This window comes from Peromyscus leucopus, chromosome 3, assembly GCF_004664715.2.
Source record: "Peromyscus leucopus breed LL Stock chromosome 3, UCI_PerLeu_2.1, whole genome shotgun sequence".
NCBI classification, from domain to species: domain Eukaryota; kingdom Metazoa; phylum Chordata; class Mammalia; order Rodentia; family Cricetidae; genus Peromyscus; species Peromyscus leucopus.
Window position 1 is genome coordinate 50,576,640 of NC_051065.1, and position 140,205 is coordinate 50,716,844.

At 41.2% G+C, this 140,205-nt stretch overlaps 1 protein-coding gene across 5 annotated transcripts; it reads right to left on the reverse strand.

Moving 5' to 3' along the window:
* Positions 1-50,953: 50,953 nt before the first annotated feature.
* On the reverse strand, positions 50,954-117,415 carry Akr1d1 (aldo-keto reductase family 1 member D1). Of its 5 annotated transcripts, none has more exons than XM_037203648.1 (12): positions 117,328-117,408; positions 87,033-87,107; positions 86,087-86,422; positions 81,866-82,000; positions 78,949-79,113; positions 74,243-74,359; positions 67,598-67,675; positions 61,515-61,637; positions 58,706-58,815; positions 57,779-57,944; positions 54,501-54,583; positions 50,954-52,433 (listed from the first exon to the last, which is right to left on the reverse strand). In XM_037203648.1, the coding sequence occupies exons 4-12, from the start codon at positions 81,956-81,958 to the stop codon at positions 52,391-52,393; spliced, it is 978 nt and encodes a 325-aa protein (XP_037059543.1). In that variant the 5' UTR covers positions 81,959-82,000; positions 86,087-86,422; positions 87,033-87,107; positions 117,328-117,408; the 3' UTR covers positions 50,954-52,390. The 5 variants fall into 5 exon arrangements, with proteins under 5 accessions (XP_037059543.1, XP_037059542.1, XP_037059544.1 ...); XM_037203647.1 differs by having other exon boundaries at positions 86,087-86,438; XM_037203649.1 differs by lacking the exon at positions 86,087-86,422.
* Between the last annotated feature and the right edge of the window lie 22,790 nt (positions 117,416-140,205).

Genomic DNA, 140,205 nt, shown 5'->3' on the forward strand with positions numbered 1-140,205 from the left:
GGTCATGGCGTCTATTCACAGCAATAAAACCCTCACTAAGACAGTCGGACTTTTAATTTCTGTATGTTTCTCTCCAGAATGGTCTGGGCTGACCAAGAAGAAGCCTACACTGTCAGGAAAGGGGGCTCTTGTCATTTAGTGTAGCTGCTATCACAGGTGACCATTCATATGTTGCTGGGGGGATAAAAAGGCAGGAATCTGTTGCTAGATTTTTCCGCCTTGCCCACAGTCAGGACAAATCTTTGTCACCCGCCAGTCCCACAGCCGCTCAGACCCAACCAAGTAAACACAGAGACTTATATTGCTTACAAACTGTATGGCCGTGGCAGGCTTCTTGCTAACTGTGCTTATAGCTTAAATTAGTCCATTTCCATAAATCTATACCTTGCCACGTGGCTGGTGGCTTACCGGCATCTTCACATGCTGCTGGTCATGGCGGCGGCTGCAGTGTCTCTTGCCTTCCTATTCTTTTATATCTCCTCTCTGTTAGTCCCGCCTATACATCCTGCCTAGCCACGACCAATCAGGTTTTATTTATTGACCAATCAGAGCAACTTGACATACAGACCATCCCCCAGTACAGCCAAGTGCAGACCATCTCAGACACCTGCACTCAGGCCCATGGTCCTAATCATCCTCTATGCGGACCTGCTGGGTAACACCACAAAGAACCCAAGAAGGGCTCCCACAGGACATACAGAACATCCCACAGCAGGAATCTGTTATTTTTTTTCAGTCTCAGAAGTCATAGGTTAGACACAAGTGTGGACCACAGTGGTGTTACTGGGAGCGCAGTCCTTTCCAGAACTGTGGAGGATAATCTGCTTTTTGCCCTTTCCAGAGGCTCACTCCACATCTTAGCTGATCTTTTTATCATTAAAAATGAAAAAATAAAAGTGCCAAGATTTGTGATGTCAGAGGGGTTGATTTGCAGTTGGCCTGATCCATTGTCTCTAGACTCCAGTGATGCAGGACACCATGGCAACAGGACTATGTGATAGAAGAGGCCATTTACCTCATGGCAGTGTCAGAGCACCAAAAAAAGCCTGTTAAGGGGAAACTCCTCCTGGTCAAAAGATGAGAAGCTCTGAACTGGGTGGAGACCTGACATTCCCCTTGGGCAGGTCAGTCACCTGGCCAAGGCACCACCCCCAGGAAGGTAGGCAGGCACACTGTAAGCCATGCTTAAGAGACAGGCAGAGTAATTGTTCTCTAATGAAATACTGTGCTTTTCTTTCTCAGACGTCTGACTTGGAGTGCAATCCCTACAAGCCACCTTTTTCTTTTTTCTGTCTTCTTTCAGATGCTGGCAAGAATCTAGATGTGATTTTCCAATACTTTGGGCTTCCTTGCTTGTTTTCTAAATCTTTCTTCCCCACCACAGGGCTTCCTGGTGCCGTGTTGAAGGCCCCATGCTGGTAACTCAAGCAGCCTGGCTTTCCCCTTCTCTGCTCCATTATCCTCCTCCAGGCCTCAGTTGTATTCATAGCTTGTCTGCCCTGGGATTTTTCTTTTAAACTCTGATTAAAGTTGTCCTCAAGCTTCCCTTTGATTCAACTCTAAATCATCTCATTAATGAGACTAAGAACCCCAGGAAAGGACCCAGATTTCCCTGGTATCATTTGGGGAAACTGAGGAAGATGTCTGCTTCAAAGGTGTCCCTCTGGTAAACTACCCCTTCTGTGCATGCTCCATCCCTTATTGCCACCCTACCCCAATGATGCCACCAGATTAAAAATTCCATTGGTTAGTCCATTGCCCTCAGGATGATTAGACCTACCATCTGGGAAATCAGGCATTCAACACTCGAGTCTTTGGGGGACACTTCTTATCCAAACCAAAATGCCCCAATTCCTTAGCTGTGACCCCCTTCTGAAACGGCCAGTAGAGACTTTCTTCTATCATCACTCAGATCCCAGCATTACTGTTCCAATATTACTTTTGGACCTGTGTTATTACATTGAAATCACCCAGGCAATTCAGAGTTTATTTATAACCTTAATTTTCTCTTACCATGTCATATAACATATCTACAGGTTCTGTAGATCAAGATAGGAGCACCCTTTTGGCCTTTCTTCTGCCTCCAGGATGCGTTTCTTGGATACTATGTTTCTTTTGTTAGGCAAGAGGGAGGGAGAAGGGAAGCAGTGCCCGTTGGATAATATGTGGGATGTTACTTATTTCCCCTTTAGCAGACGCTGCTGTCATCTCTGCCTGCTGTCCCTGAGTGCAAAGTTCAAAATAAGATCTCTAAAGAGTCCTTTTCCATCTGTCCATCCAGGGCAGGGGAGATGTAGTGCCCAGGTTGGGGGAATGGAGAAGTTATCTGGAGCCCCAAATGATTTTTTACTTTTGTTTGTTCCAAATGCTTGAACATTCCTCTAGCGACATCACCTTTGACCAACTTCCTACTCGGAACTGCATTGTTTAGCACCAGAACACTGTAAGATCTCTTTAGCTGTTTCCTGGTGCTGGTTCAATCGAATGTGCTCCGAGTGCAGGTTCTGTATCGCCCCGCTGTTTTGAGTTTGTTGGAGCATGTTTTATAGCCTGGAAGTGGTCCGTACTTATAAATATTCTGTGTGAGCCTGAGAAAATGTGTGTTCTCGGATGAAGTGGTCTGTAAACGTCTATCAGATCCTGTTGGCTGAGGGGGTTCAGTTCTACCGTGTCCTTCCGGCTTTCAGTCGGCTGCCTTGGTGTTACTGAACAGGCACGTCCAGTGTCCGCTTACAGGGAGCTAAGCTACCTCTTCTGGCAGTTCTGTGTGTTTTGAAACTCAATGTTTAGATATACATCAAGGCATGTTAAATCTTGCAGAATTAACCTTTCATCATTAGGTAATACCCTTTTTTTGTGTGTTGGACAAATTTTCTTTCTTAAAATTTGGGTATTTTTTCTTACCCTGAAGTATTCTTTACCTGGATTTTTTCAGTTTTACTTATTATTATTATTATTTTAGATTGGCTTTCTCTATGTACCCCTGGCTGTCCTGGAACTGGCTTTGTAGACCAGGCTGGCTTTGAACTCACAGAGATCCACCTGCCTCTGCCTCCTGATCGACCACTGGGATTAAAGGCGTGCACCACCACCACCCACCACCTCTTTTTATTCTCATCCAAAGATACAGCAGTTTTTGTTTTTTCTTTTAGATTTCAACCAACCAAACACTCCTCTACCCACTTCTCAACAGACAGGCTTATTTGGGGGTTTGAAAAGAGACACAGCCATTGTGTGCCAAGAGAAAAACCTTGCCTTCTTTGGGCTTGCTGGTTCCACACCTCACCTACCAATGTGTCGGCCATTACTTCTAACTAGACCTGACCGGTGCACATAGTCACAGTAAACTTTGTTTACAAACTTCTTTAAAACACCAGCTTGTTTTAGTTCTGTGGATTAATCTGAATAACAGACATGTATTTTAACTTTGAAGGCAGGTAGTAAACTTGGCTAAAGGTCTTGTGAGAGTCCATGAGCAAACAGAACTTTTTTATTTATTATGAGGCAATTCCATAAGCGATAAATACCTTGCCTTTATTTGTCTGGCAATGTCTTTATTTATTTATGTTTATTCTTGCAGGATAATTTCATTAGATACAGACATTTTGTTTTTTTAATAATTTGACAAATTATAGTTGCTTTAAACACTAAATATTCCGCCACCCCACTCTCATGCTTACACGGCTCTATAGTGTGTGTAGTTTTTTGTGTGTTCCTGCCCCTGCCCCTCACCCTCAACTCCTTTTAACATTGTTTTCTTTGCTTCTCATACAGTTTGAGAGCATGGTGTATGTTCCCCTTGGGTGACTTTTAAATTTCTTTTTGTCTGTATTGCTTGGTATTTTCTGAGCTTCCAGGACCTGTGGTTGCTGTCGCTGTATATCAGTCATTTCAGAAGACTCTTCAGCCACGATGCCCAGGCTCCACATTTATATCTTTTGTGATTGTTCTTGGAGATTTTAAAGGATCATTCCGCATTTCAGTTTCTGAAGTTTTGTGTCAGTGTATCTTCAGGCTCAACGCTTCTTCCCCAACTGTGTCCACTCAGTCAGTGGTCAACCCATCAAAGACCATCTGGGCTTGGTTTGGTGCTGGAGAACTACCCTAGCATTGTGCAGAGTAGGCAAACCACTTTACCACTGATATACACCCTAGCCACCAGCAAGATATTTTTCATGCCTATTACAATGTTTTAATCTTTTAATTATAAAATGACTCTTATTATGTGTGCATGCAGAGGTCAGAGGACAACTTGTAGGAGTCAGTTAGTTCTGTCCCTTCTACCCCAAGAGTCCCAGGTATTGAACCTGGGTCCTTCGGTTCAGCTGTAGGTTCCCTTACCTGCTGAACCATCTTGTCAACCCTCCTTTTGATACTTCCTTAGGGATTCCATCCACTTACACTGCCCAGATGTTCTTGCATGTTGCCTGTCTTTTCCATTAGAGCCCTTTAATGGGATTAGAGCACACTACTTTCAATCATGTAACATTTCTGCCTTGGCAACTCCAAAATCTCCGTCATTCTGAGCCTGTTGCTCATGCTTGCTTTGCCTCTTCAGACTGTGTCATTTGCTTGTGTTTTAAAAGCCTGTCTTGTACATTTTTGCAGCCACTGAAAGCTGACCAGGACAAATGGAGTATAAAGGACTAGATTAAGGGCCTTTGTCAGAGGCTCCCTATTGGTCCGGGAGGGTTTAGGTGTTGTTGCTGTTCTGGGTGTCAGTGTCCTCAATTCCCTCCCCCGTTCTTGCTGTCGTCCTTGTCACCTTTGCGTTTCCCTAATGATGCTTTCTTACAAGAACCTATTTGTCCCAGCATCTCTCTACCATTGGCTTTTGTTGGTATGGAACTCAGTTCACGTACAGATAGGGTGCTGTGGAGGAGAGGGTTTTACAGTCCCACACTTCTATTTCTATTTTTTTAAAGGAGTTGTAGGTCATTGGGTGATGACTTTTCAAACAGCCTTTATTCTTTTAAAAAAAATCATTACATTTGTTTTTCATGTGCTTGTATGAGTTTATGTGCATCACATATATCCAGGAGCCCATGGGGGCCATAAAAGTGCCTCAGGTTCTCTGAAACTAGAGTTACGCATGGCTGTGAGCCATGTGGATGCTGGGACCCGAACTCTGGTCCTTTACGAGAACAGCAAGCTCACTTAGCCATCTCTCCAGCCCCTGCTTTAGCTCCCCCGAATCCCCTTTCTCCTTTTCTAGGAGATAAGAAATTAAAGAATGCTGAATTGTCTACCTGTCAGCTCTTCAAGGCCAGGAAAGGCTCTGCCAGAGCAGTTACTTCTTTATTTTTCAGTTGACCATATTCTTTGAGAATTTCGTACACGTGTACAATAAAATGTGATCCCCTCCACCGCACCCCCACCCCCTCTAACAAGCCCCGTCCCAACTTCATGTCTTCCTCTCCTTGTAAATAACCCACTAAACCCAGTGACTGCTGTCCACTGGTGGGAGAAGCCTGCCTTTGTTATGAAGAGCTCCCTGGTTTATCTCAAAATGACTTCGCTCCCCCGCCCTAACCATGAGGGGGTTTCCCTGTGATCTTCAAGACTAATGATGTGAGTTCAATCCCTAGGACCCACAAGACGGAAGCAGAGAACCAACTCCTGCAAAGTGTCCTCGGATGCCCACACTCAGACTGCAGTATGCATACCTAGACATATTACATGCACACACAAAATAAGTAAATAAAAATGCAATTCAAAAAACCCCACACGGCTTCCTGTTGCTTTCATTTTGGGGCCATCCTCTGCGGGGGTCTAAGAGCAGCTCTCCGGTGACGGTGACGTGCCATCTGCAGGTGGCTCAGAGTCAGAGTTCAGGACTCTTTCACCTTCTCTGTTCTCTACCAGGTAGCTCCGGGCCATGGCTGCTGGGCCCACGCTGGAATCTTTACTGCTTCAGCTCAGACTCTCCAGTTTCCCTTCCTTATAACAACTTCCATTTTTTATTAGACCTACTAGCATCCCACCTGTAAGGGTTGTCCAAACCATAAGACTTCCTGAGCTGCAGTGTTGAGAATCAGTTTGTTCCAGCTCCTTCTGTCCTCTGCGGCAGAGAGACACACCACAGCAATGCTGCCAGCAACCTGAGGAGATCCTTTCCTTCTTAGCGACCTCCGCTTAAGCAAAGTCAGATCCTTCACACCCACAGAAAGGAATTTCAGGATGAGCCAGTGTGGTGGTTTGAAAGAAAATGACCCCCAAAGGGAGCAGCACTATTAGAAGGTGTGGCTTTGTTGGAGTGGGTGGTCTTGTTGGGGGGAAGTGTGTCACTGTGAGGGCAGGCTTTGAGGGTTTGTATATGCCCAGCGAGGCAGTCCACTTCTTGTTGCCTTCTGATCAAATTGTACCCAGCACCATGTCTGCCTGAACCTACTACCATGTCTTATCATCATGATAATGGACTGAACCTCTGAACTGAAGTGATTGTCTGGTGTCTCTTCACAGAGGTAGAAACCCTCACTAAGACTTATTACAGTTCAGGCAGACATGGTGCTGCAGCTGTAGCTGAGAGTCCTACATCTTGCAGGCAACAGGAAGTGGTCTAAGTGTCACACTGAGGGAAATATGAAAAAAAAGAAGACCTCAAAGCCCATCCCCCACAGAGACACACTTCCTCCAACAAGGCCACACCTACTACAACAGGCCACACCTCTTAATAGTGCCACTTCCTTTGGGGGTCCTTTTCTTTCAAACCCCCACAGCATCTTTATAAACACCATTTATGTGGGCCTATAGTTTTCAAAGTAGTTTTCCTCAAAAGACAGAACTTACAGCAAGGTTTTAAAATTAAGCAAAGGGCCAGTGGGATAGCTCATTGGCTCAAAGTGATTGCCCTACAAGTCTCATGAACTGAGCTTGATCCCAGACCCCACAGTGGAAGAAGAGAATTAACTCCCGAGGACTTTGCTCTGACCTCCACACATGTCGTGGCATATGCATACTTGTATCCATGCATATACACCTCACACATATGTGTGTGTAAATAAAAAAATAAAATAAAAATTTTAAAGATTAAGCAAAGCTAAAAATTTAACTGAAGTTTAAAAGTTAAAGTATAGGACTCACCTTTTCCTATCTTAAAGAATTTCTTATTACTGATGAAAAATACTAAAGATTATTTATTTATATGTGTGTGTGTGTGTGTGTGTGTTTCTGTATGTGTATATGCCACAGTTGTGCAGGGCTGAGGAGGCCAGGAAAGGGCCTCAGATATCCTGTGTTAGGGTTACAAACAGTTATGAATTCTCTGGCATAGGTGCTAGGAAGCAGACTTGGGTCCTCTAGAAGAGCAGCAGGCACTTCTAACCACTGAGCCTTGTTTCCAACTAGCTGCAAATGAAATTGTAAGATGATTTTATGAGTTGTACTGTCTAGACTTCGGGTTGAGAGAGGGATATTTGTGGTGATATTGTGTCCCCCAATATATTGTGCACCCTCATAAACTTATCTGGGGTCAGAGAACAGAACAGACACTAGATAGACATAGAGGCCAGAAAATGGTGGCACACACACCTTTAATTCTATCACTTAGGAGGCAGAGATCCATCTGGATCTCTGTGAGTTCAAAGCCACACTGGAAACAGCCAGGCATGGTGACACACACCTTGAATCCCAGGAAGTGATGGCAGGAAGCAGAAAGGTATACAAGGTGTGAGAACTAGGCACTAGAGGATTTTAAGCTTTTAGGCTTTTAGCAGCAGTTCACCTGAGATCCATTTGGATGAGGACTCAGAGGCTTCCAGTTTAAGGAAACAGGATTGATTGAGAAGATGGCAAGGTGAGGTTAGCTGTGGCTTGTTCTGCTTCTCTGATCTTTCAGAATTCACCCCAATACCTGGCTCCTGGTTTTTTGTTTGTTTTTTTTTTTTAATAAATAAGACCCTTAAAATTAAAGTTCACAAATATTGGGCTTTAAGTAAACATAGGTCATTCGTTGTTTTTAGCATTGTTGTTTGATGTATTTAGGCAATTTTGGTTTTATCAGTTGTGTTGAAGTTTCTTGTCTTTCAGGCAATAAGTACAGCCAACTAGATCCCAGGGTGAAAAGTCAATGTCCCTTCTCAGTCCTCTCAATTTTCTCTATCTTTCTGTCTTGCCTCCCTTCCATAGTCTCTACTGGACTTCTTTTAAGCCTTTTAACTTCAGAACTGTGAAATGATGAACTAAAGCATATTTAAGTTTTGAAGAATCTATTAAAGCAAGATCCGATTCATTAATTGGATAGTGGATACTGAAGATGTGAACCAAAGGTTTCTGAAAGAGGCAGAGTGACATTTAAGAACCTGCAAGCTGACCTCGGCGAACTGGACCGTGACACTTTCAGAGCTATGGAATATTGAAAATCAAGAGCCAAAGTGATCTTGATCTGTTTTCCTACCCACCTCTGCAGCTGATTTAATATCCTCAGGACTGCTTGCCATCAACAACCACAGAGCTAAGAATGCAGTACTGGTAACACCAGAGCTTCCAGAGCACGCTGCACCTTGCTGCAGCCCACCAACAACGTGCGTTTTGGAAACATACTGATTCATGTCTTTCTTTTCTGTGATGATAAAAGTTCATGGAACTTTGACACGGTGGAACATGTCATTCAAAGTAACTTGACTCCCTGTTACCAGACATGACCTGTGACATTTGGCTCAGAGTAAACTACTTATTTCCTTAAAGCAGAGTTTTGTTTTGCGTCAATGTTAGGTAAACGTGGAACTGAGGCAAAGGAAATATTTGTTATAGTGGGGGCAGTAACCTTGCCTAGATCATTCCAGTTGAAGGTCTCTAGTTAGAAGTTAGTTGGCAGCTTTTGACTGGCTAAGGTTAAGCTGTTTTCCATTGAGCTAATCATTTGCAAATAGAGAATTTGAGTTAGGTTTTGTCTTGCCTACACAGTGACCCAGGACATTAGAACCACCCCATCTAATGTTCTCATATTTAATTATCTTAACAGCGTCCTCTGGTCTTGTGTGCCCATTACTAATCTTTGTCTTCACTCTATCTCCTAAGTTTTGATTGATACCTTTCGTTTTATATGTTTTATTCCTTTGACCTTTTGGATTTATGGTGGCTGAACTTCAAAAGTAATAGATTAAACAGTGCCACTTAGGCATGCTCAGTACTTGGAACTAAATGAAAATGGAAGTCCTCCCTCACCTGGCCTCTCTCTGACTTTAAGGGTTCTCTTTTCTCTTGCTAGGCAAGTTATGAAAATCAGAATTTTTCTTCTCTACAGCAGATCATAAAAACAAGACTTCCTCACACACCAAGCCATATAACCTGGAGATATTACTCTAACCTAGGCATTGTAACTCATGCCTGCAATCTTAGCAGTGAGGGGACTGAGGAGGGTCATTAATTGAAGTTTGAGGTACTGTCTCAAAAACTTAAAAGTAAGGATGACTCTAACCCAGTAGTTCTCAACCTTCCTAATGCTGTGACCCTTTATTAGTTCCCCATGTTGTGGTGACCTCCAACTGTGCTGATACTTTGTGTATGCTTTAACAAAAGTCAGTCACTAGTTAGTCATAGAGACCAGGCAGTGGTGGTACATGGTATTCAGGAGGCAGAGGCAGAGGCAGACAGATTTCTGTGTGTTCATGGCCACCCTGGGCTACACAGGATTGATCCAGTCTAAAAGAGAAACAGAGCCGGGCAGCGATGGCACACCTTTAATTCAAGCACTAAGGAGATGGAGACAGGAAGTGATGTGGCTGGGCAGAGAAAGGAATATAAGGCAGGAGGAGACAGGAACTCAAGTGCCTTTTAGGCTGAGGATTTCCTAGAGGTAAGAACTGGTGGCTGGCTGCTCTCCTTCTCTGATCTTTCAGCTTTCACCCTGATATCTGACTCTGGGATTTTATTAATAAGGCCAGTTAGGATTTGTGTTACACCCATCCATAAAGTTATTTCATTGGTACTTCATAGCTGTTATTTTGCTACTATCATGAACCATAATGTAAATATCTGACACACAGGATATTTAGTATGTGAGTCTGCCAATGGAAAGCTGCTGTCTTGTTCGGATCTGCAGAATTCTTGCCGCCTTTATGTGTGGAATTTAACGCTGTTCTCAAGGTTGCATGAGCACTGCTCTTTGCTCGCAGCCTCTTCCTCCACTCTAAAAGGGTCTCTCCTAGCCCAGGATGCACAAATCAGATATACACACATACACGGTAGTATAACTTTGATCTTGTTTCTGTTCCATTTGTTGTAATTTATGCCTACTTTGCTTTCATCTTTATTATCTCTTTATTTTACCCATTTTAGTTCAATTGCTATGCATTTTGTTCTATTATTCCTCTTAGCAAAGTCTACTTTGGCTTAATAAAGGAGACTGAGAACAAATTACGCATGTATTTTGAGCATTCTTTGATTTATGAAGGAAATATGTTGATGGAGGAGGCTGTGAGGTTTTTGGTTTAGATTTATTGTTTTTAATTGTTTGTAATACTGGGTTAATTCTGTTTGCAATACTAGATTACACACACACACATACATAAGACTATCTGGAGTTCTTTTGTTTTCAAGATGAGAGGAATGGTAGTTTTAAAACTGGTGATGTGAAACCTGTGTGATCACAGAGAGAGCTTTTTAGAGACAGTATTGGGATGAACAGGGTCCTGAAAATTTTGCTTTTGTCTTACACTCCCTTAGAGTAGATGAAGGGTGGTATTTACAAAGCTCCTTATGGTTTCTTCTGTAGAAGTGGCCACCATTCAGTATTTCCTAGTTCCCCTTATAGATGCAAATGATCCTTCAAATCATCTACACAAAGAGAAAAGGGCTCCCCAAATCTAATCCTTGAAGAAAATCTCCTTGAGAGTTAAGTCTGAGTTCCTTGAACAAAGAAAGAATAGGCCAGAGCTTATTTATCTTCTTCTTGGGGATTCCTAGGAGATCATACAGATGTGAAAGCGAGCTCAGGGCTAGACATTCTTTCCCCTGTTTCTGTTTCTTCTTCCTTTGTGAAGTGCAGTAGACAGACTTGCCCACAGGCAAGAGAGCTCAGCAGTTTCTAAACTTGGACTAGAGGGCAAAGCCTGGTAGTATTGGAAAGACCTTTGTTCTTGATTAGGATAAGAATAGAATCGAGAGGAAACTTTGTCAGAATCTGAATGTAGGAAAATGAAGCGTGATTTTTCCTCATGGGAGGATTAAAAGCACAATGAAGGCTTTCCTTTGGGAGATTATGATAAATCAAACTTGAGAAGCATCCTTTTCCAATAACCTCCCTCCTTTGAGAGGAGAGTGTTTTGTTTTTCATAATGCCTGAGTTAAACAAAGATAATTTTGGCTCCCCCAGTGGCCTCCCCTGACATTTACTCTTGTGAGACCCCCACCCAATCAAAGGTGGCTAGCCTGCTAAAGACCAGTGTTCCACAAATCTCTCTTACCTTGTAAAAATGTTCATGCAAAGGATTTCAAAATCTTTATCTCCTCTACCTGGTAAAATTTTTGTTTATGCACAAGCCCTGCTGCATTACTGGAACTTGATGACCCCGAGCAGAGTAGTCCATCCCTTTCCTCCTTCCTTCACTTTCTTTATGCTGCTTTACAAATTAGCTAATCAGAAGTAGACTGCAAGGTTGGCCCTCAACCAAAGAGGAATGGCCAGTTGTCCCCGGTAGGCAGAAGTTTCTATCCTGCCTGCCTGTCACAAATACCCAGCAGCTGCTTCTTATATGATTGACTTAATATTACTTATAAATGCTCAGCCAGTAGCTCAGGCTTATTACTAACTGGCTCTTACACTTAAATTAACTGATAATTCTTATCTATGTTTAGCTACATGGCTTGGTACCTTTTCTTGACACGACATTCTCATCTTGCATCACACTGGTGACTTCCTGACTCTGCCCTCCTTCTTCCCAGCATTCTCAGTTTGGCTTTCCCACCTAACTTCATGCCCAGCTACTGACCAATCAGTATTTTATTAAACCAGTTGGAGTGACAAATCTTTACAGAGCACAAGAGGATTATTCCACCACAGTCCCCATTCATTAGGGATGAAAGACAAGACAGAGGCCATTTGTGCTGCCTGTTAGCCCAGTTTGGGTTGTGGCACACTCTTTTTTCCAAACAGAAATTTCCTTGCTGAGCTGCTTCCTCATTGTTCATGTGTTTCTTTGTGCAACACTGAGATTATCCTTTGCCAACACTCAGTCTTTCTTAAAGTCAGATGAGGAGCCTGCTACTCAGTGACCATGGAAACAGTGGTTTTCCACAAGTCAGAATGGAGAAATAGAAAACAATAACCCTGAGAAACTGCCACGAGCAAATGAAGGCATCTGTGTATTGGACTGTCTGTCTTTGCATTCAGACAAAATGCTTCGGTATAGGTAGTATTCTAATTCCTTTTATTCTTTTCTTAGGAAGAGTTAGTTGACATTTGAAGAACTATAATCAGGGACTTTTTAAAGCACACCATGTCAGAAACAGACAAACATGTTCATGTCTTTCCATGCTAGAATTTATTGAGTAATTAATAAATTCAAAGGTTCAATGACAGGAATTTGTGATATAATCCCACCTACATTAGTAATCTGGTTGTGGCAAATGTAAGATGTTTTATTCCAAACTTAATGACTAATATTAACTCTCATATCACATAACACACAGTAAACATTTGTATATCTATATGCATCTATATGGTTTAATGAATGAATACAAATTAAAGAGGTTGAGTTGGAGTTCAAAGGGTTTCAGAAGTGGGCTGGGGAAAAGTCTGTATTGTTAAGATAGAGAACCAGACCAATTCAAGAAAGGATCTGCTGCTGGAGCTGCTGGAGCTTCTGGAGCCAGAGTTTGAGAGTGAAGTTGCAGAGTCCACAGGTAGAGAACACAACTGGGTTTGGGGCAGGGAGCAGCAGATCTAGGTACAAGTCTAGACAGGCAAGCAGGTAGACAGGTAGGCAGTTGAGTAGACTGTGTCAGGAGCAGGTGACTGAGCTGGGCCTAAGCTTCAGGGACAATCAGGTAATTCTCTGCTTGTTGGTCCTTTACACACACACACACACACACATCCACGCACGCACGCACACACGCACGCGCGCGCGCGTGCGCGTGCGCACACGCAAGGTATCAGGTGATAGGTTGATGTGGGACTCTACACTACACTCTTTCCCTGTTCTGGTGGTGTGTCTGATCAGTTCTTGGACCTAGTTTCACTGATAGGATTTTAATATGCTCATATACCACTATAGTTCACCCCAATAAACTAAAAATAAAATATAGTATGGCTCCCTTTCCACTCCTAGGACTAAGTCACTCATCAGACTTTGCTGGATGGGTGGTGCCTGACAGATGGCACCATTTCTGGTTATCCAGGGGCTGCCATCATTCATCTCCCTCAAAATGAAGTCAAATATACTTGAAAACAATGGAGTCTCCTAGGACAAAGCACAACCTGAAAAAAAAACACTGTTTCATACAATAGGGAGTGATTTAGAGCAACAAAAGTCCATGTCTCATCTGAGACTCAAAACATTCTCTTAACTGTGAGATTCTATAAAACCAAAATCAAGTTACATATTTCCGACATACAATGACACAATATATATAGTCCCAATTTAAAAAAAAAATGGAAGAAGAGCAGAGTTGCAAAGACCAAAGCAAGACTAAACTATAGCAAGACAAACACTGACTCCTACAGCTCCATGTCCAGCCTTTAGTGTTCATGATGAAACTGGCCAGACTCCAAAGGGGTCCCATATTCCCCCTCTCTAGTCTGTTTCTCACAGCACACAGTGACCTCTCGGGGCCTGTTTGCAGACTTTCTGACCCTGCCATAAATTTCCTGGTTGAGACACTGAAACCATGGAACTCTATGACCCTCTCAATCATACGTCACTCATGCCTACAAAGCTAATATTGCAAGGGCCTCTGTGACTACCATGACCAGCAGAAGGCAAGAAGAGAGTTTGGTTCAACACCACTAACTAGCTGGTGTTGGTTTAAACTTTGAGAATCTGATCCCCAAGAGTTTATTTTAGGTGTATTCATGTATAGCACAATTTGGTGGGAAATTTCCTGGTGATAATGAATTTCATCTCATAAGCACAATAAAGCTAAAGACATGACTACATTGAAACTCTGCATAAAGTACATGTGACATCTTCCATAAAAATAGCTTCTCTAGAATGACAAGCTCACGTTAAGGATCTGCTGTGGCCTCAGTCGCACTGATGGTGTAAAGGTCACCAGGCTCTTAACCACATCTGCTTCCAGCCTTCTGGGCAGATAACAGATTATGAGTCCTTCTTTTTGAGGAGACAACCTTGTGTGTTTAGCATTCCTGGTTCCCCTAGCGCTTATCTGTGAGCACAAGGACCTCTGTGCACCCCTCTGTATATGGATGACATTGTCAAGCTATACTGCCAGTTTGAGATGTAGTCTGACTCCCAGCTCCCTGAACTACAGCTGTGATGGAGTCTATATGATGACTCCAGAGAAAAATTTCTCATGGAGGAGCAGTGAGCCCCTTTAATTTAGGCCTTCTTCGGTCAAATGAATTGCAATTTTCACAAGATGGAGAATCCAGTGGGTAGGGTTCTTGCCTTTAAGACACTTTTTCTATTTTCTCATTGTAGTATATGAGATTTTTATTTGATGGTATGGTCTCTTTAACAATTACGGCTGCTTTCTCAACACTAACCTGAATGCTCTTCTGTCTTTTTTCTGCCCCTCCCCCACAAAATTAGTCTATTAACTTTAAATTCAACTTCATTCAAGTTCTTCCCAGTACAGAGGCAAAATGAATCCAAATTCTCAACCAAGATATCACATGGATGGCCCCTATCCCAGTCCCTAATGGAGCCTTTGTTTGCCTCCGACACCTCACGAGCCAGGCCCCTCCACAGCCCACATTTCTCTCAGCATTCTTGTCTTCCAAGATCCCACCAGAAGAGCCTATCAGGCTCTGCTTACAGTGTTTGAGGGATTTTCCAGCCTGGAGTTTCAAACCCTTCCATATCCCTACCATGAACCAGCCCCAAGAGCTTAAGAACCACATGGTCAGGCTCATCACAACAACCGTCCTATTTTCCACCACCGACTTTCTGCCTTAGTTACTTTTACTGTTGTTATCATAAAATATTCTAACAAGGGCTAGAAAAAAATACTCAGTGTTTAAGAGCACCACAAGGGCTATAGAGAATACTCAGTATTGAGGAGCACTTGTGACTCTTGCAGAAGACCTAGGTTTGGTTCCCAGCACCACATGGTGGCTCACAACCATCTGTGACAACAGTTCCAGAGGGTAAATGCTCCCTTCTGGCTTCCAAGGGCAGTGCATATACATGATTCACATACAGACATGCAGGCAGAATGCCCATGTAAGTAAAATAAAAATTCATCTCTTAAAATACTATTACAAAGGCAACTTACAGGAGAAAGGGTTTGTTTTGCCTCACAGTTCAAGGTTAACCCCTACATTTGGGACACTGAGGCAGGAGGATTGCCACAAGCCCAGCTGGGGTTTCACTACATAACAAGAGTGAGATCCTATCTCAAAAGGGAAAAAAGTAAAATTATTCATCTTTTTTTTGGGGGGGGGGTTTGAGATAGGGTTTCTCAAGCTGGCATCGAATTCACAGAGATCCACCTGGCTCTGCCTCCCGAGTGCTGGGATTAAAGGCGTGCGCCACCACCACCCAGCAACTTATTCATCTTCTTAGGTCAGAGGAAAACCTTGTGGAATCAGTTCTCTCCATCTATCTTTAAGTGGGTTCTGGGTATCAAATTCAGATTACCATGTTTGTATGGCAAGCTCCTTTACCCATGGAACCATCTTGTTGCCCTAAAAATGTTGTTAAAAGCAACCATTTGTCAGAAAATACTGGAAACAAATAAAAAAAATTGGAGAATATACTTGCCCTGTTTAAAAGACAGCAGAGGTTATGCTTACAAATCACTGGATGTATCTACCCATCATCTCACTCAGTATTATGACAGCTCACACATGGTTACACAATTTGAGCATGTTCTCATATTATTTATTGATCATGCATCTTCTAGAATGCAACTGATAATAGCTCCTTGGAATGGCTTACACCTCGGTTCAGCCTTTCCAAATTCAATTTCTCCTTCTCTTCTTCTCCTTCCTCCTCTTCTTTTTAAGCAGAAAATGAAATAAAGGGTCTGGAGCTGGGGGCGGGGGGTGGGAATTATGTGGTAGAACAAAACTAGTGGCATGTGTGAAAATGCTTGATTAATTTTCTCAAATTAGAATCAGCTTTGTCAATGAGTATACAAACACATATATCACATATGTATGATGTTCCTCCTATTAATCGATTCTTTTGTGAGACAAAACACAGGAAGCTGAGTTTTATATCGTATTAAGTGCGATATCGCTCCCTTCCCACACTCTTACATAATGTTTGCATTCCTGAAGGGTCCCAGATAAAAACTATTTCAACAGCAGTCTCTTATTTACAGATTTTGAAAAAGATTTTCTTTCTACTTTCTTTCTGCAAGCATTTGACAGTATAGTTAGCAATCAAAACGAATTAAAATAGTTCAGACCAGGAAGCTCATGACTTGAAACAAGATGCTCAAAGGCACTTGGAGAACAATGAAATCACCATCACAGAATTAAAACACATGCTACAGGATTTTCGTACTTCCATGTTTCTGACAGTAATAAATTCTGACTAAAGTGGTATAAGCTCCAGAAAGCAGAAAGAAGAGAAATCCATTCATTTTCATACAACTGCTAACAGCATATTATTTCTTTTCAGGTCATTCTCCAAGCAGGTGGTCTCCCTTCCCTCTTTATGGTAATCATTATACAGCATGTGCATGGTGAAGTCTTAACTTTTCAGGGGTCCCCAAACCATAGTTGTTAGGTTTTTTTGATTTGTATTTTTCAATCCCTTAGCAGGTTCTTTCATCAAAGCAATGCTCACTTACAATATGGCCCAGCTAACAGACAGTGAGAAAAATACTGATTAAGGAGCCGAGTCTCAGCTCAAACCCAAAGCCTGTCTGGAATTTAGGGGAAAGTTTGGAGAATATTCATTTCCATTTTCTTCTCAATAGCAAAGAATGCTTTTGGCAGACAGGCTTGTGATATACTGCCAGTCACCATGGGCAATGCCTGGCAATAAACTTAAAAAAAAAATCTCAGAGCTTTTGACTAGCATAAAAGGAAAAGGCTGGTTTCTGATTTATAAATATTTGGTTTATTATTCACATGGCAGACACCAAAAAAAAAATGCTGCAAGAAAATGCTGCTTCTGTTAAATATTATTTATTTGGAAGACTGGTGTGAACAGCCATCTTTGGTCTAGAGATCCAGGACGTTTCCAACAGACTTCCCACAGGCAGTTTTCACTATCACTGAATCTCCAACCATCTCCAGCCCTGAACTAGGCATTCCCATTTTCATATTTGTTCTTAATTTTGGTGAAGAGAGGATTCACACATTCCACCATTTACTCCCTCCCCCACCCCAGAAAAGCTTTTTTTTTTCCCCTAGAGAAAATCAGCAGTGGAAAAAAAAAGATATGGCCCTCTCAAGTATCAGTGTTCAGAGGGCTTTATGCAGACACTATGAATAATACACAAGGAATCAAGTTGATACAGCTGACCCAAGGTATTTATCTACCTCTGGCACCTGAATCTCCCTCGTAGAAGGAGGGATCCTGACAAGATGAAGGATGAGGAGCACACTGTACAGCCATTTCAAAGCAAACCCCCAGTGCGCACAAAGCACTGCTTTGGATAAAAGATGGCAGCTGCAGAACTGGAACGGTAGCTGGTTGCCATAGTTACCAAAGCTCTGCTTCAGCCATCATCTGCCACCTGGTGTTCTCAGCCTGAAAACGCAGCTCTGGAGTGGCCTAGATCAGCCCGAAGACCATGGCTGTGGTTCTTCAGCGGGAGAACTGCTGGCGCTTGCAGCCATTCCTATTGTTAGACCTGTCACTAGAAAGCTGGGGGTCGTAGAGCATTGTGAATCACGTTCAGGGTGCAGCTGGAGAAAGAAATGACAACTGTGTGCACTTACTCTTTCCCTGTGTGTGTGTGTCTTCCCTCCCTCCCCCTTCCTCTTTTCTTCTCTTCTTTCCCCCCACCCCCACCCCACCAGCCCTTTCCGATCTAATTAACTCATGGAAAATTACCATATGGATATTTACTTTCCAAGGTCAGCCTCAGTGATAGAGCCTGTTCCTGGTGTGTGGGAGGCTCTGAGTTCAATTAGCACTAAAAAAATTATATATATTTTTATATATTATATATTTATATATAATATATAATATATTATATATTTATTTATAATTATATATTTATATAATATATATTTATTTATATATATAAAGTGAAAAAATAAGAAAAGCAAACCATCTTCTTTTCAGAATAAATTTGCTATTCCGAATCTTATAGCTCACAGGCAATAGCATCAGCAACAACTCAAGGTGCTGGTGACAATTATAGAGCATAGATGTGTATCTGTTCGTAGCAATCCATAATTTTCACAACCTTCTCTTCTCTTCCTGTCTTCCATCCTCCCCATACTCCCTCCAGTGCAAGGCATGGAATTAAGGGCCCCTAACATGGTCCCATACATCCTACCATTGAGCTACATCTCCAGTTTTTCTAACCTTCTGAAAATGCTATAAGGCAAGCAGCAACCACGTGACATTTTTTTAAACATAAGAAGACATTAAAATGTTTATTTTTTATTTTATGTGTATGAGTGTTTTGTCTGCATGCATGTCTATGTACCAGGTGCATGTCTAGTGCCTGTGGGGGCCAGAAGGTGGCATCAGATCCTTTAGAACTGGAATTACAGATGGTTATAAGCTGGAATGTGTGTGCTGGGAACTGAACTTTGGTCCTCTGAAAGCATAATAACTGCTCTTAAGCCTTGGGCCATCTCTCCAGCCCCAATATGACTATTTTAGTGCTTGCATCTAACTTTTATTGATGTTCAGATAATATCTAGATTTATGGCTATCTTTAAATGTATATATGCAACTCTATCTGACACAATCTTTAAAATCATTGATCTATAACCTTTGAGCTGTAGCACAATGGAAGGCAGAAACCAGCCACTCATCTTGAGACTCCTTGGGAATTTTGCAGCCCTTGGTTGCCATTGCTTGGTGGTATCTACAGACGAAATGTGCTGGAGGGTAGCAACACTACAGTCTCAGTCCTGATGGTAAGCGTGGGACTTTGTGTTGATTTTGATGCTTATGGGAAGGATATCGGTGGGCATTAGAATTACTGTTGATTCAACACTGACATAAGGAGCTCTGAGTTGAAGAAGCAGAAAAAAGAGCTGTTACTCCCTGTAATTATTGCTGTTATTTCTTAATGTTCAACAACGTGCCAATAAAGAGTACAGAGTTGTCTTTGAGATAGTCAGAAGTCTGTCTCCTTTTCCGTTTCTCCTTCTAACTATCAGTATTACTGTATTTTATGTAGATGAGTGTTTCACCTGCATGGAAGTGCAACACATGCATGCAGTGGCTGCAGAGGCCAGAAGAGTGCATCAGATTCCCAGAACTGGAGTTAATGTTAACGGGCTGCCATGTGGGAAACCAGACCTGGAGCGTTCACAAGGGCAGGAAGAGCTATTAACCACGGAGCTTTCTCTCCAGCCCCCTAGATATTTATATTCTTAATTAATTAATGGTTAATTAATTAATTTGAGATGGGAGTCTTAGTATGTCGTTTGAGCTTGTCTCAAGCTGTTGGGTCAAGTGATTCTCCTGCGTTAGCCTTGTGAGTAGGTGGTACATTGGACTTTACACTTTAAAAAATTTATTGTTTATCAAAACCACCCCATGGTTTCAAGTAATTGACTTGTAGTAAATACATGAATTTTTGTTGTTGTTGTTGTTTTGTTTTTCTAGACAGGGTTTCTCTGTGTAGCTTTGTGCCTTTCCTGGAACTCACTTGGTAGGTAGTCCAAGCTGGCCTCAAACTCACAGAGATCTGCCTGGCTCTGCCTCCCGAGTGCTGGGATTAAAGGCGTGCGCCACCACCGCTCAGCAAATACATGAAATTTAATGTATATAATGCATGTTGTTAGATGAAGGGGAATTGTCGTTAGGTAAAGGAAACAATGGAAAATAGCTCTTACTTTTCCTATATTTGAGATTTCAAATTTAATTTTTCCTTTGCAAAATTTAGCAATCTGTTGCTGAAAAGTCAAAATCAGTAGACTTGATAGTGTCAGAGCCCCAGCCAAATACAGACAGTCCCCAGCTGATGATGACCCTTCTATGTGGGATTTCTCAGCCTGTGATGATATAAAAGCCACATGTATAGTCAAATTTCTAAATGGTCTTATTAAATAAAAGAACATGGAGCCAGATATAGGAGTAAAAACCTGAGAGATCAGGGAAATAGGAAAAGCCACATCTAACCTCACCTCACCAATGCTGCAGCTTCCAAAGGCAAGCTATTTTCTGTCTACCCACACCTATATATGCCTTGCTGTTCTGTCATCTGATTTGCTCCTTTGTCCAGCTACATCACTTCCTCTTCCTGCCCAATTCTGTCACTTCCTGTCTGTCTGTACAGACCTCCAGACCTCCAGACCTCCATGGTTAACTAGTGTTGGAATTTAAGGCATGTGCCATCATGCTTGGCTCTGTTCCCAGTGTGGCCTTGAACTCACAGAGATTCAGACAGATCCCTGCCTCCCAAGTGACAGGATTAAAGGCATGTGCTACCATTGCCTGACTTCTATATAGTGGTTGGCTTTTTCCTCTGATACTCAGGTAAATTTTATTGGGAGACACAGTATATTGGGGGACAAAATACATCACCACACACATGCACCCCTGAGTCTCTCTAGTTTGCACCTGCCCCTTTCCCCTGGGTAATAGCCCCTTTCCTATTGCTGTGACCACCATGACCCAAATCTTATGGAAGAAAGAGTTTATTTTGACTTACGATTCCAGAGGGCTAAGAATCCATCATGGCAGCGGTGACAGGCATGGTGATGGGAGCAGGAAGCTGAGAGCTCATAGCTCAGCTACAATCGCGAAGCAGACAAGTCAGTTCAGGGGACTTTAGGAAACTTGGCCTTCCTTGTAGTCCATCTGGAAATACCGTTACCACCAATATTGACTGGATCAGAGAAAAATGAATCACATAGCTCACTGTTGCACATCTGATGAGCTTTGAAGCAAATGCAATCCAGGTCTGTCAAAAGACTTCAAGCGTGTCTTCATCGATCTCATGGTCACAGTGACCAAGTGCCTTAAAGCCTGAAAGACTCATGTCTGCTCACAGCTTTAGAAGCTCCAGTCTATTGTTGTATGGCTCTGTGTGCTTGCAGGAGATTGGGGTATGGACAGACATCCTGTCCTTATGTCATGGACAGGAAGGAGAGATAGAGTGGAGAGGGAGAGGAGAGATAGGGGGAGGGAAAAAGAGGAAGAAAGAGAGAGAGAGAGAGAGAGAGAGAGAGAGAGAGAGAGAGAGAGAGAGAGAGAGAGAGAGATTGAGATTACTGGGGCCCAAGAATAACCTTTAAAGGCACACCTACAGTGACCCACAGCTAGGCTTTACCCTCTGAAGTTTCCACAGCTCACCTGATAGTGCCACCATCTAAGGACTAAGCATTCAACTAGTGAGCTTGTGAGGACATCTCATACTCAAACCATTGCAAATCTTTCTCTTTCTGTCTACTGGACTTGGTCCAAACAGGGACCGTGTAAATTCTGGCATTCCTAATCCACTCGCTCTCTAAATTTGCCCAGTCTTGTTATAATAGACTATTTCTAGCCTGAAAATAAAAATGGACCCCAAGAGAAAATTTGCATTTGCATCTTTTAAACAGAATACCTCTGTCTCTGATGATTGCATACATAAAATCATTAAAATTACACTTGCATGATTTCACAAAGGTTCAGTTCTTTCGGTGGTTGCTCCTGGGCCATGCTTGCATCCGCTAGTCCTCTTCTGACCGCAAAGCCGTTGTCTCCATTACAGACCTTTTACCTACCGACATCCTTGTTTCCACCCCTACCAGGGCAGAACCAAGACAGAGTGATGAAACCTTTCAGTTCAGGGGATGGTGGCTACCAGAGGCAGGAGCAGGTGGGTGAGAGGGACGGGGGATGCTGGCCAAAGGGCCCACAGTTACAGCTGTATAGGGAGATCGAGTAAGAACTTAAGGTGATGGCTGTGTTAATTGATTTCATTCAATTATTCTGCACTGCATACATATTCATTTCATGGTGTACTCCCTAATTATGAATGATTATACTCTATCAAAAGAAAGACTTCCATTTAGAGCATGAATGTTAGTAGCTAATTTCTTTCTCTTTTGTATCCTATTATTTTGAGCAAGGTGAAATGATGACCCTTCCTAGATTACTGGGTTTTTTTGTTTTGTTTTGTTATTTTTCTTTCTTTGAATGGGCAATCAATGTCAAGGAGAATTCCAGTTTGTATAGCCTAGCTGCCAATGCCATGGGATCTAGGGATCTCATTTGGGAGGTGGGGGAGGGGGAGGGAGTATCCATTACTTAGGAATTGCAGGCCGACAGTAGGGGATCAAAGATAATACTTATTAAATTTCATTTGAGGGAAACTTGAAATCTTTTGGTATACATTCAATTTGGCCCTCAGTTTTTGTTCTACTTAATACTATGTTACAAACATGCCCCATATTTTAATTTTTAAAGTTATGATTTATTCTCTAAGGTGGTTTCTGTATTGTTTTCAGATAGGGTCTCACTGTGCTGTTTAGGGTAACTTTGAACTCATTATGTAGTCCAGGCTGACCTTGAACTTGTAATCCTCCTGTCTCTGCCTCCTTCAGATAAAAATTTTAATGAAATGTTAATGACTATGTGTTTCACTGTGGTTTTTCATAGTTTACTTAATTTATTTTTCCTGAGCATTTAACAGCTTCCTAAGGTGCTGACACATACTTTCCCTTCCATAGACAGCAAATTTTTTGATGTCTGCTTTATTAAGATATAGCTCATAGACCACACAAATAATAATACTTTAACAATGTGAAGTCCAATGGCTCTTAGCTATGAAGAGTTAAGCAACCATCCTCAAAATAGATTTTAGGACATTCTAACCATCCTCAAAAGATATCTCATCCTCACTGGCAGTCAAACCTTATTTCCCCAAGGCTCCCAGGTTTTGCCAGCCAGTAATCTGCTGTCTTTCTACCAATCAGCTTCTTCTAGATATTCATGTCAGTGGAATCATAAAGCACGAGGTCTTTGTGACTGGCTTCTTTGCTGAACATTGTCAAGGTTTGTCCATGTTGTGGTGTGCATGCCAGCGTCGTTCCTTTTTATGTTTGAATAACAGCCCACGTGTGGCGGGGCCACATCTGTCTACTCATTTGTCACCCACCCCTCAGTGGATCCTTGGGTTGTGTAACAGTTCCCTTGTATGCGTTCTTCAATTGCAAACAACATCGAAAAGCTCAACGGGGCTGCTTTCTCATCCCCCAGTGGTAAACCCGCCCACACATCATAAGGAAGGACAACTGAAAAAGAGAATCAGCCAAGGAAACGAAGGCAGTGAGAGTACTCGAACGAACACTAGAATCAAACATCAGTGAAGTTATAGAAGAAAGTAGTGTTGGTGGCAATGTCAACAAACTGCCCTTCAAGAGACATAGCCAGAGGCATCTGGGGAAGGTGAGCGGGTGGTTATCAATGAGGAAGGGTGCTTTGAAGAAAAGAATGGCAATGTCTGGGGTGTGTGTGTGTGTGTGTGTGTGTGTGTGTGTGTGTGTGTTTGCATACACACACACACACACACACACACACTCACATGTGCACAGAGGCACGTGCAAGCAGAAAGCTTCCCATTAAAACACTTAGAGACCTTCCATCCTACCGCAGGCACAGAGGACAAAATGCTGCTGTCTGCTTCAGAGAGTGTGATATTTCTCAAGAATACTCGCTCTGAATTCTGAGTGACTTCACAATAGAAGCTAAACTGTTGACGCCACTCTTGATAACTTTTTAAAAATATATAAACAAAATCATTTCAATATTTCTAAAAATTTTAAGTATAGTGCACTAAGTAAATATTCATTGTGTTTGTGTTCTTTCTGTATGTATTTATAGTCAAAAGTAACATATTTTTCAGTGTTTTCACAAAATGTTAGCCTCACAGTTGCTGCGACTTTTTCTTGCTGTTGCTATGGTTACTGTGCATGGCTTTAGCTGGCTTTTCCTTTTACGGCCCTGTCCTGTCATGTAGAGATGAGTTCTTATAGTCGATGTGATGTTGATGATTGGTGTACTTTTATCTACATTCATCTTATTTAAACTACTTTGACTGTAGCTTAATTTGGTGGTACACATCTGTAATTCTAGCCGGTGGGGAGGCTGAGGCAGGAGGACAGCAAGTTCAAAGCCAGCTTAGTAAGAGCCCATCTTAAAATAACAGCCTAAAAGAAGGGCTTGGGCTGTGGGTGTGTGGTGGACAGCTTGCTTAGCACATGAGGCCTGGGTTCAATTCCTAGTACTGAAAATTTTAGCATTAATGATGCCTTTCAACATTAAAATTTAATGTCTTGTGTCTAGCCCACAGAACCTGTTTAACTACACAGAGAGATTATACATATATGTATGTATGAATGTACATACAAGTATATACATATATATGTATGTACACATATATACATGTGTACACGTATATACATATGTGTATATACTTGTATATTATATATGAATTTTATCTAAGCATCTTATTTTATTTGTTTATATTTACTCTAGGTCATACATTTATTTACAAAACAGAAGTAAACTCTCAGTACTTTTTAAAACTCTTAAATCATTACAAGGGGCCGGACAGTGGTGGCACACACCTTTAATCCCAGCACTGGGGAGGCAGAGGTAAGCAGATCTCTTTTGAGTTCGAGGCCAGCCTGGTCTACAGAGTGAGTTTCCACAGAGAAACCCTATCTTGAAGAACAAAACAAAACAAAAAAATTGTTACGAAGATGGCGGTCGTGTGCACAGCTCCTGCGGTGGGCTAGAAGCAGAATCGGAGTCGTCTCTCTCCTGAACAGGGTAGCTCCGGGTATCCCGCACCAGGCCACAGCTGACGGTCCACCTTGGCCATTCCAGCCATGCCGAGCTTGGTGCACAGATGAAAGCCGCTGTCACCTAGCCCGTGCCGCCTCCCAGAAGGGGGAGCCTCGGCTGCTACCACCGCAGCTGGAACCCAAGCCAGATCCAGAGTGCTACCCTGCAGTAAGAAACTCAGAGAAGAGCATCAGGGAGAATCTGTATCTCTGGTAAATGTGCCCTGGCACATCTGTAAGTTCCATTATCAGAACCTTTTAAAAATTATTTGAAGATGGATTCAAGATGGTGGCCGCCAGCACCAGAGAGACCATAAAGCAGCCCATTAGGGTGAGTCCTCGGTTCCCTGGGGTGCTTGGGCCAGTGGATCCAACCCACAGCATGGAGCTGCCATTGCTCAGCTGATGTTGCTCGCCCTGCTGGGAGAGGGGAGTGATGACCCAGGCTCCGACAGTGGGCTGTAGGCAGAACTCACCGAGGGGCAGAGGGGGTATGTGGGAACCTGGAACTCTAGTGGATCCTGCTCCTGGATGGCCTGACCAGCCAAAAGATCGCTCTGGCTCTGGTCAACAACAGAACATCCAAGACAAGTCTCAAATTGTCCAGTATTTATGGTGCTTCAGAAACCAGAGACCCTGAACCAGATCAATGACTCATTGCAAAAAAGTGTTTGCTTGTAAAGCTATTCGGACAAAAAAAAAATATATGCTGTGTGATGCACTGCTGTTTGTAATGCCGCTTCGATGAATAAAGAGTGTGATGGAGAGGAGGAAGGTGGCTGAATGGAGCAGCGTGTGGGGCAAAGAGAGGCAGAACTGGAGACATGGCTGCTGTGAAAAGTGTGGGAGTGTAGCTGTGGTGGTCGGTGGAGTGTGTTGTTGCCAAGTAGGGCGGGCAGGGTGGTGAGCGGCAGCCTGGAGCTCGCACGGGCGCATCTGACCCCTCAATTGCCCTGGCTCTGAGCAGCAGCAGGATGTCTGAGATGGAGAATCGTTCGTTTTAGAGATTAGGTCCACTCAGCAAACCTGCATGGTCTGTGCTGCTGCCGGAAGCCATGTGGCTGTACGTGGTTAGGGCCATGCTGGTGTCTGTGGTGTTTGCCGTTGCTGCAGGCTGTGTGGATGTCCAGGGTCCATGCTCCTGCTGAGGGCCGTGTGGTTGTCTGGGTTCCTCGCTACCACCAGAGGCCATGTGGATGCCCGTGGTCTCTGTTGCCACCAAGGGCCATGTTAGTGTCTGTGGTCCTCACTGCTGCAGAGGGCCATGTTAGATGTAGATGTCCATGACTTTGCTGTTGCCAGAGATGTTGATGTCTGTGGTCCCTGGTGCCACCAGAGATCATGTTGATGTTCGTGATCCATGCTGGGGCTGTGATGATGTCCATGGCCTATGCTGCTGTAGGGGGCCATGGACCATGGTCCATGCAGTCACTAGAAACCATGTGGAAGTCCATGATCCATGCTGTCGCTGGTGGTTATAGGCAAAGAAGTCTCTGTTGCAGTGGTATCGATTACTCTAGACTTATAATTAAGAATGAGAGACAATGTATGTTGAAAGTTTCTCCAACAACCTCCCTCTCAACACCCCCGAAAGAAGTAGTCTAGACAGGAAGCCATTGAAGAGAGTCCTTAAAATTGTGATAAAGATGCGCTTCACAGTTGATGGCTTCCAGCAGGGGTGGAGTGGGGTGGGTTGTTTAAGGGGCTGTCCACTTGGAGTTTGACCATGCTCCAGTGAGTATATGGGCAACACAAATTGTATTTGTTATATTTAAAAAAAAGTTTTTTGGAGGGAGGGTACAAGGATGGGAGGTGGACCTGGGAGGAAGGGGAATTGAGTATGATTAGGTACATTGTATGACATTCCCAATTAGTCAATAAAAACATTATGTTGGGGAAAAATAAATCATTAAAAAATATCTTTCTAACGTGAAGTTGGAGAAATGGTACAGTGGTTCGGAGCGTGTACTGCTCTTCCAGAGGACCCAAGTTTGGTTACAAGAACCCACACTGGACAGCCTACTGCTATACGTAACTTCAGCTCCAGGTTATCCAACTTTCTCTTCTGGCTTCTTCAGGCACCTGTACTCATGCACACTCTCCTTTCCCCACACAGACACATATAAATATCAATATGAATAACTGAAAAAGAATACAAATCTTTAAAAATATTTTTTAAAAGACCATTGCTGTAAAATAATCCTTTTGTACACTGTGAAGATTTGTCACTGTGATTGCTTTAATGAAGAAGCTGATTGGCCAATAGCTGAACAGGGTAAAGTTAGGCAGGAAAGCCAAACTGAGAATGCTGGGAAGGAGAAGGGTGGAGTCAGGAGATGCCAGTCAGAGACAGAGGCAGCAGGATATGAACATGCCACGCTAATAAAGGTACCGCTACATGGCAGAGTGTAAATAAAGAATATGGGGCCCCCAGCTGGATCAGGCCCTCTGAATAGGTGAGACAGTTGATTGGCTTCATCTGTTTGGGAGGCATCTAGGCAGTGAGACCCAGTCCTGTGCTCATTGCATGAGTTGGCTGTTTGAAACCTGGGGCTTATGCAGGGACACTTGGCTCAGTCTGGGAGGAGGGGACTGGACCTGCCTGGACTGAGTCTACTAGGTTGATCACAGTCCTTGGGGGGAGGGAGGTTTTGCCCTGGAGGAGGTGGGAATGGGGGATCGGTTGGGGGGAAGGGGAGGGGGTGGGAGGGGGGAGAACAGGGGAACCCATGGCTGATATGTAGAACTGAATGGTACTGTAAAATAAAATAAAAGGAATAATAATAATAATAATAAAGAATATGGGTTAACTTAAAATGTAAGAACTAGCTAGTAATAAGCCTGAGCTATTGGCCAAGCATTTGTAATTAATATTAAGCCTCTCAGTGATTATTTGAGACTGGCTGTGGGACAGAAAAACTCCGCCTACAAATGGCACCCAACATCCAGGGTCACATATGTTCACAGTCCACATAAAGCCTGAGAAAGCTTTAAAAAAAAACAAAGGTTTGGGGGCTGGAGAGATGGCTCAGAGGTTAAAAACACTGACTGCTCTTCCAGAGGTCCTGAATTGGATTCCCAGCAACCGCGTGGTGGCTCACAACCACCTGAAATGATATCTGGCACCCTCTTCTGGCCTGTAAGGACATATGCAGGCAGAACACTATATACATAATAAATAAATAAATCTTTTTTAAAAATTTATTTTATTTTATAATTTAATTTAATTTTACATATCAGCTATGGATTCCCTTGTTCTCCCTCCTTCCATCCCCCCATCCCACCCCCACCTTTCTCCCAGCCTACCCCCCATTCCCATCTCCTCCAGGGCAAAGACTCCCCTGGGGATTGAGTTCAACCTGGTAGATTCAGTTCAGGCAGGTCCAGTCCCCTCCTCCTAGGCTGAGCCAAGTGTCCCTGCATAAGCCCCAGGTTTCAAACAGCCAACTCATGTACTAAAGACAGGTCCCAGTCCCACTGCCTGGATGCCTCCCAAACAGATCAAGCTAATCAGCTGTCTCACTTATCCAGAGGGCCTGATCCAGTTGGGGGCTTCTCAGCTATTGGTTCATAGTTCATGTGTTTCCATTTGTTTGGCTATGATGCAGAGATCCACGGCCAGGCCCCAGGTGGAGCTCCAGGAGTCCAATTGGTGAGAAAGAGGAGGGTTTGTATGAGTGAGAATTGTTGAGACCAAGATTGGAAAAAGCACAGGGACAAATATCCAAACGAATCTGCTTTTAAACTAAAAAAGCAACTAACTAGTCTTAAATATTTTACATTGGCTGGGTGGTTTTGGCACACACCTTTAATCCCAGCACTCGGGAGGCAGAGCCAGGCAGATCTCTGTGAGTTTGAGGCCAGCCTGGACTACAGAGTGAGATCCAGGACAGGCACCAAAACTACACAGAGAAAGCCTGTCTTGAAAAACCAAAAAAAGAAAAAATTTTTTTTACAATGGTATGGATTTTGGTTTATTGATATAAATTTAAAGTTAATTTGTTATACTGTATGTACATTTCTATTCTTATTTAGGGTATTGTGTTTAAATAACTCATTTAAAAATGTAAAATATAAGAAATACAGATTAATAGTCATATATAACAGTCAAACTTATAGTCATGTGGGGTCTATAAAATACGGCATTTAATATGTTTAATAACCCAAGGCTTTAAATAACAGTGAGACATGTCTGCTCCTGGCAGCACCAATTTACTTCATAGAAGATGATGGGCATCATAAAAACTCTGTATGGAATTTTCTTTCTCTACAACAAAAACTAGCCATGTGGGCAAAGAAACTGCCCTTGTCTCAATTGCTGACAGTTACTGTCCAAACTAGATCAGCAGGACGCAAGAAAGGCAACTGCTGACCTTTGCCAAGACAAGGTAGGATAGTCCTTCAAAATTCCTTGCTTCACAGGAAAGACTGTCAGATATGCTAGGCCTATAGACCAGAGTTGGATGTCCCAACATTGCAGAGAAATTTTGGGTGACTGTCCAAGCATCCTGATGTCCCTGTCATTAGGTAATATTTCATCCTTCTGGGGTCTTTGATGGAGTTGAAGACTAGATAATTATAGTTTTCCTTAGTTATCATAGAAGGTAAATTAGGTAACTTTATTAGGTAACAATTAGGTAAAATTTTAGACTCACAAAGATAAGATAAATAATAGAATATTTCCTCTAATTTTGTCAAATATGAATGGACTGGATACTGTAACTGTGACTCTTACGTAATATCTGTTTTTGTTGTATATAATCTTACTATGTTAAAGTTAAAACCTTCCTTTTTAATTTGACAAAAGGGGAAAATGCTGTGGAATAATCCTTTTGTACACTGTGAAGATTTGTTGCTGTGATTAGTTTAATAAAGAAGCTGACTGGTCAGTAGCCAAACAGGATAAAGTTAGACAGGAAAGCCAAATTGAGAATGTTGGGAAGGAGAAGGGCAGAGTCAGGAGTTGCCAGCCAGACACAGAAGGAGCAGGAAATGAATGTGCCATGCTAATAAAGGTACTGCTACATAGCAGAGCATAAATAAGGAATATGGGTTAACATAAAATGTAAGAGCTAGTTAGTAACAAGCCTGAGTTATTGGCTGAGCATTTTTAATTAATATTAAGCCTCTGAGTGATTATCTGAGCATGGCTGTGGGACAGGGAAGCTCCACCTACAGATCATATCTTGCAATGTTGCTTAGGCTGGCCTTACATTTCTGGGTTCTAACAGAAGATCTTCCTGATTCAGCCTTCCAAGTAGCTGGGACTGTAGGCACATGTCAAGCATCTGAATTTTTACTATATATATTCCTTGGGATATGAAGCCTGGGTTACTTCACATTACCCCCCCACCACCACCACCATTTATTCTCATTTGTTTTGTTAATGACTGCCTTTGGGGAATGGGAGTAGGAAGGAATTTAAATGCACTTTAAATTTGCATTTCTTTGATTGCTAGTGGGGCTGAACATTTTTTCCAGTGTTTCTTGCTCATTTGTATTTTGTCTCTTGAGAACTGCCTGTTCATTTCATCAGCCCATTCACTGAGTTCTTTTTCTAGCTATTATTTTTGTCAGATGCATGGCTGACAAAGATTTTTCTACTGCTCTGTGGCTGTCTTTCCACTTGATTGATACCTGGCTCCTCTGCTGTGCCGAAGCTTTCTAATTTCATGAGGTCCCATCTGTCAATTGTTGATGCTATTTCCTGAGCCACTGGACCTTACTCCCAAAGCCTTCGCCAGGGTCTCTATCTTGAAGTGTTTTTCATTATTCCCCCTGACAGTTTCAGGTCTCAGCTTAACATTAAGGTCTTTGATCCATCTTGAGTTGGTTTTTGTACAGAGGCAGAGAAAGGGATCTAGTTTCATTCTTGAACACATGGATACTCAATTTTCCCAGCACCATTTGTTGAAAAGGCTGTCTTTTCTCTAATGTATACTTTTGACATCTTTGTGAAAAATCATTTGGCTGTAGTTCATATCTGAGTCCTCTGTTCTACTTGGTTGATCTACGTATCTGCTTTTGTGTCAGTACATGCTGATTCATTACTATGGCTTTGTAGTATAATTTGAAGTCAGGTATGGTGGTACTTGCACCATATTCAGTGTGTGTGTGTGTGTGTGTGTGTGTGTGTGTGTGTGTGTGTGTGTGTGTATGGGTACCTGGGCACATGTGCACATGTATGTGTTTGTATGTGTATGTAGGCCAGACTTTGACATCAGGTATCTTCCTCAGTTGCTCTCTATTTTCTCAGACAAAGTCTCTATACATGGAGTTCACAGGTCAAGCCAGCAGACTGGCCAGTGAGCTCCAGAGGTGTCGCTTCACAGCAATAGAAACCCTAACTAAGACAATGGTTTGCATACATTAGTATTTGAGTTTAGAGCAGATGGACAAATGAATCCCAACAAAAACTAGTTAATACAAGAAGGAAAAAATTATAAAGTATTTCCTTAGTACATTTGAAAGACCCCCAGGGGAGATCTTCCCTCAGGAGAGACCCCAAACCCAAGGAACACACCGAAACCACAGATCAGATGCAAACAGCAAGAGGGTTTATTCAGATACACAGGTACCTGGGGCGAAGTCTCTCGGAGGACTTGCATGCCTTCCTAGGGCAAGGGGGACTTTTTATAGGATCCCAGGGGCAGAGGCGCGGTTACAGAAGCAAGAAGCATAGTTACAGGGCTCTTATTGGTTGTTTCAAAGAAGGCCAGGGTGAACTTGGGGTCGTATTCTTAATTCTCAGAAGTTTGATATGTGGCTGACTTGGCCTTGCCCAGGGTATAGTGGGTGTTTTTCCAGCCCAGATGCTTATTCCTCAAGGCCAGGGGGCCAGCCATAAAATATCCTGATTTGACTCAACTGTTTTTCTCCCAAGGCCGCCAACCACAGTTATCTCTCTTTCAAGGCCGGATGGCTGGCCATAGTTATGTCTCTCTCAAGGCTGGATGGCTGGCCACAGCTGTGAACTCCTGTTTTTCTGATTCTTGCCTTTTAGTATGGCGTTTCTTAGGCTAAGTTATTGGGACCAGGGGGGCATTTCATTGGCCCAACGCCCCATGTCCTCATAATGGAGTGGGGGTCTTTCACATTAAGAGCAAATTATTCTGGTAAATAGCAGGTTGCTATCAAAAGATGGGGTGGGGGTGCAGAGAGAGTACATTAAGATGAAGATCTATTCCCCTCACCTCTGAATACGTATTTCTTGAAATAACTTTGCAAATTAAGAAGATCAAATCTATGTCGAATTTTTTTTAAAAATACATTAGGAACCCAGGTCCTCAAGGACAAAAAGAAGGAATTGGATTGGCAAAGAAATGAAAGAAACACTGGAAGAATGTTCAGCCTCACTGGCAATCAAAGAAATGCAAATCCAAAGTGCATTTAAATTCCTTCCTATCCCCCATTCCCCATAGGCAGCCATTAACAAAACAAATGAGAATAAATGGTGTGGGGGGGCGGTATGTGAACTAGCTCAGACATTATGGAAATCAGCATGGACAGGCTTCAAATCCCAGGGAATATATATAGTAAAAATCCAGGTGCTTGGCATGTGCCTGTAGTCCCAGCTACTTGGAAGGCTGAATCAGGGGGATCTTTTGTTTGAACCCACTATCAAAGTCAGTTAGTCTGTCAAGAGCTCATATTTCCTGAACTTCCTCTGTCCTCTATGCACTGATCAACCAGTCACCTCAGTATGAAAGTGAGCTCCCGTCAATGGGATGAGATGAAGTCACCACCTACATCAGGGATAAAAAAGGTCATTTAGGTGAGTGTGCTGCTCAATAACCAGGCTTAAGTTGTGGCACACCCTTTTTGCAAAAAGAAATTGTCTTGCTGAATTACTTCTACTTTGCATGTTCTTTTGTGTGACACTGATATTCTTTTCCAACAGATGGGCTGTTTACATTAAGCACTGTAGCAATGAGCCTCAGTGGACTGATTTTTCAGTTACATACAATTAGCAGAAATCACGGTATCGGAATGAGTACATTTTAACATCTATTAAGAGCTTGTGTTAGTAAAGTGTTGCAGTCTCCACCTGAGTGGCATTTGGGGCTGGATAATTCCTGTTGTAAGAACTGCCTGATAATTGGAAAAGTATTTAGCAATACTTTTGCCTCTACCTCCCAGGTGCTCGGTCCATTTCTATGTCCCCCAAGTCCAGTTGTGATAAACAGAGACACCTCACACGTTGCTAGATGTCTTCTGCAGGAGGATGGGACACAATTGCTCCTAGTTAAGAATAAGGACAATAAAGGAATTAAATCACTCACTTAGTGTGGCCTCTCCAGTATCAGAGGTAAAAACTGATATACATATGATGATGTGTTCCTTATATCCAACTTAAGGCTTTAGAACAAACTGCACATTGTCCCATCTCATGTTAAGAACTGCCTTGATCCATGATGTTATCTGAACTGAGCATGATTAAAAGTAGACTATGAACTCAGGAAGACAAAGCTCCTGATAGAAAGATAAAGGTATTACAAATGAAAATAAAATGATTTGCAAATAGCTACTAAATATTTACTATTTTGTTTATTTTTATTATGTGTATGTGTGTGTCTATATCTTTGTAAATTTCTGCCACATGTGTACATATGCCTGAGGAAGCCAGAAGAAGGCATTGGATCTACAGGAATGGAAATTACAGGTGGTTGTGAGCTATCTGATGTGGGTGCTGGGAAATGAACTCAAGTCATCTGGAAGAGTAGTAAGTACTCCCAGCCTCTGAGCCATTTCTCTAGCAATCTGTAAACATCTGTTAGTCAAAGAATTAAACAAAATAGGAGTTTAGAAAATGTCTAGAAACAAAACTAAAAACATATTTGGAAAATCTTACTCATGACAATACTCAGAAAAAATTCACAATGTTCATCATCTATATCACTAAGCAAGAAAAAGAACAACAAACTAAAAACATTGGTCAAAAGGACATTTAACCTAGGAAGTGAAGATACTATTGATAAGCAAAAGAAAACAGAAGAAAGATACTACAATAAGAAAAATAAATATTAATGAATGCAAACACAGAACAGGTTATATTTTTTCTTTTCTTTTGCAAATTTATTCTAAGTGAAACCCAGAAAGAAAACAAGGAATTTGATCAACCACAAATTAAATGATAGCAAACAGTAAGAATAAGAATAGAAAGAAAACATGGCTGTGGTATAGGAAAATTGGCAGCCATTAGAGAGTAAGAATGGAAGTGCTGAGAATCAGATTTTTGTTGTGTACACTGAGGTAGCCCAAGGAGCTAGCCAAGCACACAAAATATATGTGTTGGATAAATGAGCAAATACACTTTTCCTATACCATATAACAATAGTATATTGTGAGAAAAATATGAATTTGCAAAATTGGTCTTTGATGGAAAAGAAAATATACAGATGTAGTGATAATGCCTGCACTACCACCACTGTTCACCATGTCTGAGCGAGGGGCTGTGGATCGAAAAACAGAGACAAAAGACAGCAGGTCATTCGCCTCAGCAGAATGCAGAATGCCAAATGCCATTTATTGAAAGAGGGAGGAAACCTTAAATACATACAGGCTTACAGCACAATGGGAGAACCCCAGAGGGCAAAAGTTCGCTATTGATGTTTACAATCTTACATCTAAGCAATTAATGCCCAATATTCAGGATACACAAACAAGGAACTTCACTTAAGCATTCAGAAGGGTGGATACTGGCAGGGAATTATCATAGGGAAGACATCTGGTCAAGGTCGGCAAGTAGGCAACGGCTTTACTCAATATGGAAGGAGACCAGGGCCCTACAGGGCCCCCCTTTTTACTAAAAAATGAGCTTCTGACTTAGGTTGCATGGGACATCAGCAGGTCACCTTACCCATCATGGAGACACCTGCCCAGGTCACACAAGTGCTCTGTCTTAGGTTGGTGAGCGCCCCCCAAGCATTACCCATCTCTGAATACTCATTATCATACAGGCTCAACCATGTGAGCTGTAGAGTAAACTGTTGCCAAAGATCTCAGCCAGCATTGGAGACATATGCCTTTAAGACCTGGAGGGCTGTACTTACAGGCAGTGACGAGGCAGTCACATGTTCGGGTTTACCACCAATGAGAAGGCAGAATGACTATGAAACGACTTACACACAGGGAAATAGCTCTCTTTCGGGAAGCTAAGACCACTGCAGGAGGAAGAGTAAGGTTTTAGCTCTGAGCTCTGACCTCTTGGCTTTCTCTTTTACATTGGTTCTGTGTTTCTTATTTAATAAGATGGTTGGTTACATCTACAATCTCAAAGTGGTGCTGGGCTTGCAATCTGTGTGACACAGAAAAGACCAACAGAGGTCCTAACCCACCCATAGCCAGGAGGCTAAAGGCAATTGAGCCATTCCCTTCCTTAGAACCTTATGCAAATTGGAGTCCTCATAAGATGGTATCCCAAAAGCAAATGGAACTTGAGTTTTAAATTTTACAACTTATAAAGCCAATTCAAATATATATAACTGCTGAATTAAATTTATCATGCCCAATTGAATGGAAGATTAATTAACTGTGGTAGCTACTTTTGCTGCCAGAGTCTCCATTGTGCTAGCTGTAAGAAATAGCAATCCCAGAAACAGTAGCCGCAGTGGCCACCACCGCTATAACAGCAACAACGGCAACAGTGATGTCAGATTCTCTTCTGGAGCATGTGAGTATCATCTGTGTCTAACTGCCACAGTCCACTGGCGTGGACACAGCTCCAGGAACACAAACCACCAAGGTCCATTTTTCTTGATCCCAGCACGACTTAAGCTGGCAGCTCTACAAAAGAAAAACTGAGAACCATAAAGAAAAACAACAAAAGAGGAGCAGAACTAATGGTCTCATAATGGCTACATTCAGGCTCACAAATTTTAAGGTATCTTCAAAGGGGGCTAGATGAATTTCAGGAGGCCAATAGATGTTGCACAGAGCCATTCCTGAAAAGTAGGGTACTACACCAGCTTGAAGAGGGTTGCAAAATGGGAAAAGGCTTAGCTGGCATGCTACTGTTAACAAATGGAGGTCAGTGACCTTCACGGTTATTCTTAATCTCCAAGGTGTCTGGGTGACACATTCTTAAACATACTTGAAAGAGCAGTTACCATACATTACCTTCTGGAGAATCTAACCACATGGCTACAGTTCCTAGGCTTACGTTAATGTTTGCCAAGGCTAGCCATATTGGGCTCTCAATCCCCATTGGCACCAGAAGGGGAGAGTTCTTCACAAAGGCCCAGTAGGTCTCTGCCATGTTGGGATTCAGCAGCAGTCACAGGGTGCACGCAGTGTAGCATGAATCTTAAAAGTTCTTATTAATAAAATCAAACTCATTGGGGTTAAATGCTGGAAGGTCAGAGAGACAGAAGGAGCCACAGCTAACCTCACCTGGCCAACTTCTCAGCTGGTCTTGTCTCCTCAGACTGAAGGCTTCTGAGTCCTCATCCGGAATGGGTCTCTGCTCAAAAGCCTGAATGCCTAACCAGGCCAAATACTTAATCAGCCAAAATGCTTCTAGTTTCTGGTCCTCACGCCTTATATACCTTTCTGCTTTCTACCACCACTCCCTGGGATTAAAGGCTGGCTTTCTGGGATTAAAGGCATGTGTCACCATGCTTGGCTGTTTCCAATGTGGCCTTGAACTCACAGAGATCCAGAGGGATTTCTATCTCTGGAATGCTAGGATTAAAGGTGTGAGTGCCACCATTTTCTAGCCTTTGTATCTAGTGGCTGTCTGTTCTCTGACCCCAGATAAAATTATTAGGGTACACAATATTTTGGGGAACACAATACCACCACAACGTAGAGCTCAGGAACCCAAAGAGGAGCCTCATTGTCCTGTGGAAAGACACAAACAGATCCCCGGGCCCACACCAACACCGGATCAGGTCCCCTCCAAGTGCCAGTAGCAAGATCCTTCCATTGCACCAGAGGATGATTTGCAACAGGTGCCCTCCAATGCTTGTCTGCAGCAGATACTCCCGCAGAATCCACCGATAAAAAATTTAAAATATATAAAACAAGGGAAAGAATAGAATGTGGAGAGATGAGCCCCTAGCTCCCCCCTTTTTATTTTTAGCAATATATGTTTTTAAGGTATGATGACAGTGTTCTACTATAGCCTGTCCTTGAGGATTATAGGGAATACCAGTCTTATTAATGATAGAAAAATCTTGGCAGAATTTTGAAAATCCCGTACTACTGTAGGCGGGACCATTATCAGTTTTTATGCATTTTGGCACTCCCATGTAAGCAAAAGCATGAAGACAATGATTCTTTACATCTTTAACCTTTTTCCCTGAATGGGCAGAAGCAAAAATTAGAGAGGAATATGTATAAATAGACACATGGACATATTGAAATTTTCTAAAGGAAGGCACATATGTGACATCCATTTGCCACGCATGATTAGGTAAAAGTCCTTGGGATTAACACCCAAATGAGGAACAGGTAAAAATTCAGCACAAATAGAACATGATTAACTATCTGGATGGCTTGTTCCTGGGTTATGCCTGTATGATGACAAAGAGATCCAGCATTAAGATGATAACTTTGATGCAACTGAGTAGCCTTTTCAAAGGCAGAACAAACTAATGTGACAGCCATATGGCATCAGCCCTCTGATTACCTTCGCTTAGAGGTCCAGGCAATTGAGTATGAGCTTTAATATGGCCAACATAAAGGTTATGTGAGCCGGACCATATAAGTCCTTGTACTTGCAATAAATATTCATGAATGGAGAAATGGATGGTATGTAGGCTGCTGTCTCCAAAGGCATAACTGCATGTGCCACATATTGACTATCGGTATAAATATTTACACTCTCATCAGAAAATATCTGTAAAGCAAGCAACAGCGCCTGTACCTCCGACATCTGAGCAGAAGTGCCCTGGACTTTCTTCACTATGTTACCAGAAACTGCCACAGCAAAACCACGTGAAGTGCCATCAGTAAATACCACATGGGCCTGAGGAATAAGAGTCATCTGTGCTATCTTGGGAAATATAACAGGATGCAGTTTTAAAAACTTACACACATCATTGGAGGGGTAATGAGTATCAAACTGACCCTGCATGGAGCATGTTAATATGGCCCAATCATTATCATTAGCTTGCAACCATGCTATTTGAGACTGGGTGTATAGGGTCACCACAATATCTGGCTCCTTACCAAAAGTTTGAACACTGATCTTGATTTCCTTAAACATAATCTGAACAACAGCCTGAGGATAAGGAGTAATGGTTTTCGCTGGAGAAGCTGGGGAATGTACCCATAGTATAGGACCTGTTTGCCAAAACACTCCAGTAGGTGAATGGAAAAAACAAAATATCAAATACAATAAGGGAGAAGAAAGATCTATATATTGCACGTGAGCCTGCTCCAGGGCCTCTTGCACACATTGTAGGGCTGTACGCCCTTCGGCTGTTAATTCGAGGGGAGATAAAGGGTCAGGGCTGCCCTTTAACACATCATACAAAGGACGCATTTGACCTGTTAGAATCTTTAAAGTGGGCCAAAGCTATTGAATATCTCCCAGAAAGGCTTGAAAATCATTAAGTGTGCATAGCTGATCCATATGCAGAGTAATCTTTTGTGGACCTATGCCTGTGCGTAACAATTCATGAACTAAAAAATGATAGGGAAAGGATACCTGTACCTTTTCTGGGGCTATTTGTAAATTAGCCAGGCTAAGAACCTCTTGTAATTTAGAAAAGGCATCAAAAACAAGGTTTCTTTTTTCTTTCTTTTTATCTTTAGCAGCCAATAATATATCATCCATATAAGCCAGTCACAATTAAATACCAATATTTAGGAATTGCCACAGGGGCAGGCAAACCAGGCTGTGTTGCTCCCATGAGAAGCATGATTTTATTCACAGCTCTAAGATCTTGTAATAGCCTCCATGTTCCTGACTTTTAGTAGATGCCAGTTGGGAATCTCAGGATTCTTGTGAAATTATAGATATATCCAGCACCAGAATCCAATAATCTTTCAATCTCAATCCCATATAATTTTATTTTTAATTTAGGCTGTTTATCATTGATAACTGTTTGTCAAAACACCTTTTCTCCTGTACTTCCAAATCCTCCAGTTCTACACATAGGCGCCATTTTGCATTTAAAATATGAAAGCAATAATAATTGAGCAATTCTATCACCAGCTTCTATTTCCATGGTCCTTTTTACATATACCAATCATAAAATCATTAAATACAATCTCTATAGGATTTGAAGAGGTAACTTTTGCCAATACTCTGGAGTATTTTTATAAAATCTTCAAGTAACACATTAGAACAAATAGCCAATTATTAACAATGTGGACCAAACATTTACCTGTATTTTATTTACTGGAAAAATAATTTGGTAACCACTTTATCAGTAAGAGATTATTTTTATGGGTTTATCTTAGCAACAACATTATTTAATAAACTAACAACCCAATGCATTTCAGGTGTTATATTTCTATAGAATTCTAGAAAGCAACTTAAAGAGCAGAGCCAAATTTTCAGTAATGATCAACAGACAAGAGCATATCTACTATATAGTTCAAAATTATGAATTCTGTTCCTTTAGTTTATCTACCATGAAAATCCAAATATTTATTAAGACAATCAAAAGAACAGAAAATCCTTTATACAATGAATGATTAATATACCTGGAAATTCAAACAGCATTGACTTAGCATTCCATGTCCTGACCGAAACCATTTTTCACCAGAAATTGGGCCCATTTAAACTTTTAGTACTAGTCCCTCTCCCAGCCTCTGCCCGCTTGGCCGCCTGCAAGTCTGTTCCCCTCATCAGCCTCATGGCTATGCCTCCCGCCTGTGTGTACCTGCCCACCAGCTGCTCCGGGCTGTCTCACACATGCCTTCGCTACTGTGTGTGCCCCACACATGTGCACTCACGTTTCAACTTTCTCTTACTCCCATGAAGGGACTACCTAATAATGAGTTATTCCCACCATTAAGGGAAAAACAGAAAAACATTTCCCATGAAGGCATCCTAAATATCGAATTATTCCCACTCTGAGGGAAAAATGAACATTTAAACCAAAATTAAGCAAATAGACAATGAAACTTTAAGCTCTGGGCTTGCTTGCTTGTTCATCCAGCAGCAATGAGGGCCACCTGTTGATTTTTTGTAATTCAGATGCTGCCACTCTGTGCTGGCAGGCAGAAGGAGCTCAGAGTTTTAGCTTATCCTGAAAAATTCTATAATTGGAAAGAGACTTTTCTTCCTCCATTACCACTGGGAAGAGGCTTCTCTCTTTCCTTCATCCTTCCTCTACAGGGCCCCAATCTTTAGGCCTAGTTTCAAAATTTTTCCCCTTTTTACTGGGAAAATTCTTTTTTCTTGATTAAAATTTTCCTACCTCTTCTAATGGGAAATTTCCTTTCTTTCCATCTTCTATATTGGGAAGATTTCCTTTTTTATTTAAAATCTTTAGCTGTCTTGCCCTATCTTGACTTTGGTGCTCTCATGCTTCAGCAGTCCAATTAATTGACTGTGAGCTAGCTGCACCTGTTTCAATTCACCCTTATCTTTTCTTTTTTCTTTAAATTGCTGGCCAGCCTTACCTTTTGGGTGTCCATCAGCTTGTCCCTTCTTTCTCAGATCTCAGTAGGACCTCCATTTGTTGCGGTAACACCGGTGTTACTGATACCCGTTCACCATGTCCGAGCGAGGGGCTGTGGATCGAAATACAGAGACAAAAGACAGTGGGTCACTCGCCTCAGCAGAATGTCCAATGCCATTTATTGAAAGAGGGAGGAAACCTTAAATACAGGCTTACAGCACAATGGGAGAACCCCAGAGGGCAGAAGTTTACTATTGATGTTTACAATCTTACATCTAAGCAATTAATGCCCAATATGCAGGATACACAAACAAGGAACTTCCCTTAAGCATTCAGAAGGGTGGATACCGGCAGGGAATTATCATAGGGAGGACATCTGGTCAAGGTCGGCAAGCAGGCAATGGCTTTACTCAATATGGGAGGAGACCAGGGCCCTACATATAGACTCTTTATACACAGAGATAAAATTCTGAGGCAAACATACCTAGCATGTTTTTACATTTATTATTATTATTTATTTATTTATTTTTAATATGTGTGTTTGTATTTGCACATTTGTATCCATGTATGTGGGCATTGCAGAGGTCAGAGGTCATCGCCAATGCCATTCTTGTCCTCAATTCTCCACCTTATGTTTGAGGCAGGGTCTCTCGCTGAATCTGGAACTTGATAATTCAGCTAGACTAGTGGTTGGCCAGCAGCCCCAAGGATCCTCTTGGTTTTGCTTCCCCATCAGCAGGATTTGTACTGCAAGTTCATGGTGCTGTGGTAATAGAAACTGAATTCAAGTCCTCATGCTCATGTGGCAAGTGCTCTACTAAGTGAGCCACTTCCTCAGCCTTAGAAATGCTCATCTCTTGATCTGAGTGTCATGCGTGGTGTGATGTTTTGAAGGAAAATGGCCCCCAAAGGGAATGGCACTATAAGGAGGTATGGCCTTGTTAGAGCAGGTGTGGTCTTGTTAAGGATAGAAGGTCTTATAAGGATGGAAGAAAGGGGCCATGGAATTTGCCTCCTCAACTAACGAAAGCCACTCAGTCAGGCATGTGTCAGAGGTGTCCCTGAATGGAGGCCTAGAGAGGCCATTGCCTGAAGCTGTGAAGTTGAAGTCTGAATTGCCTTGGAGACCTCAAGATGTTGCAGATGCCTTAGCCGTGGGATACCTGCCAAGGAAAGCTGCTAACAGGAAGTGGAACCAGCTCAAGAGAAAGAAGTGTGTTGCAGTCAACAAAGCTGAAAGGGGTTGGAGATCTGAAGAGCGTTTTGGCATTAGACATGGAGATGCAGAGTTTGGAGTTTGCCCACCTGGTTTTCAGTCTTGTCTTGGTCCAGTATTTCCTCATTATTCTCCCTTCCTTATGTTTTGGAATGGTAATGTATATCCTGTGCTGTGGTGATATATTGTGTACCTTAATAAAGCTTGCCTGAAGATCAGAGGACAGAGCCAGTCACTAGATTAGACATAGAGGCCAGACAGTGGTGGCACACACCCTTAATCTTGTCATTCAGAAGGCAGAGATCTGTCTGGATCTCTGTGAGTTCAAGGCCACACTGGAAACAGAGCCAGGCAATGGTGACACACACCTTTAATCTCAGTACTTGGAAGAACTCATGCCTTTAATTCCAGCAAGAGATGGTTAGGGGGAGAAAGGTATACAAGGCATGAGGAGAAAGGAACTAAGGTAGTTCAGCTGAGACCCTTTCAGGGTCTCAGAGGCTTTCAGTCTGAAGATTCATGGAAACAGGATTGGCTGAGGAGTTGGTGAGGTGAGGTTACCTGTGGCTTACTCTGTTTCTCTGATCTTTCAGCTTTCACCCCAATAACTGGCTCTGGACTTTTTTTTTTTTATTAAAAGACAGTTTAAGATTCTAACCATGTCTGGTGTCCAACTTGTGGGGCATGAATTCATGAAAAAGCCACTTGCTTGTGGCCTTGCAGACCCCCACTCCAGCCCACGAGCTGGAGTCCCTATGCCACTGGTTAAGTTTTTGTTGCAGTCTCTCTGCAGCATACTCCCCAGGCTCAAGCTCCAAACACCCCAGAATTAGCTGCTTTCACATGTTCCCTGGTGCAGAAAGCTGGCTTTGTGGCTTCTTTTCTTTCCTGGTGGGTTCTGACTTTCCTTGGGTCCCCTCCTTGGGCTGCTGCCACACCATCATCTGAATAGTCCTTGTCAGCAGATTTGGTGAGTCAATTAAGACTTCTTAAAGGGAGAAATTAGTTAAAAGAACATTTTTTCTCCACATTAAAAAATGGCAAATATTTTTACAATGGAGAGTGTTTGGTCTCTGTTTGATAATCTGATTGATGTTCTGAAAATGGAACAATTAAATGAGAGGATAATTAATGTTGATGGGATAGGTGTAATGTCAATTATAAATATTGTTTGTTTGATCATTTCTGTTTTATCATTTAAATAGTTGGTTAATGTGAGTGCCAAGATAAAAGTTTTAGAAAAACTTGTTAAAACAGATCATAGAGAAATTCAGACCCAGAGAGAGAAATTTAAGGTGAACCTATCTTAACATTGTATTATATGATTATAGAGAAAAAGCCAACCTTAATCTATCCAGGAACCTTACAGGAACTGCCAAATGCTGAAGGCTGTGTAAGAGCTGACTGGACTCCTGTGCAAATGTTAGATTTGAGGAGATTCAGAGAAGCTATAGTGTCATATGGTATGCATTCCCTCTTTAAGAAGCAGATGTTAAACTTGTAGTTAACTTCTAATAGAATTATCCTTCAAGACTGGAGAGATTTGGCTATAGTTGTCCTAGAAGCTAGTCCACAATTACAGTGGAGGACTTGTAGAAAGATGAGGCTAAGATCATTGAACACGGAGTAGGGCTAGAGGTGTGGAAATTTCCCAACATCAACTTCTTGGAGAGGGAGATTATGCTAATGTAGAAAGGCCATCTCTAATGATGAACACATCCTAGCTTTATTCCAAATGGCAGCCTTGGGGCTGGAGAGATGGCTCAGCCGTTGATGGCTAGGCTCACAACCAAATGGTAGCCTTGAATGCTTGGGACAGAATTGAAGAAGTAGGAAAGAAAAGCCATTTTCAAAAGTTATACAGGGTCCAAATAAGCCTTCACTGATTTCTTACAAAGGCTGTCTTCAGCAGTAAGTAGAATGATACCAAATTCAGAAGCTAGACAGATAATAATTGAATCTCTGGCTTTTGAAAATGCTAATGCACAATGAAAAGGTATAATTAGACCATTAAAGGCAAGATCAGCACCTTTGGAGGAATGAATCCGAGATACAATGAATATTGAGTCTCATGACCATGATGATACTTGTTGTAGTGGGTAGCCATTCCAGCTTGGTTCTGGAAGTTCCAACCCCCATTGAGACTCTGGCAACTGTCACGCCTACGAGGCGGGGCGAGGGGAGGCGCCGGGGGACCCGAGAGCTGGATGGGTCAGCGCCCTCTCTGTGCACGCTCGGTGTCGGGACGCTGACCGGTGCAGATTGACTGTGCAGAGCTCCGGAGAACATCGCTGGACTGCGTTACACCTTCCCCAGACCCTGCGACCTACCCATTACTTAATTTGTGAGTTATGCCATTAAATAAATATCCTTTTAACTACGTGGAGTGGCCAAAATAATTTCTCCAAAACTATTTTTATACTCCTGTTTAAGATAATTTGTATATTGATACAAATACAGAACTATATTTGTTATAATGTACATATATTTCTACTCTCATTTGAAACATATTTATATTGATACAAATGTAAATTTATATCTGTCATACTTTATATATGTTCTACTTCTGTTTAGGATATTCGGTATATTGATATATATTTAAGGTTATTGTCATATTGTATATCGCACTATATATTCCTACCTCTGTTATAAATATCTTGTGTATTGTCACAATTTTGAAGTCATCGTTCTTCACCATACATTTGCTTATAGTCGCCTATGCCTGTCATCTCTATAGTTACGTTAGTTAGGTTATCGAGATTTACAGATACATAGGTCAGATGGGCAGGTAATCTTCAAACACTTCATAGACCTAGAGAATATGGCATTTAAATAACTTAGAATTCTGTTGACATGAGACACAATTGCTCCTGGCTGCACCAATTGATCCCGAGAGAATGTTGGGCTTCTAAGACATTTCCATTTGGAAGTTTGTCTTTTTGGCACAAAATGGCCTACTGGGCAAAGAACTGCCCTTGCCTTGATGGCTGACAGTACAAATGCAATGCTGTCCTTTCTGGACAAGCGGGACACAAGGAAAGTGACCACTGTACTCTGCCAAGACAGGGTAAGATGGTCTTTCAGAAATCCTGCTTCTGAAAATGGTCTGTCAGATACTCTAGGCCTGTAGCCAATTTGAATGCACCAACAATGCTGAGAAACATTAGGTGACTGTCCAGGCTGCCAGCTGTCTTGGTCTACTTTTGCAAGATTCCCGAAAGTTGCTTGCATCCATCTACCATTTCTCAGGTACCATTATGTTCCTTCTCAGGTCTTTGATGTGGTTGAAGACTAGATAGTCGTAATTTCCTCAGTTATGATAAAAGATAAGTTAGCTATAAAACCTTAAACTCACAAATATAAGATAGATAGGACATCTTCTTTAATATTGTAACTATAATTCTTGCTCGGTAGTTGTTTTGTTATATGTAATTTTACCATGTTAAAGTTAAAACCTTCCTTTTTAAAAAAAGAAGAAAGGGGAAGTGCTGTGGATATCACTCTATATAAATAAAACACTGGTGGCCAGTGACCAGGCAGGAAGTATAGGCGGGACAAAGAGAGAGGAGAATTGGGGAAATAGGAAGAAGGAGGAGAGAGACTGCAGCCACCGCCAGGACAAGCAGCATGTAGAGACTCTGGTAAGCCACCAGCCACGTGGCAAGGTATAGATTTATAGAAATGGGTTAATTTAAGATAAAAGAGCAGTTAACAAGAAGCCTGCCACGGCCATACAGTTTATAAGTGATATAAGCGTCTGAGTGATTATTTTATAAGTGGATTGTGGGACTGCGGGGCTTGGGGAACCTGGAGAGAAGCCCTCCAGCTACACTTGTATAGGAGAGGTGATTTCCAGAGGTTTGAAGGAAAACAGTAATGTCAGATGTTTCAAATGTGGTGAATAAGGTCACCTAAAAAGGGACTGTAAACAGGGTATTCCTAGAAACAATGTTTTTTCAAGGATAATCCCAACAGAACCCCCCTCCCTTCTGGATTATGCACAAGGTGTCATAAAGGCAAACATTGGACTAATGAATGTAGATCAACAAGGGATAGACAAGGCAATCCTTTGCCTTTGCTGTGGGGAAACACCCTAAGGGACCTCTCTCAGGCCCCCACGTCAAATTCTGTTTAGTCATTTCCTGACATTGTGGAAGAAACTCCTTTTTAGAGCAATTAAAGAACCTACTGCCTATTGTAAACAAACAAAAAACAAAAACAAAAACAAAAAAAATACTGCTCTGGATGATAGAACAACTTTAGACAATAAAACAAAAATTTAAATAGAAACTGTAAATCAAAATTGATAAAGATTAGAAAAAGGAAACCTCCCCAAAGTTAGAGTTGGGGAATAGTTTTGTTTTTGTCTTTCAGGAAAATGAAGGCTAAGGAACCTGAAGAACACTGGACAAATGAGACATCTGAAGAAAAAGGACAAATCATCCAGAAAACTTGTCCCACAAAAAAAGATTTTCTGCAGTGAATTATGACCATGCCTAACAGTGACTTTGAAGTCTCCAAAAAAATGATGGGGCCCCACACTGACAATTCCATCAGGATAATTCCACTAAGCTGACAAACATTACCCAAAGATTGACTTTGGACTACAAACTGCTCAGAACAATTTTGAGGCTAACTGAGATGATCCAGCCTCACAGATTACTTGAGCAAGGACTTGAGACAAGCCTTGCACTTTCCCATTGTGCAGAAACTGGGCAAATGATACAGCTAACTTTCCCAGGACTTGACAATTAACCCCAAAATTTTCTTTTCAGGATTCCCTAAAGATGCTTTCACCCCTAGACATCAGGAAGAAATTTTAAGAACACAGCATCCACATTCCCAGAGGTGGGGTGGGTGGTTTTTGGTCATTCAATGTGTTATGGAAAATTGTCATTGTTTGGGATAGTTGGTTACAAGTTGTTATTGTTAATGGTCAGGAAAAAGGCTAAACAAAGGAGATTAGATTTAGGGATCTTGTTTGAAAAAAAAAGAAAAAGGAGCCAGGCGGTGGTGGCGCACGCCTTTAATCCCGGCACTCAGGAGGCAGAGCCAGGCGGATCTCTGTGAGTTCGAGGCCAGCCTGGACTACCAAATGAGTTCCAGGAAAGGCGCAAAGCTACACAGAGAAACCCTGTCTCGAAAAACCCAAAAAAAGGAAAAAAAAGGGAATATACATAAGATAAAAGGTAGATTATTGAATCCACTTTTACAAAGCAACTACTTGTTTTAAATATTTTACATTGGATTAGATTTTTGTATATTGTATATAAATTTGAGATTATTTTTATTAGAACATACTGTGCATACATTCCTCATCTTGTTCAAGGTATTGTACTTATGCAACTCATTTAACAACATAATAAAATTTCTAGTCCTTGAAAGTTATTATGACAAATTAATTAGGATATAAAGAAATGCAAGTTAGTAGTTGGTCATTACAATCAAACATATAGTCATATTAGGTATGTTTTCAAGATCAAACAGAGATATAATTTGGGTAGACAGGTCATTTTCAAACACTTCAGAGATCTACAGAATATGGCATTTAAGATATTTTAATAACACAGATTCTATTTTTTTTTATTACAATGAGACATGTCTGCTCCTGGCAGCACCAATCTACTTCAGAGAAGATGATGGGCATTGAAGAAACTCCATATGAAGTTTACTTTCATTGTGGCAAGTTAGCCACTGGGCAAGAAAGTGCCCTTACCTCAACTGCTGACAGTATGATGTCCAAAATGGACAAGTGGGACACAAAAGAAAGGACTGCAGAACCTTGCCAAGACAAGGTAGGACAGCCCTTTAGAAAATCCTGCTTTACAGCTCCACAGATGAGTCTGTCAGATATACTAGGCCTGTAGGCTGAAGATGGATACCTCAATGTTGCAGAGAGATTTTGGGTGACTGTCCAGGCAGCCAACTGTTTCTATCATTTCTCATATTTTTCGGAAGTTGCTTGTTTGTACTTCCTGCTTAACTCAGTAATATTTCCTTCTTAAGTCTCTGAGGGAGTTGAAGATTAGATATAGTTTTCCTTGTTAACAAATTCAGGATAGAAACTCACTAAAGAGGTATAAACTGTATAAGTTTGAAAGACATCAAAAGATAGTTTTCAGTCTAACGCTCTCCCAACTGAGCTATTTCAGGACTCAGAGGCTTTCAGTCTGAGGAAACAGGTTTGACTGAGTTTATGAGGTGAGGTGGCTGTGACTTGCTCTGCTTCTCTAATCTTTCAGCTTTCACTCTGATATCTGGTACCAGCTTTTTTTATTAAAAGACCATCTAAGATTCAAGTAATATTGTGCCATTATATGTTGGAAGTATGTGATCTGCTTTTTGATTTTGATTTTACAGGGGATTACAGTTAAGAGATCACATGAATCTCAGAAGAGACTTTGAACTTTAGACTTTTAAGTAAGTTTGAGACTGTTATATGAGACTATGGGGATTTTTGAAGTTGGACTGAATGCATTTTTGCATTTTTAATATGGCTACAAGTCTTTGGGAGCCAAGGAGTGGAATGTGGTGGTTTGAAAGAAAATGGCCCCCAAAGGAGTAGCACTATTAGAAGGTATGGCCTTGTTGGAGCAAGTGTAGTCTTGTTGGAGGAAGTGTGTCACTGTTGATGTGGGCTCTGAGGTCTCATATATGCATGCTACTATGTCCCATTATAATGACATGAACTAAACCTTTTGAATATGTAAGCCATATGTGTGTGTGTGTGTGTGTGTGATGAATGTGTGTGTGTGTGTGTGTGTGTGTGTGTGTGTGTGTGTGCAGTTTGTTTGACTCTATTTTTTTGAGGTGGAGTCTCATTTTGCAGCCCAAGCTAGCCTCAAACTCACTGCAATCCTTCTGCCTCAAACTCCCAAATGCTGGAATTACAGGTCTGAGCAATCATATCTAGCTAATATGTTAACTACTTGTGGTAAGTGATCCCTGAGTCTACCCTCAGATTCCATGACTTATTACAGTAAGGCACAGAACTCAGGAAAATAGTCATACTCATGGCTATGGCTAATGACAATGCAAGGTTATAATTAGCCGAAGTACAAGAAACACCAGCCAGAGTCTGTGGAAAAATCAGGCACCAGCTTCTATTGTTTTCTTCCAGTGGAATTGCATATATATATATAGTTTAATTATATATATAGTTTAATTATATATATAGTTTAATTTAAACTCTCTCTCTCTCTCTCTCTCTCTCTCTCTATATATATATATATATATATATATATATATATATAGTTTAATTGCCCCAAGCAATTATGTATGACAATTTTCTGCAGTACTGCCAACCAGGGAAATCCACCTGAGCTTTGAGGTCCAGAGTTCTTGGTCTGATCAGCCACTTAGGCATCAAGACTTGGTATGGCTAAGCCTGATCAGTCTCCAGACTCTGTGGGACAAAGTAAGACCATGTAGTTGAAAGTTCCCACATTATCATTTACTACCATAAACCATCCAATGCCACCCATGGCTCAGATATAACAACATACTTCTCAAGAATGGTATTCCAGTATCCTCTTCCTTGAGTGGTTAAAGGACAGATTTGGGATGTGTGGACTGTGAACATCCCAGACCTCCAGAGTCCGTCACCCAAGAGAATGCTTTGCAGTTTCATGAGGGCAGTGGCCTCTAGCTGAAGAGCTAGTGGTGATGAGCATGACAGTCATTGAGCAACAGTGCTGAAGGATCTTCATGCGGGGGTAAATGATTACATACGGCAGGAAAAGTCAACTCGAGTTTCACGGTTTTTTATAGGCCTTGAGAACATGAACCTACCTCTGTCACTTCTCCTTTCTTCCCACTCCTTCCTTTTTCCCCTTAAGCATTGAACCTAGGGTTTCTCACATGGTAGTCAAGCACTCAGTGATATCCCAGACCTCCTTTTACTTTCAATTTTTAAGACAAAAATCTCACTAAGTTGCAGGCTGGCTTTGAACTTGTGTTCCTCCTGCCTCAGGCTACCCAACAGCTGAGACTATATGCCTGTGTGTGCCATTAGGCCTGGCTTCATGGTAGTTCTCTCATCACCTTAACCAACTCTGTCACTGATGATCTATTGAAATCGTTGATATGTTTTCACTTTGTATTCATATGAGAATGATACTTCTACATTTTTAAAAATTTTGCTTTGATTGTTTTCTATCATTATTGTATGCAACTGGTGAACCTGTATGTTCAGGGCTGTATTGTTTGGTACGGGGACTCTGACATGATGGAAGCAGTCTGACCCCATCTTAATTAATCATAGATATCATGACCATTTTCAAATAATATCATGTTCTGAGTCACTGGTATTGGAGAAAATTATAAAGGCCACTCCATGTAGTTAAAAGGAAGATTTATTTAGTGGATGACTTACAAATGAAGGAATGGATAGGTGGCGGGGGTCTGGGGAAGCTGTATCGCAATCCAGCGGTGTTCTCTGGAGCTCTGCACAGTCAATCTCCACCGTCCAGGGTCCAGGCGCAGAGAGCGCGCCCAGAGAGAGCACTCGCCCATCCAGTTCTCGGGTTTCCAGCACCTCCCCTCACCCCGCCTCGTAGGCGTGACAGTTGCCAGAGTCTCAATGGGGGTTGGAACTTCCAGATCCAAGCTGGAATGGCTACCCACTACACACTGGAGTTTGAGATTTCAACATTAACTTTGGGTGGGGCAGGAAGAGACATATTTTATACCATAATAGAAGTAGGAGAAGAATTGACATACAGAGGTTCATGTCAGGTGATTATTCTTTCCAGACTTCCCTATTTTCTATCTCCAACTCTTTTTCCTCCATCTTTTCTATAATTAAGACAGAAGTTACCCTCTTTTGATTCAGGAATAAGTTCCTTGACAAATGGTGAGGACTCCTTTTAAAGTATCTACCTCTTAGAAATGGTTTGACAGATGTTAAGTCTAGCTCTGCCTCCACATGATATGCCCCCATGAAGAAACCAAAAGGGCTCTGACAACAGGGATGGACTCAGATCTATTATTCTGTACCCTTCTTCTCTTCTCAAAGCTAAAAGCACAGCAGGAACTTGACCTCAGGCCCTTTCAATTTACTTTGATGAAGATGCTTCTTCCAACCTTAGGAACAAAACAGAGATCATGTAGTAGAGCAAATCGTCATACTTTATTAATCTTGTAAATAAAATATTTTTCAGAGAACAGCATTGTTAACATTAATAATGGGAAAAATAATTCATGTAATCACATTTTTAACTCATAATTTCTCAAAAATTTCTCTTTGGGCCATTCAATTTTATCTGTCAATACTGGAAATATATGATTTTTGAAGAATTCCCTCACCCTTTGAAAGTGATCTAATATAAACAAATATACTTTATTTTTCTAGTTAAATTAAAACTAGATACAATTGTAATCATTTAATTTACTTCTTAAAAATGTATATAAAATAAAATTATCCATGTTCTTTTAGAACTTGTAACTTCATCAAAATATATTCTTAAGCCTTTCTAAAAGCAGTTTTTAAAGACCTTATCTTCTAGTATTTCTCAAATCTTCCTTTAAAATTTTATTCATTTAAAATCACCATCTTTAGACCATTTTGAGTTTAAAAAGCTTGCTTTGTATATGTTGGTTGTTTCTAGCCACTTTACATGATAGTTTTCTTGATGAATGTGGGCAAGAATGATTATAACAGAGTACAAGTACTGCTTACCAGTCATGTGGAAGCTCAGGCCCTTAAAAATGTAATAGAGATCATGGGTTCAGAATTCAAGTCTGGTATCAGATGCATAGCAAGTCTATGGGCAGTCTGGATTACATGAAACCCAGTCTCAACTCCCCACCACCCTGAATAACAAAAAATTTAAGAAAGAATCAATACTTTTCATCTTTCAAGCACAATAAAAGCCGAATGGGCACACTGGATGGAGACAAATAATAGAAGAATCATTATGGTTTTGCTAGTTGGCCCCACCCCACCCTCACTGGGGTCTCCAGCATGCCAGGCAAGCACTCCAGCATGACCCTACAACCCTCGCACAACCTACTGTATATTTTTTCTTTAAGACTTTTCTAGACTTCTAGTTATCTCTGTACTCAAGGTGTGTTAATAATGGCATGTGAATTTCTGTCTTGGCTGTGTCTGTCTTGCAACCAATGGCCCAAACCTTCAGGAGGTCAAGGTCATGGTCAACATCTGGAAGCATGCCAGCTATAAACTTCTTTCCTGTCCTGCCAAAGGCTAAATAATGCAGACTTCCTATAATAGTTTCATATTCATGAGTTAGAATTTGCTTTTATATGCCACTTTTGAAGTAAAGTTTAATGTTTTCCATCAACAACCTATAAGACATCCATCTAAAAATACTAGCAAAGCATTTTCAAAGAACTTTTTAGATAGATTAAATCGTTTTTTTTCTTCATCAGAGCTAAGTTGAGTTCATACTATACAAAAATTAAGCATGGTGTGTTTTATTCAACTTCTTCTGAGGATAGTAAGATCTCATATACTTGGAGAGGATTACCCAGCTCAAGCTCCTGAATGAGAGGGAAAAAACTCTTTTGAAGAACTGTCGATGTTCAGTATTCATCATAAAATGGGTATTCAGGATGGTTACTCCACCTGCCAAGACAATCCCCCAAGAGGAAGACAGTTTACTCTAATGGTGGCACAACTGTGTTAACCAACATCTTTTGATACGGTCATTCTCTTGCCCCTTTTGTTTCTACTCATTTACCCTTTGTTTCTCCTGCATTTCCTTCTCGTCTCCCCTTAAGTCAGCACCTTTCCATGATGCGAGCATGCACATAGTAGGCAAGGAAAGGCTGGCTGCAGCTACAACCAACCACAAATAACAAAGGTCAGAATGTCTATAATAGTTAGGAGTGCATGTATTTCTGTCATGGAACATAGCCAAGATTTAGCTCTCTGCAACTACCACAAAAATATAAAACAAACAGGGCTCTCCAATGTCAGAGGTCAACAAAAGAGCATTAGAGAAAAGTCATGGCCCAGGATCTCTCAAAGACACAGTTATTTTTTTTAAATTAATAATCTTTGTATCACTTTGTTGATTTTCTAATTGTTTTCTGCAATAATGAGTCATATTCCCCCTTGTATTGTTAAAACTTGTATTAAATATTTCAAATGTAAATCAAACAATGTTGTTAGTAAAAGAAAATCAATAGAATGGTAGATTCAGCCCATATTATTATTCCTTCTTAACTTAATGATATTTTTAAGTAGAAATAACATACCTCCAAGAGCTATTGATTAACTTAAAGCTTATTTTCCAGTAAGTTGTTATGTGTATTTGTGTTTCTCATGTATTTTGAAGCTGGGTGGTATCTTTACATGCCAAGCAATTGTCTCCCTTGAAAATTCACATCAAGGAGCTGTTTTATTATAGTAATCCAGAAAATCAATACCAGTCTATCCAGAATGCTTTCTAACTCACAAAGAGTAGTGAGATCAATTGTGTTCCAACTCTATGCATTATCTTAATGGGTGATGTCTAACTCCTTACTTAAAGAGAAGACCAAATGAAGAAAGTGACTGCCAACATGGCTTGAGAAATCAGAAAGAATAATGGGAAATGATGAACAAAAAAAATGTGTGCATACAAATACACATTGGACTATCTGTATATAAGCCACATCAGTTCTAGTTAAAAAAAAAAAAAACCCTGCAATGTTTAGGTAATAGAGGGCTACTTTGGTGTCTTGGCTGAACTTGACAACATCTTTACATGGTGTGAAAAGGTCTTATAGAAAAGGTAGCTGATAGGCAGAGCTGAGATCTCTAAATCATTTTTAAAAGATTTATTTTATTATTTTTTATGTGTATGGGTGTTTTGGCTTCATGTATGTAGATGCTGGGAATTGAACCCAGATCTTTTGGAAGAGCAGCCAGTATTCTTTGCCACGGAGCCATCTCTCCAGTCCTATTTATTTATGTATTTATTTTTGAAGACAAGGTCTTCAGTATGTAGCCCTGGCTGGCCTGGAACTCACTAGGTAGACCTAGCTACCCTTGAACTCACAGAGAAACCTTCTGAGGGCTGGGATTTAAGGCATGTACCATCACACCCAGTTTATTTATTTAGTTTTATTTATGTGTATGTGTGGGTGTTAATTTATGTGCACCATGTGCATGTAGGTACATTTGCAGGCCGGAAGAGGGCTTTGGATCCCTTGGAACTGGAGCTATTGGTGATTGTGTGCAGCCTGATATGGGTACTGGGAACTGAACCCAGGTCCTCAAAAGAGCAGCAAGTGGTCGTAATTACTAAGTCATCTTTCTAACTCCAAAACCCTAAATCTTACAAGCAAGAAAGTATTTGACTAAAACTCTAGGTTTTGGTTCACAACCTGATATTCCTTCTGTACTATACAAGCAGGTCTCTCCCAGAATTTTTTTAAAAAATAAATTTGCCCCAATTTGGATATTGCTTTGATTTTTAGTTAGAAGTAAATAATGTTACTTCAGAATTTGTATTGTTGTAGTAGCAGGTGAAGTGTGAAGGGTTAATTCTCCTTGTCTCCATGTCATGCCTTTACCTAGGTGTGTCTACTATTCAGAACACGCGGCTGATACCTCATTCTGGTGTTTCTATGGGCATAGGTGAGGTTACACAGGAGCCTCATTGGTTAACATGGGACAAGCACTACCTGATCCTAGGACACTTACATGAGCAACTCCACAAAGCGGACATTTTTATTCAAGGCGGCAATGTCCTTCATTTCTTCTTCAGTGAGAGAAAAGTCAAAGATCTGAAATAATAGACACAGAAGACAGGTCGTTTGTGAAGGTGGGTCAAGCTTGGACCTAGGGAGTGGAAACATCAAGGGAGAATCTCAGGTTGGGCTTTCTGTAAGAGAGCCAGCATCTCCTCAAGTGTCTGGGAGAGCTGGGCTCCTGTATGTGTGCATTTGTGGTGCAGGAGAGAGGAGGTTAAGGGACAGGTTGACTTTCTGCTCTGACCTTTGTCTTGGAAGCCGTTCTACTTGGGGACCACTCAGACTTACTGAACAGTATGCATTTAAGGCATCTAATATTCTACATGTGAAGAATTCTTATTCTTTTCACATAAAATATTGGATGTTTTTTATTCTAGACTATTGCCATCTCACACACTGAAAAAAAATTTTCCTAGTCTTTAAATTTGCTTATTCTTTTAATACTATTTCTACTACTGCTCCTGCTCCTGCTCCTGCTCCTGCTCCTGCTCCTGCTCCTGCTCCTGCTCCTGCTCCTGCTCCTGCTCCTGCTCCTGCTCCTACTATGATGTTTTGAGGCAGGGTCTTGTTTTGCAACTCAAGCTGGTCTGGAACTTGCTAGGTCTCTCGGGCCAGCCTCGACCTCATGATCCTCTTGCTTCAGCCTCCTGAGTGTTGGGATCACAGGTGTGCTCCATTATTTCAGCTTCTTTCATCATCTTAAATATTTATTTTCAGTTTTGTTACCATTTCTTTTCTGTTTCTCCCATTTATTTATTCAGTCTGTGTATATATGTACGTCGGTACACATGTGTCATGGCTCACAAGTGGAGGTCAGAAGGTAACTTGCAGGAACTGGTTCTCTCTTTCTATCATGTGGCCTCTGGGGATTGGACTTAGGTTGTCAGTTCTTATTTATTTGTTTGTTTGTTTAGATAGGGTTACTCCATGAAGCCCTGGCTGTCCTGGAACTTGCTTTGTAGAGAAGACTGGCCTTGAACTTAGAGATTCACTTGCCTTATTTTTTTTTCAATTTTTTTAGACAGGGTTTCTCTGTGTAACCACCCTGGCTATCCTGTAACTCACTCTGTAGACCAGGCTGGCCTCAAACTCAGAGATCTACCTGCCTCTGTCTCCAAGTGCTGAGATTAAAGATGTGCACCACTACTGCTTGGCATTTTTTTCTAGATTGTATACTTTGTTTATATTCTCATTTTATAATTATTCTGTATTAGCATTTAATATTTTATTTTCACTTCCATTTTAATATTTAATCTGTTTATAATTTTTAATTATGTAAGTAGTATGCAAATCTATGCTCTTTGCATATGCATAGATACTATGGAATAATAGACATGTATGGGATGAAAAGGAGGAGGTTCCTCTTCATTCACCATCCTACTTTATGTCTCTTTCCAGGTACTAAACGTGGTAGAATAAAATGCAGCATATAAATGTAGCAAACTATCTTCCTTATATATTAGTGGTCCTTGTGATATGTTCTGTGAAAATATATAGGTAACCTTATTTTTATTCATTTACTTTTCCTAGAATATAATAAATACACTTACTTAACTGCTCCTCCACAGATCATTTACAATTACTCTTTTCAGAGAATTCTTTTCTTTGGTTATTTATTACCCAGATATTGAAGTTCATAAAATAATATAAAGAATTAAAATATTGAGTTGCAGGGCCTGGAGAGATGGTTCAGTGGTTTAGAGCACTTGTTGCTCTTGCAGAGGACCCAGGTTCTATTCCCAGTACCCACATGGTGGCTCCCAACCATCTATACCTCCAATTCTAGGGGATATGACAGCCTCTTCTGGCCTCTGCAGGTACCAGGCATGTACATAGTGCACATACATATATACACACAGGCAAAACACTGATACATATAAAACAGAATAACAAAATCTAAAAAAAAAATTAAATTTTTTAAATTTAAACTATTAGCCCAAAAAGAGTCCTTCCACAGATTTACTCTTTGCTCACAGCAGGCCAGTCTGTACTCCGTGGCTCTACCATGGTTCCTAGTGACAAAGTGAAGCAGGCTTTGTAAGGATACAGATTTTATGAAGTCAATAATGAGAGAAGGTTTGAAGATTTATTTTAATTATAGGCACAATATTTCCTAAATAAGCTCAAGGGTAATTTAAAATTCTACAATGACAGGCATATATATTGAAGAAAAGAAGAGCCAAGATTAAAATTCCCCTCCAGATGAAAATTGTTCTCTTTAGGATCATTCTATAAAAGTGTATGAAATACAGAATTCTGTGTTGTATGTCACATAAATTTGTCAAATGTCTTTTAAAAAGCCAGCACTGGTTCTGTTTCTTCTAGGATTCGGTGCACTAGGCAACTAGAACCTACATTTTGCTGTGACTCAAATAAGTTCATGTATTTTTATAAATTCTGCTTTTTAACTTCAAGATAAACTTCCAAATTCTCCCTTTCTATGTTGTTTCTAATCATTTTCCTTGTTCAAAGTGGCCTTTTTTTATTTCATGGCACAAATTATCTTATGTGAATGGAGATTTCATACTATGAAATTAAATCCTTAACTGCCAGGTAATCAATCATACCTGTAATCTGAGGATTTCTAAGGTGGAGGTAGAGTTCAAAGGACAAGAGTTCAAACCCATCCTCAGCTACACAGATGGTTTGAGGCCAGCATGGACTACATGTGACACTATCACGAAACCCAAACCTACAAACCAAACTCTAGCTATTGTTCTCAAGACCTACATGTCACTGAGTTTCCCATCAGAATAAATGTTTCAAGAAAGAGAGAGTGTCAACTTTATGAAATGTGTTTGAAATCTTTGACCCCACAAGGACTGAGAATGAAGTACTGGAGTTACTCATGCAGAAGTCCTCGGTGACCCTGAGGACATAGTCTGCCAGGGTGAAATCTCAGTTTTAATGGGTCTAAGAAAATAAGGGAAGTGAGCTGAGAGCCGATTTTCCTTTCAAGAGGTTAGCTGTAAACAGAAAGAGAGCAGTGGAAATGGCCAGAGAAACTGAGTCTACATTGGCTGTAAGTTTATAAGTTTGGAAGTCCATCTATTGTGGGAGTTACACAGACAGAGAAGTGTTTGATGCTCAGGACACAGAAGGGGAGTATGAGAGACTGATGACATGGAGGAGCTACTGGATGTAGGTCATCACACTTTCCAAGAACATTCTCTAGGAGCGACAGCGGACACCACCATCCTTTCACATTTCCAAAGGTAATTCTCTTACCTGAAAGTTTTCTTGGATCCTTTTGTGATTAAAGCTTTTAGGGATGACAACCATCCCTCGCTGGATGTTGAAACGCAGCGCAATTTGAGCTGCTGTCTTGTTATACTTCTTCCCCAGTGAGATTAAAAGTTCATCCTTTAACAAGGATGGAGAAGATACATTCACCCTTGGAAAAAAAGAAAATATATGTCATCTTCAAATGAGAGGCTAGAGTTCATCAGTCACCCTACTATTGTCCCCATTCATTTGGTCCCTGCTAGGACATTCAAGTTACCTATAGTTAATTTCTCTGGTGTAAGGAATTATGGAATGAAGAGTTGCCTTTAGCATGAGAAGATCAAGAAAGGTAGGTGGGTGGGCTGATACAGAGGACAAATATATACACATATAATACACACACACACACACACACACACACACACACCAAGCTTGCTCTCTTTATGTGTGTGAATGTGGGGTGAAGAATCTAACAGAGAGCTTTGTCTGAAGCAGACATATAGGGAAATGCAAAAAGACTAGGTAGAAGAAAGTAGCTCAACTCTTGCTATCAGGGTAGACATTTTCCTAAAGCTCCTTGGAGTTCATCAAAGGTATTGCCACTGTGGACTGAACTGGACTGAATTCAACAACTCCAAAGCTTTCAGAACACAGTCACAGAAACCCTGTCTAACAATACTTCAACATTTACTGAGTTTCTTACATATCAGGTGGCAACAGGAAATGCCATACATTCAGTGAAATCACCAGGTAATGTCTCAGTGAGGAAGGTATCGTGAGCTTTCATCTGTTTCTGGAGATCTTGACTTGAAAAAGCCATTTCTTGAAGATCTCACAGCCAGAGTCCCTCTGTTTAGCCAATTCCCTCTTGTTTTGTGCCCTATCCACACGGAAGGAGATTCTTCATGAAGAGAATACAGCATTGCTTACCAGCTTGGGTTCCGACAGGTCCCCAAAGGACTATATGCAACAATAACAATGTCGTGCTGCTGGCAAAACTTCCAGAGTTTCGCTTGGGTAAAATATGGGTGGCACTCCACCTGTGTTGTTCCATGAGAGAGCAGGGAATAAAATTAAGGCCCATAATCAAATGCAGTTCTACATAGCTTGTCAAAAATTATTTAGGGGCTGGTGACATGGCTCAGTGGGCAAAGGCCCTTGTCCCCAAGTCTTGTGACCTGAGTTCAGTCCCTTAGATCCACATGGTGGAAGGAGAGAACCAACTCCTGCACATTGTCCTCTGACCTCCACATACATTGTGTGGCACATATACACATACTAGTAAGAAATGCAATGGAAAAAACTTAAACCCACAAATAAGATTGCTATCCAGAAAGGCTGAACCAATGTGCACTCACAGATACTCTCTATCCCTTGCTTAGAGGAACATTGTAAAAAATACATGAAACAAAATTTGATAGTTTTTTAAAAGATTTGTGTTAGTCCCGCCTATACTTCTTGTCTGGCTATTGGCCAATCAGTGTTTTATTTATATAGAGTGATATCCACAGCACTTCCCCTTTTCTTCTTTTTCAAAAAAGAAGGTTTTAACTTTAACACAGTAAAATTACATATAACAAAACAATTATCAAGCAAGAATTGCAGTTACAATATTAAAGAAGATACCCTATCTATCTTATATTTGTGAGTCTAAGGCTTTATATCTAACCCATCTTTTATCATAACTGAGGAAATTATAACTATCTAGTCTTTAACCACATCAAAGACCTCAGAAGGATATAATACTACCTGAGAAATGGGAGAAGGATGTAAGCAACTTTCGAGCATCTTGCAGAGTAGACAGAGACAGCTGTCAGCCTAGCTCAGTTGGTAGAGCATGAGACTCTTAATCTCAGGGTCGTGGGTTCATGCCCCACATTGGGCACCATTTGTAACTGGAGAATTTCTCTCCAGCTCCTGCCAAGTCCCACCAGTCCCGGAGCCCACTTATAAAATAAACACACAGACTCTTACATTATTTAAACTGCTTGGCCATTAGCTCAGGCCTATCATTGTCTAGCTCTTACTCTTACATTTAGCCCATTTCTATTAATCTATACTTTGCCACGTGGCTCGTGGCTTATTGGTACCTTACATCTTCCTTGTCCTGGCAGTGGCTCCAGCAGTCTCTCCCTTCCCTTCCTGTTTCCTCAATTCTTCTCTCTGTTAGTCCCACCTATACTTCCTGTCTGGCTATTGGCCAATCAGTGTTTTATTTATATAGAGTGATGTCCAGAGCAGATTTGTTTTATGTGTATGAGTATTTTGCCTGAATGTATGTGAGTACACCTCAGGTTTGCAGTACCCATAGAGGCCAAAAGACAGTGCTGGACTCCCTGGAATTGAATTTACAAATGGTTGTGAGCCACCATGTGGGTGCTGGGAACCAAACCTTGGTCCTCTGCAAAAGCAATAAGTACTTATAACCACTGAGCCATTACTTCAGTACCAAGTCTGACATAAATGTGTTTACATGTAATAGAGCATCACATTTAAATCAAGCTTTCTCTAACAGTGAGTTGAACATTTCACCCATGTCTTGGGAATAGTTTTCTGTGAATTCCCATCTGTTTATTTTGCTAATTTTCTGTTGAATCTTTGAACTTTTTCCCCCATCAAGTACTTTAGTTCATCTTTGTCTTTTAATTCATAAACATATGGATTCTTTTATTTCACTTAAAATACGTCATTGTCTATTTCTGTTTGCATTTTGTTTCTAGCGGTTTTCCCCTTGGTTTTAGGGACTTTGCCTAGGGCCTTGTGCATGCTAGATGAACATGTTACCTCTCAGCTACACTGATCCAACTTTTCCTTATGATTTTTCATAGCTTCTTTTTCTATCCATTGTTCCAGAAAACTAAATTCTTCCACTGTCTTTACAAATGATTTCTGTCTTCTAACCTTGGAGCGTGCTGTGAGGCAAAGCCCACTTGTTTCTAGACAGCCAGCCATTTTTCTCCGACTGTTGGAAGAGTCTTGCCTCTGCCATTAGCTTGTGCGGCTTCATTTTAGAGTAAGTTTTTTTATTATATCTTTGCCAGCCACTAAGTATTTGTTTTCTTCTATTAGTTTGCATCTTGGTTCACATGCCATCCTTCCTATGTTACCTAGTTTTTGAGAGAGGGTATTGTTATTTGTTGGTCTCGAACTCCTGGCCTGAACAGATCTTCCTACCTCAGCTTCCTGAGCTGTGCATTATTTTAAATGTTCTATATTATGCCTTGATTTGGCAAATCTTATTTCCTTTCTATTACTTTTCTTCAAAAAACCTCTTTGTTTACATCTGCCTGGATCTGAGTTTTCAAAATGGCTTAAACTTCTTTTGTTTTGTTTCTTTGAGACCGGCTTTTGCTCTGTCGCCCAGGCTGGTCTCAAACTCCCCTACACCAGCCTCCCCAGGTGTGCTCACCACACCTGACTGGCTTTTTTTGAGACAAGGTCTTACTCTGTCACGTCAAGACTGGCCTTGAACCGCTGTGCAGCTTGGACTGGCACCTAACCCGTTGCGTAACCCAGGCTGGCCTTATAGTCACGATCCTCCTGCCTTAGCCCCCAAATGCAGGGCCTTTTTCTTAAAAGATATAAGTTGAAAGAAGTGAAATGATTGACCTAGAGTCTTAGACTGTGATTTCTGTGGAACACCCGGAAGACTTCCTACTGCAAAGTCCAGGAACCTTGTTATCACTTAAAAATTTCCCTGGGTGCCTCTCCTCACTCAGTGAAAGTCCCTCTGTTGTACCTGGTTGGTGACTGGCTTGTACTTGAGTCCTGGCTTGTTCAAGATGAGCTCCAGCTGCCTGCGGTTAAAATTGGATACCCCGAGGGATTTCGCCAAGCCAGCATCTTTGCAAGCTTCCAGTGCCTGCAGGGCAAGTGCCAACAGTCAACAAAGAGGCTCTCATGAAGCAAGGATGGATGTGTACAGTGCACACCTACCACCCCCAAAGAGACACGTGATATAAAAACCCAAACAAAAGAAAATGCATTTTGACAAATTCTAATACATGCACATGCTAGCAAAATAATTCACCCTATGCATTTTTAAACACCTTCAGTAGAGAGCCGAAAAATGTCTAACATCCAGCTCTCCAGGACAGGCCAGTTTGTGGCATTTGTCAATTCCTATGGTGTCACCTCATCACCAGGCTGTACTCAAGCTAGCTGAGTGACATTCCTGACCACAGGACTCGAAAGAGATTTGCAGAGTAAGATTTTGCAAGCTGGCATGAGCTAGTTTCAGCACACCATTAAGAAGATCATCTCTCCCCCATCAACACGTCAGGCCCTTCTCCTGCAATCTTGAGGTCATATTTTATGGATCGGCTTCAGCATTCCCTAATCTGGTCCACTGACAGGGGTGTTGTGTTAGGGCATCACCATACAATTTCTGTAACTACGTAACAATTCTAAGTTTATTTTTTGATGGGGCTGGAGAGATGGCTCCTAGGAGACCCATAGTCATTGCCCAGCATCCATGTCACACAGCTCACAGCTGCTTGTCACTCCAGCCCTCTTCTGGCTTCTGCAGGCATGGCATATGCTCATGCAGGAACAAAGAAAAATCACTGAAATAGTATTCTTTGAAAATAAATGTATATATCTTCCTCATCATATCGCCTCCTGTTCTTTTTTCTAAGTTCTTTGAGGCATTACAGATATTTGTATTTTCATATAAATTTTAACAGTATTTTTTTTTTATTTCAGTGAGTGTTTTTTACTAGGATTGTATCGAATCTTTAGATGAGTTTGGGGAGAATTAACATCATAACATATTGAATATTAAAAGATGTGATATATTTCTCCACTCATTTAGATCTTTGATTTCTTTTAGTTATACACTATAGTTTTTAATGTTGAAAGCTTATGCATGTTTTATCAAATTTCTATCTAAATATTTAATATTGCCTTTTCAAAGGTTCAATTTCTAATTGTGTGAGGCTAGCATATGGATTGCATATAGTTGGTTTTATTTCCTTTTTTGTCTTATGAATTATTTATATGTGTTTCTCTGTTCCTAAATATTTGATGTTTTCTCAGACATCTTTTTGTTCTTGCTTTCAGATTTCATTTCAGCTTAATAAGACCACACAGATTGCACATTTAGAATACTTAAAAATACTGAACTGTTTTGCGGATGAGAAAACATCATTATGTCACAGTTTCCACTGGGACTAGAGAAGTAGTGTTCTGTTTTGTGGGGTTTTTATGTTTGTTTGCTTGCTTTTGTTGTTTGTTTTAAGAACTTATTTGTACCAGGCTTTTTTGGAAGGGGGCACTAACAAGCTCCCAAATCATGACACAGAGACTACGAGACTACTTGTTAGTTATAAATGCTCGGCCTAGCTTAGGCTTGTTTCTGGTTAGCTCTTTTAACTTAAATTAACCTGATTCTCTTTATCTGCCCTTTGCTTCAGGGCATTTTACTTTTCTTTCTGTCTGTATACCATACTCTCACTGCTTCTTGTGTCTACCAGCTGGAGGCTGCCTGGCTGGCCCCAGGTGCCTCCTTTGTTCTCTCCCCTCTTCTTCTTCTCTCATTCTTTCTTAGCCTAGATTTCTCCTCCTATTTATTCTCTCTCTCTGCCAGCCTGCCTATCCTTTTTCCTGCCTAGCTATTGGCCATTCAGCTTTTTATTAGACCAATCAGGTGCCTTAGGCAGGCAAGGTGAAACAAATACTACACATCTTTTTATAATTAAACAAATGCAGCATAAGCATATGTAACACATCTTTACACAGTATAAGTAATATTCTGAAGCATAAGCAATGTAACATATCTTTGCCGAGTTAAAATAATATTTCACAATACTTATTCATTTCTATTTATGAGTATCGGTGTTTTGCCTGCACACATGTCTGAGCATTGCATGTGTGCAGTGTCCACAGAGGCCAAAAGAATGCATCAGACCTTCTAGAACTGGAGTTATAGACAGTTGTGAGGTGCCATATGGGTGCTGTGAACCAAACCTGGGTCCTCAGCAAGAGGAACAAGTGCTCTCCATCACTGAGCCATTTCTCCAGGCCCTCTGCTCTATTTTGGTGTAGTGCTCTGTGAGTGTAAATTATGTCAAAAGGGTTACTGTGCATGAATCTCAGAAATCCTACAGATTTTATGTATGGTTATTATCTTAATCAGTAAGAGGCTTTGAAATCTTTAATCATAAACATGGACTACTCACTTTCTCTTTTCTGTTGTTTTAGTGTAGGCTTCATGCCTAAACTTATTTTTAGAAGTTGAAATAGCCACCCAAATTTCTTTGGATTAAAGCTGATTTCATACATTTTTTCCTATAGTTTTTTTTCTAGTGACATGCTTGTGTCTTTTTATTTAAAATTGTGTTACACACACACACACACACACACACACACACACACTTTGTAATGGGACTTGAATTTTTGCATTTTGGCAAACTCTACCTTTACAATGAAGTGCTTACACTACCCATATTCTATGATTATTGACATCCCTAAGATTTCCAGATGGGTATTCATTTTCTTTTTCATATGTTTATTTCCTTTCTTTTTTGTTTTTGTTTTTTGAGACAGGGTTTCTCTGTGTAGCTTTGTGCCTTTCCTGGATCTTGCTCTGTAGACCAGGCTGGCCTCGAACTCACAGAGATCCACCTGGCTCTGCCTTCCGAGTGCCGGGATTAAAGACATGTGCCACCACTGCCCGGCCTTATTTCATTTCTTTTCCTGTATTCTTTTCAATTGATTACTTTTTATTATTCTAGTTTATTTCCTTTATTGATGTATTTACTATATTCCGGGAGATTTAATCTTTTTTTCCCACCAAAGTATTTCTTCTTGATATTCTGAAACCTCATTATAAACATTGTGGGAATGTGAAAGAAATGCGTTGCATTTTCTATTCAATGGTTAAATAAGACAAGGGAAACACCATGTTTAAAGACAACTGTAAAAATACCATTTAGCAAAAAAATCTCTTCCCAGGTCAGCATTTTCCTGAAATCAAAATATATGTTCAAGGTTACATTCTGTGTAAGGTTGCATTCTGCTTATCAATTGCTCACTAACGTTTAAGTCAACCAATCGCATAAAAATGTGAGGCTGGGCCGGGCGGTGGTGACACACGTCTTTAATCCCGGCACTCGGGAGGCAGAGCCAGGTGGATCTCTGTGAGTTCGAGGCCAGCCTGGGCTACAGAGTGAGTTCCAGGAAAGAAGCAAAGCTACACAGAGAACCCTGTCTCAGGAAAAAAAAATGTGAGGCTGGGTCTGACCTCGTCCATTGGAAGAGGTTCAGGACCCTTTGAGTTGAGGCTAAAGCTGGTATGGTTGCTTACTTGGTTTAGCACCAACATACCCCTCTGCAGAAGGAACAATTTTTGCATTGCTGAAATATCTCAGATTATGTGGTCATTTTCTTGAGACCCCAGACCCATCCCCAGCACCATACCATGTAGGCATGGGCTTCCTTCTTCTTTTGTACACTATGACCTGCTCAGTGTCTTTCTCTCTTCAAATATTGCCATTTTATCCACTTCCTCTTAGCTGGGAATTTTAACTTTAGTCTTTCTATTGCTTAACATTCCATTTCATATGGAAGTGTTTGTTTGTTTGTTGTTGTTTTCCCTCTTTTTTATACTAGGGGATTTCCTCATTCTGAGTCTTAAATTCTCTACTCTTTCTAGCTTTTGGCTGTTTTTAATATGTATTCTCATGGGTCTTATTGTGTTTTTAAATGTTTCCTTGTTAGTATTTTGGCTTGATTGCTTAAGTGCTATGCATGTAGCTGATACTTCTTTTTAATGTCTCTTAATACAAAGCTTCTTAGTTCTCTGTTCTGTTTATGTTGGGATATATCATGGAGGTAAATTTTCTTCTAAAGCAAACATCTTACTACTTAGAGTCATGAACTCCTTTTCTTTTCTAGGCTGCCCCCATAGAAGGGGTTGCCAGGCCCTCAGGCTCATCACAACAACAAAGCCAGGCTGTGGGGTCCCACAGAGACTCCATAGTGTGGCCTTATTTCATCTTGACTCAAGGTCAGAGAGTCCAAGCTTGTTTTGCCACAAGGCTGCAAAATAGGATGTTTTGGCCAAATGTGTGGTTACCAGGTGTATTATACCTCAAGGCATAATTACAGGATGTTTTGCTGTAAGGCGGGCTACTAGATGTTTTGAGAATTAAGGAAGTGTTTACACTTGTCTGTACTTTGTACCTTGAACCGTGCTGTCCTTGAGAGGGGGAGGTTTTTTGCTTCTCCCCTTGCTGGTGTATAAAAAGCCCATGAGGAATAAACTCAGGTCAACTGTGGTATTGACCAAGAACCCTCCCCATGCTATTCTGTGTCTCTGTCTTTTTCTTTTCCACCTCTATTTTTCATACCTATTATTTCTTAATTCTTACTCCTCCCTTCCAGGACTGTGCAATAGTCAGGTGGGACCCAGCACCAGTATATGGTCTTTTGATACCTGGATAAGCTCCAGGTATCAAAAACTGTTCCTCTGGTGCATGAGCTGCCTTTTTGGAGCCTACTACCCATGGTGGGACACCTTGCACAGCCTTGAGGCAGGGGGAGGGGTTTGGACCTGCCTCTACTGAATGAATCAGGCTCTGCTGACTCCCCATAGGAGGCCAAACTTTCTTGTAGGAAGAAATGGGGGATGGGTTGGGGGGGCGAGGCTGGAGGGGCAAGAGGAAAGAAGAGGGAGATCTGTGACCGATATGTAAAATGAATTTTAAAAAATTTCTTAATTAAAAAAAAAAAACACCCTCCAGACAGCTGTGTGGTCCAGACCCTCAGCTGTTACCCCCAGGAGGAAACAGAGATCCTACTCATCCTCACTTTCTTGGCAGGTGGTGGAGGGTGGGGGTGAGTTACAGTGGAGGCAGAGGTGAGGTATGGTACAGGTCAGGTGCCGTGCCGGTGGTAATTGTTCCTTCCTGGTAAGGATTCTGCACTAACCCAACCCCAGACCAGCACAGTGCATCCCTTCCCTGAATGCATTCACAATCATTTTCTTGTGTTCCTCTGCTTCCCGACTCCTGTACTCCAGTGAAAGAGCCAGTTTGGAACCGAAATATTTAGCTTTACATGGGCTATTTTGAGTTCATTTCTTCTAGATATCACACTAATTTTTAAAACTCAATTTTAAACTAGTGAGTTATTCCATTTATGTTTTAAAGTGCTATTTTAGTTGAACACATTCTCTGTATTTCTCTTTCCATTTCTGGAAATTTTCTTATCTTCAATAAGAAAAATGAAGAATTTTTCTCCATCAAGGGTGGCTGACATCGCTCAGTGGATGAAGGCACCTACTGCCAAGATTGACCTGAGGACAATCTCCAGGACCCACATGGTCCCACAGGGTGTGCATTGAACTTCATGGCATATGTGTGCAAGCACACACACACACACACACACACACACACACATATACACTACATACACACCACACACACACACCATGCACATATGCATACATACACACCATACACCCCCCCACCATACACACACATGTATGCACATACACACAACACACACATATATACTACATACACACCACAAACACACACCATACACACACACACACACACACACAGCACCCCCCACATATACACTACATACACACCACACACACATATACATTACATCACACCACACACACACACACACACACAGCACCTACAGGTGGAGGTTTAAATCTGTGTGTGGCTAGAAGTTCTGTTACTTACTCTTGAGTGTACAAGCTTTAGCTGTTAGGGCTTGTGCAGCAGTACTAGGAGTCACAAGTAAAAATGTAGGCCTTTTACAATAGCTACCCACCTTTTACAACAGATGCCTATATGAACTCACCTCCCAAGTGGCGCACAGATCTGATTTGTGGTATAGCCATTGGCCATTTTCATCCTTAGGATACGCTCCCTTTCCAGGCTGTAAATACAAAACATTTGTTTATCTCTAAGAATTAAAAATGGGTAATTTAAGAAGTTGTCAGCATACCAACATATTGTGGCCCTGCAAATCAAGCTTACCAATTTATATATTTTTCTAATAAATGTTATATTTACATATAATATTGTGATATCATATAAAATATACATATATTTTCATTAAATTATATACCATATTACACATTATGATATCTTGTTAATAATATATGATATGTAATCATACAGTCACAGAAGATGATATTTTATAATTATAAGGATCCCTTTGAGTGTCACAGCAGGCAGGGAGGTGATACAGGTGAGGTAAGAATGAAACTCGGTTCAGCCTGACTTTGTTAGCCAGGGCTAAGCCAAACTTCTTGGAGTCTGGCACCAGCTGGCTTATTTTAGCTATATTTAATCACAGAACAATTTTTCAGTCCCAAGTTGTAATGAACTTAAGAAATGTTTACATTGGAACTCTGTACAGAGTATACCTGACTTCTCCCATAAGATGGATTCTGTTGACTCAGTAGCAATGCTCAATATTTAGTGGGGAAGGATGTGGAATAAACAAAATATGAATTCTGGGGATAGAGAGGGAAGGCCAGCTCTGTGGATAGCAAAGGATCACCAGGTTGTAAACTACATCCTTTTCCAGCATTCCAGTAGGAAGACAGGTAAACATCTCCTTCCCTTGAAGCGATGAGTCTGCATGTTGAACTCCTCCTGGATTCTCCAGTGCTTATCTGTGTGTGCAAGGACCTCTTGCCCTTTACATATAATTAGTATGATATAGTTAACACTCTCTCTTTTATAGGTGACAGTCTCTCTTTTGTGGTATTCTCCAGGCAGTCTCGTTTGTCCAATGTGTCCACTTGACATATTACTTCCCTTGTCTTACCTGACATTTGTTTTGAGAAGGAAGAATTTCCCAGTCGTTGACAAGAGCCATGTGTGCTATTGAGGAGAGAATGGTGGCTGAGACTGGGGACTTTCAGTGTCACTGTCTATCCTATCTGAAGTTCAAGGCAACCAAGTTCTTACTCAGAAACCCAAATCATGATGTAAGGTCATGATGTAAGAGTGAGGAGAAATTCTTCAGCTCAGTCAAGTATATTTCTCTGTACAAGACCACACTGTCAACACAACAGCGTGGAAGGAGGAAGGCTTCATAAGGCCCTGCCAGTAGATGAAGAGCTACAGGCAGACAGAGGCTGCTGAGAGAGGGAGATGTTTTTTGTTTGTTTGTTTGTTTAGTGATGAGATCCCAATCCTAAGTGGTCATCCCAAAACTCATGCAAATAAGGGCAGTAATAATTGGATTCAGTAGGTTTCACACACACACACACACACACACACACACACACACACACACACACACATGTATGTAGATATGAATGAATATATATGTATATATATTGTCTGCACACACACATAGATGAATGATGAGGTCATGGATTTGGGAACAGGTAGATTGGGGACATGGAAGGACTTAGGGGTAGAAATAATACAAATACAGTGTACTCATATATGAAATCCTCTAAATAAAAAATTTTAAAACACTAAAAAAGAAAGAAAAAAGGAAAAGCTGGCTAGGACAGCTGTTAGGTCCTAGGCACGGCACGAGACTCCAGTCCCTACCAGTCCGCCAGTGGCTCTGTTCTTTTTTTAATCTTATGACCTTTTGCTGCTGTTTTTTCGAGACAGGGTTTCTCTGTGTAGCTTTGCACCTTTCCTGGAGCTCGCTTTGGAGACCAGGCTGGCCTCGAACTCACAGAGATCCGCCTGCCTCTGCCTCCCGAGTGCTGGGATTAAAGGCGTGTGCCACCACCGCCCGGCTTAATTACATTTTAATCAAAGAATTTTGTGTGGGTATGTGTGTACCTATGCCATGGCATTTCTGTGAAGGTCAGAGGACAATGTAGGAATTGACTCTGCCCTTCTACCATGTGAGGCTAAGGCATCAAACTCAGGTCAGCAGGCCCGGGTGCAGGGGCATGCACTCTCTCACCTTACACTTCTCAGCCTCCATTACCCTGAGGCAGCAAACTTTTGTCCACCTTTAACCACCCAATCTCAGATATTGTCATAACCACACAAAACATTTGGGGAAGGGGACGAAGCAACTGCGATATACCCGTTTTATTCTTCAGTTTATTCCTAAATGCTCCCTTCTAGCATGTCGCCTTTATGAGGCGTCCTTTGGTAAAAGCACCTTCCCTATGGTTGTGCCTGGAGACTCGGGAGAATTACCAGACAACAGTGGCTTTGTCGGCCATTTTAACAACCTTCTGTGGAGTCCTCTAAGAAAGACAAATGTATTCATTTGCTGTTAGGCTTTCAAGATGGCAAACCAAAACGAGGTTTTGCTAAAGCTGAATCTTTCTGCTTTTGGATACAATGCAAGATGGCAGAAAGTCATAGCCGAGCCTTGTAGTGTTAGCGAAGTCGGCACCACCCAAGGCAGGAAGGTTAAGAAACAGAAACAGTGGGAAGTTAAATTGGTACAGAATGTCACTAAATGGCAGTGGCTGACTCAGTTCTTCCCCCCTCTCCATTAGGAGTTCTCAGAAATAACTGCAGAATGTAGAGAGGCTGCAACAGCCTGAGATCAGGAGGAACATTCTCGAATAGCCTGGACCCTGATCCTGTGTAGTCCTTCTTAAAACAGGGTGTCCTACAAGGTTTTAGCTCAGCTTGCCATCTTGTCCCCGGAGAATAAAAATCTGTTTTGAAGTTTCCCAGCTCCAGCTGTGCCTAGAACAGGCATATGCAAATCAGCCTGCCATGAATGCTAGGCTGCTGCTGCCCCCTAAGGCCTATCTGTGAGCAATGAAATTGCTTCATTTAGTAAGAATGTCCTTTCCCTCCAGACTTGCACAAGTCATAGAAACTGTCGCTCACGGCACACTGGGTGTCTGTCACAGTACTGTGCCAGGCCAGTGTCTGGTGGGTCTTGAACTTGCTTTGCAGTTAGGTTGAGGAATATGATAGTTCTCTGAACGTAAGAACTTTGGCCACAATTACCCTGCTCAGCAATGGCGTGCCAGGGAGCACATTATCCATCCTGCCTCCCCTTTTAAGTTATTTTGAGCCAGAGGCCAAGATGGAGGCCACTTAGCTGAGGGATGAACTGATGGGAAGAACAAGGAGGTTGCTGCACTCCATCATAGAAACACACGTGCAGGACTAGATACAGGAACACTGGCCCAGTGAGGTTTCTAGTTTTCATTGCTTGTGGAGCTGACCAAATGTGAATTTACTGAGAGCCTATTGAACTTAAGCTACGTTGTCTTGTCAAATCCTCATCTGACTAAAAGCCTATGATTACCACTGCTGCTGCAAAGTCACCAAGCCCATACCTCCATTCAGAAGGGAAACTTTCTCAAAGTCCCTCTCTGGCCTTGGCCTCAGAGGAGGGTCTTGGGGAAGCAGAATCCGGGCAGAGTGGTTGATTGTTTAAACGACTCCAGCCACTGTGATGCAATGTTTGTTCTTTGGGGCTGTGCCATCTGATTTCCTCAGTGGACAACTAACCGGTTCTGCTTCTTTGTTTTGAAAAGATTTATTTTTGCTGGGCATAGTGGCACACGCCTTTTAATCCCAACACTTGGGGTGGATGGCAAGGCAGAGGCAGGCAGATCTCTGAGTTCAAGGCCAGCCTGGTCTACAGAGCAGAGTTCCAGGACAGCCAGGGTTACACAGAGAAAGCTTCTCAAAAAGACAAAAAATTAAAAAAGAAAAAGAAAAGGGTTATTTTCTTTTTATTTGTGTGTATACATGCACTCATGAGTAGATGTGCGTGAGAAAGCCAGAAGAGGGTGCCAGGTGCCAGGTGCCCTGCAGATGGAGTCACAGGCGGTTGTAAGCCACTGGACATAGGTGCTAGGAACCAAACTCAGGTCATGTACAAGAACAACAATCACTCTGAATCACTGACCTATAGCTCTAACTCCCAGTTCTGTTTCTTAATCTCTTTCACAACTAGAATTTAAATCATTTGCTGCTCTGCAACGGTGTATATCATGTGAGAACCAAAGTTACATTTTAAGTTTTAATTACAATGCCTAAGAGATCCATGAAACAAAACTGTCTCTGATCTGCAAGCCTCTTGCCCAAGGACAGATAGTTCCCGAAATGCTGGAGGCTGTTGTTGATGGGAGCTAACAAGCCACATCTTTTCACTCCCCTAAGCAAGTTTGTTTGACCCATCTGTACTGGATGTGCTTAATCACGTGGGGGGGGTGGGCGGGGGGAGATTCACAGGCTACAGGTACGTCAGGGTGTATGTTTGCTCCTGATTGGACCTGATGGGAAATGCAATGAGTTCTGGGTTTTCCTTCTTAAGCTGCTGCAAACTGTGATTTGAGCCATTTCCCAGGAACCTGGGCATGGATCTGGCCAGAGCCCATCCACCTGGCCAGTATTTAATTAAAGCTTGCCTCAAATTTGGCTTTAAACTGTGGTAGGGGTCTTATTCTCAATTGGTAGGATTAACAATCTGGGTGTTAAACAGTGTGTTTATACATGGAGAAAGTTCCAGAAAGGGCTATACTTGAACTAGAGGAATAAATGACATCTTAATACTCTGCCTTGTTTTGGGCTTCACAAATCTGACCCCTCTTTTGTTTGTCTCCTGTTGGAGGGGCTGGGAGGTTGTAAGACGAATCTTAAAAGGTGTTATTAATAATGATAAAAAAAAAAAAAACCTGGAGCCAGATGTTGGGGTGGAAACTGAGAGATCAGAGAAGCAGAAAGAAGTAAGCCACATTCTTACCGCTAGGAAATCCTCAGCCAAAGAGAGAGCTACTTCCTGTCTACTCACACCTATATCCTTTCTGTGCCCTGCCATCCCACTTCCTCTCTCTGCTCAGCTCCATCACTTCCTATTTCTGCCCAGCTCTATCACTTCCTGTCTTTCTGTACAGATCTCCAGATCTCTATGGTTAACTAGTGCTGGGAATTAAAGGCGTGTGCTACCACGCCTGGCTCTGTTCCCAGTGTGGCCTTGAGCTCACAGAGATCCAAATGAATCTTTGGCTTCTGAATGCTAGGGTTAAAGGCGTGTGCTACCACTGCCTGACCTCTATGTTTAATATAGTGCCTGACTTTTTCCTTTGATCTACAGGTAAGCTTTATTGGGATGCACAAATAAAATATCACCACAGGGAGACAAGATTTTTTTTTCGTTGTATATAATATTTTGCTCTGTGGTGTGTGAAGCTATTTTTATGGCCATGGGTTTATACGATGGATATGTCTAGATACTGGTTAAGTAAAATGTGGATCACAATGTTAGTTTGATGGAAAACTACTACAGTTGTTAAAACATGTATAATAGAAGCTGCACTTAGTTAAGTGGTGTGGACCCCTGACCGTTGCTGCTTGAGAAAGTTCCAGCATTTCCACATTGCAGACCACAATTCTTCAGCACCTTACTACTTTAATTTTAATGATTCTCACTATGTGTTATGGGAGTTCTCTTATGCCTTTTCCTTTGGGAGATTTTTTTTGTGGGCTTTGAAGGATGAAAATGTATAAAACGGCAGCCTCTTTAAACAAAATAGGAACCATATAGCATGATGTCTTGGCACACAGGAGTCCCCATTGTGCCCTCCTGATTACACCAAGAACAAGAAAGTTACAGATTTACAAAGGACACACTTGACCCCAAGGATGAAATGCCCATAATCCAGATCCAGGGCCTGAGGCCATGAAGGACAAGAGTTCAGTTAATAAGTATAGAGAAATCAGAATGGTACAGTATAATGGGAAAAGAGTAGGACATCAGGACCTTCCCTTTTGGGAGTATGTGAGGGGAACAGGCCCAGGAAGTAAAACTAAGACACAAAGGGACACAATTAGGGAACAGCTCAGTGCAAATGCTGCATCGTGCCTCTTGAGGAATGAAAATTGCTCTTAAATTGTAGTGGAGTGTCTGGTCCCCAGAAGAAGTCCTTTTCCAAGGTCAGACATTTGGATAAGGGGCTCCTTTCCCTTGGGGGACTGGAGGAAAGTTCTTGCTTGCTAAAGGGAGTCCTCCTTATCTCTGACAGGAGGAACTTCCGGCCCTTCCTTTGCTCTAAGAGGGTGCCTGGTGGAGCTACTGAACCTTTGAGAACAATAGACATTTACATACTTGCTCACTTTTGTCTCAGCAAAAAAATACTATAATGAAGTTAATGGCCACTTTGTCTCTGAGTCTGCTTTCAATCTTACCTGTGGCTAAACTATTGAGTATAAAAGGTAGAGCCTTTTTTCAATAAATGCAGCCATTCCATTTACCCCCAGATAGTGTCAGTCATGTGACATCTCCCCTAACCGTCCCCCCCTCACCGTGTGTCCCCCCATCCCCCCTGGCTGACTCCATACCTCCCTTTTAGGGCCTGAACCCAGCTGGAGCAGATCTCTGGCAGCTAAGAAACTTGGACCCGAACCTGTTAGCATTGTTTGTTGGGGTTTTGTCAGCAAGACCAGTGTCTATGGTAGTGAAGATTCTGTAGTATTGTGTGCTACTAAAGAATGAGCAATAAGGAATAGAGCTCTAACTCTAGGTACCCGAGCTTACCTTAAAGGCCATGGGTATTTCAATGATGAAAAGGTCCACATAATCCAGCTGGAGGCACTTTAGTGTCCTTTCCAGGGCTGGGCGGACCAACTCTGGGATGTGATCTGTAGCCCACAGCTGGAAAGAAAATCAAGGAGGCTAGTGAAATAGTATCTACTTCCTTCCACATTCTCACAGTAGATCCCTCACACACATGCCATCTGCTCCTTTCCTGTCACAGAAGCATGCTTATGCCTGAGCATAGGAAGAGTCGGGACAGCACTAGGACGGTCCTCTTCATCAGTCTCATTGGGTGTCACACCCCAGGACAATCCTGCCAATTCTTGCTAAGGCTTTACTCCAAGTCCAAAGTGTCAGATGTGGATGGGGTAAGGCCAGGTTATCATGCCAATGCAGAAAACACAGAGAGGTAATCAGATAAATTAGTACATCTTCTTGTGGCATAAATTATGCTCCAAGGCTTTTTGGTGGGAGAGTGGGGGAGAAGATTGACTTTTTAAACCCTGTTTGTTCCCCAAGGAAATAAACTTGAAAAGTTAGAGTGCCCAGTTTTATTCTTGTCTTGAAAGCACAGAAAAACAAACAAACAAACAAAAAAACAAGACATAATGGCGCACACCTGTAATATTAGCTATTTGGTAGGCTGTGGCAAAAGGCTGTGCTGTGGGATGTTCTGTATGGCAAATGTGTTGCTCTGACTGGTTAGTAAATAAAACACTGATTGGCCCGTGGTTAGGCAGGAAGTATAGGCGGGACTAACAGAGAGGAGAAAAGAAAGAACAGGAAGGCAGAAGGAGACACTGCCAGCCACTGCCAGGACAAGCAGCATGTAAAGATGCCGGTAAGCCACAAGCCACGTGGCAAGGTATAGATTTATGGAAATGGATTAATTTAAGATATAAGAACAGTTAGCAAGAAGCCTGCCATGGCCATACAGTTTGTAAGCAATATAAGTCTCTGTGTTTACTTGGTTGGGTCTGAGTGGCTGTGGGACTGGCAGGTGACAAAGATTTGTCCTGACTGTGGGCAAGGCAGGAAAACTCTAGCTACAAATGGCGCTCAACGAGTTGGCAAGAGTTTCCACCTAAAACCTGAGAAAAGATTCTAAAACAGAGCTACAAATGGCGCCCAACGAGTTGGCAAGAGTTTCCACTTAAAACCTGAGAAAAGAGTTTAAAATGGAGCTAAAAACAGCTTCCTAAATTGTCTCTCTCAAATGAGCAGCGGCCTGCCGGTTTGAGCTACTGGCTGGTTCCTAGCCTGCATGCTCGATCTTCAGTATGGCGGGAATGAGGCCTCTGCAAGTGGCACATTAAGTTGCTTGGTGGATTTAGCCTTTGCTAGTCAAAAAAAAAAAAAAAAAAAGAGGTTTCTGGGCTACACACTGCTTGGATAAAAGCATAGACCCACGATAGCTTCCATAGCTATCGGTAAATGTACCACCGCCATGTTGGGAAGCTGAGGTGGGCAGAGCCATAGCTGCAGTTTAAAGCAATAGATTCACAATAAGACAGATTTAGATGTAATAGTTTACAATGTGTGTAAAATATATGTAGGCTTGAAAGAGACAAAAAAAAGGTGATATACACAGTTATATAAACAAATACATAGTTTTAAAAAATAAAGTCTTTAAAGAGACAATAATGTTAATATAAAAAATAAGCCACATAAAGATGAATATTACACAGAGAATCTGGATTGTGTTGTCTTTGGGATTTTTAACTGCAGAAAAACATTTGATCATAAAAGATGCTGAGTTAAACCAATATGTATATATTAAAGATACCTTGACTTCAAAATTTGGATGTAAGGATGTGTTGCTTTGAAAAGGAGACTCTGCTTTTGTTCCCACAGAAAGCCAGAGGCTATGGATTTGTTACAGATGAAGATACATCAGGTTTGACCAGCCAAGACCCCCTGAAAGGTCTCTGATGACACCATGGCCCAGATGATCCAGCATCCAGAATGGTTTGAAGGCAACTGGCTCAGACAATACAGCCTCATGGACTATTCCATAATCCTAAAATTTTCTTTGTGTCCCCATAAGGTATAGCACCCCCCTCCAGCAGGAAGTAGTAAGAGAAGCTACGCCCAAATTCCCAAATTATATGTAATTTTACTTTGTTAAGGTTAAAACCTTTCCTAAAAAAAAAAAAAAAAAAAAGAAAGAAAGAAAGAAAGAAAGGAAGAAAGAAAGAAAGAAAGAAAGAAAGAAAGAAAGAAAGAAAGAAAGAAAGAAAAGGGGAAGTGTTGTGGGTTGTTCTGTATGGCAAATGTGTTGCTCTGATTGGTTAGTAAATAAAACACTGATTGGCCCGTGGTTAGGCAGGAAGTATAGGCGGGACTAACAGAGAGGAGAAAAGAAAGAACAGAAAGGCAGAAGGAGACACTGCCAGCCACTGCCAGGACAAGCAGCATGTAAAGATGCCGGTAAGCCACAAGCCACGTGGCAAGGTATAGATTTATGGAAATGGATTAATTTAAGATATAAGAACAGTTAGCAAGAAGCCTGCCATGGCCATACAGTTTGTAAGCAATATAAGTCTCTGTGTTTACTTGGTTGGGTCTGAGTGGCTGTGGAACTGGCGGGTGACAAAGATTTGTCCTGACTGTGGGCCAGGCAGGAAAACTCTAGCTACAAGGGTGCAGAGTGAGTTCTAGGTCAGATTAGGCAACTTGTCAAGACTGTCTCAAACTAAAGCTTAAAGAAGGTTTGGTTGATAGGGGTGATGTCAGGGGACGGGGCTGGTGAGATAGTTGTGTCAGCATAGGGCTGGGCATAGAAGTATGAGGACCCGAGCTCAATTCCCTGGCCCCATTTGAAAAAACCAGTCTTGGTAGTGTTAATTCTGATCCTCACCCTCTGCCCTGACATAGAAGTCTATTCTTAAGGGAAACCTCCACCCCTTCCCTCTCTCTTCCACTTCCTACCACGAGGTGTGCACTTTCAAACCCTTGCCCCCTCCTCGTCTGTCTTTCTGCCGTTTCATCTTTCTATTATAATAAACCATTTCCACATGGATGCAGTGTCTGGGTGGTGTATCTCCACCCGCCACCATGCCCACATGGACTGGGCTGCCGGCCAGCCCACCACTGCATCTGGGGGTCCTGCTGCATACAATTCCTGACAGGTAGCACATGCACAAATGCCCTGCACAATCACGGGGCTGGAGAGGCAGAGATAAGTAGATCCTTGTGGCTTGCTGGCAGCCAGACCGACCTAATCAGTGGTCCCCAGGTCTTAGTAAGACAAAAAAACAAGATGGGTGGCTGCTGACGCATGACAGCTGAAGTTGGCTTCTGGCCTACACACACACACACACATACCACATACACACATACGCATGTACACATACCATTTAAAAAGTTGGGAATGTAGCTTAGTGAGTCAATGCCTGCCTTACCTGCACAAGGCCCTGGGTTCAAATCCTAGTGATGGTGGGAGGGAGCATGGAATAGAAAAAAATGTAAAGGAGAGAGAGAATAGTAGAAAATGCTCCTGTTATCACTATGGGCTCCGCTGGCATTATCAATGCCATTCCATCCAAGTGAAAATTCTGTTTTCCATTTTAATTCACTTTTTCTTTTCTGTCTTTGATGTTAGGGATTGAACCCAGGGCCTTGTGCCTGCTAGGTAAACACTGTACCACTGAGCTACAGCATAATTCCTTTTTAACTTTGGAGATGAAGGCTTGTTAAGTTATTTAGGCTGTCTTTGAACTCTATCTGTAGCCCAGGCAGGCATCTTCCTGCCTCAGCCTCCTGAGTAGCTGGAATTACAGGCCCTGTTTAACGTTCTTTTGTTCAACAAAGACATAAAATATTAGTTTCATGTTAGGTAGTTGAAGTGCTTTGTAAATGTTAATTCATAAGTTTATGAAATGCTTGGCTTTATTATTCCCATCTTAAAGAGGGGAACCAAGGTTTGTAAATGCTAAATACCTCACTGCTGGAATGTGGTGGTATTGTGTTCCCCAAAATATTGTGCACCCTAATAAACTTATCTGGGGTCAGAGACAGAACAGCCACAATATTAAACATGGAGGATAGGCAGTGATAGCACATGCCTTTAATCCTAGCATTCCAGAGGCAAAAATCCATCTGTTCAAAGATACAGCCAAGCATGGTGACTCGCACCTTTAATCCCAGAAAACGAGCCTTTAATCCCAGGGAGTGATGGCAGAAGGCAGAAAGATGCATAAGGCGTGAAGACCAGAAACTAGAAGCATTTGGCTGGTTAAGCTTTCAGGCTTTCGAGAGCAGCAGTTCAACTGAGATTCATTCTGGATGAGAACTCAGAGGCATCCAGTCTGAAGAAACAGGATCACCTGAGGAATTGGTGAGGTGAGGAAGCTGTGGCCTGTTCTGTCTCTCTGATCTCCCCAATTCACCAAAATACCTGGCTCCAGGCAGTTACACGTGGCCTTTCGGTTTACTTGTGATCATATTTCACTATGTGTGCCACATTATGTTAAATTGATGTGCATGCATACACAGGCTTTTTTTTTTTTTCAGCAAATTAAAGGATTTCAAAGGATAACTTGACCACTTCCTCCTCCTTTTCCTCCTCCTCTTCTTTCTTTTATTGTGTTCCAATGTTTGAGATCACATCTAGGTCCTTGTGCACACAAGGCAGGCTGTCCTACTGAGCTGTACCCCCACCCTATGCCATGCTGACTGTATCTACATAGTCAGAGATGACTCACCTTTCCGCAGTAGAAAATCTCCTCCCTCTTCACCTTCCCTTCTGCTATCTTTTCTCTGATGGCCTCGCCGACTTCATGTTCATTGTTGTAGAGGTAGGCCCCATCAAAGTGCCGGTACCCCTCGTCAATGGCCATTTTCACCGCCAGATAGGTCTCTCTAGGGACCTTACGTGACAACGAGGATAAGTGTGGGGAGAAGAGAAATGGGTTTTAAGTTCATGGTAAAAAAGGACATCCCAAAATACATTGTTTTGTAGCCCACACAACAGTTCTCAGTTCCCTGCTGTCATGATTGGAAGACCATGGAGACAGAAGAAACTGTAGAGGGCTGCCTCCTTCAGCACTCCACCCACCCACCCCAGACTGCCCTCGGCACTGGAACTTCAGAAATTTGATGTGATCTCAGTATTACCAAAGCAGTGTGCAGAGTCTGAATGTCTGCACAGACGAGGACATGGGTTCACATCTCAGCTCTGGGACTCGACAGCCTAATCTGGGGCAATGTGTTCCATCTCCCTATGATGGTTCCCTATTGGTCTGAGGGCTTAACTGGCATTGATTTTGTAATGTGAGGATTACATTAGAAAATGCATGTAGTACAAAGCATGTTCAGAGTTCCTGGCACATAGTTAAATGTTTGGAATACTTTTAGCTGTTGCTTTTTAAACTTTATTTATATCTCTATACCCTCTGACGTGCACATCCCTCTCTCAAACTTTTCCATTAGATGAACGAGTACTGTTTGAACCTGCATCATATACTAGACATTATCATGAGTCTCTAGAGTTGAGGAAGCAATAGTCTTTTCTAAAGGACATCTCAGGCCAGTGAGAAAGACTGCAGGGTGTTAGTAGTTACGATTCGGATAAGTGCTACAGAGTCAACAACAAGGGGCTGTGTGTGAACATGTTTAAATTGGGGTGTCCTGAGAGGGAAGAGGTACTGATTGATCTCCTTTGATTTGAGCCTTAAACGTTTTGTAGAGGGGGCTGGGAAATGGCTCACTGATAAACAGCATGCCAAGCTAGTAAGAGGGCCTGAGACTGGATACCCAGCACCCACATAAAAGCCGAGCGTGATGGGGTGCATCTGTATCTCCAGTGCTGGTTGAGGGGTAGAGACAGGCATGTGTATCCTTGGAGCTCACTGGTCTGCCAGTGTAGAAGCTGGTGAGCTCTAGGTTCAGTGGGAGACTCTGTCTCAAAAAATAAGGTGGAGAGCAGCTGAAAAGACACCCAGTGCCAACCTTTGGCCTCACACAGTTATACACACATGCACATCCCTCACACATGTACATACAGACCAAGTTCAGCAGCAGACAAATGAGCAAGTCCAAAGACAGGGTGATGCAGGTAGAGAAAGAGAGGACAGTATGTTCAAAGTTGTTGAGATGGGAGAGTTACTATGAAACTCAGATCATATTCCTTTTTTGGGGTCTGTCTGTGTGCAAATGTGACATATATGTGTGTAAATATATATATATATTTGTGTGTGTGAGTAAACTCACCTGTGGATGTGTGTGTGAAGGGTGAAGGCCAGGGACCAATTTCAAGTATACTCTACGGTGCAATTGTGGAAGACAGAGGACAACCTGTGGGAGTCAGCCCTCTCCTTCCACCAGGTTGGTCCCAGGGTTTGAACTCACATTATCAGAGCAAGTCCCTTTACCCACTGAGTATGCAAGCCCCATACTCTTCTGTTTCTATTCGTTTATTTTGCTTTGTTTGGAGACAAGGCCTCTCACTGAATCTGGAGTTCTAGCCAATGAGGCATTGGGAATCTGCCTGTTACGCCCCAACAGCACTAGGGTTAGAGGCACATGCCACCGCACCTGGTTTTTTTGTTTGGGCGCCAGGGGTCTGAAATCAGGTCCTCATGTTTGTGAAGCAGGTACTTTACCCACTTGGCCATTTCCTCAGCCCTAGACCGTTAGTTGCACGTAGGGAGAGTGATAATGGCTGGGTGACTGGACTGACAAGTCAGCTAACCTGTAAAGGCTTGGAGTGCAGGGTAAGGGACGTGAAACTTGTAATTGATAGGGAATGGAAGTGTGACATGACCACACGTGGGCTTCAGAAAGACCCCGATGCTGCTTCTCTGACACCATCACTTTGTGTCTGCTTCCCAGTCACCATGAAGTGACCAGTTTGGCTCCATCATGCTCTCCACCTCCTGAGTCTACATTACGAGGAGATCAAAGCAACTCAGGTAAACAATGATGGTCCCAAACCTCCATGAGGGAAGGATTCTTCTGTGCAGACCCTTTTCTGCAGATTTGGATTCTTCTCCTTTCTGTGTTTTCAGATATCGGGCACAGTTAGAGGACCAGACTCTTCCTTCATTGCTTCTACAGTTGTTAAGGAGCCTATGTTTTCTCTTAGAGTTTAAAGGCCCACATAGCAAGACAATTCTCTTCATACTGGAAGCCTCTATAGACTCATGCTTATAGGTGAGCCTAGCCTGCAGCCTGCAGGCCACATCTGGATATGAGTGGCTATGAATGCATCTCTATGCAAACTCACAAACTTACTTAAAATGTTGTGACTTTATTTTCGATCTTTTATAGCATGAACTCTGCAGATGATGGCACTGTGCCGCAATTCAAAAAGCTTGGATATGACTGCTTGGCAGGTATCCATTAAATGTTTGTTAGATTGAACTAAAAATTCTTGGACAAAAATGAAAAGCAATTTATAAATCATAAGTTCACAAGTCCTGTGTCCCTCACTTTACTCTCATTGTTGGCCTTTAGGATAAAGAAAATTGATTTCTGCAATTGGAAAACATTAATTCATGAACTGATAGAGTTTAACCTTTGATCTAAAATCCATTCAGGTAAACAGTAGTCATTGATAGTAGTCATTAGATCTTGCTTTTATTATTATGCACACACACACACCAACACACACGTACGTACCGGTTTAGGATCTGAGTAGGTACCAAGCCCAATGATAGGAATGCTGTTCCCATCACTTAGAGGTATTCGATGGTTTGTAGCACTGTGGTTCATTGTGGAGAAGGGAGCTGGAGCTTCAAGTTTCTAGTAGTGATTCTGAATAGGACAGAGACACGCTATTTGAAAGTATATCCTAGGGCCTATTGCAAAAAGAGCTGAGCACTAGGAGGAGGAGCTTGACAGGGAAAGAAGATCAGCAAATAGATTTCTCAATATCCCCACTCCTCCCACAAGCTTCCTCTGGAGATTTGTAGCAGTGTTGTTTCTTTGAACTTCATCAGAGGCTTGACAATAGTCAACCTGCTAATGGGTTATACTTAGTGTTCTGAAAAGAAAATGTATCTGTCTGGCTTCTGTCAGGAGGATTTGCTGGCAAATAACAACTCTGTCTTCAACTTGCTTAAACTATAAAGAAACTAGCTCATATTGGGTGTGAGGTGGCAAGGCCAATTCTCTAGTCTCTAGTGGTAAGGGTACTATGGAGTCCCATTGTGAAATTGCAACCATTGTGCCTTTATTGAACCTAATTACCTCCCCAAACACCATCTCCACATATAGTAGTTGGTTTATCTGAGAGATATGCTTCCAAGGTGTACAATAAATGCCTGAAACTGCACATAGTAAGTACTGTTTCCTATACACACATATGTCACACTTTTGTCTTTTCACTTAAAGGAATCATTTTATAGTTTCTCTTTGGCATTTGAGTAACCAGAATCACTGATCTTATAATTTGGAGTCATGATAAATTAAGATTTACTTGAACTTAAGAATTTCAATATTACAACAGTCAGATGCCTGAAGTGGCTACTAAGTAACAAATGGATCTGTGTAATTGGCCTTTCCCTTTATATGACAAAATATCCAAGACAAATCAACCACTAAGGAAGAAAGGTTTATTTGGTTCATGGGTTTAGAAGTCTTGATCCCAGGTCACAGACTCGTTACTTTGCACTTGTGGCAGTATAGTGTATGAGGGTGGGAGCATGTAGCAGACTCCCCAAGGTGGACAAAAACAGCAGAGAGAGAGACCAAACTTCACATCTGAAAAGTTTCAAGATGGAGTCAATACTCACTTCCTGTCTTAGTTAGGGTTTCTATTGTTGTGAAGAGACACCATGACATGACAACTCTTATAAAGGAAAACATTTAATTGGGGTGGCTTGCTTACAGATCAGAGGTTCAGTCCATTATCATCATGGTGGGACATGGCAGCATGCAGGCAGACATGGTGCTGGAGAGGTAGCTACTACATGTTGATATGCATGCAACAGGAAATAAACTGAGTATCACACTGAGCAAAGCTTGAACATATATGAGATCTCAGCCACCTCCACAATGACACACTCCCTCCAAGAAGGTCATACCTACTCCAATAAGGCCACACCTCCTAATAGTGCCATTCCCTTTGGGGGCCATTTTCTTTCAAACCACCATATTACATACCCTGGTGCCCAAAGACTTATAGCCATATCATAATGCAAAAATGCATTTAGTCCAACTTCAAAAGTCCCCATAGTCTATCACAGTCTCAAACTTTTAAAGTCCAAAGTCCAAAGTCTCTTCTGAGATTTATGCAGTCTCTTAACTATAATCACCTGTAAAATCAAAATAAAAAAGCAGATCACATACTTCCAAAATATAATGGTACAGGATATACTAAAACATAGGGATGGGAGCACAGTGAGGGAATACTGGATCAAAGCAAGACCAAAAACCAGCTTGACAAACTCCAAACTTTGTATCTCCATGCCTGATGCCAAAAAGCTCTTCAGATCTCCCAACTCCTTTCTGCTTTGTTGACTGCAACACACTTCTTTCTTTTGAGCTGGTTCCACTCCCTGTTAGCAGTCTCCTTAGCAAGTATCCCATGACTCTGGCATCTCTAACATCTTGAGTTCTCCAAGGCAAGCCAGGCTTCAACTTCACAGCTTCAGGCAATGGCCTCTCTAGGCCTCCATGCAGGGACACCCCTGATACATGCCTGGCCTCAGCAGCTTTCCTTAGGTGTGGAGACAAATCCATAATCCATTTCTTCTTTCCCTGACTCTAAAACCAGAACTACATGGTTGAAGCTGCCAAGTTCTGGTCTTGCTGGGGCTAGAACATGGTTTAATTACATATTGTTTAATTACATATTCATCAGCTTTTGGTTTTCCATAGTTTTCTTCCATGCCTAATCTTGACTGTTCTGGAACTTGCTCTATAGACCAAGCTGGCCTCAAATTGAGAGATCTGCCAGTGCTGGGATTAAAGGCATGTACCACCACACCTGGCTCTAAGCTTTTGCTTAATTCTTTTTCACAAGTTGGAAATTTAGCCAGGTGGATGTTGCCCTGAGGTCACCACTCCCTTTATTCCGTTTCTTAATCTGTTTATCTCCTTGAACACAGGATTTAGCTCTATTCTCATCCACTTCCTGGTGCCCCTTTTCTCAACCTGTATGTTTTGTATTTTTATTTACTTAGTTTCTCCTTTTCATTATAAATCTTCATCAGAGTTAACACTAATAACCACATGACAGAGTCTATATTAGGCTGTTTTAGGATTTCCTCTGCCAAAGAAGTTAATCTGGAACTCTTCACTTTAGCCTCAGGCAGACTTTTCAGACAAGAGCAAAAAGCAGCCACATTTTCCACCAAAATATCACAAGGTATTTTGTGGTAGGTCACATATCAATATTCTTCTCCTCTGAAACCTCTTGAGCTAGCCCCCCACAGTTCAAATCACATTCAGTACCACTGTCTTCCATGCTCCCAAAATATGGCCCATTAAGCAGTGCTTAAAGCATTCTACTGCTTTCTTAACCCAAAGTTCCAAAGTCCAAATTCCTCCAAACAAAAACATGGTCAGGCCTAGCACAACAATTACTAGTCCCTGGGTACCAACTTCCGTTTCTATTGCTGTGAAGAGACACCATGACTATAGCAACTCTTATAAAGAAAACATTTCACTTGGGTGGCTCTTTTATAGTTCAGAGGTTCAATCCTATCATCACGGAAGGACATGGCAGCATGCAGGCAGACATGGTGCTGGAGAGGTAGCTGCTACATGTTGATATGCAGGCAACAGGAGTAGACTAAGTATCACACTGAGCAACGCTTGAGCGTATATGAGACCTCAAAGCCTACCTCCGCAATGACGGACTTCCTCCAAGGAGGCCACACCTACTCAAATAAAGCCACACCTCCCAACCGTGCGCTCCCTTTCTGAGCCATTTTCTTTCAAACCACCACACATATCCCCAAGAGAGAAATAGGCCAATCATAAAGGGGCCAAAGCAGCTCTCATACACAGCAAGGCACAAACTTAGTCTTGCAGCTCTGTGTCTGTCAATTGGTGTGATACCAAGAGATCAGACAACTGCACCTCTATGGCCTTGCTGGTTCCAGACCACACAGCAACTCTCTCCAGCTGGCTGGTTACAGCTTTCCTTGACAGACTACTACCACATCAGATACACGTTCTTACTTGGGCTCTCCCCCATTGCGTGTTCATGGGTGAGTAGCCACACATACACTTAATGAGAGTGCTTCTCCAGCACAGCACAGGGAAACCTATTAGTTGGCAGTTAGCTTTTAGCCCTATCTACATGGAAGAATCACTTGGTGTACTTAAAAAACATATTCTGATGTTCAGGCATCATTCACTGATTTAATTACCTAAAATAAGCACTACTTACATTGGACAGGACAATTGCTTATGAATTATACTTTCTCAGCAGCTCCAAGTTCACAACAAATAATTACAACAAAAAGGTTTATTTTTCAGTTTGCTTATGTATCTTACATGTCCTCTCTAATTTAATTTTCAAAGCAGTTTCATATGGTGGAATGTACTGGGTTATTGGTATCTACTCCAAACTATGGAACATGACCTCTTTGCAAACAAAGTCTTCGCATACACAATTAGCTAATCAGTTCATACTGGGTTAGGGTGGGCTTTAATCCAATGACTGGTGTCCTTAGAACGTGAGAAAACAGAGCCTGAGGGAGGAATATCACATGCCAGGCACTGGAGTAGAGCTTCATTATAACATTAACTATTCATCTGCAGTATCTGACAAGGTTTGACCGACCAACACTCAAGACAAGTTGTCCTTTTTTCTTTCTTCCAGAAGACAAACTCCCCAGGTTTCAGGGAGTGGAAAGGCTGCCTCGGTGGCTGCTTTGGAAGACCCACCTGTGCCTGTTTGATGACCTGGTTGACGGTCCTTTGTCTTCAGCACTTGTTGCCTGGTAGAGTCTGGGGTTCGAATGGGAGGGTCTGTTTGTGGCGGGGCACGTTGTTACGGAGAGGAGAATTGGAGAGAGGGGGCTGTATCGCCAAGGATAATGGATACCTCACTTAGACCCAGGATCTGGGGTTTCTAGAGTCTCTGAAACTCAGAATTTTCAGAATTCCCTCATTATTTCGTCTTTTCTCCCCTGAGGATTGAAGAAGAGTAATGAAGGTTCCGGCACAAAAACCTTCGGAGTTCTTTGATAGCAGCCTCACAAGAAGAAGTCTGGATCCATCCTGGAAATGAAGAGGACTGAAAAACAAACTTACTAGAAGATATTGATGATACCTACAGTTTCTTTGTTTGTGTCGTGGGCCTGGCAAGTACAGCTGGGGGCGTCTGTCTTCAGAAGTCACTTGACATGTGTGCCAGAGTCAGTGTGGCACCACGTTTCCCAGCTTCCTGGCTTCAGTGTGGGGTGAAGTATCCAGTTATCGATTAGTTTAAGAATTTGGTTAGTAAAAGGATTTGCGGGACCCAGTTTGAACTCATGGGACCATACTATTACAGGTAATGAATAAAGGAGCAACGGGAGGTGGCTCTAGCGATCTCAAGGGCAGGCTCTCTCATGATCTGATGGATTCACTTCTCCTTCAGGCTGTTAAACCCACCACAGACTGACCTGTCTAAATGTCTTGGTGCCAGGAAGCCCAAAGCTTGCACCGGCTAGGTGACAAGGGCTTGTTTTATTATGTGACCTGCCTTGGTTCCTCCAAGTTCCACTCAAAGTCTGGGCAAATTATAAATATAGTTACTACTCTTAAATAGTCCTGACAGATTAATTAGTTTCTACCATGTGCTACAATGAAACAACTCACAGACCAATGTTAACATAACATTGTTTACCTTTAGTTAGTAGAAGATCAATGCCACAGTCCAGGCCATTCCAGAGAGTAAACATTAGGTCAACTCAGCCCCATGCTGTAAATAGAGACTAGTCAAAAGTACATACAGGTTACAGGTCATTTCTTAGCACAGGTAAATAATCAAGAGGCCTTTTGTCCACAGATTTAAGGTGTGATGGACAGTGATATGGAAAGCAGAAGTAATCAATGTATCCAGGCTCTTCTTTTTGCTTCATAAAGTATATTATAATTTCCCTCTGATTGAAACACGTATTTAAATCTGAAGTTCTTGGGAGTTGAATGGGAATCCTTTTATTTAAACATGGGAATCCTTGCATTTGGGAGGCTAAGGTTAGAAGGCTTGCCACAAGTTCATGGTCAGCTTGGGTGAATTCTAAAGTATGGAGCCAGGCAGGGTTACACATCAAAGACTTGTCTTAAAAAGCAAAGCAAAGCAAAACAAACCCTGCAACCAATGCGCAATCAAATAAACAGGGGGAGAGCTGGATATTTCTTTTAAATGGAAAAGCACACGATTCTTGATATGTATTTATATTAATAGGCTTTATTCACACATAATCAATGAGAGAAGGTTAACTTGAATTTTGATTTGTGAAGCTCCCCTCTGTCTCTCCCTTTTTTTCTAGGTTGGCAAAGTTTTCTAGGTTAGGCAAAACATTTGCATAACAGTTACCAATTAATGAAAACTCAAAGACTGTCAGAGTCCTGATTTTTTGTTTTGTTTTAGTTTTTTTTTTTTAAATAGATCTTTGTGGGGGCCAATGAGCTCTGTCAAAAATTCAATGCAAGTTTAGACACAAAAAGAGTACTAACTTGAGATGCTTCCCCAGGTTGAGTCATTGGAAAGTACTTAGCAGACTCAGAGAATATGGTCACTTACATAGCTGGTGTCACATGGACCAGTGTTACTGTCAAAGACGGGACACTCAAGCTTCCTGGTACCTGTTTTCTCATACAGCATCCCACATCTCTGGATCACACAAGATCCATGCCAGGAATTGCAGAGGATTCCAGAAATGGAAACTAAGCCACCAGTAGAAGTTTTTATACTTCTACATCCTGATTAAGCCCTTCCTGCCTCCACTTCTTAAGTGCTGGGGTTACAGGCATGTGCCACCCCATGCAGCTTGGATAGCTTCGTTTTCTATTGGCCAAGATACCAGAACCTGTCTAAACTGCTCAGTAAAAGATGGGGCTCGCCAGTAATCCCCAGATGCTCTGTGTCATGCATCCTCTGAGAAACAGAGGCAGGAGGATTACCTCAAGTTGAAGGCTAACCTGGTCTACATAGAGAGTTTTAGGCCTGCCTCAAAAGTTCCCTGTGTTTTGTTCTGCCAGACAAAACACAGGGCACATCATAAAGGTCCTTTTACCCACACACACATCCAAGGAAACCAGGAATATTGATCTCCTAAGGACCCCCTTAATCTAAAAAGAAGATACAGTAATAAAGAGAGGGCAAGGAAACTAAGCTGAAGGACTGCACTGTCTTTTTTCCAGTTTTGTCTCTTTTCTATTTCTGTATTGCAACTATCATGTCCCATCCATTCTAACTTTCTCTTTACTAAAATTCCATCCTCGAGGACCTCACTCCAAATTTTCCAACTTCTGCTATACCCTTTTTATGCTTGAAGTCCTTCTGCAACATTCCTGTTCTCTTAAGTTAGGTTGGTGTTTATTCTCAGTGCATCTCTGTTCTTCAAGCGCTGATTTGTATATGAGGTCAGTTAGTGTTGGGCCTTACTCTTCCTTCAGGATACCCACTTCGGGTGAGGATGTGCATCAAGACTGGAAAGGCTCTGATTCTTCCTTAGTCCATTTGATAAACTGTCATCTGCATTTAAATAAACAGTGGAGTCTGTGGTGATATATTGTGTACCCCAATAAAGCTTGCCAGAGGATCAGAGGACAAAGCCAGTCACTAGATTAGACACAGAGGCCAAACAGTGGTGGCACACATCCTTAAGCCTATCACTCCATTTGGATCTCTGTGAGTTCAAGGCCACACTGGAAATAGAGCCAGTCAGTAGTGGCATACTCCTTTAATCCCAGTACTGGGAAACACACACGCCTTTAATCCCAGGAAGTGATGGCAGGCTGGAGAAAGGTATATAAGGTGTGAGGAAACAGGAACTAAGGTGTAGATGTAACCAACCGTCTTATTAAATAAGAAACACAGAACCAATGTAAAAGAGAAAGCCAAGAGGTCAGAGCTCAGAGCTAAAACCTTACCCTTCCTCCTGTGGTGCTCCTACCTCTCTGAAAGAGAGCTATTTCCTGTGTGTTTGTCTTTAAATAGTCTTTCTGTTCTGCCTTCTCATTGGTTGTAAACCCAAACACATGACTGCCTCGTCACTGCCTGTAAGTACAGCCCTTTGGTCTTAAAGGTGTATGTCTCCAATGCTGGCTGTATCCCTGAACACACAGAGATCTACCTAGCTCTGTCTACCAAGTGCTGGGATTAAAGGCATGTGCCACCACCGCCACACTCTTGCTATGGCTCTAATAGCTCTGACCCCCAGGCAACTTTATTTATTAACATACAATTAAAATCACATTTCAGTACAAATAAAATACCACCATACTAAGGCAGTGCAGCTGAGACCTGTGGTGGTAATCTAATTGTACTGAAATATTATTTTGATTGTATGTTCATAAATAAAGTTGCCCGGGGGTCAGAGCTATTAGAGCCATAGCAAGAGTGTGGCGATGGTGGCACACGCCTTTAATCCCATAAGATCTCTGTGTGTTCAGGGATATAGCCAGCATTGGAGACATATGCCTTTAAGACCTAGGGGGCTGTACATTCAGACAGTGACGAGGCAGTCATGTGTTTGGGTTTACAACCAATGAGAAGGCAGAACAACATACTATAAAAAAAACGAACCGACAGGAAGTAGCTCTCTTTCGCGAAGCTGGGACAGCAGGAGGAAGGGTGAGATTTTAGCTCTGAGCTCTGACCTCTCGGCTTTCTCTTTTACATTGTTTCTGTGTTTCTTATTTAATAAGACGGTTGATTACATCAATATCTGGCGCCCAACGTGGGGCAAAAGTTTCTACCTAAAACCTGAGAAAAGATTCTAAAATGGAGCTAAAAACAGCTTCCTAATTGTCTCTCTCAAATGAGCGGCAGCCTGCAGGTTTGAGCTACTGGCGGGTTCCTAGCGTGTGAGCTCGGTCTGCAGTATGGCGGGAATGAGGCCTCTGCAAGTGGCACATTAAGCTGTGTGGTGGATTTAGCCTTTACTAGTACAAAACAAAAAGGTTTCTGGGCTACACGCTGCTTGGATAAAAGCACAGACCCACGATGGCTCCCAGAGCTGGTGGAAAACGTACCACCACCATGTTGGGAAGCTGAAGTGGGAGGAGCCAGCAGCCACAGCGCCGTTTCAGGCTTAGAAGGCTGCAGTTTAAAGCAATAGGCTCAAGGTAATATAAAACATAAGCCACATAAAGATGGCTACGACACAGAGAATCTGGATTATGTTCTCTTTGATATTCGTAACTGAAGAGAAACATTTGATTGCAAAAGCTGTTGAGTTATGCCAAAATGTGTATTTTAAAGGTACCTTAACTTCAAAATTTGGATGTAAGGATATGTTGCTTTGGAAAGGAGGCTCTGCTTTTGTTTCCACAGAAAGCCAGAGGCTGTGGATTTGTTCCAGATTAAGATACATCAGGTTTGACCAGCCAAGACCACCTGAAAGGTCTCCGATGACACCATGGTCCAGATGATCCAACATCCAGAATCGTTTCAAGTCACGGACTACTCCATGATCCTAAAATTTTCTTTGTGTCCCCATAAGATACAGCGCCCCCCCTCGAGCAGGAAGTAGTAAGAGAAGCTACGCCCAAATTCCCAAATATACCAAGCTGACTTTGGAGATGCGTAAAAGTTAAAATCTTCCTTTTAAAAAAAAAGAAAGGGGAAGTGCTGTGGGACGGTCTATATGTCAAATTGCTCTGATTGGTCAATAAATAAAACACTGGTTGGCCAGTGGCCAGGCAGGAAGTAGGTGGGACAAGGAGAGAGGAGAATTCTGGGAAGCAGAAGGCTGAGGCAGAGAGACACTGCAGTCACCGCCATGACCAGCAGCATGTGAAGATGCCAGTAAGCCACCAGCCACGTGGCAAGATATAGATTTATGGAAATGGATTAATTTAAGCTATAAGAACAGTTAGCAAGAAGCCTGCCACGGCCATACAGTTTATAAGTGATATAAGCGTCTGAGTGATTATTTTATAAGTGGATTGTGGGACTGTGGGGTTTGGGGAACCTGGAGAGAAGCCTTCCAGCAACAGAGACCCTTTCGGGTGAAGACTCAGAGGATTTCAGTCAGAGGATTTGTGGAGTTAGCAAGGTGAGGTTGGCTCTGGCTTGCTCTGCTTCTCTGATCTTTCAGCCTTTCACCCCAATATCTGGCTCTGGGTTTTCTATTAATAAGACCATCTTAGATTCAAATTACAGAGTCAGTTGAAATATTCAGTGGCTGAGAAACAGCTAATAAAAGCTGATTGATTACAGTGAGTTTAGGAGTGGGTACAATCCTTTTTGTGAAGCACATGGAAATTGTATATAAAATATATGCTCCTTGTCCTTTTGAAGAGCCATAGCTGAAAGTCTCTAGGAAGCAATTAAAGAGCAGAGTCAAATCCTTGATAGTGATGGGCAGATAAGTATCCAACTGATAGCTCAAAATTATGAAATTTTTTATTTTAGTTTATTTACCATGAAAGTTAAGCATTCGCTTAAGTATTTATATGATGAGCAGGAGAGGCAAATGTCCTCCATGTACTGAATGACCAATACCCCAGGAGATGTTATCAGCATTGGCTAAGTACTTTAATGTCCTAGTTACAACTGTTTCTGTACTAGAAGTTGGCCTTGGTGAAATTTTTTTCCATGAAGGGACTTTTGACGTTAAGTTATTCCCTCTATGAGGAAATAAAAAAAGCAAACAGAAATCAAACGAACACACAAACAAATGAAGCTCTGGAGTTGCCAAGCTAGCTCACAGTAGAGCCATGTCATTTCTTAGAACTCAGGTGTTGCCACTCTGCCCTGTCCCTGGGCTGAAAGGACTGACAGAATGAGGAAGAGAAAGAGGAGGAGGAGGAGAAAGAGTCCTTACTGATTATATTAGTTAGGGTTTTAATGCTATGAAGAGACACCATGACCACGGCAACTCTTATAAAGGAAAACTTTTCATTGGGGCTGGCTTAACAGTTGCAGAGGTTCAGTCCATTATCATCATGGTGGGAAGCATGGCAGCATGCAGGCAGACATGGTGCTGGAGAAGAAGCTGAGAGTTCTACATCTGGATTAGCAGGCAGAGAACTGTCTTGAAATTCTGAAACTCCAAAGCCTACCCCCTAGTGACCCACTTCCTCCAACCAAGCCACACTTACTCCAACAAGACCGCCTCCTAATTATTAGGCAATCTCTTAACAGTGCCACACCCCATGGACCAAATTTTCAAATGCATGAGTGTATGGGGGCCATTCCTATTCTAACCATCACACTGATTATTGTCTGTTGAAAGGGATCCTGAAGGTGTCCAGGTAGGGAAGCAGACCACTAAGAGGTGAGAATGAAAACTCAGTTCAGATCGACTTTGTCAACCTTTAACAGACTTGGGAAGTCTGAGGGCAGGCAGTTTATTCCCAACAAATTTAAACACAGTATAATTTAGAAAAAGTTTCCTAGTGTAATACAATCCCCAGTGCACAAGAAAGTGTAATTACATCAAGACATTACTCAGGGTACATGCCATTTCTTCCAAGAAGATTGTTCTAAGATAGGCTACCTGTACTCACTTATGGGCCTAGGAAACGCTGTAGCTTGGTCTCCAATATATAGATAGTGCAGAGACCATTTGGGCTATTAGATAACAGGGACTATCAGAATCCAGCCCTTTGATAGCCCTATCCTAGGGTCTGTGGAAGAAATCTACAACCAGCTGATAATCTAATCTTCGATGATATTAAATGAGTCTGCATACACAATACTCTTTAGTCCATGCACTTTATTCTTCTGAGTCAGTTCTCTCTCTACACAGCTTCTTTTCTGCTCTCATAAATTGCTCCTTTCATGATTCTCTCTACATCTTTTTGCTGTTCCCTCTAAGTGCTACCTTAATTCCTTCATCTTAGTTCTGCCCCATCTTGTTCTTTCTCATCTCATTCTTACCCCCCTAGTTCTTCCCTATCTGGCTCTTCCTCATCTTCCATCTTGTCCTTCTAGTTCTAGTCCTCCAATCTAGTTCTCACTTTATTCCTCTGAGATTAAATTCTATCTACACAGATTCAATTCTGTTCTCATGCTTTAGCTCCTCTCTGTCCTTCACCTCCTGTCCTCTCATAGTCCTAGTTCTAACTAAGCCCTTTCCATCTTGACCTCATCTTCGTCTCCATCCAATCCATTCCTCCAGCCATCTTCATTCTCCTCCACCTCTGGAGAACTGGCTTGTATCCTAACAGCAGTAACTCTTACCATACTAAAGCCAGGCCTTCAAGTCCCCACCAGAGCCATGATAGCCAGCTTCATTTGCAACCCATAAGGAAAGTGAATAAAGGAGGTGGGATCAGATAAGGACTGGAATAAATCAGAAAGGGATTTTATGTGCTCAAAATATATTCTTATAAATGGTTAGGTGAAATGTTACAAGTCTATCATAAATGTGCTCAAGCTACAATCTTACAGGTGGTTAGGTAAAAGAGTCTATCAGTCACTAAAATGTAACTGCATCTCTATTTCTATGTTGTCATATACTGGCAAGGCAGGGTAACTCTGCTCTGAGCTAGGAAACCTGCCTCAGAGCTACACGGCAGCTGGTATGCAAAAAGCCCTTTTGTTCTGAGTCAGTTGCTCTGGAATGCCATTTGGGCTTTGAAAGAAAGGAGGGTCTGAGCTTCATTTGCACAAGAAACAAAGCTGTGCACCTAATTTCTGCCTGTCTCATAGGCCTAAGGGACAGGCAGTGTCTCCATAAGGGTGTTTACCTTAATTCAGATCAGCGGTTGATCTGAAAAGCTTATTCTGTCTGCCATTTTGGCCTAGGATGCTGAAGACATATTTCAGAAAAATACATTGTTAGTATAAGAGCACGTATGAAATTCATAGCAGGAAACAGCTGATATATTAAATGCCAAAAAATACCAAATACCCCTTGAGATTTGGGTTCCTCTGGAAGAATTCCTTGATTCTTCTAGATATAGTTTTATCATATACAGCTGAATTTCTACTTCATATTCCTGTGTCTCATAGCAATTAGCTCCTTCTGTGGTCCTGGTTGTGGGAGCTTGGGGGAGCCTCTAGGTGTAAAAGGTCATTTAGATTGCTAGTCACTTCTGATTCTGGTTGTAGGACCAGAGGCAACAACATGTCTCTAAGATGTTTTGGATTAGGATGGATTTTAATATGATAATAAATTCGTAAGATTATAAAAATATATGCAGGCTAACAAAAACTGACTTAGAGATACATGTCTAACCACTTATGTCTTTGCTAACTGTGTTCAAGACCAGGCTTCTAGAAAATTTTAAACAAGATACAACATATATTTAATAAATAAGGTATATTTTATGAATAAGTTCTATAAATTCCTAAGGTCTATTCAGGCTAGTAAAAACTTACTTGAAGATATATGTGTCTTTGTCTTTGTGACTATATTTATAGTTTAAAGTTTTATTTTGATGCTAAGAGATCTTCAATTCAAAGTTTTAAGGCTCAAACTTAACAGGAATCAAATCCTAATAAAATCCCAATAAAATCCCAATCTTATAAAAGCTACTAACTTGTAAAGTATTAACAATAAGACAAATGATCAAATTCTTTAATGTGCTCAGAACCAAATTAGTAGTTAATGTAAGTGAAAATTTAATTATTTACAAAGACAACTTTTGCCCTTCTATAAATACTGTCAAAGTTAAGCCAAAAAGCAAGTCACTATAAACAAAATTGGTTTAAAAATCAGGTGTTACTTAATAGATTGTCCTCAAACTCCTCAGAGATTTGCTAAATAAGCCATTTAAAATGTTTACTAAAAAAGCTTCCCCTGCCATTTGGATTATACTTCCTGTTCTAATTTAACTGTGACTTCATCAGTTCAACAGTAGCATTAGCAAAACAGGAAATCTTACCTTGTCTTTTACTACTGGAACTTCATTTTTTGAATTTGTATTTCATACAACATAATGTAAGTCTTAAAGATAACAATGTAGACAGGTTTGAGGTTGGTTAAAAAGGAATATAGGAGTAAAATAAAATAAAAAAAAAAAACTTTAAAAACTATTTCTTCTGGAAATATGGTGGCGCCAACTGCTGTGAGCCACAGAAATGTGAAGTAGGAATTCAGCTGATTAGGGCACAGCTAATATATCCAAAGGCCAATATCACCAAGACTCCTTGAGCCTTGGCTTTATCCTTTGGAAGGGCCCTGCCCTTCCAGGCATTAGCTTTGTCAAAGTCAACTGAATTCCTATTTCACATTTCTGTGGCTATCAGCAGCCAATAACTGCAAACATAATTGCACGTTCCTTAAATCTTTGGAGGCCCAAAAGAATTAAACCAAAAACACAATCATTTAAAATCAGATCATTTGGAAGTTTTCACCTAAAATTATTTTTGGTACAGCTTGAGAAGCTGTTACGTCAAACTGTCTGCAGAATGTAGTAAAAACTAAAGCCTAACAAGTTCTTCCTCCATGTACTATTATGCTTTGATACTCACAATTTTGTTTCATGTGCAGTATTGGCTAAATAGGTACTTTCATGCTTGCATGGGAAAATCCAACTGTTTTCTCCTTCAGGATTTTCTATGATTATTTCTCGGGTACTTCTTAATATCCTGTTACTTAGTAAGAAAATCTTTTAAAACTCAAAATTGTCCTAAATTTTAACAATAACAAATCTTAAGTTAAAAGCCTTAAATTAAAAATTTTAAAGGTTAATGCTACTATTAATTTAATAGGTTTGGGGGTTTTGTTTGTTTTATGCTTTTCCCCTGGTCTGATTAAAAAAAAAAAAAAAAAGTCAGGCTCTGGCAAGGGAGAGAGTTAGAAGAGGCTTGTGAGAACCTATCCTCTATTGAAGACATTATCTTACAGCATTCTAAGCTTCTAGCACATAATTAGTACCAAACTGACATGAACTTGACATATGAAGGTGCTGCTGCCTGTGTCTGGGCCTTCTCAGCTGTCAGGTATGTAGAGATCTGTGCTCAGAGTGCACTACAAGCTTACATCATGCTTCTCCCTAACCAATCAGCTGCAGAGCACAGCCCCAGATGTAGAATGGGGCCCTGGAAACTTGAGAGAAATTCCATTGCATCATATCTGAAATTTCACTTTGTCAAATAGCTTTTTACACATTTCCTTTAAAATAGTATTAACGATACTGCTTACGTTAGCAAATGATTTGGGAATTTTTGTTTGTTTTTACATCCCAACCAAAGTTTCCCTTCCTTCCTCTTCTCACAGTTCCTCCTCCCAACTTCCCCCCATCCCCTCCCCCTCCTCTGTGTCTCTTCAGACATGGGAGGGCCTCACATGGATATCAGCCATCTGGTATATCAAGTTGCAGTGAGACTAGGCACCTTTTCCTGTATTAAGGTTGGATGAGGGAATCTGGTAGAAGGAATAGGTCCCAAAAGCAGGCAACAGAGTCAGAGATAGCCCCTGCTCTCACTGTATTTGAGAAATTTTAATATTAACCATGCTACTAAAATCCCATATTATTGACAGGGTCAAGCTATTGTGGAATGACACCATCAAATACTCAATTAACAAACTAAAAATTAAAATAAATAAAAAAGGTATTTACATCCATCTAAAGTCTCACATACTATTTAGCTATACTAACTTTAAATTTAAAAAAATAAAATAAAATATAAGTTTTTTTGCTAGGCAGTGGTGTCACACACCTTTAATCCTGGCACTCAGGAGGCAGAAACAGGGGGATCTCTGTGAGTCTGAGGCCAGCCCTGTCTACAAAGTAAATTCCAGGACAGCCAGGGCTACATGGAAAAACCCTGCCTTGAAAAACAAAACAAACCAACAAATAAAAAATTCACTTTAAAGATAGTGCTTTTTCTGCTGTCCCAAAGCATTTTTCCCTAAAGGAGACACAACCTAAAGAATATGTTAAATGAAACAATCTAGAAACTAATCAAGGAAAAAGACCCAATATTAACACTGGGGTAAGGTTATGCTTCTGTCTTTCCAGAAAATGAACCAAGTCCCAGATGGCTTTCGATCTGATGCTTCTGAGACAAACATCCAGAGACCACTGGGCAAATGAAACATCTACAATATCCAACTAGGACATCTAGAGACCACCAGAAAAATGAAACATTTGAAGGTAGATGATGAATCTATTAAGGAGAGGTGTCCCAAGAAGGGGAGTAAGCTGATAACTTAGGGAGACATCAGAATTTTAACTCATCAAGCACAATGTTTTCACCACTGGTCTGTTTCCTCCTTATCAGAGAGTTGGGAGGAGGGTCACTCTACCCCCAGACAAGGGGCCTTGGAGGATACTTATTACAAACACGCTTGGGTCTAAAATGGTGTGAATGGAACCCTGCTTTTAGAGACAGCTTCTCAGTGAGCGCAAACAACATATGACAGTTTACAATACAATTGACATTACAGTGGAGTGATCTTTTATATTAATGACAAATTAAGGGAATTGCAACAAAGATTTTCACCAGCTGTTGTGAGGTTAATTTTATGTCATTCACTTAAGGACAATACAAGGAGGAAATACTTAAACCTTTTCTTTCTTTTTGTTTTTGTTTTTTTCCAGACAGGGTTTCTCTGTGTAGCTTTGGAGCCTGTCCAAGAACTCGCTCTGTAGACCAGGCTGGCCTTGAACTCACAGAGATCTACCTGCCTCTGCCTCCTGAGTGCTGGGATTAAAGGCATGCACCACCACTGCCCAGCCACCCTTTCTTTTTAATTAACATATTGAGTGTACAAAATCATGAGTTTCATTATGACATTGAATATACATGTATAATGTCTTTTGATTATATATATCCCTCCTATTACATTTTTGTCTCCCCTCTCTCCTTCCACTGGTTCCTTCCTCTTCCCAAATTTTCATCCCTCCTTTTACTATTATGTCTATTTATTATTATTAAAGGGATATTTTAGGGTAGTGATCAGAGTAAGTTACTTATGAAAAACTTATACTGAAATGACTAAGGTAATACCATCCTGTTGTGACTCCGTTTTGTGTTTCCTTAGATAGTTCTTAGCCTTCTGCTCCCCAAACCCCAATGGTTACATTTGCCTTGACAACACATTTCAGATTTCCATGGCCTTGACCATGGATCAGATGTACTAACCAAAGTAATTGGCAGGTTATATATAAAAGAATTACTATGTTCTACCAGGGATTTCAAGGTTACTCTGACACTCATCTAACTTTGATTTATCATTGTGGATTTTGGCATTAAAAATTCGGGCAACAAGAGACTTTTCAGAGGCACAAGCTGCTCTTGATCTTACCATCAATCAGGAGGACTTAGAACTTTTAATGGGCTTTATCAGAATGGTTGCCAATAACTATTCTTTTGTGGATCATTGTAATACTAGTTTGGGAGGTTGTTCAAGACAACCCTGGCTGTCTTGCAGCTTGCTCTGTAGACTAGGTTGACCTCGAACTCAGAGATCCGCCCGCCTCTGTTTTCCAAGTGCTGGGATTAAAGGTGTGCGCTGTTATGTGTGGTTTCAATACAAAATTTTAAAAGCAGAGCATTGAACATTGAACAATTTGGATTATTTTTCTTCCCTTTACTTCTAAGGAATATCTCAAATGAACAATCTTATTTGCATAAAAAAAAGTTCTAAGAATGGCCCTTCAGTTACGGAAGACCACCCAGGAAAACATGAGAAAATTTTAAAAGACTAGATGTCATTTTTATCAACAAGCAATAAAAATACAAGCAGATAACAAGCAAAAACAATGACCGATGTCACAGAAAAGCATGACTGAGCCATCTTACATACGAACAACAGTTGAAGGGACTTATACCAAAGAGTCTCACCAGATGTCTACAGTGAGCTTGCATTCATGTCACGGTCTTTAAATCTTCTAATAAGAGGTGTGTATATTATGATTTATTATTAAAAATCCAGCACCAACTTCAACCAAATAACTAAAGGCTCCAAAAGAAAATAATAACTCTAAAGTTTCTAAAAGAAATTTTAGCTCAAAATCTGCAGTGCTATGTTAGGCAGAATGGCACTTAGCAGATTTTCTACAAAAGATCATGGACATCTACTCTTTTTTTTTTTTGCAGATTGATGATCTCCATTTCTGACAGTGTGAGTCTTGATTGTAGTTGTGTAAAATATCTACATTTGTCAATAGTTATGTCATTGACCGTCATCACGCACGTACTAAACAAGAACTGCCTGCATATTCCTGTAATCCCTTCTACTTGGGTGGTTGAGACAGGGGGACTGAAAGTTCAAAGCTAGCCTGAGTTATAAGTTTAGTTCAAGGACAGCCTTGTCTCAGAATTAAAAGGTGAAGGAAAAAAAGAAAGCCTGGGAATATTGCTTAGTAAGAGCACTTGCCTAACATGAACAAGGCCTTGGGTTCAATTCTGATCCTAAAAATAAAAAGATAAAACACTAGACCCTGCAAATTTGTGGTTATGAAGCTAGAAGCAGCAAGGAGAACCACACAGCCTGAGAAACTCACAAGTGTCTGAGTGGGTGGAGCAGGCAGTCTGATGGAAGAATGTTGGCTTATGTGAGGGTTATGGTTGGGATAGTTCCAAAGTTGACACTTTACTTGAGACTGAACCCTGTCCAAATATGAGTGTAATTAGGGACTTAGTGTCAAAATTTTATATACAAATCAAGAAGAATGTAGATGGGTGTAGATGTAACCAACTATCTTAAATAAGAAACACAGAACCAATGTAAAAGAGAAAGCCAAGAGGTCAGAGCTCAGAGCTAAAATCTTACCCTTCCTCCTGCGGTGCTCCTACCTCTCCGAAAGAGAGCTACTTCCTGTGTGTTTGTCTTTACGTAGTCTTTCTGTTCTGCCTTCTATTGGTTGTAAACCCAAACACGTGACTGCCTCGTCACTGCCTGTAAGTACAGCCCTCCAGGTCTTAAAGGCATATGTCTCCAATGCTGGCTGTATCCCTGAACACACAGAGATCTACCAAGCTCTGCCTACCAAGTGCTGGGATTAAAGGCGTGTGCCACCACCACCACCACCACCACCACCACCACCACCACCACCACACTCTTGCTATGGCTCTAATAGCTCTGATCCCTGGGCAACTTTATTTATTAACATACAATTAAAGTCACATTTCAGTACAAATAAAATACCACCATAGATGGGCTTGGATTATCATTGGAAAGGAAGTAGCTACTAGTGAACACCTGATAGAAGGCATGGGGTGTGTGTGTGTGTGTGTGTGTGTGTGTGTGAGAGAGAGAGAGAGAGAGAGAGAGAGAGAGAGAGAGAGAGAGAGAGAATGTGCATTTGTGTGCACAGTGTCTTAGTTTTTATTTCTGTTCAAGCATTGTTACCAGAAAATTTAGGAGCCCCACCTGGAATACCCCATGTGACCTGGAAAATCAGTGTCCCTTTTTAGGTTCTTAGTCTCTTTAGTAAAAAATATTAAGAATGGACTCAGAAGAAATCTTGAAGACAATTTTGCTAAAGTTTAAAAACAAAACAAACAACAACAAAAAACACAAGGCAGACAAGCCGTAAACCTTGGCAGCTGCCAAGAGGAGGAAAATGGAAAGAAAGAGGAGAGAACGTATGCCTCTTGACTTAGTCATGAAGCCAGTATCTGAGAGAGACAGAAAAGAAAACAAAGAACAGTTATGCCTTTCCGAAAGCTGGGCAAAGCCTTTGGTGGCTCTGTAGCAACTGCACTGAAGGATGGGAATTCTGGGAAGGAGAAGCACATTAGTTCATGTGTTAGCTACTCTTAGTTGCCAACTTGACACATCTGGGAAGAGAGATCCTCAGTTGAAGAATTGCCTCCGATTGGCTGTGGGCATGTCTGTGGGACATTGTCTTGACTGACGGTTGATGTAGGAGGACCCAGCCCATTGTAAGCAATGCCACCCCTGGGCACATAGCCATGGGTTGTCTAAGAAGCCAGACTGAGCACAAGCAGAGGATCTGAGCCAGAAAACAGTACTCCTTCATGGCTTCTTCAGTCTCTGCTTTAGTGCCTGCCTTGAGTTCCTGCCCTGGCTTTCCTTGATGATACATTGTAACCTGTAAGCCAAGTAAACCCTTTCTTCCTCAAGTTGCCTTTGGTCATGGTGTTTATCACAGAAGCAGATGCCAAACAGGAACCTCTCATTAAAAAGTTAAGTGTTCCTCCCATAGTTTTGGCCTGGCTTAGGTGAATCAATCTCTTTGAGGGGGGTAGTCCCTTGAGCAGGTGATTGACTTGCCTTATGGGATTAGCTCTTAAGGAGACCACAGCATGTCTCCACCTAGAGGTAGACTCCAAATTTTCAACTGGGAGGTGTAAGCTTTCTTTAATGAGACTCTAATAGTATGAGAGAGAAGCTATGCTTTTCTCTTGTTCTTTCAGAGTCATGGAGAGATTTCATCTGATGTTGACAGTTTATGCTCAGCTAGAGAACACCGTGGTGTGAGAGAGCAGCTAGTCGGCACCTCTTCTTTGCTATTTCTATGCTCCATGGAGTAGTACAGGGCTAGGAGACAGACGGTCAGCTTTATTTACTTAGCTGACTCATAGAAGAGGCTCATGAGCTCAGAGACACTGAGATGGGGTTGTGCCTTTCTCTAGGTCACTCTACATTGTGTAAAACTGGATGTTTCAGGCCATGCCTTCCCTGGAGAGACTCCATTTTCAAAGCAGCTTTTGACTCCATTTCAAGGCAAAAACTGAGGCAGGATAATTCTGCACCTTGCTGGGCTTGTAAACATCATCTGTCCAGTGCTAATCACAAGGCCCGGGCTGATAAGTAACTTGTTCTTTAAAGCTAGACGTGTGCCACCCCATAAACTTATCAACGAGAATTGGGACTCTATGAGCACATGGGCCTATTAAAATCAGATCAGTAAAACCAAAACCAGATGAGGAAAAGTACAATAACCTGACCTGGACCCTACAAAGAGAAGGACACCTAATGTTGTGATGGCAACTGTTCCCACCAAGCTGCCATCTAACCGCCTGGTATGGGTAACAAGGTCACAGGCAACAGGCGGAGAACTCCCGACTGTCCTAGGCCTGTTCGTTTATCACAGTCACTACTGATGACATGGCCTACTCAAACTGCTACCTGTCTGTCTATCTAGACATTCATCTAGCCCCAGTTTAGCCTGTTGTTGCCTCTATGGCCTTCATAGTCCCGCACTTCACCTGGGTCTCTCAATCTAACCTTTTGGCTTGACTCTGTGGAGGTGATTCCAATGGGGTTAATTGCTTAACTGCTGAAAAGATTTTCTCTTTTCCTTATCAGCTATCTGACTCTGCCTACAGTAAGACCTCTAGAGCTCTCTGCTGCATCAGCCTCTTTAACTCTTTGAAGGCCATTCTGTACTCCACGTATATACATATCTAACAGGAATCTTAAAAGGTCTTATAATTTAAAAAAAAACAAAACCCAGAGCCAGATACTGGGGTGAAAACTTGAAAGATAAGAGAAACAGAACAGCCAGCCACTAGTTCTTACCTCTACAAAATCCTCAGTCTAAGGAGAGCAAGTTCCTGTTTCCTCACGCCTTATATTCCTTTCTGTGTCCTGCCATATTACTGCCTGGGATTAAAGGCATGTGTCACCACTGCCTGGTTTTGTTTCTCTCATGTAGCCCAGTGTGGTCTTGAACTCACAGAGATCCAGACAGATCTCTGCCTTCTGAGTGATAGAGTTGAAGGTGTGTGCCACCACTGCCTGACCTCTATGTCTAAGTTAGTGGCTGGCTCTGTCCTCTGATCCCCAGGTAAGCTTTATTGGGGGTATACAATATATCACCATGTACATGTAGTTATATTTCCTGTGTGAGGCATAATGTGTGATCTCAATTTAAAGAAATTCAAAGCAATAGGTATCATTGTTGTTATGAAGGATTGGCTAATAGATTTATAGGAAGCATTAAGTCACACAAAGTAGAATTCAGCTAAGGGAGCGCTACTTCCAAAATACCCCAAAGATAAATAGTGTATTAACCAGGCTTGTTAAATATATTAGTGTATTAGTATAAGTATATTGGTATATATTTATCAGATAAGCAAAATTTAGGATGCTACAATGGCAACAGTGGTTCACCAGGGTTGACCAACTGTTAGGCTCCATTCCCATAACAAAGGAGACAGCTCTGGCTTACAACCAGCCATTAGGCTCATCCCCATATCAAAGGAAGTACCTCTGATAGGCAGCTCAAGGGGCTGCTCAGGGTCACAACCACTGCTGAGTTGTTGCCATAAAGCCCCTAGTTCTCTCCTTGAGAAAAACATAATTTTGCCAAGTGGACAAGATAACCCTGGGAAGCAACTATTTGGAAAACAACAACAACAACAGCGCTGGTGTACTTAAAAATAATTCTGGGGGCTGGAGAGATGGCTCAGAGGTGAAGAGGACCAATAGCTCTTCCAAAGGTACTGAGTTCAATTCCCAGCACCCACATGGTGGCTCACAACCATCTGTAATGAGATCTGGCACCCTCTTCTGTGTACATAATAAATAAATAAATAAATAAATAAATAAATAAATAAATAAATAAATCTTAAAAAAAAAATTCCAATTCCCTTTCTGGCCTCCATGGCAATATACTCATATAAAAAAAAATTCTGGCAATATCTTTGCTGTATATTCTCCTGTCTGCCTAAGAAGCCAGACTTGCAGTCTCCTGTCTCTGTTTGAGTTGGTCAAAGTGTAACCTGGAGCTGGGACCTGAAAGCGATTTAAGGATGACAGTGTATGTAAGATGCATGTGCCTAAGGTGCACATAAGTTATTAAATCTTCTATTCAAGGCCACCTCCTCTGTGGGCATCAGCCACAATGCAACACATGCTTTTCCTGTAAAGAGCAGTCAGTCTCTTTTTTTTTCCTATATGTGTGGAATGATTTTTCACTGGGAGGAGGCATATTTTTGTAGCAATCTGAGAGTTAATATTAGTAGTTAAGATTGGAATAAAAGAAGCTATGTTTCCCAACAGCCAAAGAAACCAGGGCTACTTGGCCAATTGCAGCAAAATGAAACTACCATTGCTATAGATTTACTGTTATTCAGCAAATTGTGACGTTGTGTAAAGACACAAATATGTCTGTATCTATTTCTAACATTGCATATTCAACATAAGAGATCTTCATAAGTTCACAGTAGATATATGAAATGGTAGCAGTTCTTATAAAAAATTTTAATATGTTACCTATTTTGGAATTGAACTTTTTGAAGCATTGAAAATTGTGGTGAGTTAAGTTATTTTTGTACCTTTTATTTTGTGAGCTACTGCCACTTGGGGTCACAGTTTATAGAAAACATGGGAAGGATGCATTTATAGGATGAGGTAGGGCCTGGGTGGGAAGAACCTGGTGATGAGAATAGGGACACCTGTTCAAAGCTTGAGACAAGAGATAGTATGTGAAATAACATTTAAACAAAATGACTAACAGTACTAGAAAAAAAAAACAAGGTGGAAAATATATAGAACATTTGAAGTTTGCTAGAAGATAACTAAAATGAGTTATGAGCTATTGTTGGATAGGTAGTTAATTAGACATTAGTAATCTAGAAGGTCATCGAGGATGGACTTCCACATCACAATCTGCTTTGGTTTTCATATCCTATGTCTCTATCAACACATTGATTTGAAGGAAGAAGAAAGTATAATAATTGCTGCAAGCTGTTTTGGGGCCCCAAAATAGCTTGACCACGCAGCAGCCATGACAGGCTTAGGGGCCTACACACAGTTTCTGAGACAGGCTGGCAGGCAACACCCAGATCCAGGAAAAGCCTTAAGCTGATACCACCCAGGGGTCCACCCAGGGGTGAGGAAGTACCTGACATCCCAAACATTTGAACCATTAGATAAGGTGACCTATTTTTTGTTTTACAGACACCCCTAGACAAGTGTCAGCCAATCAGGGTCCTGGACCCTGGAAATCCCCTCACCCCAACCTCTGCTATGATAAAAACTCTGCCCCACCTGAGCTCAGGGCTCTCTTCTCTCACTGCTGTGTCAGACAGAGGGACCAAGCTTGGAGCTTGAAATAAAGGCTCTTTGCTTTTACATGCGGGATTCGGTCTCCGTGGTGGTCTTTTGGGGGTCCCAGTGGTCTGGACATAACACAAGCCATAGTAAAATGTAATGAAATTCAGCTACTATCACAAAAGCTACTACTTGGAAATGTCAAGGACTTTTCCAAAGGTCAAACCATGGCTTAAGAAGTCTTGGTGAGCCAGGCAGCGGTGGTGCACGCCTTTAATGCAAGCACTTGGGAAGGCAGAGCCAGGCGGATCTCTGTGAGTTCAAGGCCAGCCTGGTCTAAAGAGTGAGATCCAGGACAGGCACCAAAACTACACAGAAAAACTCTGTCTCAAAAAATTTAAAGAGAGAGAGAGAGAGAGAGAGAGAGAGAGAGAAGTCTTGGTGATATTTTAGCTTTTGTTTATATATTAGCCAATTCCTGCAATGATTTCCTTGCATGCTATATGTCATTCCAAGAACTCCTAACAGTGTACTTTATCTGAAATACCTATCAAGCATCCAAGGCCAAATGATCTCCTGAATTAAGGTATTTTAGCTCAGACCTTCCTTTTTTATACAGTCTTAGTGGTATTTATACTAACGCTAAAGACTCCTAACACTTACCTAACCACCTCTAGGAATGTAGTTTAAGCACATAAATTCCCTTTTTCTAATATATTAACTGATTTAGCTCTTAGTTGATCTCCTCCTTTACCACTCACCTTTTGGGTTGTAAAAGAAAGCCTGACATTCACTGCCTGAGGAAAACTCTTGTCTGCCTTTATGACCCTGTAAGAATTCAAACCTGGTGACCTTGCTTTAGCTAGAGCACTGCTATTGCATGGATATATAACTGTAAACCTCAGAGACTGAGGGAGGATTTTCACTGGAGAACTAGAAAAATGAGATAGGAGATGAAGAGCCAGATGGGGAAGAACGAGATGAGAAAGACCAAGATGGGGCAGAGCTAAGATGAGAGAATCAAGATAGAACTTAGAGGGGACAGCAGATAAATATAGAGAGAAATCAGGCAAGAAAGGAGCTAGGCATGAGAGCAGAACTGGAGGTGTGTAGACAGGATTTTATCCCAGAGGAGTAAAGTAGACAGACTAAAGAGCTCCGTGTACTTAGATTCTTTTCCCGAAAATAATTTGTGCCATTTGTAGCTTTTCTTTTGGGCCCCTGGGAAGAAGATTATTAAGGCGAGACCATAATAATTTTTGAGACCTGGCATCCACCACAGGGCCTGAACCCAAAAACCCTGCGATTAAGAAACAATTGTCCCTTCTTATCACCTGAAAGGGTAGTTATAAACACAAAAAGGGAGGAAGGAGCACATAGCTCAGCTTTGTTGAGGTTCATTAAAGAAATGCTATTTCCTCTTGGTAAAGCCTGGTTCTTTTTATGCATTTATTTTCATTTTTTCTTTCTTAAATCCTTTTGCAGTCAACATTCTTACATAATTTGTTGTCAAAAGATTGAAATTTAGTTGTGGGGGGGAGGGAGAGAGGGGGATCTGTGGTTGGTATATAAAATGAATAAAAAATTTCTTAATAAAAAAAATTACTAAGAGAAAAAAAAAGATTGAAATCTGAATTGTTTCTCTGAACCTGGGTGAAAACATGACTTTTTGAACATCCTGAAGATTTTAAGATTGCTGTTTGGTAGGAGGCTTTCTGATAAGAAATAAAGATTAACCCCAGTGGACCAGCCAATCATCTGGGCATAAAATTGCCTCCCTGGAAAGGTACCTGTCTCAGAGATTTTGAAAAACATTATTAAGCCTGGCTAAACATGGAGGTCATCACAACAGTCCTTTTCACTGTGTCCTTCCTCACCCACGAGTGTTTTCCTTCCCAGTCATCTCGCCGGTCACTGTCCACTCCTACCCTGTGTGTTTATCTCCACAATGGCTACCCTGTGTGTTTATCGCCACAGTGGATACCCTGTGTGTTTATCTCCACAGTGGCCCCTTTAGCCATTTCCTACTCTCATCCTTTCGGGTGCCTCATTTTATTCTGTAATATCTCTGTCTGTTTTTTCTCACTAGTTCTGTGTCTCATTTGAGTTCATTACTCAAATGGAAATATGCACATACTGTCTTTTTGGAGTACTTTAAAAAATATGATTAACCTTAATAATCAAGTTGATTATTGAGATTTTGGTTTTCTATTAAATGTAGTTATGACATTTTAATCCAAAAGCTATTAAGATTAATTGGATTTCTAATTTTTTTTAGAAAATTTCCTTAAATATCAAGTTAGATGAAAGTACCATTGGAAGTACCATGGTTGCTTGGTGTCTCAGGGTTTCTATTGCTGTGAAGAGACACCATGGCCAGGGCAACTCTTATAAAGAAAATATTTTAATTGGGTTGGCTCGCTTACAGTTTCAGAGGTTCAGTCTATTGTGATCATGAAGGGGAGCATGGCAGCGTGATGCTGGAACTGAGAGTGCTGTGTCTTGCAGGCAACAGGAAGTCAACTGACTGTCACACTGAGGGAAGCTTGAGAAAAAGAGACCTCAAAGCCCGCCCCTACAGTGATGCACTTCCTCCAACAAGGCCACACCTCCTAATAGTGCCACTCCCTTTGGGGGTATTTTCTTTCAAACCAGCACACTTAGGTATTATTGTCATATATTTAAAAGAGAATATTAAGATTAATACTAAGTTTCACCAAATGTTTTAACTGAATTTTGGAAATCACATTTATGTTACATATATTGTTTTGCCATGGCTGAGTTATAAACACTGGCAAATTAGTGTTGAAGCCAATGATTGGCCACATCCTGCTGATTCTAGAAGGTGAGTGACTTACTTGCTTTTGCTACTGTATGAAGGTGGAAGAATGTTCAGAGACCTCCTGGCACAGAGGATTAGAGATTTCTTTCTTTCTTTAATTCTTTCTAGTCTACTATGTTGTATGATTTGTGGTTAAAAGATTGAGATATGATATTGTATCTCTGGTGTTGGGTAGAGGCATGACTTTCTGAACTCCCAGGAAGATAAACCCCAGTGGACCAGTCAATCATCTGGGCATAAAATACTTGTCAATCAACCTGGGAGAAAAAAAAATAGCCTCAGGAAAGAGGTATGTCCTGAGACTTTGGAAAATAGCCTGAAAGCTGCCTAAGCATGCAGATCAGTGCGACGGTCCCTTTGGCTGTGCCCACTCTCACCTCATGACTGATTTCTACTCCCGTGATCCCTCAATTACTTGTCTGACTCCACACAATCCTCCACAATAGCCTCTTTGGTCATTGTCCACTCACACCTTTGCCTCATTTTGTTTTGCCAGCCTTCTTCACCACACAGTCTGAATTCCTTCAGTGTCTGAATTCAATCCGTGGAGAATACAGGTCTTGGCGACCAGAGTGAGGCCAGGGCCAGAGCTTATCTGCATGCGCAAGCAGACTAAACTCTCAACCTTACCGGAGCTGGAGGGATGGCTCAGCTGGTCAAGTGGTCGCTCTACAAGCATGAGGACTCGGGTTTGTACCCCAGAACTGTAGCAGGAATCTTAAAAGTTGTTATTAATAAAATCAAACCTGAGGCGAGTTATTGGGGTCCATGCTGGAAGGTCAGAGAGACAGAATAAACCAGCTATCTCACCTTGCCTGTTCCTCAGCTGGTCTTGTTTCCTCAGACTGGAAGGCCTCTGAGTCCTCATCCAGAATGAATCTCAGCTGAACTGTGTTGCTCCAAAGCCTGAAGGCTTAACCAGCCACATGCTTAACCAGGCCAAAATCTTCTAGTTTCTCACCCTCACGCCTTATATATCTTCCTGCTTTCTACCACCACTCCCTGGGATTAAAGGCTGGCTTTCTGGGATTAAAGGCGTGTCACCATGCTTGGCTATTTCCAATGTGGCCTTGAACTCACAGAGATCCAGAGGGATTTCTATCTCTGGGATGCTAGGATTAAAGGTGTGAGTGCCACCATTTTCTAGCCTTTGTATCTAGTGGCTGTCTGTTCTCTGACCCCAGATATTTTTATTAGAGTACACAATATTTTGGTGAACACAATACCACCACATCTCCTCTCTTTTTGTCTAAAATTAAAAAAAGCTTTTAACTAATACAAGAAAAAACTATCCAATAAGTATATACAATATATACAGCCAAAACTTACATTAATGATGTCTAGTCCATTAACATGACAGATTCATATGAAAACTCCATTATATATATTAACAATGTCCAGTCCAGTAACATCTGATAAACTCAGACCAAAAAATTTTCATTACTTATCTTATTTAAAACAAGTAGTTCCTTTTTAAAAGTAGATTGCATAATCTCCCTTTTTATCTTATCATATCCATATTTTCTCTTTTTTCTTTTCATAATAGATTCAGTAGTCTACCTTTTGTTATTTTTACATCTTCCCCTTTTTCTTCAGTGTAGATTCAATGATCTACATAAGATCTCTGTGTGTTCAGGGATACAGTCAGCATTGGAGACATATACCTTTAAGACCTAGGGGGCTGTACATTCAGACGGTGACGAGGCAGTCATGTGTTTGGGTTTACAACCAATGAGAAGGCAGAACAACATACTTTAAAAAAACTAACCGACAGGAAGTAGCTCTCTTTTCGTGAAGCTGGGACAGCAGAAGGAAGGGTGAGATTTAGCTCTGAGCTCTGACCTCTCGGCTTTCTCTTTTACATTGTTTCTGTGTTTCTTATTTAATAAGACGGTTGGTTACATCTACACAGAACCCACGTAAGAAAAATCAGGCACCCGGTGGTAATGCCAGCATTGAGTAGGCAGAGACAGGAGAGTCCCTGCAGCTCATTGGCCAGCAGGGAGCGCGAGAACCAAGGAGATCCTATCTCAGGCAAGGTGGAGAGTGATTGAGGAAGTCTATCAACCTATGGCAAACACATGTGTGCACCTGTGCAAACGCAAAAACACACACACACACACACACACTCGAAAAAATACTTCTTTTAATAATATTCCTGGTGTTCTTTATATCAGTAGCTCTATCAAAAGATTGGAGATGGAAAATCTCCAGATTAAAACAAACTAAACCCCAATCATCTAAGGACTAGTTTGGGGGTTGGTGAGATGGCTCAGCAGGTAAAGGCATGTGCTGCCAAGCCTGAAGACCCAAGTTTGATCCTCAGGTTCCACAGAGTGAAAAAGAAAACTGACTTCTACCTGTCAGCCTCTAACGTCCACATGTATGATGTGGTATGTACACATGTGAATACACACACACACACACACACACACACACACACACACACCAAAAATATAACTAAAAATAAACATATGCCGGGCGGTGGTGGTGTACGCCTTTAATCCCAGCACTCCGGAGGTAGAGCCAGGCGGATCTCTGTGAGTTCGAGGCCAGCCTGGGCTACCAAGTGAGTTCCAGGAAAGGCGCAAAGCTACTCAGAGAAACCCTGTCTCGAAAAATCAAATAAATAAATAAATAAATAAATAAATAAACATAAAAACTAGTTTTGTTAGCTTTTAAAGTCTGCATAAAAATAAAAACCAAAACAAATAAATGAACAAAAACAGAATTACTGCATAATCTGGGAGTTTTGAAAAAATTGTCACAGTCAGTAGGAGCCAATGTGGCTTCATTAAATATAAACCGTGCTCTCTGGACACAAGCGAGTTGTTACATATTAGCACAGACAGAATGAGTGACTGTGTTTCACTGCAGAGAAGAATTTTAATTTGGGGGAGAAAAGTAAAACATTTATTTTCCTGAAAAACATAGCATACACAATTTTCTGAAGCTCTTTTTGCATGCAGGCTTACCATATCATCTTCTTTCTGCTGACTGATTATTATTTGGGTGGATATTTTTCACTATGAACAATTGTGCCCTATCACCTATGAGCATCTTCTACTACTACTATTATTATTATTTTGAGATAAGGCCTCTAGTCCAGTTGGCTTCAAGCTCCCTGTATAGCTAAGAATGACCTTGAACTTCTGACCATCCTGACTCTACCTACAGAGTGCTGGGATGACAGGTGTGCCCACCACACCCATTACCTGAGTGCCAGGGATGCCCAGTGTATGCAGACCCAGGACTTTGCATATACCAGGCAAGGTATGCTTTTATGAACTGAGCTACCTTCTCAGCCCCAAGTCTCCTTCTCTAGTGGTGCCTTAGGAGCAGATCTATGCCTCTCTGAAGACAAATCCTAGCAGTCATGAAATGCTCAAAAATATGCTCTCAATATACCACATCAGGCCATGAATTTACCATGATGTAGTGAGAGAAACCATATCTCAAGGTGAGAATACTTAGGTAAGTCCCCAGACTCCCTGACACTGCTTATTTGTCTGCTGGTCCTTCTGTTGCATGCTGAACCTCTTTACTATAAGCAATGACTCCACACCAAAGCCTAAGAAGCAATAGTAAAAAATTGTTTGTCAATGTTATAGTGACTTATCACGTTATGTTCTATAATAGAATTTATTATCTTATTTCACTTGCTTGGGACTCCTGCTGTTTTCTGGAGGGAATTGTTGCGTTCTCCTTAGAAAATTTCTCTTGCACTTATTCTATTCATGTGGTCATTATAGAGGCTGCTAATCATATTATCTCCCCCACTTCTCACAGTGTCAGTGGATCCAGAGGATAGGCATGTTATGTAGGATGTCAGAGTCTTCCTGAAAATTAAAAAAAACAAAACAAAACAAAACAAAAAAACCCTCAAGCTGATTTGTATATAAGGACCCAAACATTGCTGTCTACAGTGGCTCTTGCCAAAAATAAAATGATGATCTGACAGACTGTTAATGAAAATCAGAGATTGAGAATACCCTAGCTGTGGCTGACACATTTCAAGGTGCTACCCTCCCCACCATTATAGAAACTGCATGAATATTTTAAAAAGGATGTAGGAGAAAAGGGATGCAAAATACAGAAATGTTGCCAGGGATGCTTTGTCTCAAAGCAAACAGGATGTGCATACTCTCACGACTCTCTTTTAATATAGTACTAGAAGCCCTCACTAGAGCTAAAATTAGATGAGAAAAATAAACATTAAAGCTCTGAATTAGAAAGGAGAAGTGAAATTGTCCCTTTGTAGACAAAGTGATCTTGTGAAAGACTCTAAAGACTACAGAGAACTAATATTGCTGGGTACAAAGCAACATGCAGATAGTAGTTGTGTTTTCTGTATACTAACAATAAACATTTCTTAATTAAGAAAATGATTGGTTATAATAGAAAATGTTAAAATAAATTAAACCAAGAAGGTACACCGAAACTTATGAAACATATACAAAAATAATTGTAAAAAGCACAGAAAATGGAAATATATTTTGTATTCATGTATTTGGAGAATTGCTATTATTCAAAGCCCCATTATCTATAGTGATGCATAGATTTAGTGCAAAGATTATCAAAACTAAAACAGCTCTTTTTATAGAAATAGGAAAAAGAAATCCTTAAAGTTAAATGGAATCTCAAAAGACCCCAAAGAGCTGAAGAAGTCTTGAGCAACAAGCACAAAGATAGAGGAATCATGTTACCTGATTTCAAAATAGACCACAAAGTCATAGGGGCAAATCAGCATGGTGCTGACATAAGAACAGACATATAAACCAATGAAGCAGAAGATTATGACCAGAAAGAAAAGATTTGTGCATTCACCACTGACTGACTGACCTTCTAGTGCCAAGACTATCCAGTGGAGAGAGCATGGTCTCTTCAAGACATGATACTGGGGAAACTGGATGTTGGCATGTAAGAGAATGAAATTCAACCATTATACAATATACAAATATCAATTCAAAAAGGAATAGGGCAGATGTAAGACTTGAAGTTGTTAAACCACTACAAAAATATAGGGGGAATTTTCTTGATATTGGTCTGGGCAATGATTTAAAATATTTTATCCAAAACAAGCAACAACAACAATAATAGACACATGAGATTGCATTAGGTTATAAAACTTTCCTACCACAGGGAAATAAGCAACAGCATGAACAGATAACTCATAACAAGAGTGATAATGCATGTAAACAATATATCCTATAAGAGGTTAATATTAAATATGGAGAAGACCCATATCACAACAATAAGAAAATACATAATCAAATTAATGTTTATATGTGTGGATTAGTGGTGCTGTCATCCTTGGCCAGAGAAGCTTCTCTCTCCAGTGATCAGCAGTTAATGTGGAGATTCAAAATTAGTCAAAGTGCTGAGAATAAGTGAGCACTGAGTGCTTAGCCTCAATGGGATATCTAGAGTAACTGCTGTCCATGAAAGCTCAGGGAACAGAGCTGGAGGATAGGGAGGATTGACGTGAAATGCAGTCTTTGGAACATGACACGTCTTTGCACCCATGAAATGATTGCATCTATGGTTAGCTGCAAAAGATCAACCACATTTCAACAGGCAACAGTAATCAGACTCAGTGGGTTTCAACAACAGGAGAAGACATGAAGACACGTTGAGGGTGCCTACTGGGAGTGAGAGGAAAGGAGCTGGGGGTGTATATGATCAAGACACATTTTTCACATGTATGAAACCGTCAGAATCAATAAAAGACACTCCATTTTTAAAAATAAGAAATAAAAAACGGACAATGGGTCAGGCATGGTGCTGCACACATTCAATCCCAGCGCCATGGAGGCAAAGGCATGCAGATCTTTGTGAGCTGGACACCAGCCTGGTCTACACAGTGAGTTCCAGGACAGCCAGGGATATTACACAGAGAACCCTGCCTTGAACCACCCCACCAAAGGAAATAGTCAAAGAATCTGGATATACATGTATAATGACCAACAGGAATACTCACAATGCCTGACATAATTAATCATCAAGGAGATGGAAATCTAGACCCAAATTAGATATCAACTCAGACCAATTAGAATGACTATCAGACCAAAGATGAGTGTTTCGTTCAGTGTTAAAATATTTGCCTAGAAAGACTGAGGTTCTCAAGCCCAGCACTTGGGAGGAAGAGCCAGGAGGATCTCTGTGAGTTCGAGGCCAGCCTGGTCTACAGAGCGAGATCCAGGACAGGCACGGAGAAAACAACACAGAGAAACCCTGTCTCGAAAAACCAAAAAAAAAAAAAAAAAAAAAAAAAAAAAAAAATCTGAAAAAAGAATGATGTCCTCATATTGATCCTGGCATTACAAAAACCAACATACATGCAAACAACAAAAGACAACATGTGCTGGAGATGGTGTAAGTGTCTTTGTACTTTGTTTCTGGGAAGGAAAGTTAATACGGCAGTTGTGGAAAATATAGGAACATTGCTAAAAATAAGGAAACTTCTCTTTGCAACAGACTGAAACCGTTATAAAAACCACAACCAATCACAATGCAGAGTTGTGGAGCCTGGTCCTCGTGACACATCTACCAAAGCACTCCCACATCTAAGGCTCAGAAAACATTGTGGAAGAGGGAGTAGAAAGACTGCAAAAGGCAGAGGGTCAGAGAATCTGCTGTGAGATTGTGTTTCTTAGTAATGTCAGAAGCTCCACCCCTAAAGTCTCACCAACATGACTGTCTAAACATGAGCTGAACAAAGACAACAGCAACAGACACACTAAAATGAACGGGGGAAAGACGATGAGGTCACAACCCTATAGGCATCTGAGGAATGCTCAGAGAAGGAGAAATAGTCTTCTCCAGGGAAGAACACACCAATAGGTTATCTGGTACCAAATGATCAGCCCTGAAAACACACACTAGTCACATTATACAGACTGAGCAGGTTATACTTAGGAATATATATGCATATAACAATAATTAATGAATAAAGAGGCCAGAAATTGAAAGACAGCATGGAAGGGTATGTGGGAGGGTTTGGAGGGAGGAAAGGGAAGGGGAAAATGGTATAATAATATATCTCAAAAATAAAATAAATAATAAAAAAGTATTACAGTAGAACTAGCTGTTTCTGAGTCTCACTCCAGGGCATCTACACAAAGGAAGTGAATCCTGCATCTCAAAGAAACCATTGCACCGGGCAATGGTGGCGCACGCCTTTAATCCCAGCACTTGGGAGGCAGAGGCAGGTGGACCTCTATAAGTTCAAGGCCAGACCCGGGCTACTACAGAGTGAGTTTCAGGACAGGCTCAAAAGCTACACAGAGAGACTCTGTCTCAAATAATAATAATAATAATAATAATAATAATAATAATAATAATAATAAAATAAAGTAAAGAAAAGAAAAAAGGAAATCATTGCACTTCCATATTCACTGCAACATTTTCCACAGCAGCTAAGATACAGAACCAATATAAATGCCTGCCCACTAAAGGTTAGAGATTGCATAGCACAGACATAGAATATTCTTTAGCCCTTAAAAGGGAGGCAGTCTTGTCATTGTGATGACATAGATAAACCTGGAAGACATACTAAGTAAAATGATCCAGGCACAAAAGGGAAATCCTGAATGATCTCAGTTGTAGACTATCAAGAGTTGAACAGACAATAGAATGCGGCTGTCAGGGATGAAGGATGGGGAAGATGCAGTGATGTCAGTCAGAGATACCATGTCTCACTTATGCAGGATGAATAACTTCTAGGGACCAAACATGAAGAGTCATGATTATTAGTAATGACAGAAAAGCAGGCCTTGAGTGCTCTGACCACACAAAAGGAAAATATAATTATTCAAGGTGCTGAATATGTTAATTAAATTGACTGTGGTAGTCAATGCACACACACCAAAAGACTGTGGATAAATCTTAAATATATACAGTTGTGGTTGCCAATCAAATCACATCTCTGTAAAGCTGAGTGTCATATCTCAATTAAAAAAAAACTGAAAAGAAACCAGGGACTTCTAAAGTACAGGACAGGAAGACAGGCAGTTTGGATGAGCTAAGATGTATTTCTGCTTTGGATGTGACATTACCCGCTAAAACAATTCTTCTGGGAGTAGTAAGAGCGGAAAGGAATTCCATGTGACGGAAACAATGTTTATGCAACAGACACAGCAACCCAGACTGACAATTTCAGCAAACCGTTCTGAAGATTCTCTAAGATTTGGAAGCGAAATAGCACATGATGGGACTCAGGGCCTCTGTCTCCAAAGCTCATCCAGGGTTATTTAATTCTTTAGTGCTTCTCACTATTTGGTGAAAATTACTCACTGAGTTTACATACCAACTTGTAGGTTTTGTCTGGCAGAAAAATGTCATCTCCCAATTGTAATTGTATTGCCAGCGGGGCATCAGCTACTTTTAAAATCTGTCATTTTTTTGTGTCCAAGATTTTTAGAAAACCTTTAATATCTTTATAGATTTTGTAAGCCTCTCTAAAATACCCTCAAAACGGCTACATTAATGCTTCTCTCTCTATTCCCCTTTATTTATCCATTTACTTGTTATTGAACCCAGTGCTCTAATGTTATAGTAAAGATAGAGGTTAGGGTCGAAAGGAATATTAGGGTTAAGAGAGGAGGTGAGCAACATCGAGTATGAAAACTAAAAGAGCTTGCAACTGGGTGTGGGATGGCCATACTAGCTGCCTAGGTAAGAGGAAGGACAGAGCTTGGAGCCAGTGTTGGCTGGACTGCTGACTCCCTTGAACCCCAACCCTGAAGAACAGAGGCAAAGCACTGTCCTCTTGACATATTCTTTCAGTACATCGAACTGTAAGAGACTACATTGTAAATTATGGCACTTCTAGAACGCCTCCACCTAGCTCAGTGAACATGCTACCCCAGACTGCCCTATAGACATGAATAACAGAGGTCACAGAGAACAATAGCAGCTATATCTTGATGGGGTGATGGTAGTTAGCTCCATGATAAAGCTACCCTAGGCACAGTTTGATTAGCATCCAACAAGTCACCTCCAAGGTCCGCAGGAGCAACATCAGCTGGTGCTAATGGCTAGCAGATGGCCAAGGCCAGCAGCTAGCAAAGCGATTCAGAGACGAGCAGGCATCTCAAAGCCTGACCGCTCCTCTGACTTTCATGTACTCTTTCTGCTGGAAACATAGGCCAACATGCTTGCGTCTTTCTACAAGGTCAGAATTTACTGAAAACTAACAAATTCACAAGGCTTAGTTGGTTTAATGGTAGCAACTTGTCTTAAAATACACCTACCTTGGTGACTTGGCCGAGGTAAAGCAAGTTCTTTCATTCCAATCTTATTTACTAATATCAACACTTACGGCACAGAGTGCATGGTACGTCTTATCTATATATAGGTTAGAGAATGAATCCACGTGAAAGTAGCTATAGCAGAGTTCAAGAGGCTTCAGAAGGGGCTTGAGAAAAGGCCTGAGTAGATAAGATAACTAACCAGACCAGTGCTTTCGGGGGAACTGCTCGTGTCAATCTTGAGAACAAGGCTGCAGAATTCAAGGTGAAAAGGCCAGGCTGGGCCCAGAGCAGGAAACACTGTTTCCATTCAGGTCCAGGTCCAGATGGGAGAACAGGTGGATGGCAGACAGCTGAGTAGGCTGTGTCAAACGTGGGTAACCAAGCTAGGCTGGGGAGCCCTCAGTCCTTGACACACATGCTAGGTATGAGATGATAAGTTGGTGTGAGGTCATACCATCCCAGTGTCTATCTCTTTGTGGGGCCCAGACAAAGGAGGTGTTTCTTCCACCTGGGGTGTCTGATAAGTTCTTGGGGTCTGGTTTCTCCGATATGATTTTAGTACACCCATGTGTACGTGTATTGTCTCCCCAATAAACTTATAGGGTAGTTCCCTTCATCTCCCTAGGAATAAGTCATTTATCAGCCCGTGCCGCATGGGTGGGGCCTGATAGATGGCGCGGTTGCTGAATCCACCCAGAGGCTGTTGTCCTCCTTCTCCCTCAGAATGGACTCAAAAGCTGCTGGTAAAATGGAGTCTTCCAGGGCCAGGCACAGTCTGAAACACAGTTACTTTAGACAACACAGTTACTTAGAGCGGATCACAGCGCAAGCTCAGCATAACTAAAAAAGCCGTGTGTGAACGGATCTTATCATGTCCCTGGCTGGGCTAGGGGACTTGCCAGGACCTGGTGGGCCCTACATTGGCTCGGGTTGTGATCTCAGAAAACTAACCAATCTCTATAAAAATCACCCAACATTGTCTAGTTTCAACCATAAATCCTAGAAAAGCCCCTAGACAGTTTAGCATGTTTTGCCCTCTCTTGGAGCCTTCAGGGCGTTGCCTGCCGAGCCTCTGCTTTCTTTCTGCAATCCTTCCACCATTCTTTAAACGTTCCCTCTGCAGCACAAACTCCTTTTAAACCTCACTCTTATTGCCATCCATAGTTCATCCTTCGAGTTTGTGAGGCAAGGAAGGAACCAGAGCAGGGCGTTACTGACTCGGTGAAAGTTCCATGTGCCCATGGCGTCCAGTACCCTAAATTCTGAGCTGTGTACACCTGCAATGAGAACCAGCACTCTAAAGTACATCCGCTCTCTCCTGTTTCACTACCACGGAGCTGTAGCCTCAGCCATTAGCTCCTCCCCCTTATCGTAGGTTAGACAAGCCCCGGGCATTTGTGATATTGTATGAATCACGTTTTCATTGCATTGGAAACATTGGCTTTGACAGGCTGTTTGTGAAGTGAGACCCTGTTCTTCAATAAGGTTCCAGGGTAAATAAGGTGTTAGAGGAAAGGTAAATAAATGTGTTTCAAGGGATGAGGTCCAGGAGACTCTGTAACAGAAGTCCTTGAACCACGGAAGCACTCCCTTCACCCTGTGATTTCAAACTTGTTGAGGGATGACTAGAGAAAGGAAGACGGTGGTGGAAGTAGAGTTTCTGGGTCTCTCTAGATGTTCTCATGCGGGGGAGTTGGGAAGGGAGACTAGGAGACAGAGGAACGAGATGAGCCATAGTAAGTACAATTGGGAATGAAAGATCCTCCATGGAACCCAGAGCTGGAGTAGGGTAAGTCACCCCAAGAAACAGGATCTGGGGGACATCACTCAGATTTAGTGCTTGTGAAGGAGTAACAGGTGGAAGTGATGGAGAGATCCTTAGGTCCAGCCAACCTCAAGAACACAGAAATCTGACGGGGTCCAACCTCGGCTTGGGTTTAGGTCCTGAGACAGGGAAGGGGTGTCGGCACAAGGAAAAATTCTGACCACCAAGTGGATTGCACTCAAGTGGCTGCAAGCAGCTTGAACCACCTTTATTTATATTTTCACAGGTTTTTTTTTCTTATGAGGCGTACATGAACAACTTTATTATTGACTCCTATTTTTGACTTTTAAGAAATACATTGTAATCACTAAAAAGCCCCCATTGGTCTCCTTTCTGCTTCCACCAATATACTTCCCCACCCCCCACACAACCTTATTCTAGACAGAGTTCAGCAGTTTTGCAGGCTTAACTAAATATGGAGCCAGACGCATCCTGCTCTGTAGCACTTATGTCAGCTGGCGGCTACTTGGGGTTACAGAGTTAAAAATTAATAGACATGGGCACAATGCTTTAAGGACAACAATATTTAAACCTAAACAACTCTTTCATGTCTGCAAGATATGCTTTTATACAGTTCCCTTTTCCACAAGAGGGTTTCATGTCCCAATCTCTCTGTGAAAGGCAGACTTAGATAAGACACTCTTTTCCCATCTCACTATATATACCATACTTCTTCCACCAATATGAGCTCCTGTGTATGGTAAAGATGGATCTTTCCATACCACATTTTACATTGTATTTTTTTCCCATTGGTTCATACTATATCCTATCATTGATCCTATATGCTTGGTGTCCAGGGAACTTACTCTCAACAGTTGGCACTATGTGTATTCCTGAGACTTTTCCCCTATTCTGTGTATGCATGCCTTACTCTCCTTTCCAGAACTGTGGGATATGATTAATGTTCCAAGTGTTGTTTTCTCTTATGTACCTACTGTCCCTATTGAGTCAGAAAAGTTCCGAGGACTAGGAGTTGCAGTTAGTAATTCCAGATAAGAGATTTGAGAAGCACTAGCCCCCTGTTGAATCTTAGGGAAAATATTCGAGAAAGAACAGAATTTTCAGGGAAAATTACAGCTACTGCATGTGTGACTGACAAAGTAAGACTAAAAACCACCAAAGAAACAACAATGCAATGAGAAAGAAAAGAGCAAATTCCTGCGCTGTCCCGTGTACTTGCCAAGTGAGACTCTGTTTCCATGAATGCCTTGCCCTGAGGAAACCCATTGAACAGGTAGTCATATGCTGATCTGAGACTAGGCTGAAGGGCTTCCAACATCTCCCACTTTTTTATTTTTTAAAATAATGAAGTGGACAGAGGTCACAGGTCACAGCACGCAAGGCAGAACACAAACTTGATGATGACTGGAAAAAGAATAACAAGGATCAAAAATAATCCTACTGTAATGTCCAGATTAATAATAAAAGACCTAAAATCCTTAGCAAAAACATAAGACTGGGAGGCAATAATCCCTTCTGGAGAAGACATTTGTAAGTGACCATGTGAGATAACAGAAATCTGATTATATAAAACATGAATATTAATATATAAATCAGAGCTACTTCAAATTCCCTTAATATGTGCCCAGCTCTGCTTCCAAGTAAAATCAATGTCATTATATGGCAAAGGAGTAACACAGATCCATTTATATGCTGCATGACAAGAGGCCATGAGTCTGACATTTATATTTTGAATTTGAGTGTCCATGTATAATATAGCCTCTTCTAAAACATTAACCCATCCACTAACCCTTTATCTGTACTTTCTTGTGTAACAAGTGCCAGAGAAACATTTTGGGGTAAATTATTAACATAATCACCTGTATGTACGTGCTGTACCAGAGGTAAATGCTGTCACAGAATCTACAATAGATATCAGGGCAGTAATGCCCAAATCAAAGCTGCAACAAATGGCTTTGGACAAGAAAGAGCTTGGGAAACAGTCTCCAAAGTATAAATACCAGTATCATCAAACCAAGGCAAAGGGAAGTTTACAGGCAGCATCACAAAAGGAAGCTGTCTAACAATCAGGAAATGACCTGGAGTAAAAGTATGATCAATATGTTAGTTATAACACAACTAATACAGGAAATTACCTGGAGTAAAAGTATGATCAATATGTTAGTTATAACACAACTAATACAGGAAATATCGTAAGGAGAGTTTGATTCTACAATATGTAAAGACCCCAAATCTCCACCTGTCAGAACAGCAAAAGGAGCAGGAACACAGGCCTGATGGCTACTTATGATTGTGGAGGCCTTTTAATACAATTGATGGCTGCAAATAACTTGTATAAGTGTTCTTCAAAGACAGGATGAGGTATAGGTTTGGCCAAAAGCATAGGAACAACCAACCCATCCAGGTGAAAACCATGAATAACAGGTTGTCTTGATACTAAAATTGTTTGTTCCACTGAGGAAATCTTTGTTTATTGGCAGTCAGATACTGTATATAATCATGAGCAGGACTAGAACAGACCAGTCATAAATTTTATCTTGCATGTTCTTAGGGGAATAAACAACACATTTTTCAGAAAAAAAAAAAACAAAAACAAAACCACAAGGAAATCAACTTGGGTACCCCATAAGAGGACCAACAGACTCCCAGGAATGGTCGTGTTTGCCCTGGGGCAAGCAATTAGGAACCCTTTGGGATGGTCTCTCTTTAGTAGTAACCATTTGAGTGGGGAGGATTTCATCAGCTCCTTAGACAAAAGAGAAAAGCCAAAGTTCCCCTTTATCACCCTATTTCCTCCAGGGGAGTCAGCCACCAATGTCCTATATGAGAGGGAAATACATCCAGGCTCAAGAGTGATATCAGCTGAGAAGCAGATAGGCAAGGATCTTCATGTCCTGTATGGTTTAGGAGACCAGAAATCTTATGATGAACAAAAGCATCTCTATCTCCCCACAACAGTTTAGAATCATTAACCACCATTCTCACTTCCTCAAAACCCCAAGCTGCAGGGTGAAACAGAGGTGACTCTGGGACATGAGTCCAGAGCTGTGCCTGAGCAGCACATATTGATAACAGAGATAGCAGTACCTGTATGGAGAGCAGAGAAATCAGGTAAAAAATAGGGAGGAACGGCTTCCTTCATCATCCTAATCAACCACTGGATCCTCAGCCACATATCCTGGGTTTGGAATTTAACATCCGGCCTTTTTGTTGAATTAGTGACAAGGGATGATATAATCGTCTATGACCACTTCCTGCTGATATTGGGGCATCGCTGGGGACCCAAAGCTGGAATGGGGACCCAAATTGTTGACCAAGTCTGGGAAGAGCAAGCTGTTTTATTCACTGTCCAGGTTCTGCTAGACTAACTGGGACTAGGAACTTTAGCCTTTAAATGATTGGAAATCTACTGGAGCAGATGCATACTAGGGGCAGGAAACAAAGTTAAGGACCTTTAGGGGGGAATTTTTTTCTTAGGTATACATTTGAAACTTCCAGGTCTACAGTCCTGAGAGCTGGGGGGAGAGATGTCCCAAAATCAGGGAAAGGGGAAGAAGTTCCATCCCCCCAGCAAGTTAGCTTTGTAGTCTATACTGAAATTCACACTGTAGAAAAGGCAGTGGATTCATGCCTTTGAATCATAGTAAAAGTTGTGAGCCTAAAAATAATTTTGGTTAAAAGCATTAACATTTTTTTCTAGAAGACTGGGTGCATATAAATTAGACAAATGTTTTAGTACAATGAGAAGCATTTTTAACTCTGTATTTAGAAAACAACCAAAGGGAAATTTAAAATCTTGAGCCTGCGACAATGATAATAGTCAGTGTTTACCAGAGCTAGGTTAATAGCTTATCAGAACACTATTGATTAATGTTAGGACTCTGAACCTTTAAAGTTTTAATATAACTATGGTGATATTTTATTTGTGCTGAAATGTGATTTCATTTGTACGTTAATAAATAAAGTTGCCTGGGGATCAGAGGTAAAAGAGAGCCATTAAGCAGAAGTCTGGTGGTGGCAGCACATGCCCTTAATCCGATCACATGGCAGGCAAAGTCTCTGTGTGGTCAAGGACACAGCCAAGTGGTGACATGAACCTTTAATCCCAGTACCAACCATAGAGACCTGGAGGTCTGTATACACAGGCAGTGAGGAAGTCTTGTGGATGGGTGTAGAGCCCATGAGAAGGCAGAACAGAAAGGCAATAAAAAGACAGTCACACAGGAAGAGGGTCTCTCTCTCTCTGTGATCAGATAAGGTAGTCGTGGCCTTTGCTCTGATCTCTTGGCTTTAACTCTGTATTTAGCTCTGTGTTTTTATTTACTAAGACTGTTTAGAATTTCGTCTACATATAACACTAGCATAGTGGGGAAAAGAAATCTGAAACACCTTTTATATACCACATGTTTTATATATCTTAAGCCATCTTTTTATACCCTCATAAATTATATCCACATACTTCAAAACACCTTTTCAGATGCCCATCACCCAAGCCTTCATGTCCTCAGACCTCTATAACTTGTATTTACATACCTTGCCTTATATATTTTTTAGACCTTAGAACAGCTTTTTAGATCCTTGCAGTTCATGTTTTGTATCTTTAGAACTTATACTTTACACTTTTTCTATCCAGTTTTTTACCACAAGACATAGGCAGTTGATTACTGAAGTAGTTATTGTAAAGTTATTTGAAATAAAGGAGTAGTTTTAAAAAAAAGTTACTTTGAAAACTCTTTGGTGAATTTTTATTCATTCATTCATTTACTCACTCATTCATCCATTTATTTATTTATTTATTTATTTATTTATTTATTTATTTATTTATTTATTTATTTAAGCAAACTGTTTTCAGACCTAGTAGTAGCTTTAGGGAAGTGAGGCCTGTGACCTGCTTTTTACATTGAAAGAGAACTGAGGAGGCAGCTGAAGCCTCGTGAAAGGAGCTGGGAGCTTGTTGCTCTTAAAGCTACAGTCAGTCAAAATCCTCAGTGATCTGAAAAGGACAAAGTATGACTGGAAATATAATCTAAATGGTCTATGTGTCAACTAAAATGACAGTGGTCCATTACCTAGACAGGCTACTCCAGGCTCTGGTGGTCTCCATAGTTTCATTGTGGGCAGTGGTTGTATGCAGGTTTTTTTACTGTCATACAGAGCAGCATAGGCCTTTGGTTGCCAGAACCAGGTCTAAGATTTTTCTGTAAAGGAGCAACTTAGGGGAATGACTTCACTTTGACCAGGCCAAGAAGGGTGGTCAACCCCAAAGTGTCCATGGTTTGAGCAAAGCTCTGGCAACAAGTGAGGCATCAGGCAGTTTTAGCTAATATGGAAGCTTAAATATTTTAAATGTCATGTTTTACAGATCTCTGAAGCATATGTTTGAATAGAAGCTTTCTATTTCTAATTACTTGTTTTAGGCTTAACTTTGAAAACTTATACAGAGGGCTAAGTAAGGCTTATTTTTATAATTAATTACATTAGTATTTAGCATGACTATAAGCATAATTTTGAGCATATTAAAGAGTTTGATCATTTATAAGGTAATTTACACATAATTACATACTTAACATAATTTCCCCTCTCTGCTTTTCTCCCTCCAACCCCTCTTAATTTCATCCTTAATTACATCCTCTTAATTTCCTCTCAAAATCATGGCCTGCTCTTCTTTATTATTGTTACACATATATACATGCACAAATACATAAATAAAACCTGCTGAGTCTGTTTAGTGTTGTATGTATGTATATGATTTCAGAGATGACCACTTGGTATTGGATAACCAATTAAAGAGCCATCCCTGGGGAAGACTAATTCTCCCTCTTTGCATTCCTTAGCTGCCTGAAGTTCTTTGTCTATAGGTGAGACCCATATAGCTATCTCTCTTCCACATTAGCATGGATCTATTGATGTTGTACTTGTTTCGGTCTTGTTCAGACAGGTATCCTATTGAGGCATCATGGGTATAACTTCCCTGTCATCCTAGAAGACAGAATCTCACATACTTTATTTTAAATTATGTATGTGTGTGTCTGTGTGAATACATGCTGGGTATTCAGGGGCCTTGGAAGCCAGAAGAGCATGTTGGGGCCTCTGGAGATGGATTTACAAATGTTTGTGAGATATGGGTCCTGAGAACCGAACTTGGTCCTCTACAAGAGCAATACACACTCTGATGGCTGAGCCATCTTCCAAGGCTATCGCTCCTACCGTCTAGGAGTACATCTTAAAAATATAACAACAGCAACAACAAACTAGGAAAGTTCTTAGAATGGAGAAACAAGGATGCCTGAAAGAGTCAGGCAAAGAAACAAGACCATGTAAAACCTCTGCAAATCTCAGAGTTTGTACGGGACAGACAGATGGCAGTGAAGGGCAGGAAACTCAAATAGATGTGAGTGCACATGGAGGTGAGGAAGAGATGGACGTTTTAATGAGCGGTGATGTGACAATTGCATAGCAACATGGTGAAAAGAAAATACTAGATAAAGATAAGTTCCCAAATGATCAGAGAGCTAAATATAAAGACAAATAAAAAAGGGCCATATGCATATAGAAGAAAACCTTAATCATGCTAAAAAATATTCTAAGGAAACAATAGGAAATGGAACTCTGTGTGTGCTTGTGCATGTATGTGTGTGCGTGTGCGTGTGCGCGTGTGTGTGTGCGTGTGCGCGTGCGCGTGTGTGTGTGTGTGTGTGTGTGTGTGTGTGTGTGACAAAAGGCTCATATTCCCAATTACTGAACAGCTTCTTAGAAATGGAAAAGAGCAGCAGAACACATCCTTTTAAAAGTGTGATAGAAATTTCGATTCAAAGAAACCAGAGAGGGGCTGGGAATGTAGCTCGATTGGTAGAGCGCTTACCTCCATGACTGAAGCTCTGATTCAATGCCCAGCACAAGGAAGCCATCACTGACATCCATCTGCACAAGCACATAATTAAGAGTCCCTAGAAATCATCCATATTTGCAAGAACAAAAACCAAAGAGAACAACCAAAAAACCACCACCATACATCCAGATGGAGCCATCTGACGTAGGCTTTTTTTCTGAACCCATAGCTTCCACAGTCCATTCCAGAATTTTACTAAGCCAGATGCTACTTTTTGGTGTTGAGACCATAACTTGGGTGGGCATGAGCTTCTCACTGTATTTCCTTTGCCAATAAATATGGTATTTGGCCAAGAGCATGCTGTGTGGTAAATAATTACAATGCAAAAGACTCTATAACTCTGCATGTGCTGGAAGAACTGTGAACAAGGAAGGTCAGACGTGCCAGTGTGGCCCAGTCATTGAAGATGCGCACATTGTCCCCATGTGATAGAAGAGGGATCATGTAACAGTCCAAAACCAGTGAAATGATTGTGGTCCACCGTGGATAATAGGTCATGGCTGATGATGTCTTACAGGATTCTGAGGAATGGTGTTAGACCAGTGAGCTTTAGTGAGGAGAGGCTCAATTTCTTCTGGTTTTTGCTTCTTGATCCACGGAGCAAGCACCCAGTGACTGGGGAGAGGCCAAAGAACACTTGCTGTGCTAATCTTGTTTTGCACTAAGCGATGACTCCACAGTGGCTGTTATCTGAGTGGCGTCCACATGGGCCCAGATGGAGTGTCGTACTCTATTTTAATAGCGCCATCCTCTAACCAGTTAGCCCATGAGTCAGTCGATCTTGACTTCAGGCTGTTTCTCTATTCAGGTAAGACTCACCATTAGCTATACTACTATTCAATGTACCCAATGGGAGGATGTCTTCAAGCCACCTGTTGGTCTGGTGTTGGCCACTGTGCACATCCATCTGGCTACGCACCAGGCCTTCAGCTGTTTGCTCTTTGGAACTTCCTGTGAAGACGTATGCAAGGAAACTACAGAACTTTCTGACTAATAACAGTGGTTTCATCACGTGAGCTTCCTAATACTGACAATTCAGAGAGAATGGAATGTGTTGCTGATTTCTTTTTAAAACTGTTTTCTTGGAACTGGAGAGATGGCTCCGTGTTAAGACCACTCGCTACTCTGGCAGAGGACGGTGGTTCAGTTTCCAGCACCCACATCAAGTGGCCTGCAATTGCCTGTAACTTCAGTTTCATGGGAACTGGTATCTCTTTTGGCCTTGGTGGCAACAGGTACATACTTGGTATACATACATGCACACAGGCACTCACATAAACACATAAGATAAAAACAAGTCTTTAAAAACTGTTTGATTATTTACAGTTTTTTCCTGTGATCCATCTGCTCATGAAAATACTCAGATACAGACATACCACACACATACACACACACCACACACACATACATACCACACCACACACACACACACACACTACACACCACAGACACACAGACAAACACACACCACACACACAGACACACACAGAGACACAAACACACAGACACAGACATACCACACACACACACACACACACACACACACACACACACACACACACACACAGACTTAAACACTAAGACTCATGACAGATTTATTTATGAGTCCCAATTTGGAAACGGTACAAAAATCTATTGGCAGGTAAATGAATAAACAAGGAAACAATATTGAGCTTAAAAAGAGGGAGCAAACTCCTAATGTGTGTAATAATGTGGAGGAATCTCAAAATCCTTGTGCTCAGTAAAAAGTACATACACAAAGGTACATAAATTACAGTTTCACTCACACAAAACTGCAGGGGAACAAGATCCTTTCTATAGAGACAAAGCTGTTCAGAGATTGCCTGGGGTCTGGAGTAGAAACTTGGAATTCATTGAGAAGAGACACAAAGAAATCTTTGGGAATATGACTCTTAGCTAAATGTTGGATAATAGTTATATGAGTGTACATATTAGACAAAAATGATCAAATTGTACTCCTAAAATGAGCATTTTATTGAATATAAGTTCTATATCTGAAAACTGATTAACAATATGTGCACGAAACACTTTCCAGAATGTAAATTCTAACCCTACCATTCTCTTTATTTTTATGCTATTTTAAGTTCATACATATATTTTTAAAAGGTTTATTTTTAATGTGTGTGTTTATTTTTGAGTGTTTTGCTGGCATATATGTATGTATACAGTGAGTGTACCTGGTGTCTGAGGAGGCCAGAAGAGGGTATCAGATACCCTGGAACTCAAGCCGAGGGTCTTCTTCAAGAGCAGCAAGGTCCTCTCCTCAACCCGATTTCATACATACGTTAGTAATCCAACAGCACACTCACTACTTTCACAGGTTCTGTTTTTGTTTTGAGCAAAGATCTTGGTATGTAATCCAGGTTGGCCTTAAACATCACTAGACTGGTCTCAAACTTGTGGTAATCTCCCTGCCTCACCTCGTAAGAGCTGCGATCCCAGGCATGCACCATCACACCCTGTTGGGTTTATCTACTTAGCTAGTTTTGTCTGTTTTCAGACAGGGTTTTGCTGCTTATCTGAGACTGGCCTGAGAACTCCCAGGAGTCCCTGAGTGCTTAGAATCAGCCTCTCCAGTACGCTGGCACCTTGTATTTTAACAGCCAATGAGCTTTTCAACTTTTTTCTATAAACTCTACTGAATATTCTAATATTGTAAGAGACAGAGACACATCACTGTATATGACTAGTTGTGTATTCATTTCTGTAATGGTCTCTCTGGGATAGGGAGCTCTCTGAGGAAGGCATGTGATCTGGACAATTCTGCACCCTCAGAATCTGACATAGTTTCTCTGAAATAATTGTGACCAAATTAAATAGATAAATAAATAAATAAATAAATAAATAAATAAATAAATTAAATAAAATAAAAAGGTAAGTCTCTGGATAATGAAGTCACAAACTCTAGAGTTGGAATACATTTTGCAAAATTCCCATGTTATTGACGGAATACCATGGCTTTAATGTCCTAACTCTCATTGTGAATATTATCAGTCTCCTAAATTGTCATTGACTGCTTACTCACAGTCTGAGCATTTGATTTCTAAAACAGGCAGCTCAGTATCTGCTAATTAATTTTGGGGTATGTGTGCTGCCAGTCAGGAAAATGCTGGCATAGGAAATACAAATAGAGCTCAAAGTGACTAAGTCCTTGCCTTGTTCAACATAATTCCTGTCAATCAGAAAGAAGCATACTGGCCGAAGCAGGCTTGTCTTGAAGCACAGGGGCCGAGGCACGCTTGTCATTCTCTTTCCAACCTTTGAACACCTGTCAGTGAATCCAGTTGGCTAAGTCAGTTCATTATGTTTTTAAGACAAATTAAAAGTACCTCGTCAGACATTTTGAAGTGATTTGAACATAAACATTTGCTTCATTAACTCAGGCCAGTATTCCCAAGGAATGAAACTTTCCACGGCCCTTAAAATGGTCTCCAAAATGATAGAAAGTTCTAGAAGGTCTTAAGAAGGACTGTAGGCAATAGACCCAACATTCTTAAAAACTATACAGCATTCTGGGTCTACATAATGTGGTGGAGACAGATACACCGCCACAGGGCCAGAGAGAGGGACAAAAAGGGAGGATGACTCTGCTCGTAGGCTTTCTTGAGATAGCAAAATCTATTCTTCTATCAGTCAATACATCCATGCTGGAAAGACAATGAACACAGTCTTTTTTTTTTTTTTTTAAAAAAGATTTATTTATGTATTATGTATACAGTGTTCTGCCTGCATGTATGCCTGTAGGCCAGAAGAGGGCATCAGATCTCATGATAGATGGTTGTGAGCCACCATGTGGTGGCTGGGAATTGAACTCAGGACCTTTGGAAGGACTGCCAGTGCTCTTAACCTCTGAGCCATCTCTCCAGTCCAAACGCAGTCTTTTTGATTCCCACATTTTACACCCTTTTTTCCCCACCACACTGCCTTTTTTCTGAGAGCATCCGAGTCAACTGTCACAGCCATGTAGTCTTTTCCTTAGCATAATGACCTGGCAATACCAAGGCTGGCTACTTTTCACACTGTCCTTCCAGAGGCACGCTATCAATGTGTTAGAAGTGCTCTGGGTTTGAGGGAGTTTCTCTAGCATTGGCAATTTGCAATTCGTGGAAAATTCAGAAGTATTTTCCCCATGTACCAGCTATATGTATTCACAATGTATAGAAATTTAGAGAGCAGAGCAAGACCAACTTGGAAGGGTTATTTCTTTACTTTTACCACAGCTTTTGGCCTTTCCTATTAAATGATGTATGAGAGGGGCCAGGCAGATGGCTCAGCATAAAAGTGTTTGCTGAGCAAGCCTTCCAACCTGAGTTCAATCCCCAGGAACAAGTGTAAAAACGCTGATGTGCTGGTGAGCATCTGTGGTCCATCTACCCCTAGGAAGGAGGTGAAGACAGGAGAATTGCCTGGAAGCGTTGGGGCAACTTAACCTGGAGTAGGCAGCATGGCAGATATAATGAGAGACTTTGCCTCACAACAAGGTAGAAGGAGAGAACCAACTCCTAAAAACACTCTCCTGCCCTCTACACAAGTGCCATGGGCATGTGTCTTCCCACCTACACAAAGATAAATAAATAATTAAAATTTTTATTTTAGTTTTCTATGTGTATGAGTACTTTGCTTGCATGTATGTTTTGTGTACCAGGAGCATGCCCAGAGGTCAAAACAAGGCATTGATTTCCCCTGGGACTGGAGTTACAGATAGTTGTGAGTGCCCATACAGGTTCTGGGAATCGAACCCAGGTCCCCCGAAGGAGCACCAAGTACTCTTAACTGCTGAGACAATTCCCCAGCTCCAAAAACAATTCTTTTGAAATGTAGATAAGAGGACAAAACTCATAGTGGTAAATTAAAGACCACAAATGTCATGCTTACATGCTTCTCGATTCTTTCCTACTCACAAGTGTCCAGGTTTCTAAGCATAGGCTTCCTCTCTCATGACTGTGTCTCCTCAGCGTTCTAAGGGAAAATGTATAATGTTCATATTTCCAAACTCTTTAAAATACATGAAATCTGACTCACAAATTAGAAAAGCAAATAATTCTTTAAATATAAGCACAAACACTTGAAAAATTCTCAAGGTTTTCTATCTACCACCTATGGGGTCTAATACAGTGGTTCTCAACCTGTGGGCTGTGACCCACAGGGGCCATGCATCAGATATTCTGCATATCAGATATTTACATTATGATTCATAACAGCAAAATTACACTTATAAAGTAGCAACAAAATAGTGGTTGTGGGTAACCATGACATAAGGAATTGTATTAAAGGGTAACCACATTAGAAAGGTTGAGGACCACCAGTCTAATACTTAGGAAAGTGGAGACCCCCCTCTCCCCTTCCCCCATATCCCCACTTTCACTTGTATCTATCCCCACCCCAATTCCAAACCAAAGTCCATACCCAAAACACCACAATGCCACAGCTGAAGTCACACCCAATGTAGTAGGCTTTTCAGATTGGCTTCTCTCATGTGGTTCTGTACATTGAGGCCATTGATAACACCATCTATCCATTCACTTACCTTTTCATCATTGAATTACTATTAAATGAAACATAAGAACATAAAACTCCTCTATGTCAGTGGTGTGTACATGATGCTTTGATGCCTGTGAACCTCGTGCAGGGTTCACATCAGGCTAAAACATTGTTTTCTCAAACGTTTATCATTTGTTTGTGGCAAAGACATTTAGACGCCTTCCTTTTGCTTGATGTACACAGTGCGTAATTGTTATCTCCAGTTGCAGTGCTGGGCTGAAGCACACCAGCACTCTTATCTAACTGGAACTTAGTGCCCATCTTTCCCCGGCATGCTCGATAACTTCTGGTGATAGTGAGTTTACCTTCAACTTCTATGAGAGCATTAAAAAAAAAATTCCTATGTATAAATGAGAGCACATAGTGCTTATCTTTTTGTGTCTGGCTTATTTCACTTAACATCATGATCTCTAGTTCCAGTTACACTTTTGCAAATGATAGGACAACATCCAGCTTGACGACTGAGTGGTATTCCATTGTGCATAGATGTTAAGTTTTCATTGTCCATTCTTCAGTTGGTGAACATTTCGATTATTTCCATCTGTTGGCTTTGTGACTAACACTGCGGTGACTCTGGAATGCAGAGGCCTCTGTGACATGCTGATGTCACTTCCTCTGCTCTTCTTACTGATGAAGAGTTCTTTGCAAACTTTGAACACCAACTCTTCATCCATAGGTTTTGTCAATATTTTCTCCCAATCTGTTCTTCTCCTCCCAATGTTTTAGCGACATCTTTCTTAGCGCAAAGTTTTAAATTTAAATAAGGCTCTACCACTATTTTTTAAGTGAACTAATCTTTTATGTGGTACAGAAAGTCACTGTCAAATTTAAGGTCATATAGCTTGACTCCTACACTAAAATCTAGAAGTTTAATGTGGGTTTTAAACTTTAGGTCCAGCTGGGTGGTGGTGGCGCACGCCTTTAATCCCAGCACTTGGGAAGCAGAGGCAGGCGGATCTCTGTGAATTTGAGGCCAGCCTGGGCTACAGAGTGAGTTCCAGGAAAGGCACAAAGCTATACAGAGAAACCCCGTCTTGAAAAACAAAAACAAAAAAACAAAACAAACAAACAGAACCTAAACTTTAGGTCCATAACCCATTATAGGTTACTTTAATTTTTTTTTATTTTTTGAGATTATAATTATACCATTCCTCCCTTCCTTTTCCCCCCTTTGAGCCCTCTCACATGACTTTCCTTGCTCTCTTTCAAATCTATACCCTCTTTTCTCAATGACTGTTGTTATGTGCATATATATATGTATATATATATATATTCCTATATATAAATATAACCTGTATAAGTTGACCATATGTGTATTTTCAGATAGGACCATTTAGTATTGGATAACTAATTGGCGTGCTCTTCTCTGAGGAAAACTATTTCTTCCTCTCTCAGCATTCCTTAGTGGCCTGTAGCTCTTTTAGCTCCTGTGTCAAGACTGAGCTGAGTCTGTATGGGTCTGTTTCTAGAGGCTTAGTTCTGTTGTGCTGACCAATGTAAAGTTTAATTAAAAAAAACAACTATTAGTCTGAAAAATATTTTACATTGGTATAGATTTTGGTTTATTGACACAAATTTAAAGTTAATTTTGTTATACTGTATATATGTTTCTACTCTTATTTAGGGTATTGTGTTTATGCAGCTTTTTAAAAAAGATGTTTCATCCCCTTGCTCTGAAAATACATAAACTTTTAAAGGTAACATACATATCTTCATTAATACAAATATAGACTGTGCATTGTACACAAGTCAGCCCAAGATGATTTTTTGTTTTATGTTTGAACAGGTAAAATATGCACTATGTGTCTTATAGTTCTTCTAGGTTTATTTCTTTATGTTTGTAGCCAGGATTTTCAGGGAATCTTCCCCAATCAAACCTGGTCTATATCAGCCTAGAACGAATCCACAGCCTCTCATCTCCTGTGGAAATAAAAGCATAACCTCTTCCACAAAGTAACATATCTTTTAACTTTCATTTTAAAGTCAAGACATTTTAAAAATATATAGGTTGGTTTAATCCAGCAGTTTTCATAATCCAATGTTTCTTAGCAGTTATTACTCATTCACTAGCAGTCAAAAAAATTTAAAGACAACATAATCACATACAGGATCTAGACTGTGTATTTTCCATCTTTATGTGGCTTTTTCTTTTATATTACTTTACTCCCTTTTTAAGGACTTTATTATTTTAAAACTATATATATATATATATATATATATATATATATATATATATATATATACACATATATATTTATGACTGCCTATATCTTTTTTCTTTTCTCCCCCAAGTATTTGTACATTTTTTAAACACACTGTCACTGTTTAGAGTTTTTTCTCCTTCTAGATCTGTCTTTACTGAACATCTGTAACCTTTTCTGTCTGCATGAGCAAAGCCCCAAACCTGCCATGCAGTGCCCTGATGGAGCTCACACTGGGGGCTCAAGCCCATAGGCAGTGGCTGGGAGATGCCTCTCTGTACTGTGGCCCATGTGAAGGACTGCAGGAAGCTGCCATGTGGCTGAGCTCATGGTGTGCTGGCAGCTGCCAGGAGGGGTCTCTGTGCTGCAGCCAGCATGAGAGAAATGAGACTACTAGGAAGCTGCATTTGGCTCTGTTTTTGTGTGTGTTAGAACCTTTTTAAAGCTTTCTCTGGTCTTATGTGGCTGTAGGTGCTGGAAGTTTGGGGCACCATTTGTAGGTGGAGTTTTTCTGTGTCCTGACAGTTGCTCCCAAATATCCACTCAGAGACTTATTATTAATGATCAATGCTTGGCTGATAGCGTAGTCATGTCTCCAGCCTTACAACTTAAATTAACCCATTTCTATTCATCTATGTGCTGCCCTGAGGCTTGTTTACCTCATCTATGAGCTTCCCATGTTGCTTCTTCTGAGAAATTCAGGGATCTTGTTCTGAAAAGAAAAATGGAGAATATAGAAATGATAGGATAAAAGGGTAGATTAGTGGATCTACTTTTAAACCAAAAAAGCAACTACTAGTCTTAAAGATTTTACATTGGTATGGATTTTTGTATGTTGATACAAATTTTAGGTTATTTTTGTTAGATCATACTGTACATACTTTTCTACTTTTGTTTAAGGTATTGTACCTATGCAGCTCATTTAACCATGTAATTTTATAGTTCTTGAAAGTATTATTACAAACTATTTAGGATAATAAAGAAATTCAGGTCAGTTGTTAGTCAGCTATTACAATCAAAGTTGTAGTCATGTTAGGCATGTTTTTGAGGTCAAACAGAGATATTCCTCCTAGACTGTACAGTCTCTGAGATGTTCAACTCCCAGACTTCTGAATGTTGAGTCTCAGCCAAGGATACCACTAGTACAGTGCTTTGGTACAGTGAGCACTTGAACTCTGTGACAGTGAGGGCGTCAGAGCCACCCCAGACCGCAGTCTGCCTGACTCCCTCCTGCTCTTCTGCCTCTTACTCCTTACTCTTACCAAGTGATCCATAGAAGCTAACCAGGAGGAAAGAATGCCTTGCTGCATGTCTCCACATCAGCCTGTTGAAGCACATCACTCCCCTCATGTCCAGTCCCATCTCCACGTGGCTTCCCACCTTCACTGAGTCTCTAGGTAGAGTGGTGAACACATCTCCCCTGGTCTCACCTCCTGTAAACCTTTGATCAAATGAAATGCTTTTCTCTTGCTTGTCTCCCTTTGTTGGGGGGGGGGTCGGTCAAGCTTGTGAGAGAAGGGGAAAAGAGAGGAGGGGAGGGGAAGAGAGGGGAAGGGAAGAGAGGGGAAGGGAAGAGAGGAGAGAGGTATTAAATGCTACAGTCTCCTCTCCTGCATTGGTACCAGTCTGTCTGCATCAGGACTGATTCCAGTTGATGCTGTCCCTCCACTCGCTCATGATTCTGTCTACCCAATGCTTTTTCCAATACAGGGACAGGGATTTACCCAGTAACCACAATTCCCCAACACACCTAAAAGATACTGATCTCTACTTTATTCTTCTTTTTTTCTTTGTTGATATGAGCAATTCCATTTAAGTTCTTTACATGCTGGGCCAGACACTGGAAGTTTCCCAGAGTTTTTACTATAGTGGATCATTATACCCCTTTCTTCTAATCAAGTCCGTGTTTTAGTAAGCAAAATTCTTAAGCATGTATTAAAAAACATAACAAAAACATTCTCAGAAACACACATTAAACACAAGAAGGAAGACCCTATAAGCCACAGAATACTAGTGGCAGAAAGGCAGGCGATTGGTGGTATATTCACACAGTGGAATAGTACGGTAAGAGAAAAACGCGTCAACAACGGCTTTACAGAACAAGGTGCACAAGCTTCACCTGTGTAAAATGAGAGAAAGCAGTGTAGAGAGGAATAAATGGCAAGCCATTCCTCCTATGGAGGGTGGATGTATTTAAATTCTATCTTCTTGAGGCATAGACACAGTCAGTGCTTTATAACTATATGTCCCGTGTCTATGTAGCCAGCCAATGAGGAATTGAATGAGTACTTAGGCCTCCAATGTCAGAACACATACAGACTTCTGTTCTTGCCATGATTCCCCTAAAATACAGTACAAATTTTATTTACAGGGGCTGCAGAGGTAGCTCAGTGGGTAAGGGTGCTTGCTTTGTAAGCTTGAAGTCTTGTGTTTGAATCCCCAGCACCCATAGCAAAAGCTGGGCGTGGCTGCCACACGCCTGCAACCACAACAATGGGAAGAAGAGACAGACGGAGTCTGAGAGCTTGCTGGCTAGCCAGTCTAGCTGACGTGGTGAGCTCTGGGTTCAGCGGAGACTTTGTCTCAAGGCACTAAGGTGAGAACAACAAAGGAAGGCTCTCAATAGTCTGTTCTGGCCTCGGCACGAGTGTGTACTAGCACACTCACATGCACACACTATACACAAGAGCGTTGTGCACACACGGAGTGAAAGAATGAACAAATAAAGACCGTTTTCCCTGTTCTGGTTGATTGTATGAGCAATCTAAAAGTCATTTCAAGTATGAGGTGGATAGGTGTCAGTTATTACCAGATACCGCATCGTTCTCTATAAGGGACTTGAGCGCACGTGGACTTTGATATCTGTAAGGGTTGCAGGAACCAGTCTCCGTGGATGTTGTGAGACGGCTGTACTATATTCCATTGATTGTAAGGTGCAAATCCATTGATTGTAAGGGTCAAGGTAGAAACTAATAAAAGCAGCTCCCTCTAGTGGCTGTGACGACGTAAGTGAAAGCCGTAGTGAAAGGTGTGCAAGCAGATCTGTATTTTCCCATTCTTTTCAACTTAAAAGTACATATTCATAAAACAAAATTGGTTCACAGTGTGATACAAAAAATAGGATCCCTGTAATAGAGAACACCAGAAAAGTTAACGTAACTGTATGTCAAGCTGGAGAGGGACCACCTTCCTGCACGTGCTCAGCTTCCCATTCCACCCCAGTCACGGGTTGCTGTCTCTGACACCAGAGGGTAAATTTTCCACACTAAGCAATTCTGCAGTTCACTGTGGGGAGCGATTAGGAGTCCTATAATTCAATTCAACCTGACATTACCTAAGCTGTGCACAGATCCCACAGATCCAGGGTTTATTGGCATGAGACTGCCACCACTTCAGATAACACTTATAAGTGGTGTGACTTCTACTTGGATTGGCTCCACACTAGACTGTCCTGCGACCCTCCCGCCTTGGCTGCTGTCGATCGATAGAGTGGTTCAAACGACTCAGGTAAACACAGTTACTGGCTTATTACAAATGAAATAAATGAACAGCCGGATGAAGGTCTAGAACAGTACTAGCACAGAAGCATCTGGATGCATGAAGTTGGCTATGGCCTCTCTCATCGGTAGAGGTGTTCACCGGCACATGTTGAAGCTCTCAGAGTCTTATTGTCTAGAGATTTTTATGAAGGAATCATGTAGGTACTTTAAAAATGTTTCTCCCCTCTTTAAACCATGGCAGGTGAGGCTGAAAGGTCCAAACTTCCAAACTTTCTATCTTAGTTAGTTAGTTAGTTAGTTAGTTTTAGTTAGTTAGTTAAAGTTTCTTCCTTCCTTCCTTCCTTCCTTCCTTCCTTCCTTCCTTCCTTCCTTCCTTCCCTCTCCCCCTCCCTCCTTCCTTCTTTCCTTCTTTGAAACAGTCTCACAGTGCACACCAGCCTGGAACTTGAAACCCAGGTTGACATCAAATTCCCGATCCTCCAGCCTCCTCCTCCCAAGAGCCGGGTTTATGGGTGTGTGGCACCACACTCAGCACTAAACACCAAACTTCACACACTTGGGTTTTGTGGTAATTGATGTCTACCCAAGAGCCCACCAAGAGTCACCTCATTGGAAGGAAGGACACTGCTGTCACTAGGGAAATCCCAAGGGTTTAGAAACTTGTGTTAGATGCTCCTGGCATTTGAAAAAGTATTAAGATTTCTCAAGCTCTGTGTCAGGAATCAAGGTTAAAGAAAATACTAGAACAAAAGATTCTCCTCTTTGTAAGCTGTTTCCCCACCTCTCACAGTCGCATAATCTCAGAGACAAAAAAATTTTCTAAGTGACCTCCAAACTTGATTCTGAGCATCTTTAGGTGAGATTCAGATTAGACACTGCCAGTCAGCGAGAGCTACAGACAAATCAGCCCCCCCTTCTGTTACCGTAGTTTTGTAACAGGGCCCCAAACATTAGCACAACTGACTCTATGACCAAAGTACATTTCAGGCTGTAAAACTCAGCTCGTAGACAGCACCACCTGCCAAAACTAAAACGAAGGCCGAATGCATCGGAGTCTCTAAATGTACTTGTAGATGTAACTAACCGTCTTATTAAATAAGAAACACAGAAACAATGTAAAAGAGAAAGCCGAGAGGTCAGAGCTCAGAGCTAAAATCTCACCCTTCCGCCTGCAGTGTCCCAGCTTCCCGAAAGAGAGCTATGTCCTTGTGTGTCCATAGGTTCAAAGTCATTCTGCCTACTCATTGGTTGTAAACCCAAACACATGACTGCCTCATCACTGTCTGAATGTACAGCCCCCTAGGTCTTAAAGGCATATGTCTCCAATGCTGGCTGTATCCCTGAACACACAGAGATCTATGGGATTAAAGGCATGTGCCACCACCACCACACTCTTGCTATGGCTCTAATAGCTCTGACCCCCGGGCAACTTTATTTATTAACATACAATCAAAATCACATTTCAGTACAATTAGAATACCACCACATTTCCCCTTTTCTATTTTAATAAAAAGAAAAAAAGCAAAAGGTTATAACTAACAAAAGAAAAGCTATATACAAAAGTACAATAACTATATACAATATATACAAGTAATAAATACCTAACCAGGTATTTGACAAATCAGAGAAATAATTCCATTATCTATCCTATTTTGGTAAATCTAAGATGTATCTAATGCACTTTCTATCCTAATTAATTTTCAACTATAACTAACTAATCTTCAACCATAACTAACTAATCTTCAACTCCCTCAGAGACCCAAGAAGGGAATAATATTAGCTAACAAAAATAAAAACAGGAAGTGCATGCAAGCAACTTCCAAAAAATTTGTGAGTTGACAGAAACAGCCAGCTGCGTGGGCAGTCACCTGAGGTTTCTCTGCAGTGTTGGGGCATCATCTTCAGCCTATAGGCTTAGTGTATCTGACAGACTCATTTGTGATGTAGGATGTACACAAGGTCAACAGTTCAACCTCACATTGGGTGAGAGCAGTCCACGTACCAGAAACACCTGAATTCCACTAGTGTCCTGTCATGATTCAGGATTTTAAATTCTGGAAATTGTTGACAGTTTTTTAATTCAGCTGTTCATTCTTCTTGGCTGTGTATATATGGCTTCATCTCAGCATCCCCTTCTTCTCCACATCCCTCTATTAAATGCCAGTCTACTTTCAAGAGGCATGAGCTTTCAGCTGCTGTTCCATTGCACAACAGAAGCCATCGGCCCTCTGCCTGTTAAGCTGCCTTCAAAGAAAAGGGCACCGTACCTTTTCCAGATGCGAAGGCCACTTCAGGGATGGGGCCATATTGTCCTGGCCTCAGAAGATGCCTTTTGATAAAGCCATAACCACACTTGTTTTGGCAAGAATCAGTAGTCCTTGTTTCGTGTTCTGTCTGTCCATTTTGTCCTGTTGATTCGAGGATACTTTGTTGTCTAGTGGCTAACTTTTGCCACAATGAAAGTTGACTCCATATGCAGTTTCTTCAATGCCCATATTTTCTCTGAAGTAGATTGGTACTGCCAGGAGCCGACATGTCTCAAAAAAGAAAAATTTTCTAAGTTATTAAAACATTTTAAATGCCATATTCTGTAGATCTCTGAAGGGTTTGAAGATGACCTGTCTAAAACATCTCTGCTCAATTTTTAAAACATATCTAATATGACTACAAGTTCTATTGTAATGTCTAACTACTAACTTTCATTTCTTTATATCCTAATAGTTGGTAATAATAACATTCAAGGATCAGAAATTTGCATTACATTGTTAAATGAATGGTATAAATACAATTAGAAATATACATATAGCATTTTCTAACAATATCAGTTTCAAATTTGTATACAATATAAAACAATCCAATCCAATGTAGAGTATTTAAAACTAGTAATTGTCTTTTTCTTTTCTTCCTTTCTTTTCCTTCCTTTTTTTTTGTTTAAATAAG

Excerpts from the sequence above, each read along its gene's own strand:
- Akr1d1 (XM_037203650.1), bottom strand. The coding sequence starts at position 81,958 with ATGAACCACAGTGCTACAAACCATCGAATACCTCTAAGTGATGGGAAC. Across the intron at positions 79,114-81,865 it reads CCTACTCAGATCCTAAACCG|GTCCCTAGAGAGACCTATCT; the intron begins GTACGTACGTGT and ends TTGTCACGTAAG. Across the intron at positions 54,584-57,778 it reads GGATCCAAGAAAACTTTCAG|ATCTTTGACTTTTCTCTCAC; the intron begins GTAAGAGAATTA and ends CTATTATTTCAG.